Here is a 144179-nt window from a genome sequence, read left to right as displayed (position 1 = left end):
TTTGAGGGGAGTCGTCACTATGAGAAATAGACTGCAAAAATCCTGTGTCTCTCTGTGCTGCGTGCACCTGTTTTGGCGGGAAAAAGTACACAGACCTAGAAACTTACTTCTCTCTCCCTGTGTGTGTGTGTGTGTGTGTGTGTGTGTGTGTGTGTGTGTGACAGAGAGGGAGAGAGAGAGAGAGAGAGAGAGAGAGAGCCTTTTTATGGGATGATCTCATTGTAAGATTCAAATTCAATATATTTAGACTGGTTGACTGAATTGGATCTTGTGTGTGTGTCTCTCTGTGCATGTGTGTTTCCTTATGTGTACATATTTGTGATTGTGTGGCTGTTATATATTTTTTTGCTGATTTTTTTCATTTAACAAGTATATTTGAGGGACCCTCAACATGTTCAGCATTTTTTCAGCTGTCCATTTTGCTTTTCCAATTTTTCTGTTTAAGTTATTACTATTGTGCTAAATCATACTATTTCTGCTATTTTATAAGATTTGTGCCAAATATAGTATTTCTGATTAATTATAGTTTTTCTACCAAATCATAGTACAGTATTTTTGCTTTTTATAGGATTTTTATAGGATATTTATATTGCTTAATATAGTATTTCTGCTTTTTATAGGATTTTACTTAATATAGTATTTCTGCTAAATTATAGTATTTCTTCTTTTTATAGTATTTGTGCTAAAACATAGTATTTCTACTAAATGTAGTATTTATGCTTAATCATACTATTTCTATATATTTCTGCCAGGTCCCCAGGCAGCCAATCCTCTGTGAGGACTGAGACATTCAAATTTTCAAATCAGGGCCTGCACGGCTTCCCAGCCAATCATATATGTGGGCTGAGGCATTCAAATTTGCATATTGGGGCCTTCATGGCTTCTAAGCCAGCCAATCATATCTGAGGGCTGAGGAATTCAAATCCACAAATCAGGGCCTGCACGGCTTCCCAGCCAGCCAATCATATATGTGGACTGAGGCATTCAAATTTGCATATTGGGGAATTCGTGACTTCTAAGTCAACAAGTCATCCATGTCATATATCTCTAAAAATTCATATTTTAATGATAAATTGTCAACACTTGAAGATTCCCCAATCTCTTCTGAACAAAACGGTGTAAGAATGACCGTTCTAGCCCCTACGGTTAGGAAATTATGGTCATTTGTTTGAGGGGAGTCGTCATTATGAGAAATAGACTGCAAAAATCCTGTGTCTCTCCGTGCTGCGTGCACCTGTTTTGGCGGGAAAAAGTGCACAGCCTCTCTGATTGGTGGATTCAAATTCACCAATCACCAATTGACTGAGCTAGAAACTTACTTCTCTCACCCTGTGTGTGTGTGTGTGTGACAGAGAGAGAGAGAGAGAGAGAGAGCCTTTTTATGGGATGATCTCATTGTAAGATTCAAATTCAATATATTTAGACTGGTTGACTGAATTGGATCTTGTGTGTGTGTGTGTGTGTGTGCGTGTGTGTGTGTGTGTGTGTGTGTGTGTGTGTGTGTGTGTGTGTGTTTGTGTGACAGAGAGAGAGAGAGAGAGAGAGAGAGAGAGAGAGAAAGCCTTTTTATGGGATGATCTCATTGTAAGATTCAAATTCAATATATTTAGACTGGTTGACTGAATTGGATCTTGTGTGTGACAGAGAGAGAGAGAGAGAGAGAGAGAGACCCTCTTTAGGGCAGCATCTCATTGTTGGAAAAACATATAATATATTCAGACTGGTTGACTGGCATAGACCCTCCGTGTGTCTCTCTCTCTGTGCATTTGTGTATACATATTTGATTTTGTGTGTATCTGTTGGCTGTTCCTTCTTGTTTTTTAAATTTATTTTTATTTCTTTATTTTTTTTTTCACAGGTGAACAACAATTAGTTTTGAGGGAACTTAACCATGTTCCGTTTTTTTTTCAGCTTGTCATCTTACTTTTCCAGTATTTTCACTTAAGTTATTACTATTCTGCTCAATCATAGTATTTGTTCTAAATCATTGTTATTATGTTATATTGTAGTATTTCTGCTAAATCATACTATTTCTACTATATTATATTTTTCTTTCTAAATATAGCATTTCTGCTATATAATTGTATTTCTGCTATGTTATAATATTTGTGCTAAAACAGAGTATTTGTGCTGAAACATAGTATTTCTGCCAAATGATAGTATTTCTGTCAAATTATAGTATTTGTGCTAAAACATAGTATTAATTTAAAATGACAATATTCATAGTTCATCACAGTGTCTCTGGTAAATCACAGTATTTCTGCTCTGTTGTACTATTTTTCTAAATCATAGTGTTTCTGTAATGCTTAAGTATTTTTGGCTAAATATATTCTTTCTGTTATCTTATACTATTTCTCCTAAATTCTTGTATTTTTGAGAAGTTATCATGTTTCTGGTAAGTTACAATATTTCTGCTAAGTTCTGCTATGCTATTGCATTTCTGCCAAGTATTATGTTTCCTCTAAGATATTGCAGTTCTGCTAAGTTATTCCATTTTAGCAAAGTTCCTTTGCTTCTGCAAAGTTTTTACAATTTCTGCAACTTTTCAGCTTTTTCAGCTAGTTTTGCATACAGCTTCAGCTTTAAAGCATCCACACTGCATTTTCGCAGGAAATGCAAATTTTTCTAGTTTAGTTTAATTTCACCACTACTGAGCCAATTTAACGGTGACGATCCTCAACTCGGCGAACAGATCATTTAGAATTCATCCAATATGCACAATTTTGCTTTTACTTTGAACAGGCTTGTGTAGGGATGGGTACCGGTATCCGGTGCCATGATGGCATAAACGGTTCTGACATAAACGGTAGTAACCAGACCGAAAAGCAACGGACATTTCGGTGCTTTATTTCGGTGCTTTTTTTTCCTGAGATGTCATACACTTTGAATTCTAGCCAATCATTTTACGTTTCCGAGGATAGTAGGCGGGCCCAGGTACGTACGTTCTTTTAGAGCAGAGCTACAGATTAAAAATGCCCAAGGCGAAGCGGCCAAAAGTCTGGCTGTACTTCACAGCATAATATGCAAACTCAGCAGCCTGCAACAAGTGCTTTAAGGTGGTACTGTGATACTGTCAAAGGAGGTAACACCTCAAATCCGATGAAACACCTGGCGACGCATAGCGTTTTTTTTAAAAGCCGAAAAATGCGCCGTATTTGATAGCTTGCTGCGAGACCTCACACCGAGCGCATCTACTGCGGGTGGGTTGCCTGTTATCGGACCCGGCGTTTGCAACATCCCCCAAAAACCCGAAGAGGAGAGTCCTGGCCCCTAGCCCTGCCAGTGTAGCAGAAATGATGACGGATGATGGCAGCAGCAGCCGTTCTTCTCTGCGTGAGTAGCTTAATGTTGTTCGTGTGTAATTTACGTTGAGTAGGCTAACCACGTTATTACATTAATGCATGTAAGGTGAACTAGCAAACACCGTCATAGTTACATGCGGCTGTCTTCTTGTTTGATGGCAGATACTCCCTTCACCCTGGCCAAAAAGGCTAAAATGACCAAAGAAAAAGTGGAAAACAGTTAAACATGAAAGGTTTTTGGACAAAGTTTGTGTTTTTTCCATTGATTAAGCACTGCTTCCAGCCAAGAGTGATACCATATATGCCCTACAGCTGCAGAAAAGGCTAACATTGTTATCTTTTTACAAAATAAAACAGCTGAACATGAGAGGTTTTTGGACCAATTTTGTGTTCTCCATTCTTTAAGCACCGGTTTGAGCCCCGTTTAAGCACCGGCACCGGTTTGGCACCGGTATCGGATAAAACCTAAACGATACCCATCCCTAGGCTTGTGCCTACCTTTAAATCTTTTTAGACCGGTCTGTTGTCAGATCAGATCATACCTTAAGCTCCGAATTAGTCCTCTTAGCCGCAAAAGAATCCGGGTCACTGGCACCAATTATTAAATTGGGTTCTTTGCATTCTTTTGGCGGCGGTAGTCTAACTCAAAAATGATCTTTCCGGAAAAGGAGACTGAGCACACAGCTCAGGTCTGAAAGCAACAGCAGCCAGCAGGTTATTTATATACTTCCGCTGCACGTCACACACTCTAAGTTTTGAACACTCTGCTTAGTTTCACTTTCTGTCTGCACCTCATATGCTCTGCAAATGCAGTTTCCTGTCAGCCTGCGACCTAGTTTACACTCAAAGCTGGCCCTCTCTTATACATAAAACAATAAACTCAGCAAATAAGCACTAAGAATATATATTTAAATCCCAACAGTGGCGAGACTCAATTAAAAAATGAATAATCTAATTAATTAGAGGCTTTCTAATTAATAAATCTAAATTAATCGCATTTAATCACACAAGAAAATTCACCCAAAAGGCAAATGTTTTTTTATTTTTTTATTTTGAAGAGTTTTAATGAATAACAGAATAAATAATAGACATGAACATGAAAATTTTAAACTCAAGCTCTTTTATTTTATGAAAAAAAAGTTACAAAGACAAGGCACTGTGTGTGTGTATATTAGTGTGCACGTGTAAGCGTGTGTGTGTGTGTGATGGGGGTGCGTTTGTGTGACCTCCTGCTCACCAAAAGGATCATAAAAGCAGGAAGCTTACAACACAAGAAACAGATCTTTCCGATAGGATGTATCTACAATAATGTCAGTGCACCCCAGGGTGGTCTGTGGCTACAATGTAGCTTGCCATCACCAGTGTGTGAATGTGTGTGTGAATGGGTGGATGACTGAATGTGTAAAGCGCTTTGGTGTCCTTAGGGACTAGTAAAGCGCTATACAAATACAGGCCATTTACCATTTACCAATAAAACCCACGTCAGCCTCCCCCAGCACCAAATAGGCTGGAGAGGTTGTCAGACAAAGGAATGTCTTTGATCCTATAGTTTGAACTAAGACTTTAAAAATTTAAGAAACACAATGACAACATTTTACAATTTGACTTAACATTAATAAAATAATGTCTTGATGCATGCTTAATTATCCAGTTAAATAAATCCCAAAAGGTTGATTCTGTTCATCCGGACGTAGCGTTTTCAGTGGGAGAAACGTTTCGTCACTCGTCCAAGTCACTTCTTGAGTCTCAGATGACTGCAGGTTTCCCCAATCTTATAAACAGTACATTTGCGCAGTGACTGAAACTAGCACCACTGAATCAACAATGGGCTGGGAGGTCAGTTCCATGATTGTTAATATGCAAATTCTTATGATCATTGATCAACGACTACTAATAATAGCCTACTGATCAATGGCCATGTGTACCATTCACAGAGAGTTGGGGAATGGCTGCAATCACAGCATTGTAAGATGGCGAAAGATGGATTGTCCTGCAGGACCCAGTGCAGGAGTCATACCACACAGTGATGCAGCTGGTGACGATACTCTCAACAGTGCCTCTGTAGGAGGTGCTCATAATGGGGGTTGAATCTCTTGCGCTTCTCAGTTTGCGGAGGAAGTGGAGTCGCTGTTGGTCTTCTCCACATTCAGGGACAAGTTGTTGTTGCTGCACCACTCTGCCAGATGGTTAACTTCACCCCTGTAGTAAGCCTCATCATTGTTGCTGATGTGACTTACCACAGTTGTTTCGTCTGCAAACTTGATGAAAAGGTTGGAGCTGTGTGATGGTGTGCAGTCGTGGCTCAGCGGAGTGAAGAGAAGGGGGCTCAACACACATCCTTGGAGAGCCTCTGTATTCAGTGTTATTGGGCTGGAGGTGTTGCTGCTGACCCATACTGTCCTCTGTCTTCCTGTCAGGAAATTCAGCAGCCAGTTACCCAGCGAGGTGCTGATCCACAGCAGATCCAGTTTGTGAATGAGTCACTGGGTAATGATTGGGTTGAATGCTGAACTGAAGTCTATGAACAGCTTTCTAATGTATGAGTCTCTAGTGTCCAGATGTGTGAGGGCTGAGTGAAGGGCAGTTGAAATTGCATCATCGGTTGAGCGTTTTGACCGGTATGTGAACTCAAATGGATCCAGGTTGAGGGAAAGAGATAATTTGATTTGATACACGACTAACCGTTCAAAGCACTTCACAATGATGGAGGTGAGTGCAACCAGACGGTAGTCGTTAAAGCAGGAGGCAGATGACTTCTTTGGTACAGTAATGATGGTGGAGGCTTCAATGCATGTGGGAACGACAGCCTGACCTTAATGATGTGTTAAAGATGTCTGTGAAGACATTTGTGAGTTCCACAGCATAGTCCGTCAGTGCTCGTCCAGGGATGTTATCAGGACCTGGAGCTTTGCGTGTATTGATTTTGGCAAGGGATCTCCACACACTGTCTGGGGATTGTGTCACCATGGTCTGCAGAGTGGGCCTGTAGTCTGTGATGGCTTGTATTCCTTTCCACTGCCTCCGAGTATCTCTACTGTTGCTGAAGCTTTGCAAAATCCTCCTGGAGTACTGCCTTATTGTCTCTAATGCCACGTGACAGGTTTGCCCTTGCTGTTCTTAGGCTCACCTAATCCCCGGCTCAGAAGGCTACATTTCTCAACCTTAGGAGCCTTTAGACCTCACCTGTGAGCCATAGTTTCTGACTGGCCCGGACACTGATAGTCCTGGTCTCTGTGACATCGATGCATTTTGGGATGTTGGCAATGACAGTTTCGGTATATTCCTGAAAGTCTGTGGTGTTGTCATGTGTGACGGTCTGTTTAAAGATCTCCCAGTCTGTGGTGGAAAAGCAGTCTTGCAGTGCCTCTAAGGACCCATCTGGCCACACACGTACCTGCTTGCAAATCCTTCTGAGTGATTTGTCTTCAGTTCAGTTTTTTGTTTTTATATATGTTTCTGTAAGAAATAATAAATTCAGATAAAATAACTGATTTATACATGGCTACAAAACCTGATTTCTATTTAGTTAGCAGGTAAATCTCTTTTGTTTTGAAATCTAACTGCTTTAATGAGTCTTACTGTCTTAATGTACGGGGTACACAGATTGTGTGTTGTGGAGTGTGAGGTCCCAAAAGCAGTCACATATGCTCATATTTTTACCATACAAGTATCTCTTTATTGGCTCCCTGTTAAACTTAGAATTAAATTTAAAATCCTTCTCCTCACATACAGAATCCTGAATAATCAGACATCATAGTACCACATCACCCCAAACAGAGCACTTCACTGTCAGACTGTTGGATTACTTCCAAGCCCTTTGAAGCCATGCCTGACAGTTGGTATGAAGTGCATGTGCTGATATGTTGTCTTCGGATTTCAATAAATTTGGAGTTGTGGTTTATGGCCAAAAATCACTACTATGATACCATGTGTGAAAAGGACATTGTTCCAGAAATCTAGTGATTTGTTAAGATGCAACTGTGCATTGTGCTACCACAATGTCTGCTTTTATAGATGTGGTCACACCTGCTCATGACAACGGTATATTGATTAGCAGCAACTTGATGCTAATCGATGCTAATCCTCACATACATGTTTATTATTGGAATTTACCTCTACATGTAATGTCTGTATAGAATGCTGAAAATGTCCTCACACACATAAAACAAATGTTCACATTATTTCTACCATACCAAATAAGTACAACCAATGTTTTATGATTCCATAGTTGTAATGTTGTCAAAACATCATTAATGTAGCCTTGCATTTGTTTACTGTCTTTCTAAAACATTAACATAATAATTAATGTGCAGTCAGAGGTATAATTCAAATAAAACGACAAGTTAACAATGCTGTAATAAAATCATTGTATCTACTGCAGAGTATGTGCAAATAAATGAGAATCAACAGAATGAAGGACCTTATTCAGACTATAATTACAGATAGAATTCTCACTGATGTGGAGTGCTTGAAGGTATATTCAGGTTATGATACTTTAATTGTTTATTTATCAAGTGCTTATTGATTTGTCAGTTTGTCACATGTTTTTATGTAAATGGAAATACACTATATTTGAATTGAACTCAGAGAGACAGAGAGGGGTGGAGTGTGGGTAGAATGTTTTTCGAACAAGTATTCACTTATTATCAAGAGTCCACAGAGAAGACACAGAGGGCGAAGGGAAAAACTGATAAGGTCGGTTCCTTTTGATTTTTTGGGAAAAGAACAAACATACAGTTGACAATGTGTTTTGTTTTCTAACTGCTTCTCTAAAAATAGTTTTAGTTAGAGTTTAGAACTCATAACATCATAAGGCTAATTTTGAGTCAGTAACTGGAATCAAATATATTGTTTTATGGTTTTATTTTCAGTTAATTCAAAAAAAATAAAATAAATTGCACAAAAACTTGAAAGATGTGATTTTTTAAGTTATCAGAGGGTAATTCTACTCAGTCACAAAAGTGAATTTCACACTGACCATTATGTCTTTAGGGGTTTTGGCAAATGCCACTCAACCTCTGATTTGGGAATGTGACATTTGTTTGCACTCTTGACCAGTCCAGTTTTATGATTGTGTTAGAGTGAATTGTTAAATGTTGTCATTTTTATGCTTGCCATCTCTACAAAAGGAATTCCACTGTCCCCCTCCCCAGATTCTCGAGGTTCTGGGTGGGGGGCTGTAGTCTTTTATCACAGACACATCCTTGTAAAGGTCTTTTTGATGTAAGCTTCCTGCCCAGCAGGAGGTCACACACACACACACACACACACACACACACACACACACGCACACACACGCACACACACACACACACACACACGCACACACACACACACACACACACACACGCACACACACACACACACACACACACACACATTCTTACAGAAGTTCACACATATACATACAATGCCTTGTCTTAGAACCATGTGGGCGTTGCTTTGCTGTGATGTGTTTTGTGTGAACTGTTTCTCAATAAAAGGCAGCAAGAGGAGGCCGGATTAGGGGTCATTTCGTGGTAGACATCAACGAGGCCTCCCTTGCAAGTGAAACGATCGATCGCTGTTGCCTTGTTTTTCTTTCACGGGAATAAGTCCTGGGTACAGCGGGGTCTGAGTTTAGACCCAACAGAATGCATTGAAGGACATCAGACAACTACATCCACCAGCAACAAGAACTATAAATAGAATATTCAATGAATATAACAAAACAGATAACACATCTGACAGCTGAAAACATGCAAGATGTCACAAGACAAGTATCGCAAAACAAAAGAAACTTTACGATAAAAGACTAATGCGATTGTCCTTTCTTTTTCTAGATATGGCAGTAAATTCGTCAACCTGCAGTGACTATCAGTTTGATCCAAACCATTCCTCCATAAACTCGCACAGTCAGCAGTTTGAGTTCACAGACTGCCTAATGTCCAGACCAAGCTCTTTTGTTTTCACCTCATATAGCATCGTCATCATTGTCGTCCTCCTCCCTCTTTGTACTTTAATCCTCTCTCATGGACTCCAGCAATGGTGGCAAAAGCGTTCAACCTCATCTTTCATCATGAGTCACTCTGACAGCATTACCTACCACATGGTCACAATGGAACTATTTAGTGTTCTTGGGTGTATCCTCAGCTGTTGTGCTATTTACAATAATCAGTCCAGCATTTTACAAATAGGATTAGTCTTTTTCTCTTTTGCCTCTTTTGGAGAGACATCCTTCCATGTCCTAACCTGTGTGGAGCGCTACCTGGCTGTCATTCATCCTGTCACCTACTTGAGGCTGAAAAAGCAAAGAGGGATCAGAATCAGAAATATTATTATTGGCTGTGTTTGGGTGTTTTGTTTTGTGATTGTGTGTCTGATGCTGATTGAAGACTTGTTTAATATCTTGTCTTTATTATTGTTAATATTAACATTAGCCATCATCTCCTTCTTCACTTCTTCAGTTCTCTGTGTTTTGATTCGTCCAGGTCCAGGAGTTCAGGTTAGGAATACTGAGAGAGTTGACCAATCAAAGCAGAAAGCCTTCTACACCATCGTGGCCATATTTGGAGTGGTGGTGTTGAGATTTCTCGGGTGTCTGACTTGGACTTTTCTGCATTTCTCAGGTGAAATTAATAATTGCGTGATGATGACATGTACTGTTTGGTTTAATCTGCCCTGCACCCTCGTGTTACCTCTACTGTTTGCGTACAGAACAGGGGAAATTTTGTGCTGTAATGTTAATAAGAAATGAAGTAAAGGTTACCGCCTCCTTCCCCCCCAAAAAAGTCATTTGAATAAAAGAAAAAGTTCAGAGAAAGATCAGTAAATATGGTGGACTTGGACTACAACATGGCAGTTGTAATCTAGGCAGATGACTGTATATTAATTTTAGGTTTATTTATTTTGTAGTTTTTAATACTTTTCATAGTAATGAAATTGAGTGACAGTTGTCTGACACTGTTTGTTTTGTGTACAAACCACCTGCTGACCTGCAGTACATCTTTAATGTTATTGTTTCATTTATGATTAAATTTACAAGTCATTACTTCTGTATTAGTTCTGAGCATATCTGAAGATTAGGTAGATATCTCAATAGTTCTTGTAAACAAGTGAGAAACTTCATTTTCTAATTGTCGAGATAAATATCTGACCCTCACTTAGAACTCAAAAGAGCTCACAGGTTCCTGAAGACCTTTAGTCAAACTGTTATTCCTGGCTGTAGTCAATCATTTGGTGATCTTGTTTCGGAATTAAAGTTCTATAAACTGTTGTAAGTTTCTGAGTACTGCATTTGAGTCCCTTCATTTTCATTAGGAAAATTTTAATCTGATAACCCTCAACGATTTGTATTTAAAAAGAACTGTGAGATGAAGATAGAAGATAGAAAAGACCTTGAGAGTTGAGGCCCTGTAGAATATAACAAAACATGAAACTACAGCTGGGGGTGTATAGGTATGCACAGAACAGAGTAAACAGAGTAAAAGCAGACATAAGTCATGAGCATACAATGTTTTAGTAAGATGTTAATTTGATGAATGTTTTTTCTCACTACTGATCACGCGCCCAACATCCACTCTGCACGTGCTTACACACCCATATATCAGCACTGCACACACATATAGCACTGTGGCTCTGAGTTGCTTTGGTTAACATATGAGCGAATCCCCAGGGTTTTATAGCATGTTGTGAAGCTCATGGGGACCCCCCTTTAGATCTGCTTTTTACATTGCATGATCTCTGATGCGCATGGTTTAAATAAAGTAGCATCACAAGTGTTTTGGAGTCAATAGTGTTTTTTAATAGTGAGTATTAAAAGGATCGGAGAGATTGAATGAGTATAATCTCGACAGTTGGAGGTCAATCAGTGACGAAGGTGGTGCAGGACAGAGGCGTTGCAGCCCCTAACAACCCGAAAGAATGGATGACATTTTATTTTTGTGTACTGGACATTTTAAGTATGTGTTCCATGCCCACTTTCTTTTCTACCTAAAATGTTTTTACCATATTATCTATGGTCATCCAGATAAATATGCTTTGGAAGATAATCCTCTACACATCCATTCAAATCTAATGCATTCATATGTAATATTCTTTATTTTGAGTTTCCATATTTCTGGCGCCGTGCAGCCCTATGCTCCTATGATCCGCATTAACTTGCTAACGGAGATTTGCCGTGTTAATGCGTCATTAAAAAACATTTTTAACGAGATGAGCGCTGACAGCACTAGTTAAAACATCTGCCAATATTACCTTATTATTATGAGATCATTACAATTTAAAATCTTTATAAAAATATGAAAATTCAAACTCACAAACATTACCTTGTTATTGTTATGAGGATATCATATTGTTAATTGGTTTTGTCTCATGCGGATGTCTTTATTTCCAAATTATTCCCAACTCGTTTTTGGGCTCATGTTATCCAGTTACATACTTTTCAGTCTAATTACTCAAATCTAACCATTGTTGCTACCTTAAAATTACTTGAATATTAACTAGTTAATACTTTTTAATTGATGAGTAATAACCTAGAAATTACGGCAATATTATGTTCTTGTCTCTGCCTATATTACTAAGCTGTAATATAAAATGCTACCAGGAATTTATATTTCTCATTGATCATTAGAAAAAAATTAAAGACATTATGTAATATTGAAAACTGTCTTGACAGAAAAAAAAATGTTTTCTGGAGAGCTGATTGGTCAGTAGGTAGAGATTTCCAACGTTGTCTGTAACCACAAACATAATCTACTCCACAGCAATTGGTGCATGTACCCCAGTAAGAAGTGAACCACCTTGGTTGTACATAAAACCTTGAGTTAATCCATGAGTTACCTTCATAAGACGAAATCCTGATTTGTAGTGCAGGTCACAGGTGTCATTAATCACACACACACACACACACACACACACACACACACACACACACAGAAACATGGACAAACCACACAGTCAATGACCTTTTGATTTGGAGGCAAACAAAACAAACATGTGCATAGTTTGCATTTTTTCCACTGTTCATCCTAGTGGACAAAGCAAATAAAGTACAGGTGGAACAATATCTGTGTATGTAAAAAAAGAGAAGAAAAAAGGTTCATCCAATCAGAAACCTGAAAGAAAAGAAAAAGGGGTAGGAACCAAAAATATAATCAATGGTTGTTTGTGATAGCTTTTCTTTGCAGACATGAGTTGGTGGCTTTTCGATTTACTTTGTTTGATCTGTCTAGGCCCACAAGATGAGGGCAGGAACAGGGAAAGGACTGACCAGTCCACATAGAACATAATACACACATAAAAAAGTAACATCAACATCAGTCCTACCTACACTCATAAATTGCTTTCTTATTTGCACTTTTATCTTTCTTTGCAGTCTTTATTTATGTAAAAATAATGATGGTCCTATTGTAGAAAATTATGTAATTGTGACAGTTTCTTCCTGTTTATTAAAGACTGCATTAAAATGCATTTTTTCCATTTTCCATTTTGGAAAACTGATCAATTAATGTATACATTGAGAGTGATGCCTTAACCCTCGGATGCACAACCTACCAATACCTACACTCTTCCACGAGTGGGGTAAAAAATGACCCCAAATAAAATCAATGCTTTTTGCTATAAGCTTGGTTGTTATTTTTCAAAATCTTTAAAACGAAGAGTTGTTATATTTTCATATTTGAGGTATTCCTCATAAAACATGTTTGTGACATGAGGCCCTTTGCATTTTTATTTATTTTTTCATTAATTTTAAGAAATTGCAGTTTTTGTATCACTTCTATCACTTTTGTATGCTTGCTCTGCATATACTGCAGAAGCTGGGTCTTCCCTCTGAAAGGCACAAGTTGTTCATCCACTGTAACACAATCACTGAGGATGAATTTCTGCCTGCAGTTGACCAGGAACAGGCCCCATATGTAGCGGAAAGCTGCCATGTGGTTTGTTTTCAGTCGGTAGGCTCTGGTCCTCTTGTCATCAAAGTGCAAGAAACGGCGAATATCTTTAAATCTTTGAATTGACATAGTGGCCTTGTACCATGGGTTATGCAGAGGACTCCCAAAAAGCACACCAACTGGTACATCCCAGTTCTTCTCACTTCCTGCAAGAATGGTCAATCAAATGAAGACCAGGAGCTTATGTTTGATTACATTTTTCCACTCTTTTCCCCTGTCTGTGGCTACTCTTCGTGCCTCCATGTTTGTGCATGTCAGCACCTCTTCTATTATATTATCACACATGAACATCTTCCATGCATCTATTGGGGAGAAAGTACTAGACCCAGGTGCAAGCCCTGGCCGACTAATTCAGATTATTTTGGCTAGAGCAGTAAGAGGGGCTCATTCTGTTAGACTCAATATTCATTTCCTCTTCAGGGGACTCCTCTGTATCTGACTGGCCTTGTTCAGTGGGGGGGACAATAGTCTGGGTCTTCTATATCTGAGATGTCAGATTCTGAGTCAATGCCTCCGATGGGCTCTTCATCCCATCCGTCCTGGATCATTTGTAGGTCCACAGTGATCCTAGCTGGCCTCATAGCAGCCATGTTACTTTAGAAAAACATCAGAAAGGACAATGTTTGAAATGCACAGGAAACTATAAACAGGGCTGCACATAAATGGTCCGCAGGTGTGCATTCGCTGTCAAAATAAAAGACGCATACCAGATAAGGATTTGGAAGGCAGTTTTGCGTACATTAGATGTTCTGGAGGAGGACAGACATTTGTTCAGAACTCTAAAGATGTCGAAGAAGCAAGCTCCGTAAGCAATTACTTTGGTGTTCCTCCACCGCAAAAGAAGCGCGTATTCTCTGAATTTCCCGGAATTTCCTTTTATTTTGACAGTGAATGCGCACCTGCAGACCACTTATGTGCAGCCCTGACTATAAATCATATATGTTACTGTGTAAAAATTAATTCCTGATCCATCAGAAGTGTAAGTGGGTCAGTCAGAGTTGCTAAGAATTAAAGTTTCATAGAAGATTCCACAGGAACTGCTTGGGGTCATTTTTGACCCCACTTGTGGAAGAGTGGGGTAGTGATACAAAAACTGCATTTTTTTTTTAAATTAATGAAAAAAGAAATAAAAATGCAAATGTCCTCATGTTACAAACATATTTTATGAGGAATACCTGGAATATGAATATATTACAACTTTGCATTTTAAAGATTTTGAAGAAAAACAACCCGTGGGGTCATTTTTGACTGTCTGATGGTTTTTGCGACACCAATTAGGGACACATTCAAAGTTTTAGCAGTTTTCCAGACTGACGGACCTTCAGTTCTTAAAGTAGTGATGGACTGTCATTTCTCTTTACTTAGCTGATTGGTTCTTACCATAAAATGAATTCTAACAGTCAGGTTCACGTGTCTCAGTCAAGCTCTAAGTGTGTGCTGCTTCCTTTTTATCCTTTGTGTCTATATATTGTCTGAGTCTCTGTCTGCTCCTCGGCATGTTCTCCCTCTAGGTTGTTTCTCTCTTGTCATGTGTGCTGTGTGTTCCATGTTCTGTCATGTCAGTCTAGTTCATGAGTACCTGGTTTCTGCCTTGTCTGGGTTATATTTTATTATGTATATTAGTTTTTATTGGTACTGCAATAAAGTTGTTTTGAATGTAACTTGGTGCCTTTGGAGTGTTGCGTTTGGGTGCCTGTTACACAGTCAACATCCCACATAGCAAGCAGGTCTGGCCCAGATCTGGTATCAAGCCGGCACTGCTGGTTGACTTCTGGCATGATAAGACATCTGTCATCCAGATATGGACCAGGCCTGGCATAGATGGCACTGTCTATGTGATGCCATGCCATATCTGGCTCGATTGTGGTTTGGGTTATGTGGCCCAGGCCCATAGAAAACAAGTCTGGCCCAGATCTGGCATCAAGCTGGTACTTCTGACTGACTGGTGTCATGGCAGGGTGTATGTCAACCAGATGTGGGCCAGGTCTGGCAATGATGGCACTATTTATGTTCCTATTTTCCTATTTTAGTTAGAAGACCCAAATGCCATGTTGCAATACTGTACTGCTATGGTAGCAAACGTTTCAAATGCAGATTTGACAGGTTTGTGAGTGTACACTTCATCCAAATCCTACTGAGGGTTTACTCATCTGTGCCAGTGGGTTGCTGCAGCTCAGGAGGTAGAGCACGTCACTTACTGATCTGCATGTCAAGAGTATGAATGTGTGTGAATGTAGTTAAAAAAGCACTCAGTCTAGGGAAAGTGTGTGATATGGTGAATGTGGCATGTTGTATAGAGCACTTTGAGTAATCCAGGAGAGTAGAGAAGTGCTATATAAGAATCAGTCCAGAGTTTCGTCATGTTACTTTTTCACTATTATGTTCCGGCACATGTTGTTATTACATGGCTTGATTAAGATATACATTAGGCTGACATCTGGACCAGCACAGGGCCAGCAGTGTGTCTGGTGCTGGCATGTGTGTGGGCCACCTCTGGCCACCAAAGGGCCGTCATTCTTTGCGGTATGCGGGCCATGTGTAAGCACATTGTGTGGGCCAGATCGGGGCCATACCAATTTTGCAATGTGGGATGATACTCCTGTTGCTATTGTAGTAAAAAAAAAAAAAAGTACACAAAAACCACTGGATATGCAACTTCAAATTGCAGGGTAGTAGAGACTAATTTTAATGAAGTCATAGACAGCAAAGGCAAAATAAATAGATCCTTACCCAGTGGAGTACCTCTAATTAAATGGGTTGCTAACTGGCAGTAAAACAGAAGATGATGGAGAAGAAAATACATAATAGTGATGCTGTGAGGCGATGCAGCTACATAGCAATAGATAAATATTAGAAAAGAAAAAGTAGTCAATCTAACCTGGGTCCTGGAGAAAATTCCGACCCAGATGAAGGCCCTAGCACGAGTAGTGCTAGGAAGAAAGCGAAAAAGGTATACTGTGGACAAACTGGGCCAATTCTGCTATACCTGGTACGCAGGGGAAAATTATCAATATGCTTTTTGTGACATTTTTGTTTGGTGGTGTGCCATGTGATTTTTCTAATCACTCGGCAATAATGTAAAATATGTGCTGTGGCTCCTAAAGGTTGGGAGAGACTGTCCTAAACTATGGCCTTGAAGAATTGTTGAAAAACTGCTCTAACTCCTCAGCAGCAATAAGTAACTCAAACTGTTCTGCAATGAAAGACCAGTTTTTCTGTTTTTGCAGTTCTGTAAGATCTGAAACAAACATTACAATCCTTGATTTGACATTTAGCAGGTGTTATGTCTTACTTACTGTGAAAAATAAGGCTTTTCCAATAAATGCCTAATGGCACACACATACACAAATTTTCTGAGGCCACACAGGTAATAAATGATTTGAATAAAAAACAAAACAAAACTTGTATGTACATCATTTCAATAGAATGATGAACTATAGGTATTGTTAAGTAGTATGTCAAAAACCTTTAGATAAATCAAAGCTAAGGGCATTTTACACTATTATTAGTAATAGTAATAGTAATTAGTGCTTATTACCCCTAAGACCCAAACTCTTCCATGGCATGCATTTTTAATTTCTCTTTGATATTTGGGCATATTGGGACCCAATGAATGTAAAAAAACAAAGAATTACCAGATTTTTTTTTTTAACCTGATTTTTGTTTCTGAGAAAAATGAGAGCCACATATGAGGATATTCGTCTAAAATTTCGATAGAACAGTGGCAGTATAATGTGGATATCAGGCCCTTGTAGAGCAAAATTGAGTATTTTGGTCTAAACAACCCAAAATGTGATGTCCACATATGTGGACGCCAGGTCCTAGGAGGTTAATTATTCAAATGCAGCACTGATAAAACATGAAATGTTCTGATCCAGTGTACTAAGAAATAAATCTATGTAAGTGCTTTTAGTGCTACGCTGATAGAGTATACAGAAGCAAATAAAAGAACGTATTATGTATATTATGAACACTTCATCACAATTATTTTGTGGTCTGTTTGATGTGCAGTGGTCATAAGTGTTTGTGAAAGCCTCCATGTTAAGTTATACTTGCTATATAAACAATTACTAATCTCTATGTCAGTACATCAACATTTGTCTTTATGCAAATAAAACATGTAGAGAGACAGCGACAGGGATAAAATGGGACCACATTATAGAGCCAGTGCAGTTTACTTGAAGTAAATATCCACAAGAGTCCGCAGAGGAAGTTCAACAAGAAATTGCCTGAGAAGGTTGGTGGAACCTTTTTAAAATAAGCACCGCTATCAAAAATGTCGATTATTTAATTTTTTTAATGTGTTTTTATTGAAAATAACATTATCCAAACTCTACTCCAAGCCAAACCCTAATATTGAGCCTTGATGGTAGGCCAGGGTTGCGGATCTGAAAAATTGATGTCATTGCTATTCTTCATATCAGTTTATATAAATGAAAGATTTTTCTTTCTTTTGAGAATTATCTGTTCTTACAGACAACTTTCATGTTTGACAACTGCCATTGCATTTACTCCACTGATTAGAAAGAAATTGATTATTGGGGTATAAACGTAAAACACAATCAATTTGGATTCTTGAGTTTAACACAGCCACGCACAGAGATACACTCAGAGAGCCCAGTGTTAGGGACTTTGTTTGATTTGAATATACAGCTTTGTCTGTACACGATTTGATTACTTTCACTGTGCATCCAAATGAACAAATAAATAAACTCCATATGCATTTATAGGGACACTAAAAAATGTGGTGTTAAATTTAGAAATTTGATCATACTGCTCTCAAAAAGGTGAACACATACACAAAAATAATATCTGAGCTTAGTGCATTTTGTTATCACGTGCTTGATGTTTAGTTATGTAAATACAATAAATTTGAATAAAGTGAGACTGACAAAGGTGAAGTGAGGCTGCAATGTGAGTCTAGTACGATCCACAGAGCGCAGACAGATGAAAGAAGCTCAGAAATAATTGAGAATAAGGTTTGTTTTAATACTTATTACAATCAGAATCCTCTCAAATAACTGATGACAACTAAAATGCTTAAAACATAATGTTTTAGAAAGACAACATTATAGAAGGGAGCATTAAGAGAAGGAAGTCCCTTTGAAAGAAGGGACTGCTATCACAGCTAGAGATTGACGAGGTACAACATAAATGCTACGGCAAGGAGGAGTCAGGACGCCAGGTCAGGGGGGAGATATCATCACCCCCACCCGAGATTGGGTACATAGCCCCAAGTGCGATAGGAGAAGGATCGTTGAGTGCGAGAGGAACTAACCTGAGAAATAGGATCATGGCCAAGCTTGAAACCTGGATCCCCCGTAGCCGGTTACCAAGATTACGTGAAGTACCCTCAGAAGGTCTGCTAGATGATGTTAATGCAGCACTACGGACGACCTACAACCACGATTACCGACACTAACAAACTGATCTACAATACGGCAGCAGTGATCAGTGAGATGCTTGGCTACAAGTTGAACAGCCACAAGGGGCAGTACCCTCCATGGAGAAGGAGGCTAGAGAGCAAGATCAAAGCAGCACGGAGGGAGGTTAGCCAACTAACGGAGTTGCAGAAAGGTGCGGCAAAGAAGGTGCATAAGAAATACAGCAAACTGTCCATACCTGAGGCCTTGGAAACTGCCAAGCAAAGACTCACAGCCTTGGCCAGCCGCTTGAGGAGGTACACCAGAGAGATAGAAGGCAGGAGAATAAACCAGCTGTTCTCCACAGAACCAGCAAAGGTGTACTCTCAGTGGCAAGGGAACAATAAGAGAACAGCACCACCAAGGCTGGAGACGGAGCAATACTGGAAGAACATATGGGAGCAGGACGCAACCCATAACGGCAATGCTCAGTGGCTAGTGGATCTGAGGGCAGACCATAGCGACCTCCCTGAACAGGGACCAGTAACCATCACAGTGGCAGATATCCAAGAAAGGGTCACCAGTATGAAGAGTTGGACAGCACCAGGGCCCGACATGGTTCACGCCTACTGGCTGAAGAAGCTGACTGCACTCCACGAGCGTCTGGCAGCACAAATGAACCAGCTGCTAGTTAACGAGAGACACCCGGAATGGCTAACCGAAGGTCGAACAGTCCTGATCCCCAAGGACCCCAAGAAGGGACCGGTCCCATCCAACTACCGACCAATAACCTGCCTCAGTACTACATGGAAGCTCCTGTCAGGCATCATATCGGCTAAGATGAACAGGCACATGGGTCAATACATGAGTGGGGCATAGAAAGGGATTGGCAAGAATACCAGAGGTATTCAGCTACTGGTAGACAGAACAGTCAGCCGAGACTGCAAGACCAGACTGACCAACCTGTGCACTGCCTGGATTGATTACAAGAAGGCCTATGACTCATTGCCCCACAGCTGGATCCTGGAATGCTTAGAATTGTACAAGATCAACAGGACCCTAAGAGCCTTCATCAGGAACTCAATGGGGATGTGGCGTACAACACTAGAGGCCAACTCCAAGCCCATAGCACAAGTCACCATCAAGTGCGGGATCTACCAAGGAGATGCTCTGTCCCCACTGCTGTTCTGCATAGGCCTGAACCCCCTCAGTGAGATCATTAACAAGACTGGCTACGGATACCGACTACGGAACGGAGCAGTTGTCAGCCACCTCCTGTACATGGATGACATCAAGCTGTATGCCAAGAGTGAACGAGACATCGATTCACTGATCCACACTACCAGGCTATACAGCAATGACATTGGAATGTCGTTCGGACTGGAGAAGTGTAGTCGAATGGTAACGAAGAGAGGGAAGGTAGTCAGAACTGAGGGGATTGAACTACCAGAAGGCAACATTGCAGACATAGAGGACAGTTACAAGTACCTGGGGATCCCGCAGGCGAATGGGAACCATGAAGAGGCCGCTAGAAAGGCTGCAACCACCAAGTACCTGCAGAGGGTCAGGCAAGTCCTGAGGAGTCAGCTGAACGGTAAGAACAAGATCCGGGCCATCAACACCTACGCCCTGCCCGTGATCAGGTACCCTGCTGGGGTAATAGGCTGGCCAAAGGAGGAGATAGAAGCCACTGACATAAAGACAAGAAAGCTCCTTACCATGCATGGAGGGTTTCACCCCAAGTCCAGCACCCTGAGGCTGTACGCTAAGCGGAAGGAAGGGGGCCGGGGACTGGTGAGTGTCAGCACCACAGTCCAGGATGAGACAACGAACATCCAAGAATACATTGGGAAGATAGCCCCAACTGACCGAGTGCTCAGTGAATACCTCAGGCAGCAGAAACCCAAGAAAGAGGAGGGAGACGAGGAACCATCATGGAAGGACAGGGCCCTGCACGGTATGTACCACCGGCAGATAGAGGAGGTGGCTGATATCCAGAAATCCTACCAGTGGCTGGACAAAGCTGGACTGAAAGACAGCACAGAGGCACTAATCATGGCAGCACAAGAACAAGCTCTGAGTACAAGATCCATAGAGGCTGGGGTCTATCACACCAGGCAAGACCCCAGGTGCAGGCTGTGTAAAGATGCTCCAGAGACAATCCAGCACATAACAGCAGGGTGCAAGATGCTAGCAGGCAAGGCATACATGGAACGCCATAACCAAGTGGCCGGCATAGTGTACAGGAACATCTGTGCCGAGTATAACCTGGAAGTCCCGAGGTCAAAATGGGAGATGCCCCCAAGGGTGGTGGAGAATGACCAAGCTAAGATCCTGTGGGACTTCCAGATACAGACGGACAAAATGGTGGTGGCTAACCAACCGGACATAGTGGTGGTAGACAAACAGAAGAAGACAGCCGTAGTGATCGATGTAGCGGTTCCGAATGACAGCAATATCAGGAAGAAGGAACACGAGAAGCTGGAGAAATACCAAGGGCTCAGAGAAGAGCTCGAGAGGATGTGGAGGGTGAAGGTGACGGTGGTCCCCGTGGTAATCGGAGCACTAGGTGCGGTGACTCCCAAGCTAGGCGAGTGGCTCCAGCAGATCCCGGGAACAACATCGGAGATCTCTGTCCAGAAGAGCGCAGTCCTAGGAACAGCTAAGATACTGCGCAGGACCCTCAAGCTCCCAGGCCTCTGGTAGAGGACCCGAGCTTGAAGGATAAACCGCCCGCAGGGGCGAGATGGGTGTTTTTTTTTTTTTTTATATATATATATATAAACTAATCTCAAAAAATATGACTCTGAGCCCTCTGAAAGATGAGGGGTCATATTTCTTGAGATTATGTTTTGTTTTAAACAACCTACTTATGCAGGTAAAAATATATATACAGTAATGTGGAAAACTTTAAGGCAGGTTAGAAAAATGCTGTAAACAAAGAATGTTTTCAAAAATGGAAGTGTTAATTTTGTTTCATCGATCACACAGTTTTTGTAGGAACTCGACTGGTAGGTTGTTCCAAACATCTTGCAGAACTAACCACAGATCTTCTGTGGATGTAGGCTTCCTCACATCCTTCTGTCTCTTCATGCAATCCCAGAAACACTCAATGATATTGAGATCAGGGCTCTGTGGAGGCCATACCATCACTACAAGTACTTCTGGTTCTACTTTAGGCTAAAGATAGTTCTTAGTGACTTTGGCTGTATGTTTGTGATCACTGTCCTATTGCAGAATACATTTGGGGCCAATAAACAATAATTTATGTTTCTGAAAGCACTCTTTGTTTACTGCATTTTTTTCCGCACCTGCCTAAACGTTTGCACAGTATTGTATGCAAAAGCAGACATCAGCTGCAAAACCCCTTTTGTGATAAAAATTTAACTATTTGATGTTTTTTTTCTGTTGCAGATATGTCATCCAATGGCTCCTTTGATCATCCAAACCTTTCCTCTATCAATCCTCAGTTGTATTCTAACATGAAATGCCTCTTCATCACACCAAGCTCCTACATCTTTGTCTCATTTAACTTAACCAACATTATCCTCCTCCTTCCTCTCTGCATCCTTGTCCTCTACCATGGTTTCCAACAGTGGTCTCAAAGGCGCTCCACCTCCTCAGCAGCAACAACAATGACACACTGTGACAGCTTCACCTACCATGCAGTGATCATAAAACTGATTGGTGTCATTGCGTGTTTCCTTGACTGTTTTGGTATCTACTGGGTTAATCTAAGCATAATAGCAGCAGGGGCACTCTGTCTTTATTTCACTTGGTATGGACAGATTTTCTTTGACATCCTCACCTGTGTGGCGCGCTACCTGGCTGTTGTTCATCCCACCACTTACCTAAGTCTGAGAAATGAGAGAGGGGTCAGAATAAGAAATGTCACCATTTTCTGTGTCTGGATACTTTCCTTTGTTGCATTTGTTTCCATGATCACAAATTTTGCTTCCACTGTTGTGGACTTTTTCCTGTTGGTAGTGTCTTTAATCATCACCACTTTCTGCAGCCTTTCTGTTTTGTGCGTATTGACCCATCGAGGACCAGGAGAACGGGAAAGGAACAGGGAAAGAGTTGATAAATCAAAGCTAAGGGCATTTTACACTATTCTAATCATACTGGCAATGCTGGTGTTAAGGTTTAGTTGGAGTATTTTTCGAGCTTTTCTGAATGCATCAGGTAGAAGTGATGTTTGTGTGCTAATAACATGCGAAGTCTGGTTTAGTCTGCCCAGCAGTCTGGTGTTACCCTTGCTGTTTCTACACAGGGCAGGGAAGCTGCTGTGGTGCAAGAAAATCATACAAAGAGGTCGAGGGTCTTTTAAGTAAAGTGTTTTTTTTCTATTTTGCAGAAATGTAAAAAAAACCAACAACAGGGCTGACCAAAGTGCTGTACAATAACACCAAATAAAAAGAAAAAGACATCCCGGAAGGTAAAAGATATGGAAACACAAAATAGCTGTACAAGTTAAACAAGTAAATAAAAGTAACTGGGTCGACTGTCAGGGAGTAAAATTGTGTTTTCAAACAAATTTAGAAACAGTGAGTGAAGGAGCCTGCCTGACGTGTGGTGGAAAATCAGTCCACAATTTCGGAGCTGCAACTACAAAAGAACTGTCACCTCCGAGTTGACGTTGTGTCATTGGAACGAGCAAAAGCATCTGCTGACCTGTGGGAATGAGGCAGGACATAAGGGTGCAGCAACTCAGACAGATAAAATGGGCCACAACCTTTAGGAGACGTAAAGATAAATAGCAGGTTTTAAAATGGATGTTAGTAATGGAACTATCTGAAATCGAAGGGAAGCAAAAATTAGAGTGACATGCTCTTGCTTGCACAGATAAAAATCCAGCAGCGGTGATTTGCATACATATATGAAGAGCTGCTGTGTAAAAATGTTCTCAGACCTAGCTGCGTTTTGAGCTAAATAACATGGTCAGCATGTGAATATGACAGGTGAGACCTTAGTCTGGAAATCGCCCCTTGTAGGCAGGGCTTGGTTGTTTTTCCCTTTATAAGCACAGGTGCAAGTAATTAGTTGCTTTTTGTTAAGTATTTTTTTCCCTTCAAGTTGAAGTTTAGATCACTGTGCATTTGATGTGTGACAAATAGTGTTTATATTTTTTTAAAAAAAAGCAATTATCCTGTCTTAATATAGTGAAGCACAATTTATTTTACAGTTTAATAAGGAAGTTGTTCTTGTATCTTGTCTTATCTGGTGCTGCTTTTTACGTATATAGAAATGTATTTCTTACAAAAACATTAAACCTTGTAAACTGACTGCATGTCTACGGTGTGTCTCCTGTTTAAATAGTGCCTCCTGCTGGTCACACTTCCATGTCGTATGTAAGTTTCATGTTTAGCTGTGAAAGATATGAGATGTTTGTTTTTCTTGGTTTATCTTATAATTTTTATCAAATTAATTTCTTGTTTTGTTTTTTCATCTTTGTAATGATCTGCATTGCAATCATTACTATCACCTGTATCATATCTGCCAAAGTTGTTGCCAGTTAGGCCAAAATAGATATAATACTAATTATTTAAACTGCATTAATAAAATATGTTATTTCCTCTTAAATTGTGTGATATCATTGGCATAATAATATGAACACTACCAAAAATGTGTTAAATGTATTCATTTACATTACTTTACAAGGTTTAATTTGCTTCTCCATCATTTAGCTGGGCCAGAGGACACACTGTAAAATCAAATTAGTTCCCCAAACCTAAGCAAAAATTGTGCAAACTAGTTGCCTCAGAAAAAACTAAGTAAATCTTAGTTAAGGTAACAAAGTTAGGGCATCTTATTATTTCTAAATAGAGATGGACCGATCCGATATTAAGTATCGGTATCGGTCCAATACTGACCTAAATTACTGGATCAGATATCTGAGAGAAATAAAAAATGTAATCGATCCATTAAGTACCAAACAAGCACCTCACAAAACTTGCGACATGGCGTAACTTGGCTCATAACCGTAGCACGTTGGAGCAGTATGCATCGTGTGATAGAGCAGCTGTGGCGTGCCAGACCTGTGGGCAGTCTGGTTGAGCATTTGGAGCCTCGCTACCAAACCGGCATTTCATCTCTGAGAAAGTTATCCCAGAGAGAAGTAAAGCAAGTGTGTAATCAAAGGAGCTTGCAAATAAAGCTCCTACGATGACCTGGATGACTGAGAACCTTCACAGACAAAGCAAGTGTGTAAGTTCATCTCTGAATGTTTGTAAAGCATCCCCACGTTAAGCTTAACAACCGATATATGGAGCGACTGCCTCTCTCTCCCTCCCATAGCAGCAGGAGAGGGAAGTATACTTCAATCGTGAAACTGATCAATGATCAGCTGATCGGCTTTTCTGTCGCGAGTCCTTCTCTCTTGTTTGTTTTTGCCCCACTTCGCACCACAAAGAGGAAACCAGCGGCTGAACAACAGCAGCATGTTTAAGCTTGATAAGCTGTTGTTAGAATTTATTTAATATTACTTTCTACACCAGGATCCTTTTCTACGTAGCTGACGGCTGGTAACTGTGCAGGGGCGGATCTAGCAAAGTTATGCAGGGGGCCGATAGGGCATTAACAGGGAAAAGGGGGCACAAAGACATACTTTTCTTTCTTATTCTCATTTAAAATGTCTAGATTTTAATAAATAATTATCTGACTCTTACACCCAAAGTTTTAATCTGATGCAAAATGTATAGAAGTCCATTACTGTATATAGTAACTATTAAGTCTAATATACCCTAGTAAGCTATAGTACTTTTTCCTTTGGGAAGATACGATCTGTGCAGTCTGCAATTCTGTTGAAGAAAGATGTTGAATCTATTTAATTATTCTTGAAAAAGAATTGATTTCTGTGCATTTTTTTTCACCCTGCATCAAATTAAAGTTGAGTACGTCGATTAAGCATCATGAGGTGGAGGGTGGGGGGTGGTTCCTTATTTTTTTTTATTTTTTATTTTTTGCTGGGAGTTTTAGAGCCCTATTAGTTAGGTTGCTTACTCTTTAAAATACCAGAATAGGGAGGATGGAGCAGGTTTAAGTTCATTAGATTGATCAGTATTGCTGAACTATGAAATATTTTGGGTGCAGTGTATTTTTTGAATACAGGTATAACAGAATAGCTTTATTTTTTATTTTTTTTTTTTAACTTGAGTATGAACTTATACAAAAAGCAGCAAGATATTAAAAAAAAAGTTTATTGATTAAAAAACACACTATATCGGATTCATATCGATATCGGCAGATATCCAAATTTATGATATCGGTATCGGACATAAAAAAGTGGTATCGTGCCATCTCTATTTCTAAATGGCATTAAAATAAGAACTCAAACTTTTGCCTGGTTTGGCTGGTTTTCTGCTTTCTGATTGGTCCGGGCCAGGTGTAAATTTGAGGGCACTCTAACATCACACAGTAATGATGCTGTTCAGGATTTGATAAAACATTTCTTTAACCAGTGCTATGCATGACTCACAGATTAGAAATACCTGTGCCTTTTCTAAACAGAGGAGGAAAACTGCATAAAAGAGTAAAACAGTCACCTTTTGATATCAGCTCATTTCCACTTTCCACTTTTTTTGTTCTGTAGGCTGAAATTTTTATGTTATGCACACAAGCAAAGGCTGAAGCTTCTGAGTCTTAATGCCTAAGGCAGGTGTTGCCATAAATCAATTTGAATGTACTGCATGAGTTGTTGACACTGTCAGTTTATTCCTGGTTGTCAGATGTTCATTTTAATAGCAAATTTAGATTTGATAGTTAATCAAATCAACTTCTCAATTTGAATGTGACACTTCAGTGATTGCCAAGGTGATTCTAAGGCTATTCTTTGTATTACATGTGCCATGTACAGTAACATATCTATGCTATTAAATGTGTATTTTTTCTTTTTGTCTTTTCCTTTGACCTTTAGCACTTAAGCACCTCCAATTTTTAGCTTGGAGGGTTTTGATGACACTAGTCAATCTTGATCATAGAGATTTCTCATTTTAATAAAGCAGATAAACCAACCCTCCTTAAACATTTGATCCCAATTTATTTATCCTGAATGATTCAACAAGGTATATAGTCATATATAACTTTTTGGGAATTCTTAATTCAGTGTAAGGTCATTTTTTAAGCTGTATATCTATAATTAAGATATACAGCAAATATTATTCATACAGCACAAACTGCACAAACATTTCAAGAACACAGAAAACATTATTTACAAGGAAAAATCTTATACAGGATTAGAAATCAATGTTCTTCTATACAAAGCACAAGTTATCTGAATATAAATTAATTTAAATATAAACTGCTCAAAGAAAATGTATTCCACAAATTTCAAATATCTTATGTATAATAAAGACATAAAACAGTTTTGTAAGGGATGATGATAAAAAGCCATGGCTTGATCTACACTACTGCTTGTGTATTTTCGTTCAAGTTGTATTTATACAATAGAACAACCAATAAAAATCAATTAGAAATTAATTAGGAACTGCAAAGTTACTGTAATAAACTGTGTTTACATAATGATACATGACATGCATTATCATGAAAAACCTTCAGAATTTACTCACTAGGTCTTCTGTTTCTGGTCTTCTGACCTGTGTGAGTCTGAATATAAACAAGTGTGCCATTCAAGGAGTTTATACATTAACTTGGGTGTGTGTGTGTGTGTGTGTGTGTGTGCGCGCATCTGTTTGCATGTTATATAACCAGTGTACACAATAACCAACTGTTATTCGGTATTCAGAGAGATGCAAATTTTGTATCAGGTTCATAGGCATTTTTGCCTATGTTTGATAATATAACAGTCTCAAGGGCAGGTTACTGTTATGACAGTCTGAAAAAATCCAAAATGTCTGTCAGCACATGTTTTGTGCAGTTCTTCTTTTGTTGTTGTTGGTTTGGTTGATTATATATATATTTATACATCCAAAGGTCCCACATCCTCTTCATGTAACCCTTTCTGGTCGGACTTCCATATACAGACAGACAAACTGGTGAAGGCCAACCAACCTGATATAGTACTGGTGGACAAGCAGAGGAAGACGGCCGTAGTAATAGATGTAGCAATACTGAATGAAAGCAAGGAGAAGCATGCAAAGCTGGAAAAGCACCAAGGGCTGAGAGAAGAACTTGAGAAAATGTGGAGGGTGAAAGTAACAGTGGTCCCCTTAGTAATCAGAGTGCTCTGTGCAGTGACCCCCAAGCTAGATGAGTGGCTCCAGCAGATCCTAGGAGCAACATCCGAGATCTTTCTCCAGGAGAGCGCAGTCCTAGGATTATCAATGATACTGCACAGGAGCCTTTAGCTCCCAGGCCTCTGTTAGAGTACCCGAACTTAAAGGATAAACCACTTGCAAGGGCAAGAAAGAAATGTTTAAATATACATAATCTTCTGTCAAACTGTAAAATGACTGCGGAATTTTCAGTGCTGTAACATTCCTAATCTACTTTCATTCTGGTCCTGCATTACTCTTGCAACACAGTAGTTTGCCTGCTCTATGCAAAAAGAGCAGAGGTAACACCAGGCTACTTGGCAGAGAGAACCAGATTCCTGACATCAGCACTGTACACCGGATGCCCATGCTCACCACTGGGGAGAAGTAAATTGAAATTACAAGCACATGTCCAGTCAGCCTTAACATCAAAGTTGCCGTTATGGCTACAATGGTGTGAAATGCCCTTATCTTTGACTTGTCAGCTCGCTCTCTGTCTTTGCTACCATCTCCAGGTCCTGGACGAATCAGAGTGCAAAGAACAGAGAAGCTACAGAAAGAGACAGCAGCTGCAGCAAAAACCAAGATGGAAAGGTCTATGAGAAGGTTTAAAGAAGTAGGCAGAAATTTTAAACCTACTGTTGTAGGTAAAAGCAGCCAAGTGAATACGAGTAAAATATTTCTGATTTTGACCCCATTCCTGTTTTTGAGGCCCATGTAGGTGATTGGATGAACAACAGCCAGGTACCGCTCAACACAGGTGAGCGTATGAATAAAAATCTGCCCAATTGAGATGGAAATGACAAGAAGCGTTCCAGCAACTATCATGAAGAAAATATTGGAGAAGACTCCACCACAGACGAGTGCGCCACCACAAATGCAGATCATCTCAACAGCAACCATGTGGTAGGTGAAGATGTCAGAGTGGCTTGTGGTTTCTGCTCTGGAGGCAGAGCGCTGCTTTTGCCATCTTTGTAGACCCAGGTAGATGACCACGATACAGACAGGAAGGATGATGATGATGTCGCTAATACAGAAAGCAGTGAAGGTAATAGTACTAGGTCTATTAAAAAAACAAACTAGTGAAGAATCAAAGACGGATGAGGTGTTAGAGAGGGATGAGGAGTTGACAGACATAACTTTAAAGTAAAGAGGAGGAAGAAGAGAAGGAGACATAAAATATGAGAAGGAGAAAAATCAAAAGAGAGGGGACATACATCAAAAAATGAGATGTTAGCTTGTCAATAATAATATACCGTATTTTTTGGACCATAAAGCGCACTGGACTGTCGATGAACGGGTCTGTTTTCACACATAAGGTGCACCGGATTATAAAGCGCATTAAGTGAAACAAAACAGTCAGATAAGCCAAATTTTACTCAACCCATTCTTCTTGGTTCCTCCACTTCCGTACCATTGATTCACTAATGTTGTTATGTTATTAGACCCAGATCACTCCGCGAGGCTCCTGACTTCGGTAGCTGTAATGCTCGGTCAATCCATCAAGTAGTGCGGCTTTGTAGCTTACCAAAGTCTTACTAAAACATTTTTTGACAGATTTTTGAGCGCCATGTACCACATAAAATCGATTCGAGGTCAGTAAGCACAACCAGAATTCATACATAATGTGCACTGTCAATTTTTTAAGAAAATTAAAGGATTTTAAGTGCGCCTTGTAGTGCTGAAAATACGGTAATCACAATTACACACACACACACAAACAGACAGACACACACATACACACCAAAATAAATAAATGTTGAACACATTACCAATTTTGAAAATAAATATCTTTCTAAAGATATTTATTGAGATGAAATTCTCACTAGTAACAACCGATTCAATCCACATACGCAAAGAAATCAAACCATAGATTTCCATACATTTATATGTAAACATGTGAAATAATACAGGTAAAATTGTTGAACACATGAAGAAAAGAAGGTGGAAAGTCATGACGGCAGCTGAAATCTGTCGGTAATCAGGAAGAAATCACGACACTTAAAGAAAATTAATATCATCTGGTTCTATAAAACATACTGATGGCATTGGTTAAAGAAGAATTTCTAAACTACTGAAGGTTCATGTGAGCACTGCTGAACCATAATCCAGAAGTGGAAAGAACATTTTAGATGGAGGGGTGGAAAGAATTACCAGAATTGTCCAAGAGTCAAGGAGCAGTTGTGGAGAGCTACAGAAAGAACTGGAATCAGCTGGTGTTTCATGCCCCCACAGCCTATATGCATGGTCACCAGGCAAGACTCCATTAGTGAAGAAAAAGGAAAGGAAACAGCATTTATAGTCTGGTCAGATCAGACCATAACTGAACTCTTTACCATAATACATTCCATGTTTGGAGGTCAAAAGCAAAGCCAAGTGAAATTTAAGAACAGCTAGCATGACCAAAGTGCTAAACATAAAAAAATGCTAAAAATAAAAATACAATAACAATAAACAATATAGAACAAAAACCAATAAAAGCAATAACATCCAACCAAAATTAACGTTTCTATACTGGATTAAAAGCCAAACCAAAAAATTGGGTCAATTGAGGATGCTTTTCTAGTTTGAAATGGCAGTGCATTCCACAATTTTGGAGTTGCAAATGCAAAAGCCTGATTTCCCCCCACCCCCCACCCCGGAGGTTCTTATGAGTCTTCAGCACATCCAGTTATAACTGGTCAGCTGATCTAAGAGACCAAGAAGGGGTTTACAGGTGCATTAGGTCATATAGCTACTTGTGCTGTTAAAACAAATACATTTGAATAGGCAGCCAGTGAAATGGATAGATGAAATGGCAGTAATATGCTCCCTTCTCTGTGTAGCAGTTAAAAGCTGTGTGGCAGCATTTTTCATCAACTTAAGACGAGGCAAGGGCGACTGGCTAATACCAAGGTACCAGTTACAGTAATCCAGCCAAGTCGGAGTATAAGCATCGATTACTGTTTTTAGATCATCTTTTGACAAAATAGGTTTAATTTTGGTAAGCTGCAAGCTTGGATGTAAAAAGCTGGATTTCACTTCTGAATTTATAGACTGTGTGGAAGAATGGAGGTTCATTTTTTTTCATGTGTGGATTGGATGGGTTGTTGCCGACATCTAGTGAGAAACTTCTGAAGTGCTACCAAATACAAAAACAGTCACTCACCTTTCCAGTAATGTTTCTTCTTTATCTTTTGACTGCTGCTCTCCAAACTGGACTGCAGGGCTTTGGTCCCTGTTCTTTATGTGTATTTGTACTTGTGCATCAGGAGGTGTGTGTGTGAATGGACAGTTTCTTTGCATATTACAAAACCATTAAAAGTATCTTCTCTATGTAATAAGGATTTACATGTAAATCGCAGTAGGCAAATTCACTTTGTGATGGTAAGTGAAGATAAAAATTCCAACCTCTGTTGCATTTTGTTAGAAAAACTTGACAAACTTTATGCAAATAAAGGTAAAAACAACCGAGTTTAACATCTCTTTAAGTAATTATTTTTGTCAAACTTTTGCCATTAAACAGACCTACCTTTAATTAAATACAGTACACTATGTCTGATAGTAGCCTGATAACTTACACACATTTTTTCCTTCTACATAAATTGATAATGTCAACCTATCACATTGTGTAGAGTTCACTGTAGTAAAAGGTAAAGAAAATTTCCTCAATAATAGCATTCATAGCAGCAAATGTGAAAAGCCTCAACTCTGTAATTTGCACTCAGTGAGTTTGAAGAGAAATTCTTAAAATGAAGAGCATTACTGAACTAAAGACGAATATTACTGAATAATTACTGTACGCAGCTGGACAGCTATCAGTCAGATGAAAGATTTGTGTATGGAGTGTAGTTTGGATTGTGTTACAAGTAAAATGCAACTGGCATGTGGGCTGTTTGCATATCTCAAAAGCAATAATACTTGCTTCTTGTTTGTTTCATAATGGGATAGGATTTTTTTTTTTCCTGTGTTGTCTCAATTTTTTCACAAATGCACTGATCAGCTGAAAAGGGTCAAGTAGCCTAGTGTTTTAGTGACAAAACAAAGTTAATTAGACCTTATTGTTGATAATATAAAATTGGTTTGGTGTACTAGTGCATCTGACTTTATATAATCAGCAAATACAAAGGCAATATTCACATGAAGAGGCCCACTTTTTGAGCCTTTAACCTGCCAAAGTATTTACAAATGCACCACCTTAAAACGATTTAATGTTGTGATTGGTGTGGGGGTAGGGACAGGCTTAGGGCGTCAGGGGATTCCCCAGGAGCATCATCCTTGGAGGGCTCAACCCGGGGTAGCGGTCATGGCCTATTAAGGGCTCTGTTGGCTCTTAGGTGACGGTTTCCTCGTGGCTGCGTGCAGCGGGGCTAGGGGAGGGTCTGTGCTGACGGACGTGGGTTTCTGACCTGGTAGCCTGGCTGCCCCTGGGTGGGTCCGGGACGGGTGTGAGGTTCTGGGGGCGCTCCGTTTCTGGGCTGGGGCCCTGGCTGGGCCTCGGGGGCTTGGGTCCTGGTTGGTGTGTTGCCGGGGTTGTGGGCGGGTGGGTGTATGGGGGCCCAGTCCTGGCGCAGGGTGCCGCCGGTGCATCGAGCCACCTGGAGGGCTCTTCTACTGGTGGGGAAGGTTGTTACATATTGCAGGAGCTCTCCTCTCTTCAGGAACTAACTATGCCGGAGGGGGAGATACAGGAGAGGTGGAGGAAGATCTCAGCCTGGGCGTCTATTGTCTTGTGTAGTCTGGAAGATGAGTGGATGATGGGGTGGGTGCAGTTTTCTCTGAGGTTGGGTCGGGTGGGCTGTCCCGGGCTCTGTGGGGCCGGGCGGCGCTGCTGTACTGGGCCCTGGTCCGGATGGGCCTGGGCCTCCTTTCCCTTGCGGGTTGCAGAGTATGGGGGTGCCTACTGGGGTCAGCTCCCCCGCTGGCCCCAGGGAGGGGTCACTTGCCCCTCCCTTCCTTCCGTCCCCATCTCCAGCTGCCTCCCTCTTCCCGCTCCACCACAATCACCCACACATGCAGGGCCTTGGGGTAAAGATGTGTCACCAGGGTGCAGGGGAGGCATCCCCCCCCCTCTGTCCCCTTCTGCCTGCCTGTGCCTCAATTTTATCTCACAACTCAGACATTCACACTACTCACACTCTCATAACACATACATATAGGATCTTGGGGGTGGGCACGCTACACGAAATCCAAAAGACCATCAGAGCGTACACCTCACCCCTGGCGTCGTTGCCCACCTCTCAATTTTAAATACATGTAGACATTGAGGGCTATCAGGAGGGGCTATGCGCTTACCTGCTGCTCTCTGGCAGGTAGCTCCATGCCCTCTTGGGTTTTAAAGGCACCTTAGAACACACATGCATCAACACTACATATGAGCGGGCGGAGGGAGGTTTGGAGTCTTCACACACCCCCGTTCTCTGCGGCCTGCTGGAGCGGGGTGGCTAGGAGGAGAAGTTGGCCGTCCGACTGGGGTCTGGAATGTGGGGCCTCCCTGCTGCTGCGGAGTCGGGGCGGTCTGCTTCTCCCCACCGCAGGGAAAAGGGTAACACCACCTGGGTCTGGGTGCAGTTTCCCCCTCCAGGGGCAAGGGTACCTAGACCCGGGGCTTAGAGTACGCTTGGGGAGTGTGATTGTGTGTACAGTGTCTCTCTATGTTTGTCTCCACGTTGGGTGAGTGTTGAGTAATTGCATATGAGAGCATGAGGGTGGGAATGGATGTTTGTATCTGTGTGTGCCTGTTTGTCTGTGTCTATATGTCAGGTCGGGTATCAGACACCACCTCTCTGGGGACATCCCAGGTCCTCCAAGGTATGGAGGCCTATCTCCCCCCACCACTTCCCCTACCAGTGGCAGACGCCCTCAGACATCGGTGCGTTGGTGGTTCTTTGTGTCCGGGGATGGGCGTCCAGGTACACACCGGCTCACTCCTTGGTGGCTGCTTATCGGGGCCTGGAGCCTGGGGCTCGCTCGGGCCACTTCGGGGGTGGGGAGCCCCCAGAGCTCGGTCACTCTGGCACAGCTGGCTGCCAGCGGAGCTCACGGGCACGTCACTGCAACCCCCCCTGGCTTCTGCTCCGCGGCTGCTGAGTGACCCCTCATCTGGGGCTCTCCTCAGCTCTTTCTGGGATAGTGGCGCGGCTGCCCCTCTGTTGGTCTTCCTTGGTCTCTTGTGTTCTGGGGGCCTCTGGATGTCTGGAGTTTTGATCTCCTCCATACCTGCTTCATGCCCTGGAGGACGGGGCTGTGGCTCCCCACACCCTCTAGCAGATCATTACATGAAGGAACCTTTTAAAAACAAGCGCGTTCATGCTCACAGGTGTACACACGGGTGCTCACACACACAAACTACACCCTTTTTGGCTCCTACCTCAAAGCACACTGTGCACTGTCGATCTTACGTGCTGCACAATAATGTTTAATATTTAGTATTTACCGTTGTATTCCCATAGATCATCGTGATGTTGTTTATTCTATTGCTCTCGTTTTCTTCTGCTTGTTTTCTTTTTTTCATTCTCAACAGGTGAAATTAAAAAAGTATCTACTGTTATCTACTGTTAGCTAGTTTATTGTGATGGTGTTGTTTTTATTATGTTGCTCTTTGTTGTTTGTTTTCTCTTCTGGTTTTTTATCTCCATACAGGTGATCCAGGTGTTTTGTTTGTTTTTCTTTTTTTTTTTCCCCCCTTTCTCACCATCTCTTCTCCCCTCTATTTTTCTTTCTCTCCCTCTCTTTCTTTCATTCTTTCTCCCTGTCCTATCCCCCAGTCATGTCTGTCCTGTCTTTAAAAAACGAAAACAAAATAAAGACATAATTATAATAAAGGTCAATCAAATGGACCAATGTGGCAAGGCCATGATGATCCACTTGGTAAAGTAAATCCACTTGGCATCTTTCTTGGCCTTCAGACAACAATTCTGATGGCTAAAGATCCAAACGGGACAGGCAAAAAAAACCATTTAATGTTACACTGTCCAAAAATAGCAGTGCCCAACTGTGATATATCTAAAGATGAGTTCGGATAACAGTAGCTCCAAGTATAAGAAACTGCCTTGCTGTCTTTGTGTATTTTATTATGTATGAGGAAAAGTGTTATTTAACAATTTCAAGGAATATGACAAATTACGGATGATGATCAGAATCAGAATCAGAATCGTGTTTATTGGCCAAGTATATGTGCAGACACATACAAGGAATTTGGTTCCGGTAGATGGCGGCTCTCAAGCACAGCAATGTAAATCACACACACACACACACACACACACACACACACACACACACACACACACACACGTGTCTATTTATACATTACACATACATACACAAAGCTGTGTAAACCAACCATAAATACCTAATCTAAACTTATATACATAAAACACAGAAATGAAATGAGGTGGAATGAATACTAGAGAATGTACATAAGGTGCAGCTGCAGTCTGGCAGTGGGAGCAGTGTGACAGGTCAACTGTTTAGAAGGGAGATGGTGAGGGGAAAGAAACTGTTCCTATGTCGGGTGGTCCTGGTCTGCAGGCTTCTGTACCGTCTGCCAGAGGGCAGCAGATCAAAAAGTCTGTGTCCAGGGTGTGAGGGGTCTGTGATGATTTTCCCTGCCCGTTTCCTGGTTCTTGAGAGGTACAGATCCTGGATGGAGGGCAGGGGGGCGCCGATGATCCTTTCTGCTGCCCGTACAGTCCGCTGCAGTCTGCTCCTGTCCTGTTTAGTGGCTGCACCATACCAGACTGTGATGGAGGAGCACAGGACAGACTCAATGACCGCAGTGTAGAACTGGATCAGCAGCTCCTGTGGAAGACTGTACTTCCCCAGTTGTCTTAGGAAGTACATCCTCTGCTGGGTCTTTTTGAGGATGGAGTTGATGTTGGTCATGATGATGATGATGATGATGATGATGAAAAATAAGTGGATGGAATGTGGAGGAAAATAAGTTAACATAACTAGAAATCAAAAGAAACTAGCAATTAACAGTTCATAAAAATTACATTAAAATTAAAATCTGTACATGAAAAATAACTAAAATCTTTAGAAAGCTTAAACTACTGAATACATGAAAAAGTATGGAGGGAGTATGGAGGATCTTGAGTACCAAAATGAATGAAATCATACACATCACACAGTCTATGCTCACTGGGAAAACAATAAAGAATTTTAGGCAGATCAGCTATTTTCTGGAGATCTGATTGGTTGGCAAGCTGTGAGTTCATACATGTTGATCTCTATTATGGATTGTAACCTGATTGGTGGTGGTTCGCTGCATTAGTTACAATGGTGATGTACCCCGGTTAGAAGGAACCACCTTTATAGTATTGAAAACAACAAGGTTAACTCTAAAGTTACATAGATGAGAAAAATCCACCTATGTAGTGCAGGCCTTAACTGGACAGTCAACTTTCAGCTCGAGCCACTTTGTTATTCCAGTGAAAAAAAAATGTTCTTACACTCACACACACTATGCATAATTACAACCATGCATGCATTGCACTTAGAGAAATGTAGTCACACTCAAAACAGTATTACCAATTACCAGTGTTTTCCTCCGCGGATGTGTCACTGACGCAAACAGGTTGACGGTGTACCGGGACAGTCACCCAGCCAGCCCAGAAACCTGTTTTTTTTCTTAATCACATTTGATGGTATCAGATACAGCAACCACAAGTGTGTCTTGGTTGGTGGTTAACAACTTTACAGTTTAGTTCATCAACTGTTACACCTTTACGCTTAACCTGAGTCTTGGCCTCTTTGTATGCATAAAATTGTGAATCCCCAGACACAAACTGTGTAATCTAATTCTTCTCCTCCGCCACCTCTTCATGGTCATCGGGATTCAATTCTTACATTGGCCTTTGCTTTCTATAAGGTCTCAGGATAACAAACAAACAAACAAAAAGAAATGTTGAAGCTAAGCTTAAATCTAAAGTCTACAAATCAAAGGGATCTCTCTACCAGCTTATCAGAAACAGTTGATGGTCCACATTTATGCTCTTTACACATTTTGTGACTCTTTTTAAACACTTAACTTACTTACTTATCACTGTCTGTACATAACACAAAGCCTTGCTCAAGAATATGTATTTGTTTATTTGCTTACCCACACATTAAAAATCACTTTAGGATCACGGGAAGTACATTAACCCATGAAAAACATATGCAGTGAAATTGTGAAATACATTCAATTGCAAATTGTAAAAGACACAGTCTCTATTTCTTCTTTGTGTACCACAAAATTAAACAACTTTTTAGTGCAAATACACTTTACAACTCATAAAAATAACATTGTATAATTACTTATTAATAAATACTCTTACCCTTAGTATATGCACACACACACACACACACACACACACACACACACACACACACACACACACACACAAGCATAAAAATGTAACTCATTACGATGTCCATTAACATGCTCATTTGCCAGAATTCAAATGACATGCATGTCAATGATGCCTGGTGTGCATTCAAATCAAACAAAACAATTTAGTTCAGAGCCGCATTCCTCATAATGTCATTCAAATTTGAGCCTTGTTTTCTTTTTGCTAGGGGTTGTTGGGTTTTTATGCAAATATGAGAAGGATACCTGGCTTAGTAGGAAAAAGTACAAAAGGTCAAAACCCCAGCAACATTGTTATGTTAACTTACTTCAGTGTGTGGCCTTCACACTGATTACAAGGGCAGTATTCTAAGGAGGGAAGCCCATAACTCCCCCAACCCAGTAACCATCTCCAACTTATCTGAGGGAACACTGAGGCATTCCCAAGCAAGAAGAGAGATATTAAATCTCTCCAGTGTATCCTGGGTCTGCCCCAGGGCCAAACCACCTCCACTGACTCCTTTCGAGGCTCTGCTCTGCTTTCGGATGATTGAACTCCACACCCTTCCTCTAAGGGAAAGAGTATTTTAAATCACCAATTCATATTTTAGATTGTACTTTTAGTACCTAAAGATTTTTTTTGTATTTCTTTTGTGTCCTTCAGATCAATAATTCAGTTATTTTATACTATTTGTGTGACACAATTTGAGTATCAAAAGCGCAGAATGTGTGATTCACTGAATATAAATTGTTAAACAAATGTGAAAAACAGTTTAAAGGTTTAAATGTGCCTTTAGTAATTAGTTTTCCTTCAGTTTTTTTGAAACCATTGCTTGCTTGTTTGTACAGTTTGGGTTTGCGAACATGTTAGACTCAGAGATTGCTCTGAACTAATCCAAAACGCCCTTTAAAACATCATTGCATGCATGTGTAACAGGTGTAACGAGGGCTGAATATTTGATTTGATTTTTTTTTGTATGGTTAATTTTAAAAAAAATAATGTAAAATAACTTTACGGTATGAAAAGGTCAGACTTGCACTCATAAAATAAACTTTCTCAAACACTGGTAAGGAAGGAATTACTGTTGTTGCTGAAGTTTATGTGTCATTCACGACACGTAGTACATGATAATTACAAAGAAAATAGAAAAAGCAAATCTAGTAAAGGATTTTCTATGCAGTGAAGTAAGTAAGAGTCAAACCAAGTTCTACCAAGGGATTTTAATTGTTCTATATAATTAATGAGAAACGAAAGACATTTTGATAACAGTTTGATTAATATGATTATGAAATCAGTTTAGCAGTAAATACAACAATTATATGAATCATTTTTATGTACAGTACACTGTCAAAATAAATCAGAAGTGGAGTGAAGATGTTGTTCTCTCAGCAAACCGATTTTCCTGTTCTGAGTGCAAACCACAATGTTAACACCAGAGTGCAGAGCAGATTCAACCAGACAAAACATGAATAACCCGATGCCTAACTCCAAACAGATCTCAACACCCAAGCAACCATCTAACTCTCCTAGATCAAAACATAGAGAACGGAAAAGGCTACAGAAAGAAGTGACTGTTACAGATAACCTCAACAGACAGAGATACACTTTTATGAGGAAGTTTTCAGTCATCACCAAACCCATCTTTGCAACAGAAAGCCATATATAAAATCACATCAGATGGAAGAATAAAGAAACCTCTGCTAGTGATATATTTAAATCTACCCTCTGATACCAAACCAGTAGATGATACTATTCAGATGAAAACTTTTACCATGTCTTTTCCCAGATTTGGTGAAAACCAAACAATGTCAGCGATTGAAAATGCATTATATACATAAGTATTTAAAAGCTGTTTAACATTAGAAAAGCAGCATCTAACATTAGATTTGTTTTTTAAGAACCGGAGTCATACTGAGGCACTGTTGAGCCAAAGCTTTTAAATAAATAGAGGTTAAAAAATATCTTCGTCTTGTATCTGTGGTCCTTTTGGTTTTGTAAGTCTCGCTTTTTTATATTAGGTTTTGTTACACACCACAAAGTAATTTCCCATTTTGTGTAAAAATAGAAGAGGTAACACTAGACTGGAGGGCAGACTAAACCAGAAAACTACTATTATAACACAATTACTACTATCCTTTGACTCATTCATAACACCCCAAACCAGATTCCAAGCAAGCCTCAACGCAAGCACTACAAGTATGATGACAATAGTATAGAATGCTCTCTGTTTTGATTGGTCCACCCTCTCCTTTTTTGCACCCTGTTCTCCTGGGCCTGGATGAATCAAAACATGGAGAACAGATAGGCTAAAGAATGAGATTAGGATTAAATACAATATCAAGAGGCACCAATCCAGAAACAAGTTCCCCAATATTACCAGACTCATTGCTGCAGAGGAAAACAGCCAAGCACAGATGGTGCTGATGTTTCTAATTCTTATGCCTCTTTTATTTCTCAGGCTCAGGTAGGTGATGGGGTGAACGACTGCTAGGTAGCGCTCCAAACAGGTCAGGAGGTGGAAGAACACCTCTCCGTACCAGGTGAAAGAAATTAAAGCGGCCCCGACCTCCACTATGATGAGATAGTCCCTGTAAATACCAATGCAACAGATGAAACACCCAAAGAGACCAAACAGCTCCATGATGATTATGTGGTAGGTGAAGCAGTCATAGTGACTCATCGTTGTTGCTGAGGATGCAGTATGGTTCTGCCGCCATTTTTGGAAACCATAGAAGAGGATGAGGATGCAGGCAGGGAGGAGGAGGAAGATTTTAGTGATGCTGAATGTGATAAAAACGAAGGAGCTTGGCTGTAAAATGAGACAATACTTATAAAGGGGATCAGAATTGACGGACGAAAGATTCGGATGGGAGGAAAAGTTTAATGACATCTGGAATAAAACACAAACAGAGAAAAATGGCAGGGATTTGTTAAAAATTTTTAAAAAAGGAACTCTTTTATAGTAATGCTGAAATGGTGATTACTTCACCAAAGGTACTTCACAATGTTTTCAGTAAACTGGCAACTGAACAGTGTTGTGCTTAGTTTAAGTGATGGCATTTAAACCGGTCAGCTAACATACATCAAACAATACAGGGAGTGCAGAATTATTAGGCAAATGAGTATTTTGTCCACACGATCCTCTGCATACATGTTGTCTTACTCCAAGCTGTATAGGCTCGAAAGCCTACTACCAATTAAGCATATTAGGTGATGTGTATCTCTGTAATGAGAAGGGGTGTGGTCTAATGACATCAACACCGTATATCAGGTGTGCATAATTATTAGGCAATGTCCTTTCCTTTGGCAAAATGAGTCAAAAGAAGGACTTGACAGGGTCAAAAAAGTCAAAAATAGTGAGATATCTTGCAGAGGGATGCAGCAATCTCAAAATTGCAAAGCTTCTGAAGCGTGATCATCAAACAATCAAGCGTTTCATTCAAAATAGTCAACAGGGTCGCAAGAAGCGTGTGGAAAAACCAAGGCGCAAAATAACTGCCCATGAACTGAGAAAAGTCAAGCGTGCAGCTGCCAAGATGCCACTTGCCACCAGTTTGGCCATATTTCAGAGCTGCAACATCACTGGAGTGCCCAAAAGCACAAGGTGTGCAATACTCAGAGACATGGCCAAGGTAAGAAAGGCTGAAAGACGACCACCACTGAACAAGACACACAAGCTGAAACGTCAAGACTGGGCCTAGAAATATCTCAAGACTGGTTTTTCTAAGGTTTTATGGACTGATGAAATGAGAGTGAGTCTTGATGGGCCAGATGGATGGGCCCGTGGCTGGATTGGTAAAGGGCAGAGAGCTCCAGTCCGACTCAGACGCCAGCAAGGTGGAGGTGGAGTACTGGTTTGGGCTGGTATCATCAAAGATGAGCTTGTGGGGCCTTTTCGGGTTGAGGATGGAGTCAAGCTCAACTCCCAGTCCTACTGCCAGTTTCTGGAAGACACCTTCTTCAAGCAGTGGTACAGGAAGAAGTCTGCATCCTTCAAGAAAAACATGATTTTCATGCAGGACAATGCTCCATCACACGCGTCCAAGTACTCCACAGCGTGGCTGGCAAGAAAGGGTATAAAAGAAGAAAAACTAATGACATGGCCTCCTTGTTCACCTGATCTGAACCCCATTGAGAACCTGTGGTCCATCATCAAATGTGAGATTTACAAGGAGGGAAAACAGTACACCTCTCTGAACAGTGTCTGGGAGGCTGTGGTTGCTGCTGCACGCAATGTTGATGGTGAACAGATCAAAACACTGACAGAATCCATGGATGGCAGGCTTTTGAGTGTCCTTGCAAAGAAAGGTGGCTATATTGGTCGCTGATTTGTTTTTGTTTTGTTTTTGAATGTCAGAAATGTATATTTGTGAATGTGGAGATGTTATATTGGTTTCATAGGTAAAAATAAATAATTGAAATGGGTATATATTTGTTTTTTGTTAAGTTGCCTAATAATTATGCACAGTAATAGTCACCTGCACACACAGATATCCCCCTAAAATAGCTAAAACTAAAAACAAACTAAAAACTACTTCCAAAAACATTCAGCTTTGATATTAATGAGTTTTGTGGGTTCATTGAGAACATGGTTGTTGTTCAATAATAAAATTATTCCTCAAAAATACAACTTGCCTAATAATTCTGCACTCCCTGTACAAATAAAATATTGGCTCACCTCATCGGCAGTCGAATCTCACTTCCACGGCGTGTAATTCAGACACTGTCATAAATTCCTACGTGGCCAAAATATAAAGCACTTTAAAACATCAGTGAACGTGTTTGAATAATGTGTGGAAGGATGGGTCAGGAGGGGTTTTGCATATCACAAAAGAAATTGTAGCTCTGTAAATCTTCTGTCATGGTTCATTTCTATAGGAAAATTTTTTCCATTGCTCTGTATTTTTTTCCAGGAATATATCAGGGCACACACCCTTGCTAAAAATATATTAGTTGATAAAAAAAAAATTACTACCACTCCTACCAAACCCTTGTTATACATCTAAAACTAAACTATATAATGTTTTCCTATTATTATTATTATTCAATTCAATTCAATTCAATTCAATTTTATTTATATAGCGCCAAATCACAGCAAAAGTCGCCTCAAGGCGCTTCATAGATACAGAGAAAAACCCAACAATCATATGACCCCCTATGAGCAAGCACTTTGGCGACAGTGGGAAGAAAAACTCCCTTTTAACAGAAAGAAACCTCCGGCAGAACCAGGCTCAGGGAGGGGCGGCCATCTGCTTTTTTGACTGCAAAAAATGTCTGTATTTATGCAAATGAAGGAAAGGCCCAGAGTGTCCTTGTTGGTATCTTTTAATAAGCCTGCAAATTATTACACACTGAAAAAAATGCAATAGGGTGGTTGTTGAATTTGCATAGAATTACTTCATATATCCAGCATGACTAATTTAAATTTCACATCTAAACATATTTTTGTCTTTTAATTTTCACATATTCTTTAAGAATATTCATTCTTTTAGAACAAATCATGTTGAAAAGAAACAAGTTAGTGTGTTTTATCCTCAAGCTCCGCCCCCTGGAAAGGAAAAATCGGCTGCACTGTCCGCCATTTTTGTCTCTCGCTTTGGAAAATCTACTACCATCTGGAGTTTTACACTTGAAGGTAAATAAGATTTTAAAGCTAACACACCAGTGAGAAAGAGTGTAGACCCTTTATATATGTGGACTTTTACTGGGGTGTTGTTATTTTACAGGTATGTGGGCTGTTTATCGAAAACCATGAAAGGCTAATGTTAGGCTCCAGTTAGCTAATGGTAACCGAAATTATGCGATAAGCAAATTAGTAATTAACATATATAATGTGAGTTAATATTGTTAGTATATTATTTCAGTCTAAATTATCAGACTATTACAAACTTGCATCGGTGTCTGTAGTAAGTGGTGGTACCTGCAGTGTCTTAACCATTAAACAAGCTAATGTAGGGCCGGGATATGACTAGTTTGTTGAAACATGTCTGCTGCCAATGTGACTGCTCACACACGGTAACATTACCAGCACATAGCCACAGCCGCTATAAACATGCTGAAAGGTCAATCTAGCTTCTGTAGTCAGCAGCTGGAAGACTCAACACAGACCCAAGATTCAGTGTAACGGTTATCTAAATGTTGTGTGTCCTGTTTGTAAACCCAGAAAAAGAAATTAAATAAAATGACGACCTTGAGCTTCAAGCTAATGTAAGCGTAATGCTATAGCATAAAGCGACTAATGCAATGATGAGGTTGTTAAATTAGTAAAAATACAGTAAATATATCCAACATGAATCATTTATATTTTTGGTCTAAACATAATTAAGTCTCACGCCTTTCACTTGTTTTAGAAGGATGTTCAGTCTTTTAAAACCAGTCATATCAAAATAGCAGAAAATAGTTATGTTTTCTGTTGAAACTCCACCCCCCAGGGTGTGTTCTGCGAGGGAAAATTCACTGTGGCGGTCCGCCATTTTTTGTCTTCGCTTAGTTTACGTTTGGTGCTGAGCTTTACTTTGTCGAGGTAAACTGAAAACTACATGTTTGAGAGGAAACGAAGAGAACATCCATTAGATGGGGAAGTTTTTCTCATGAATTGCTGTTGAGCAACATAATGGAAAAAACAAGTCATTCCTTAAGTTAACTAACGATAATGCTAGCTTAAGCTGCGGGACAATATTATGTGCATTAGCTTTTTTTCAGTGTGTGCCCAGTCACATTCGCTTGTTTTTTCTCAGTGAATACAGACTAACAAACTTGTGTCCATTTAGTTAACTGGTTGTACCTAAAATGTTTTAGTTAAACAGTTAAATAAGCTAGTTTGCCATGGGGTGGGCTCTGTGTGTGTGTTGGGGGGGAGGGGGGGTGTCTTCACTAAAGTCGGTTTATTTAGGGCATGACACCTATGCAGTACTCATTAGGAGAGGAAGTGCATGACGTGGGGCTTTATTTCATGTTCTGGGGCAGTGAATGTAATGTACTGATAACATGTTAAAGACACACAAAAACCCAACAAATTATTTTAACTGATTTATAGAGAGACTGAGAGGAGGGCTTAAAGAGATAAAAATAATGACGATAGAAATATGTTAAATTTATTTTTTCTGTATCGATATATGGTGCTTATCCCTGCTGAAGGGCAGATTGGTGTTGCTTCAGAACAATTCTCTAGCGCTGTTACGTAGAGGTGTTACAGTTAAGGTTTTAATAACATTATTTTATTTACTAGTGAAGATTTGCATATGTTATCTCACATTCTGTAAGGTAAATTTTCTCGAAAGGTCAAATTAACTAATTTAACTAAGTATTAATGAAAGACCTTGATGTGTATATGACAATAATAGATGTAGTTTCTGGGTCATTTGGCAGAACTGCAAAATGGCCAGAAGGAGGCAACTGCTGTGGTTGCAAACAGGCTTTGGGTGGTATGGAAGTAAGGGCAACTATGGAACTGCTCAGCAACATGGGACCCATAGCTAATAAATAGTAATATGACAAAAAATAACAACTTTGTGTGGATGTAACCTTGTGAGATTTGAGATTTTGACAGCATTTTTATGTGACAACTTCTCTTTTTAGATAAATGCAGAGTTTAAGCGCATTACCACCATGCCACTGCAGTCCAGATTACTCTCGCAGATAGATGTGCTATCTGACAAACTAATAAAGGTCTTCAAAAGGCGAGGAGGACAAATAGGAAGAAGACTTCAGAACATTCTGGAGCCCACGGCCCAGGTAAGAAAAAAATTAATTTGTGTATACACTTTAGGGAAAATAATAATTTTAACAAAATGCTGCTTGTCACTCTATGCCAGGAGTATGTTGAAAATCACCTGGGATTTTCACAATTTACCATGGGTGCGTTTTTTTTTTCTTCTTTTACCTGCATTAGAACTATGTGTGGAGTTCATAGTTGAACACCTCTCTATGCTCTGACAGTATTCTGCTTCTTTGCATGGAGATTTCACTTCAGAAATGCATTACCTTTTTGAGCATTCTGAGGACTCAAATCACATGCTGTAATGAATCCATTTTTGTTCACCTAATGTGTTAATGTTAACATTTTTTGGAATAGTGACACAGATTAAAATAAGATTTGGTATAATGTTCTTTGACCAGTGTTCTGTTTAATTAAATTTTGGAATTCTGCATTTTCTAGGCCACAGATGAAGCCATTATCCAACGATCTAATAAGGAAACAACCATGGGAATTTACATCATAAAGTCAAGATATGCCAATGGCAGCCCTGAGGACATCGGGATAGTCCTTGAAGGCCAGAGAGTCTGGCAGGATTTGGATAACTATACCCTAGCAGCTGCAATGCTGTTTGGACTAATGTACACTTTGAACCTCACCTACCCACTGGAAAAGTATACCTTCGAGGTATTATAGAAACTGGTTATGGAGCTCAAAAGGAACAGCCTTTCAAAGAAGGCCCAGGTTTTCAGGACCAGACTGTACGATTGAACAGTTTTCCAGTTATGATGTGGGAACAACATGTTTACCTCTTCGAATATGTACCATCCTTTCTTTTAAGCCAGCACTGGTAAAGTTGCAGTAGTAGTGAATAGTAGTAGTAGTGAAGTAGTAGTACATAGTGAAACTTATTTTTCTGGCACTTTTCAACTTGGGGCCTTTATTACTGCAGTTTTCACTTTTCAAGCCATGGCTCTTTTAAAAAAAATTCAAACTTTGAATGTCCATTTTTCTCAATGGAAATGGTGCCTTGCACCAATTTCACCAGTTTGCAATTTTTTTCCCAAGGTGCACCACTACAAACAGATTGCATCGTCTAGTATTAGTGATGTTTAGTGATAGAAGCAAGCCAATACTAATCAGTTTAGGTCTCTTGTTTTTGTGCCTGTGGGTTATAATGTTATTTTAAGTCTCTTCTTTGTGTCCTTTTAATAATTACACCCCTGTTGCCATATTACCTTATGGCTCTTACATTTAAAAAACTATTTTTTACATAAGCGCGATGTCATAAGGCCCCACAATGTTGAATTCAGCTTACAGAAGATAACTTTGAGGAATGTTGTGGAATGTTTTTCAAGAGATGCATTGTACAAATATGACTCATGTATATTTTGGAAGCCTGAATTGAAAGTCCATTGTTACAACTGTGTAGTATTTTCAAAAATACAGGTCAATGTTCAAAAATGTTTTGCTTATTTCTTTGATTGAAGAGAAAGTGTACAGTACATACAGTAAGATCAGCCTTAATTTAGTTTTATTTATTGAACACTCAATTATATATTAGATTATATATTATATATTAGAAATTTGTTATAAAATAAAATAAGCTTACCATAAAATAATCTTGTCAATATAACGCATAGTAGTCCAATACAATTAACACAAAAAGTTCATGTCTGATAAACAAGTGGTTTCTATAAATATTTGACCGGAATGAAAAACATAACAACAACATAACAAAGTCATGTTCATGTTACCAGAAAAATGTGTGCAGGTATAACATAAAAAACTAAGGTTAACCAAACATAACTTAATTTCGTGCAACCGATTACAATAATTTTTTTACGTTTATCCCACTGATTATTTTTTTCAGTGCAGGCTGGGAAATGTTTTTTTCTCTCTCTGTTTATTCAAGCAGAAAGGTGGCGCTGTTATTAACATAAACCTTTACCAGCATAGTTGATTTATCTACAGCCTGAATGATCTTTTTTTCCCCATATAATCTTAAATTAATGGTTTAATTATTATTGCTATAATATAGTTGGCTGAGAGAGCAGATTAGACATTTAAGATAAAGACAAACAAACACAAATACCGACAGAATCCTTTTTGTTAAATTCCTAGACTAATTTATCTTCAAAGTGACTTTGATGCATCAAAAACTGCAAAACAAGTTGCCAATAAGAGTCAGTCTGCCGTCACATACGTTTTTTGCATTCAGACTTCAGCCAAAACAAAACCTCCAGAATTAGAGACAGTTGGTGCAGTATGTTGACTGCCTATGTCATTTTGCAGAACTGCAAAAATGATGAAAGGCAAGTGGTGTCCGGTATTGCAAAAAAAAAAAAAAACAGGTCACAGAAAAGATACGCTCATTATCATGGGTTCTTACAAAAAAAACCCAAAAAAACCCCAAAATAAAACAAAAAAACAAAAGTAAAAAATAAATAAATAATAATAATCCCAAAACAATGGAAAATGAAACAAAATAACATTAAAAAAAACAACCCAGTAACCAAGCAACCACCAAATGTTCATGGCTGCAAGGAGGTGGCTATGGTATTTTTACTGTATTGTCACTGACTGAAGTGTGTACATCCTCCCAAACTGTAGAATAATGTTTCTATTTCTAACTAATTGAATATTAACAGTTAACCAAATCATCTAACTCATTGGATATTATTATTTTACACTGCAAATTAATTTTCCTGTTTTTATTATTATTACTATTGTTATTGTTTGGCATTGCATCAATCAAATAAATGCAAGCGTCATGAGATATATCTGCAGAAGGGTCTTGATGGTTTAAAATATAGAATAATAATGAAAAAAAAATAATGGCTAGCCTCAAACATGCACTACACACACACACACACACACACACACCTACCTTGTACCATGTCTACTTTACTGCTGCTATATATAGGGATAAACCGATGCCTCATTGAAATATACAGTGCGTTAAAACATTAGTGTGTATCTGGATAACATGAAAGTTTTGCCTGTAAAACAAATTTAAACTGTTCAACAGTGTAATTTTTTTCCAACCGAAAACATCTAATTTTTTCAGAAAGCACCGCAAAATAATGCATCAGTCATCTCAACCTTTTAAAAAATGTTTCCAATCTATGATACAAATTAGAGTTCTGCATGGCATGGCAAACAAAACGTGACAGATCATGAACTTAAATCAGTAATCCATCAAATATTTTACTAGGACATCACAGTATACAAACAAGAATTATGTAAACCATGACTGGTTTGTATTATAATAAAATAAGGCAATTTAGCTGAGAGTTGCTATGCTCGTGGATGGGCCTTGACATTATTGATTTCTTATTGATTTCTTTGAAAACCCTGTGGTTTTGTTTTCCTGTGTTGTGTTTCTGGCAGGAGTTTTTGGACTTTTACTAAGATAGCTGTTAGAAGCTGACTCAGTACATTAAGATGTTTATTAATGAATCATATTTTCTTGATCTTGATTGTATTTTTTCTTTTTCTGTATGTTTAAGACAATTTGGAAGCATAATTGGACTTCAGTAAGTGAGTCAGTAAAGGGCAGGAGGTTTCTGAACGAACTGCTCCCATCATGGGCAACCCAGAATTCCTTCTTTTTCAGAGTGATTCAACCTCACTGCCATAACACTTTACTTCAGGTAACTAGTCCTACTGCTCTCTATAAAACTGTATAAAAACAGTCACAGCTATAGCATGTATTATACCTGCTTGTAGCTGGGGTTTTTTTTTCTATTATTTATAGTCTACATATCATTTAGTAATGCAATTTTCACTACTTCATCTGTAATTTACTTTTGATCACTGTTGTATAGGTAAATTTGCCTACCTTGAGTCCTGTCATACTTTAAATTTAACTTTGTTGTTTACCTTTGTAGGCTGTGCAATTTTTGTCATTATCCTGTTGCTGTAAAACAATAACTTCCACTTATGTGATCAAAACATTATCTGTCTATCAATTCAGCCTACATTTGCAATTGTAAATTGATTGCAGTGGCCTGGAAATTTCAAAATGCATTTGTTTCACCGATGCTGCCTCTGTATTTGAAATAATGGAATAATTAAACAATACATGCAAAAAAAAGAGAGTAAATGACAAAAATGTATTTAAATGCATCAAAAATAGAGGTAAAATATACAAATTGTGACATATGAAGAAATTGTTATGTTTTATTTATATAATAACTTTTGTTGGTGGCAGTTTTGGTCCTCACCAAGAAAAGTGGCCAAACAATGCACAGTGTACCTTATCATTAATAAGAGACGGTGTCACTCTTTCAGATAGAAAAAAGAGTCAATAAAGAGTCACCTGGTATCTCTCTCTCTCTCTCTCTCTCTCTCTCTCTCTCTGACACCAAAAATCACATTATCTGTTATTTCAGAAATAAGATAATATAGCAAGTACATGAACATTACATGATTTGTAACCAGACGGATACACAGGAAAAATAATAAAGCATTTCCATTAATTTAGAGACATCTATTTAACTTGAAATTAAATTAATTTTAATCAAACAACTGACTAAGAAATCCTGACAAGAAATTGGTAACATTTAAACATTAAAGTGCCAGCATTTAAAGAGACAGACATGTCTATAAACAATAAGTAAGATCAAAACAGAAGAAACTTTGACCTTAAGTGGGCTTCTTTAACTCATAAAAAATCAAATAAAATTTAAATAAATATGCACTTACGATCACCACAGTGATTTACCAGCATTCAGTGTTCAGTCATTAAACGGCTTCAACCCAGTATCACATCAGAAATGTGTTATAGACACGACGGCCTACTGTGATATGGCCATACCTCATCTGCTGTTACTGCAGCTTACTGCAATGTCTGTATGTGTGTTTATTTCACGTTTTGGCAAAGCGTAAAATAGACATGGTGAGCTTGTGTGTCAATTACACGCTTTGTTTTGATAAAGCGGGTTGCTTGATCTTTATCTTCTTATATCTGTAGTTACTTTATTTATCTTTCAACCTCACTGGATATTTTTTTATTACAAACTACAACTAATTTTCCTGCCTTATGTAGAAAGAGCAGAGGTAACACCAGACTGCAGGGCAGATTAAACCAGAAAACACATCCCTTTATTACACAATGATTGCTTTCATTTGCCTCAAGGAGAACAGCCCAGACCAGACCACTTGCTAACCTCAACACCAATGCTCCCAGTATGGCCACAATGGTGTAAATTGCCTTGTGCTTTGACTGGTCAACCCTCTTCCTGCCCACACCCTGTTCCCCCGGGCCTGGATGGATTAAAACAAAAAGAACAGAAAGGCTAAAGAAAGAGACAGCTGTCAAAGATGATACCAAGAGGCAAAAATCCACTGCTAGCATTACATCTTTCATCATCCCCAAACCCATTCCGAAAAAGGACAACAGCCAGACACAGCCAATGCTGACATTCCTGATGCTGGTCCCTCTCTCACTTCTCAGTTTCCGGTAGGTAATGGGATGAATGACAGCCAGATAGCGCTCCATACAGGTCAGGTTGTGAAATAAGATTTCACCATACGCAGTGAAAGAATAATGAAGCCTTCCAACAAACAATATTGTTAAGTTGTGCCTGAATATACCCCAGCAACAGAAGATACCCCCAGAGAGACAACTCAGCTCCATGATGACCATGTGGTAGGTAACGCTGTCTGTGTGACTCATCATTGCTCCGGAGGAAGTGGAATGATTTTTTTGGCGTTCTTGGAAACCATGGTAGAGGATTTTGCTGGAGAGAGGGATGAGGAGGAAGATGTTTGTCATGTAGAATGTGGTGAAGATGAAGGAGCTCGGTCTGGACATGAGGCAGTACAAGTCTAAAGGAAATTGTGAGATGACCGAGGAAGCATTGGGATGAAGAAGAGAGTCAGAAGATGTGTGAATGGTCATATCTGAAAGAGGAACATGACATTTTGAAAAACAGTGATGAAAAAATACAGGAAATTTTGTGTCTTCTTAAAAATTGATTGATTGAATATTTGATTGATTAGTTGATATTTGGCAGGACATTTGGAAACATCCTCTTTCGAAATGTTGACATTGGTATAATATCATGTGAAAACATTTGCACTAATACTAATTAATCAATAAAAACATCAATAAGAAAGTTATTTTAGATAATCAAACAATAAAATATTTAAAACACCTGAAAGCTTTAAATGAAACCCACCTTGTCAATGGTGTTTATATTAGATCTTCTGTCTGTTGTGCTAAGAATCAGAGACTGCTGAGAATGATCTAAATCTAGATCATGAGGAAAATATTGTATTTGTGTAAGAGGTGGAAGAAGGGCTGTGGGGTTTTTGCATGATGCAAAACAAATCGTCGTTCACGGTCAATTTCTGTAACTCAGTGTCCAAACTGAGGACGAGACCATAGAAGTCAAATAATGTTTATGTCAATAATGCTAATGATCTGATAAGCAGAACTTCACTTTGAAAATTGCGTCAGACTGAAATGCCAAATATATAACAAAATGCACAAATTGCATACAAATATAAAATATTTGAATAATATAAAACATTAGCATATTTTATAGTTGTCTAATTCCAATTCAGTGAAGCAGTTAGATTACAAAAATAAGTCATAACTATCTTATACGTACAGATTTGGTAAATTTGGTTGTCTACAAATAAGTCAGATTTTAGATATTATTGACACTGTCACTCTTTCTCTTGGTTTTTGATAGATTACAATGAATGTGGTTCGGACATTTATATCAACCTATTGTAAATTAATAAATTTGATGAACTAGTAAAAAAATTTCATCTTGTGGTGTAAGCAGATCAAACTTTAATCTTCAATAACTTTAATCTTTGACCCAATATTTGCAAAACAAATCATCAACAAATTAGGGGCGACAGATAATGCAAGTGTCATCCTGTCTCCTCAGCAAGAGAATTTCTATATTCAAATGTCCCCCAGCATTCACAAATATGAAATCAAAACAGATGATTATGCATAAAACATAATGAAGTAAAGATAAACATATTAATAAAAATCACACAAGTAAATTGTGTAAATAAATAGAGTTTTACCACTTGGTTATTTAAAAAAAAAATCAACCACACCCCAATTAGAATTTTTTAATGCATTTTGTTTTCAAGAATGTTACAGAGTCCGTTTTTTTATTTTAACTGTCTACTTTGAATAAGTCTGCCAGTGTGTACATCAGAATGTGATTCTCTTTGTGGCTAAAGTTCAGACTGGGTTTGGAAAAAAAAATTCCCATATGTACATGCTTGTCTGTGCACCACAAAAGCATCCCTTTGATGAATTATGTAATAATTCCAGTTGTAACTTCCTGTGAATGATTTCCAACTCTACAAACATGCAGTCAGTGACAGTAGCCCTGGATCTGCTTTGCATCTTTAGTGAGCTTGGTGTGAAAACACATGAAGTGGTTCTCTACATACTGCACATTTTGGTTAGAATTTAGTAACTGGTTGGTAAGGTCTAAGGAGCTTGGAAAGAAGGTTGGTAAGGGCAAATCTTCATTCCTGGTTGCAGGAGGTTTTTGGCAGTTGCTAGTTAAAATCAGTCATAAAGAACTAAAAACCTGCACCAAAAGTTCCCTTGTGATTGCAGTGGTCACTAAGCAGATGCTTGACTGCCTGTAACATGTATATATGATGCTGACTTGTGTGTAAACAATGCCAAATACTTAGTGAGTGGTAGAGAGACTTGACGAAGTGCAACACAATCTGGGAATGGAGAATGTAGGCTTCAAAGTTGAGTCTTACAACTTCAAAACATTAGTTAGATACTGAAGATCTAGTATCTTCAGTATCTTCCATGTAAACTATTTTCAGTTGTGACAATCTGCTAATGACCAAATCAATCACAAATGGTAAATGGCCTGTATTTGTATAGCGCTTTCCTTAGTCCCTAAGGACCCCAAAGCGCTTTACACTAAATTCAATCATCCACCCATTTACACACACACATTCACACACAAGGGGTTTTTCAGTGCAGCAACATAAACCTCTTCATAACTCAGATAGAATATTTAGCTCACAGCCCATTTCAGACAGCAGTAGTCCAAGAAAGTGGACCTAGAGTATATTACAGTTTATGGACAAAAGTATTGTTCCACTGTTCTCGATCTTTGAGTTCAGCATGCACCCACGCAGTCTGCCTTTATAAACTTTTGTGAGCATGGGGCATTCTGTGGCAAGAAGTCAGTGGTTCGGCCGGATGTCACTCCGGCCTCAGTCAGGAGGTGGGGGTGTGGTCTCTGGTTCTGGTGCAGTGGAGGGGTGGTGGGGTTTATGGCATGGGTTCCATGGCTGAGCAGTTCCTGTAGGTTTATTTGTGTAGAGGGCCAACTATACATAATGTATATCAAGCTGTTGGGCAAGATCAGGCAAGCAACCGAATAATGTGGAAAACTGCAGTGGCAACTTGGCCAGCATGCTATTCTTTGGGGAAAACGGGACACAGGAGAGTCTAAATCTAGGACAAAGTCAAATTATGCAGCTCATTTGGTGGTCAGTAGGTCTAGGTCTGCACCTAGAGTAATTTGAAATAAAACCAGGGATGTCAAACATAAGGCCAGGGAGACAGAATCGGCCTGGTGAAGACTAATCCAGTCCACTGGATGACTTTGGAATATGTGAAGGTGGACTTAAATTTGGGATTTTTAACTGTATTTTTACAAGTTTTACAGCTTTTTCTACTGATAAAGACCTCCCCATTGGTCATTAACTATAAACCAAATTAATTAAATTATACATTTGTGTTATTTTACAAATCACCTTTACTACTACAATTGAATTTATGCTGTTGAAGTTATGATTCTTTCCCTTAAGGAACTTAAGGAACTGACCTCCCAGCCCATTGTTCCTTCAGTGGGCTGGTATCAGTCATTATGCAAATGTACTGTTTATAAGATTGGGGAAACCTGCAGTCAGCTGAGACTGAAGAAGTCACTTGGATGAGTGACGAAACGTTTCTCCCACAAAACGCTACGTCCAGATGAACAGAATCAACTTTTGGAGATTCTTTCTCTTATATTAAGGTATCTCAGAGATTAAATATGTATTTAAATTGCTTTACACACTGCCAGAAAATGGTTTGAAATAAAAAAAAGTTTCACCTGTCTGGCCCACATAAGATCAAAGTTGGCTCTAATTGGGCCGTAATGTAAGATGAGTTTGAAAACCCTGATCTAAGCCAATCTAGACTTAACTTCAATACATTTTCTTTTCTGACAGCACATAAATCCCCCTGTTCTGTGTAGAAATAGCAGCGGTAACACCAGACTGCAGGGTAAGTTAATCCAGACAACACTTGTTATTAGCTCACAATCCGTACTTTTTTAAAATATACAGAACACCTCTCACCAGGCCACTAGCGAACCTCAACACCAGCACACCCAATATGGCCACAATGGTATAGAATGCCTTTTTCTTTGATTGGACAACCCCTTCCCTGCTCCCACCATGATTTCCTGGGCCCGGACAAATCAAAACAAAGATAACAGAAAGGCTGCAGAAAGAGGAGATTATTATAGATAATATCAAGATTTACAATGTTAAAGACGATGTCGTCCATCACTGCAGCCACCCCTGCAAAGCAAAAGAGCCAGACACATCCAGTGCTGAAATTTCTGATTCTTATTCCTTATTCTTTTCTTAGGCTGAGGTAGGTGGTGGGATGAACAACTGCCAGGTAGCGCTCCACACATGTCAGAACATGGAAGACAGTCTCTTCAGACCAGATGAAAGAATAAAAAGTCCCCCCAACAAAAATTACTATTAAATTATCTATGTAGAGACCACAAGAGCAGATGATACACCCAAAGGTACCAATCAGATCTACAATGACAGTGTGGTAAGTGAATCAGTCAGAGTGACTCATTGGTGCTGTTGAGGAGGTGGAGTGCTTTTTCCACCATTCTTGGAGACCACGGTAGAGGATGAAGATGCAGATTGGAAGGAGGAGAAAAATAGTGATGAGGTTGTATGTGAAGAAGATTACAGAGCTTGGACTGAAGAGGAGACAATCCATGCCTAAAGGAAGGTGGAATCCAATAGAAAAAAGATTTGGATGAAGGGGGAAGCCTCTGGAAGAAAAGTTTCTTGACATATCTGGAAAAGAATAAGAGAGGGTGGATTAACTAAATGTGGAAATTACAATGAATTATTGTCAGGACCCAGGATCATGACAATTATATCTGTCCTTTCAGAAGAGTCAACAAAAAGACTGCAGGTACAGCAGAAGTGTTAACTGAAAGATGTAATACTGACAGGTAAAACAGTGTCACCCTAGAAAATAACACTCTATTAGAAGGCCAGAGGATTTCCTCCAATAAATATATTCAAATTGCAAATTTCAGTCATAACAGTGTTTGTGAGCACTGCAGAACACCCACAATAAGAAAGTGAAAGCGCACACTGTGTTTGAATTACAAGACCTAGAAAGAACTAAGAAAACTACAACAATCAGACTTTATCAGATATTTCAAGAAATTGTTACGTCCCTCTGCAGCCCCTAATCTCCTCAATGTTTTCAGCTGGTGCTAATTGGCCACACCTAGTCAGGTGTGGATAAAAGCATACCTGAGGCAAGCATCCCAGAGAGCTCACTTGTCTTTGCCTTGGTGGCATCAGCCATTTTAGCCAACCTGCTATGCCGTTTTAAGATAAAGCCTCTTCTCACTAACATTCTGGTATTCATCTCCTTTTTTATGTTGCGGCTTTTGAGCCAGGTCGTAACATAAGTGGGGGCTCGTCCGGGATATTTGGACATTTTAGTGGAGATTGAATATCAGTTTTTTGTATTGCTTTTAAGTGGGTGAGTGAAGGTGTCAGTGTGTTTCCCTTAAATACACATACAAACACACAATCACATACCTAACTCCACCCTGTTATGAGGATATCTTCCATGTCCCTTTCATAAATGTGCATTTGAAAATATTAAATCTGACCTCGTTTTTTTTTTTTTTTAAAAAAAAAAACAAAACCAAACTTAAAAAGTGTGTTTTATTTCCCAACAGTGTTATTTTTTTTGTAATGATTGATAAGATGACTTTAAATGTAAATTATAGTTTTATTTTTATAATTAATGCACATCACATGGCGTAAATGTTTGAAATACTTCAACATCCTCTCCTGTATCTCTCTTCCTTCGTGGCATGATTAACCACAGCAATTATTTATTAAAATATGATTAAAAAAAGTTATTTTATTTAATCACCAATTACAATTCTTCATTTTATTTTTTATTTTTTTTAACTCCACTGACTAATCTCTACAAATATACATGAGTTCCGATTTTAGATTTTTGGTTGAATTCTCCATATTATTATCATCAATAAAATGTTATTTCATCCTCAAATATTGGTAAATGAAATTTTGAGACAGGTTTTAGAGGACACTCACCTTTCCAGCAGTCCAACCTTCTCTTGCTGTGTTTAAGACTGTAGTAAACTGATATCAGGCTGAAATATACATCACTTTTATAGATTAGTTCATGTGTTTGTGAAGCAGGTTTAAGGAGGGCTGTGGGAGTTTTTGCATGTTGCACAACAAGTGCATATGTTATGAATGTTTTTCTTCACAGTTAATTTCTATAGGAAAATTTCTTATTGCTCTCATATTTTCCAGGGAAACTAAAGCTCAGAATCTTTAATTTGTTTGACTATTGATAATGGCACAGTTTTCTTTTCAGTCAGGCTGGCCCAGTTGTTTTGGGTTAGGAAATCTTAGTTTCACCGGAGTGCAGCATACATGCTATGCTTAGCTATTAGGAGTCGCTCCTGATCAAAGTAACTATTCATTTTACTTGAATCTCTCCCTTTCTAATTATGTCCCCATCTATTTTCTTTACACTTACACTTTCGTCCATCTCGTCCTGGGACTACTGTCCCTTAACAGTTCACTGAGGCAAGGCTGTGTTCTGTCCTATTTTAAACATGCAGAAGTAACTCCTCTAATAAAAAACAAAACAAAACAGAATTTAGATCCTAGCTCCACTAGCAACTATCAGCCTATTTCAAAATTGCCATTATTTAGGTAAATTACTGTCACAGTCTGGCAGAGGCAGACTGTAGGAATTTGACGTGGAGGACCCAAAATGCAGACACGAAGGAACTTGGACCAAAACTTGAATATTAACAAAAAGCAAGCTGTTTAATAAGGCTGGTAAAAAAGGCGCAAACAAAGGGCAAGGCAAACTGAAGTAAAACTAACATCAACCTAAACTGGGAGAACTAAATAAACAACAAGAAAAACCTAGACATGAAACTTGGAAACATGGCATGGAAAACGCGGCGTGAACAACAGACAACCTGACAAAGAATGAACAGAAACACACAGACTAAATATACACAAGGGTGATTAGGGGAAATGGAAACACATGGGGAAACAGCTGACACTAGTCTGACATAACGAGACAAAGGAAGCAAAGCTGACTGCACTGACATAGGACACAGACCTTCAAAATAAAAGAGGAAACAAAAAATGCAGACATGACAATATAAACTTGACAACATAAGACACGCAGGATGAAACACAAAGGGTGAGGGAAACTTAAATACAGGGGAAGAAAACACAAGGAGTCTAATAACCAAATGAACTTCGCTAATCTAATGAACTTAGGCATAAACAACATCCAAATAAACTAAAACTTAAAACACTGGGTCAACAGACCCAGGAACCTGACAATTACTAGAAAAAACTGTTGAAAATCAGTTCAGGTCACTATAAATTACTGAGTTGTGTCCCCTTTTAGTCTGGCTTTCAAAAGCAGCACTCTACAGAGACCGCTCTCTTAAAAGTCTATAATGATCTATTAATGGCATCTGATGCAGGGAATTGTTCTGTGATCTTAGCCCATGTTCTTGCTTGATCTTAGCGCAGCCTTTGATACCATCGACCACAAAATCCTACGTAACAGGCTTAAGGTTTGGGCTGGTATATCTGGCTCTGCCCTAGACTGGTTTTCTTCCTATTAGTCAGATAGGACCTTTTCTGTTAGGACCGATAGGTTCACCTCTAACATTGCTGCCCTGACCTGTGGGGTTCCACGGGGTTCAGTTTTAGGTCCATTATTATTTTCTTTTTATATGCTTCCTTTAGCTGGTATTATTCAATCTTTTAGCGACCTGTCTTATCATTTTTATGCTGATGACATTCAGCTGCATATGTCCTCATCAGCTGGATAGGCTGTCCACCCTAGTCCAGTGTTTAACTCAGGTGTATGATTGGCTTTCAAGCAACTACTTCATTCTAAACACGAACAATACCAAGACCATGATCATAGCTCCTCCTGAGCTACATTCTAAAATTAGTCAGGTTCTTGCCTCTTTCTGTCCATCTGTCAAGGCAAATATTCAAAATCTTGGAGTAATATTTGACTCTTCTCTGGGCCTTGACTGTCATGCAAAATCTTTGTCTCATTCCTGTTTCTTTCACTTAAGAAACATCTCTAAACTGTGATATATGGTTTCCTCAGCTGAACTGGAAAAACTCATTCATGTATTTGTGTAATCACGTTTAGATTACTGTAATTCCCTGTTTACTAGCTTGGATAAATCATCTCTCTCTCGCCTCCAGGCAATAAAAAACGCAGCAGCCAGTATACTAACTCATTATAGCAAGCATGCTCACATTACTCCCATCTTAAATTCTTTACATTGGCTCCCAATAGAGTTCAGAATTCACTTTAAAATTCTTGTTTTAACATACAGAGCACTAAATGGCCAAGTCCCAGATTATTTATCCAAGCTTCTTATAAAATACTGTTGCTTGTCGTCTCCGCTCACAGACTCCAAGTCTGTTGGTTGTTCTCCGTGAACGACTGAAGACAAAAGGGGACAGAGATTTTCAGTCTGTTGCACCAAGACTGTGGAATAGTTTACCACCACAATTACGTATGGTTGACTCTGTGGAATCTTTTAAAAAGCAGCTAAAAACTTTTCTGTTCAAACAAGCCTTTTTTTGATCTACGTATTTTATATTCTTCACATTATTTAACTTACATTTAACCTTTTACATTGTGTATAATGTCTATTGATTGTACTGTTTTTTTCAATCTTTGTGTACAGCACTTTGTGACTGCCTGTCTGTGAAAAGCGCTTAATAATAATAATACTTACTTACTTCTCCTACACTACCTCATGGCTTACGCTAGCATCAGCAACTTTGTCTGACTGTGAGAGCTTGTTACTAGCTGTTGCTGGTTCTACTGCTGACAATGGAGCTGCTAACAGCGGCCCTTCAAGCCAACTGATAGCTTGTATAACTATATCAAAAACAAAAAAATAAGTTCCAAAAATGTTATTCTGTTCATCTGGATGTAGCATTTTCAGCGAGAGAAAAAAATACACAATATTGACCCAGTGCATCAGCCCACCACGCAAATTCCCAGTATGGCAGACTACCAGTCCAGCCTGTTACATTTTATATTCCTTTGTAAAATCAGTCTGCCAGTACACTTGCCAAATGCACTTCTCTCATGTTAATGTGCTCGAAGCTAAATTGTGAAAACCTGTGTTGACTTATTGACTTGATAATTCTTATTGTGTGATTTTCTGTCCGGATTCCTGATGTTAGGTAATCAGAACGTGCTTTGTAGCACATGTCCTTGATGTCACCTGAAACGAACATAGTAGGAAAGTGCACAGCACAGGGTGAACAGCACCACATCAGGTACTGAGGGAGAACATTACAATCTAAAAAAGATACACTCGCTTCGAATCTTTGTCTTCTGGCACGGTCTGTTGGATACTTGTTGATAGTTGATAGTTTTATGTTTGTGTAGGTAAATTAAGTTAAGCTACATTTTATAGCTTATTATAATTATGAGATCATCTGAATTTGCTTTTCTATTTATTTTCTTTCCTTTTTCTTTTCTTTTCTCAGGCCAGGGTCTTTCTGTGTGGAGTTTGCATGTTCTCCCCGTGTTTGCGTGGGTTCTCTCTGAGTATTTCAGCTTCCTCCCACAGGCCAAAGACATGCACTTAGTGGGGATAGGTTAACTGGAAACTCTAAATTGCCCATGGGTGTGAATGTGGGAGTGAATGTCAGTGTGAATGGTTGTCTTTGTCTATGTATTAGCCCTGTGACAGACTGGTGACCTGTACAGGGTGTACCCTGCCTCTCTCCCTGAGACAGCTGGGATAGGCTCCAGCGCCCCCCGCGACCCTGAAAAGGATACGCAGAAGCAAATGATGGATAGATTTTCTTATGTATATGCAGGTTCAGAATTAAAAGAATGGATTTAAAGTATTTCATGTTTTTATTAGTATTGTTTAATACATGAAACCTGTGCTTTACATAGCAACTGATAATAATTGAAGAAAGAAATTAAATTATTATACATTAGAAGGGCATACAGTGATAGAGAAATATCATATTTTCACACAACTCCTAAAGGTAAATAACAGTAAAGGGAAAAAAAACATTTCAAGAAACAATAGCAGGACTTCAGATTTGGTCTTCTTCCTTTCTTTCTTTACTTTTTTCTTTCTCGGTATATGGTAAAAATTGGAGTTTTGTATTACCATAATTATTATAGAGACTCAATGGGCCAAAAATAAATACTCCTAATGCATTACAATATGTATTCATGCACACACATAAAATTGCTGCAGCAGCTTAGCAGATAGATTAAGACAATGATGTCCACATTGATATAAAAAGGCCCCTTCGTCCGAGCATAAATTCACTTCATATGTCACTCTTAATGCCAAGATCTAAGTTATGTCTTACTCTTAAAAATGTCATGTTTTTGCATCTGTCTGGTGACATTCAGGAAATGAAGCATAAAAAAATCTAAACTTATATAAGTGGTACGTTCTCCAAAAACAAGGGTAAGACACCTGACTCTGAAAGACACACACAAGACTCATGATATATATATATATATATATATATATATATATATATATATATGTTCTATCTCCTCCTTTGGCCAGCCTATTACCCCAGCAGATGCCCCACAGGATCTTAGCTCGAAGATGCTCCAGAGACAATCCAGCACATAACAGCAGGGTGCAAGATGCTAGCAGGCAAGGCATACATGGAACGCCATAACCAAGTGGCCGGCATAGTGTACAGGAACATCTGTGCCGAGTATAACCTGGAAGTCCCGAGGTCAAAATGGGAGATGCCCCCAAGGGTGGTGGAGAATGACCGAGCTAAGATCCTGTGGGACTTCCAGATACAGACGGACAAAATGGTGGTGGCTAACCAACCGGACATAGTGGTGGTAGACAAACAGAAGAAGAAGGCCGTAGTGATCGATGTAGCGGTTCCGAATGACAGCAATATCAGGAAGAAGGAACACGAGAAGCTGGAGAAATACCAAGGGCTCAGAGAAGAGCTCGAGAGGATGTGGAGGGTGAAGGTGACGGTGGTCCCCGTGGTAATCGGAGCACTAGGTGCGGTGACTCCCAAGCTAGGCGAGTGGCTCCAGCAGATCCCGGGAACAACATCGGAGATCTCTGTCCAGAAGAGCGCAGTCCTAGGAACAGCTAAGATACTGCGCAGGACCCTCAAGCTCCCAGGCCTCTGGTAGAGGACCCGAGCTTGAAGGATAAACCGCCCGCAGGGGCGAGATGGGTGTTATGTATATATATATATATATATATATATATATATATATATATATATATATTAGACCCATTTTTACTAATTTTTGCTTATACAGCTCACACATTTACAATTTCTGTGTAGAAATAGCAGTGGTAACACCAGACTGCTCGGCAGATTAAACCAGACTTGACTTCCGATTGTAACACAATTAACATTTTCTCTTGAAATGCACTGTACAGCCCAAACCAGACCCCAAGAAAACCTTAATACCAGCAGCCCCAGTATGACTACAATGATGTAAAACACCTTCTGCTTTGACTGGCCAACCTTCTCCCTGCCTCCACCGTGTTTTCTTGGGCCTGAATGAATCAAACCACAAAGAACAGAAAGGCTGCAGAATGAGACAACCATCAGCAATAGTATCAAATGGCAAAAATCCAAAAAGAGAAAGGCATTATTATTTGTCACCCAGCCTATACCTATAAAGCAAAACAGCCAAATACAGCCAACGCTTATGTTTCGGATTCTGATCCCTCTTTGGTTTTTCAGGCTCACATAAGTTACGGGGTGAACAAAAGCCAGATAGTGCTCCACGCAGGTCAGAGTTTGAAAGTAATTCTCTCCGTGCCACGTCAAAGTAAAAAGAGTGTCCCCTACTTTTAACATGTTCAAATTTTTCTTGTAGATACCACAGCAGCTGAGGATATTCCCTGAGATGCCGACCAGCTCCATGATGACCAGGTGGTAGGTGAAGCTGTCAGAGTGGCTTATCGTAGAGGGGGAGCACTTCTTACGCCATTCTTGGAAGCCATGGTAGAGGATGAAGATGCAGAGAGGGAGGAGGAGGAACAAATTTGTGATGCTGAATGTGGTGAAGATGAGAGAGCCTGGTTCTGACATGAGGCATTCAAGGTAAACTGGAATGTGAATGTTAATGGAAGAAAGGTTTGGGTGAAGAGTGGAGTCACTGGAAGAGGAAGAGTTTACTGACATCTAGAAGATAATCAGATGAATAAAGTGTTAATATTATATCAGCTGTATGTGTATTTGTCCTGAAAAATGCATTTTTTCTTTTAGTGAAGTAGAACCAAAAATTATTTACTGATGTTTTCAGTAGAGTATGTCTTCATATGTTGCTAACATAAACTTGAAGTTATCCTTGCAAATACCTGTTATTATAAAGAAAACGTGATTTACTCAGTTGCTAAGTTAAGTATTCAGTTAGTTCAAAGAAAAGAATCTGTAGCAATTGAAACATCTTGTATTTGTCTTTCATTGATGGGATCCTGAATTTTGTAATTTGGACAAAAAATAAATATCTGACGTTGAGCAATACCTACATAAATACAAAGAGAAAGCAGTGTGACAGTGTTAAAGGACACCCACCTTTTCAGTAATATTTATTTCCTATGTTCCTTCTATGGTGTTAGAGTGTGTGGTAAACTGATATGTGATCCATACGAACAGCACTTTAAAGCCTCATTGAGTGTTCATGTCACAGGTGGAAGGAGGAAGGAGGTTTTGCATGTTGCAAAGCAAGCTGTGATGTTTTGAACACTTTTTAATGATTTTTTTAAGGTAAATGTTTACATTGCTCACTCCTCTTACATGCAGTAAGTAAAGTATGACCCAAGGACCCAAGATATATTATTAAAATTATTACTTCTAATACTACTACAAGCAACTCCTCCCAGCAATGTCATTCTTGGTAGTTCAATTTTTATTTTGGAGAAATTTCCATCAGTGTGGTGGTGCTCACTAACCAGTCCAACTTTGCTTCATTCTTTACAGAATCCAAATCAGCTCGTGGTGACATAGATGGGGTTTGTTTTCACTGGGTTCAGAGAATGTGATGACAAATGGCCTGTGTAGAGCCTAATTTCCCCTCTCTGTATATTTTTCTCATGGTTCATTTCTGTAGGAAAATGTTCTCATTGTTCTCTCCGCTTCCAGAGTGACCAGAGGATCAGCATTTTTCTCCATTGGCTCAGACATTATTATAATTATAAGAGATTACAACACTGTTTTTGAAAGCACTGTTTTATTTATGTTTGATATGTTATTGCACAACTTAGATTTCACAAGTGAAACAAATCATTTCATGAACGTAAATCAGCATTAAAATCAGCTTGTCTTATCTCACACCTTAACACAAACCATGAAAAGGCATCTCGTTGTATCTGTCATGTCTACAATATTTTGAATGACTTCAGTCTAAACAACTAACGTGTGAGTGACCTGATTTTCTTAATTAAAAAAATAGCTTGTTCTTTCTTTCTATCAGAGAAGAGTGGGTAGGAGGTGTTCTTTCTAAACACTAACATATCAGCATGAATTTTCAAGGGATATAGTTCATCAGAGAAGTAAGAGAAGTTAATGCAGGGTGTTTAGTCATGGCTAAATACAATACCACATAACTTAAACATTTATCACAATTGTTGAGTGAAGCAGAACATTGATATCAAAAAGCATTTAGAAATTCACAGAACTAAAGATAATTTATAGCAGAAGAATCTTTCTCTCCTCATTGTTACTTTAGAGTCTAGAGCTACAGGAGCACAACATAAGGGTTTACAGGTTAAGGTAGTTTTGGTGCTACCAAAATCTGAAAGCTTTAACTCCGGGGTGAACAAATGCCAAAATAACAAACCAAACAAGCTATTGTAGAAAGGGAGGTGCTACCTAAACTCTGTGTGAAACATGTCTGTGAAGGTTCTCAGTCCAGGTCATCGTAGTCTAAGGAGCCTGGAAAGAAAAGTGTCTGGATTTAAAGAAGCATCTGGACTTAAAGAAGTCCAGATGCTTTTCTTTGCAAGCTCCTTAGACTGTGTGAAACAAAAACCAAACAAAAGACAAGTGCTACCCCTAACTCCCTAATTGAATAAACACGAGAAAAAGTACAGGAAATAATAAGGCAGTACACCCCTTCTGCTTCACTGCTTATTTAAAAGTGAAAGAGTATCTACACACTATATATAAAACTTTGCAATTCCCTGAAGTCACACACGCAAATTTTTCATAGATGGTTTGGAGGCCAAGGATGGGTCTGCTGCTGCTGTCAGTTGCTGCCAGGAGGCAATTGCTGGAGAGGGTTTTTAAAACAGGCACTTGATGATGGAACCAATCAGCAGCTGCCAGTTCTCCAGTCAGGAAGTAACTGCAGAGATACTTAAAGGCACAGGTCACACACATTGAACAATATCCAGCCACCATGATCCAAAATATGGCAAAGGCTGTAACGCTCATGTCTTTAGTTTTGCCTCATGTGTTCTGATTTTTTAATACAATATCCACTTATTACACCATGTTGTTTAACCACCTTTTAAAATTAGCTTGTGAAAAATCTGTTGCATTGAGTGACCTGGAATATGTTGCTGGTAATCTGTAGATTCTACACATCTGTGCAGAATAATGTCTTATCTAAAACCATCCACTACTATTTAAATAACAAACAAATAATGGAATGATATTTTGTAATGATTGTGAAGGCACATGTTTGAAATGTTTGAAATAAAAATGAACTGAACTGAACTGAACTGAAATAACCAGGTTAAACCTATATTATTTAACTGAACAGATCAAACCATGCTATTGTTTTAGAGGCGCAATAATGCTTAGTGTATCTGATACTGTTTCATTTTCTCAGTCTCCGGTAGTTGATGATGATGAACAAATGTTCAAATTTTAAACACCAAATATGGCTGTGTTCCAACATTTTTGATGTGTGTAGCTGCCATCAACTTCAAAATGAGCGACTACATTTCATGAAATAGTAACATTTGATATGTTTTCTACGTTCTGTTGTACACAGCAACCTGTATTTTCTGGAATATGGGTCGTACTATGTTTAAATCAACCTTTTAGATACCAAAACACTATATGATTCACCCGAAGACAGTTGATGCCATCAGAGTGACTCCACCTGCAGCCCTCACTCTGATGGCTTCAACTCAATGCCCCACACACTTTCACCAGCAACTCATTGGGGCTGTGGAAGACAACACTTGAGTCCAGCTTCTAGCCAGTTGCACAATTCACTGCACAATATACCAAAGTGACACACTGTCCTGATAGCTGTTTGCCCCAAAATCAGATGCCAAATTAAACTGGGTAAGATTGGCCAAATAGTTGCCAAGAAAGAAAACGGTGGAGTTGCTAAAATGCAGGATAATGGACATATAGGACAACTTCAAGTACCTGGGTATCCCACAGCCCAACAGGAACCACAATGAAGATGCAAGAAAGCCAACCACAGTCAAATATCTCCAGAACACATACCATCCGTCAGTTAACAGTGAAAAAATGAGCTGTTACAAAAGTTCCTCAGGAAACTGAAGGTATTGATGAGGAATAGCAGGAGGAACTATCATCAAAGAGTGAACCTCTCCACTATTTTTATCATTCCCCGCTGTGAGTGTCACTGTCCACTGATGTCCAAATATACTAATATATATTTTGCATGTTGCAAACCAAATTCCCCCTTTTTACATGGTTGGTATCTTTGGGCAATTTTTTTCAATGCTTTCTCTTTTTCCCAGAAGAACAGAGAACAAACTGGAGACCAGAGTTCAGACTCCTGCTCAACTCCCATATGAATATAGAACATAGAGCCTAAAAATATATAGCATAAACAACATTTGGATGGATGGATAAGCTTTATTTGTCGGTTGCAGTTGCCTGCAACTGAGATGACAGACCTAGTCGACCATACATACAATGCATACAATATGCAAACTTACATTGGAGAGACAGGTCAGGCTAGGCAGCAAAAAATGATAGACAGTTAGATATAATAATAATAATAATAATACATTTTATTTAAAAATATTGCCTTTCAGAACACTCAAGGACACTGTACAGCAAATAAAACTGATATATATTAAAAACAGTGTTGGGAAGGTTACTTTTAAAATGTATTCCATTACAGAATACAGAATACATGCCCTAAAATGTATTCTGTAACGTATTACGTTACGTTATTCAATGAGAGTAACGTATTCTGAATACTTTGGATTACTTAACATATTATCATGCATTTTACAACTACGTGAAAGTACTATTGCTGTGTGATTTATTACTATTACTGAAGGTCCGCGGCTCCGAACCGTAGTAAAGGGACCTCTGACTAATACGGGTTCCGTGTCGGGCCTGTAGCCGAAAAATAGCTTTACTTTGTTGTGTGGGTCAACTCTGCTTGCAAGAGACACAGAGAGGCGTTGAAAGGCTGCTCCAACGGAACTTATTGTTTCGGAGGAAAACACGAACAAAGTGTACAGTCGAGTTTTAATAGCTTACTTACAACTGGGCTCGTCAGGCACTCTTCTTGGCTGCAGTGGTTATTATTATATTTACATGCTTCCAGCTCCCGTTTTTCCTCGATGACAACTCATACTTTTCGACTCTCCTTTTTCTCCCACCTCACGCTCACAGACTCTCCCTGCAGCACGGACTACACTGCCCATGATGCTACATTCTGCATTCTGCCTATTAGCTTAGCACAACAACAACAACAAAAAGGCGCTCTCTCGCCCAGGAAACACGCAGAGCGAGAGCGTCACCCTGTAACCATGGCAACTGCAACGCTGCCGCCTGGAACTACAGAACGTAGCTGTCAAACAAAACCGAAACAGTCCTGACCCACCACAATATAAAACAGGAAAGTACCGCCGTGTAATCCATTTATTTCAACAAAGTAACTGTATTCTAAATACCACCTTTTTAAACGGTAACTGTAACGGAATACAGTTACTCATATTTTGTATTTTAAATACGTAACGGCAGTACATGTATTCCGTTACTTCATTACTCTAAAAAATCAGAAAAACTGGAAATATACACAAAATACACACAGTGGTCATGGACGCTGCAACCTCATCGCGCCTCCGGCTGAGCCACTGTCTCCATCGGGTGGGAGGTAAGCATGGGAGGAGACATTGGATCCGGGGAAGGGAGGGTGGGGGTGCGTCTCAGTATCACTGTACATGTGTGCATGCGTGCGTGTGTATCCCGTTTTCAGCTGAGAGAAAGCATCACCACGAGAGGTTAAGTGAAGGTCAACAGTTTCCAGTGGACTCAGATGGCCTTGAAGGAGGTACAAAGAGTTCTGACAACAATCCTGTTATCATGGGAGAATTTTTGTTGTTCCAGTCAGCTTCGACCTTGGCAGGCCTTCAGCTGGCACCAGTGAGATAGCCGCATGAGTGAAGATGGTGAATGTTTGGCTTTAGTGCGAACAACTGCATCCAATTTTTACAGTTGGTTTAATGTCCATCACTGGTCAACAATTCTCTCAATTCCCGTTCTTCTTCTCCAAGATGTTATTCATATTGCGTTCAATAAATACAGTGTGAGTACTCTCAGCCCTGCCCATCGTCTATCGTGTCGGCCACCCTTGTGGGATTTTGAACAGCTGTAGCCGCTTCTTGTTCTTCGATAAGCCAGGTCCGAGCCAGCTCCAATCAGCCAGAACTCTGTTACCGTGGTTCCGAATTGATACATGTTGTTCAATGTCCTCCATCGAGAGTGACGCCAGACACACGATGCAACCGACCATCGAGTATCCGGCAACAAATGTCTCCGCTGGACAATTGAGCTCTCCCAAGCCCAGCAGGGTGTCAATTCCGTTACAGGACCAGTTGATCAAATCCATAATTCGTAGGTTTAGAGAACAAGACTGAGAGAGTCTTTGAGGGTTAGAGTTAGATGAGACTAAACATAGACATAGAAAGCAGCAAGCAGGGAATATAATGGAGGGATAGGGTGAAAGATGGATCCGCCTCCTCCAAGAGCCAGGAAGGGATGAAGATTTCATATGAGCCACTTTGGGGGTGGGTGCCCTCACCCTCTCGGCCTGGGGCTCGGTCACTCTGGCACAGCTGGCTGCCGGCGGAGCTCACGGGCACGTCACTGCAACCCCCCCCTGGCTTCTGCTCCGCGGCTGCTGAGTGACCCCTCATCTGGGGCTCTCCTCAGCTCTTTCTGGGATAGTGGCGCAGCTGCCCCTCTGTTGGTCTTCCTTGGTCTCTTGTATTCTGAGGGCCTGTTCTGGGGGCCTCTGGATGTCTGGAGTTTTGATCTCCTCCATACCTGCTTCATGCCCTGGAGGACGGGGCTGTGGGCCCCACACCCTCTAGCAGATCATTACATGAAGGAACCTTTTAGTACAAGCACGTTCATGCTCACAGGTGTACACACAGGTGCTCACACACACAAACTACACCCTTTTTGGCTCCTACCTCAAAGCACACTGTGCGCTGTCGATCTTACGTGCTGCACAATAATGTTTAATATTTACTGTTATATTCCCATAGATCATCGTGATGTTGTTTATTATGTTGCTCTTTTTTTTTCTTCTGCTTGTTTTCTCTTTTTTCTTTCTCAACAGGTGATCCAGGTGATTGATGTATGTATTTTTTGTCTGCTTATTTTGTTGTTTTTTGTTTTTTGCCCTTTATCCCCATCCCTTTTCCCTGCTGTTTTTCTTTCCCTCTTTCTTCCTCCTCTTTCTTTTCCCCAGTCAAATCTGTCACGTATTTAGCAAGTGAAAATAAAATAAAATAAACAATAAAAGGTGAATCGAATAGACCATTACGGCAAGGCTGGGATGGTCTATTTGGTAAAGTAAATCCGTTGGGCATCTTTCTTCGCCTTTAGACAATATTTCTAACGGCAAAAGAGCCAAACGGGACAGGCAAAAAAAAAAAAAAAAAAGAAAAGAAAAGAAAAAAAAAAGATTTAATATGAACCTAAAAAAATTGTTTAAAATAGGGATGCACCAATACCGTAAAATGTGTGTGTACTCATACTTGTAAAAGTTAACTGATACTATGAACCGATACCAACTTATTTCATGAATCAGAGGGTGGCTTGTGCTCTCTATTGTAATTTTTTAGATAAACAAAATGTCAGCAGTGTGGATTTATTTCATAATATGTGAAGACGACAGAACCAAGGCCGAGTGCAAACTGTGTACTGGTAAGGTGTCCAGGGGACGGAAGGAGAGTACATCGTTCAATACAAGCAATTTAATAAAACACCTGAGGACACATCATGCTCTGGAGTACACCGAGTTTGCTAAGGCTAATGCAAAACCAGAAAAGCCAACTTTAACTCAGGTTTTGGAAAACTGACGAAAAATGTCAAGAGAAAATCCACGGGCAGTTATAATAACAGAGGCTGTGACTCATTTTATCACCCTGGATGACCAGTAGGGTTGCCAACTCCCTGAAAAATAAATAAGGGACACCTCGTGGCCAGGGCCGGGCAACCCAGTTCACCCTTCCCAGTGTGGTGAATTTTGTAGCTCTTTTTTTTGTGTGTGAAATTATTTTTTAACCATTTGACTTGAATTTGATTTAAGCAGATGCATATTCTTTGTGATATGACCATATGGGAAACAAATGATCATTTAGCCATTTATTTTTAGCTCAAAATGACAACATTAACACAGTAAAACAGGTCTCTTTCTTAAACAGAAGCCTGTCATGCTTAACTTTTGAGAATATAAGTAAATCTTTCTTTAAAAGAACTCTGTCCTGCTTAACTTAAAATTATATAAATTAATAGAAAACAAGAAAACAAGCAACACGGTGGCACGGTGGTTAGCACTGTTGCCGCACAGCAAGAAGGCCCTGAGTTCAATTCCATCATCAGGCTGGGGTCTTTCTGTGTGGAGTTTGCATGTTCTCCCCGTGTTTGCGTGGGTTCCCTCCGGGTACTCCGGCTTCCTCCCACCGTCCAAAGACATGCAGCTTGTGGGGATAGGTTAATTGGATAATCCAAATTGCCACTATGTGTGAATAAATGTGAGTGCGAATGGTTGTCTGTCCCTGTGTGTTAGCCCTGCGACAGACTGGCGACCTGTCCAGGGTGTACCCCGCCTCTCGCCCTATGACAGCTGGGATAGGCTCCAGCGCCCACCGCGACCCTGAAAAGGATAAGCGGAAGTGAATGGATAATAAAAAACAATAGAACGAATATTCTTGTAACAGTGCACATATAGTGCATTTAGTACAATTGGCTTCAGTTGAGGTATTATTTCAGCTTTTCTGATGCTAATCAGCTGCTCCTGTTTGTAAACCCACTTGTTCCCATGATTACGCATCATAACTCATCATCATTATTAATCTATGTATTACTTTTATGTATTAGTGATCTATTTGTTGTAATCATCTATCCTTGCAGTTGTTTATTACACAAAATAAATTATATTATCACACTTCTGGCCACATAGCGCTGATATTCACTGCACATGCCCATATTAACCTTAACCAGAGGGTTTAAAAAAACAAACCAGTGTTTACATACCATATCTGCTTCTGCCGTGGCCTGGTGGACAAAAAATTGGTTGAGGGTTCCCCGAGCTTTCACGCCCCTCATGTTCTTCATGTGCCCACCACTAGAAGCATGCCTATGGAAAAAGTGCGCCGGCACACAGTGCAGTGCGCTTTAAAGGTGTTATTGTGCATTTTCCCAGCCAGGTGTTTTCCTTTTCCCATTCCTCCCTTTTTTGGCCCATTTTGGGACGATTTTTGAGTCGTGCGACCGATTTGGTGATCGGCCCGATTTTGGCCTTCATCGTGCATCGTGTAGTATACGTGGGGTAACGAGAAGCGATTAACACCTCATGACCAGCTCCCGATCATCAATCGCTCGTGAGGGTGTCACCACAGCCGCTCACACTGCTCACGCGCAAACACGTAAATGTCGGTGAAAAAGACGGAGCAGCACGGCTGTGCAGCCTGTGATCTGGACCCAAACGATGGAGGCACAACTTGTAGAACTTTGGAAAGCTCTTCCGAGCCTTTTCGATGTGGCATCACAAAATTATCACGACCACAACAACCGTGAAAATAGTTGGATTTACACTGCTGCTCAATCACAGCTGACTGATCAATGTTTTTTATTAGCAATTTAGCAAAGTTGATGGTGGTGGTGTGCGTGTCTGTGTGAGTGAAAGACAGAGAGAGAGAGTGAGAGAGAGAGCGACAGATTTTCTGTTATAACCTTCATTTTATGGAGGCACAGTGTGAGCACTCAGGTCGCATCAGAGCATCGGGCCGTATAGTGTGAGACCCTGCATCGTGACCTACCAACTTCTAACCCCTGCGAGTCAATCGTGCAGTTTGAGCAGGAGCTGAATAACGTGACTGAAAAAAATCGCACAGTGTCTGCCCAGCTTTAGGTGTATTGTCGTCCGAGACTTGCACCGTAGTGTCGGTGTTTGTTTCCCTGTTGGCCATGCTTGTTGTTGTGGTCATCTGTTGTCTTCCGGTATTTTCTCCGTAAGCGACCTTTCCTCGACCAATGAGATGAGCGGTAATCTGAATTGTCATACTCGAAGTGTCATAAGTGTGCTGTCAGCTCATTGGTCACAAAGCAGGAGAGGGGCTGGGAATTATGTTTTCAAACAAAGCGGTAATTCCATAAACATTTATAGACTACTTTTGATTCTCACTGTATTACAGGACAAAGTGCATCCCTTATTAGCTCAATACGGGACGTGTACTTTTGTTTCTAAATACGGGACGATTCCGTTTTTTAAGGGATGGTTGGCAACCCTAATGACCAGCCACTGTTGGTCGAGGAAAACGTAGGATTTCGCCGTCTTGTCAGCATACTCAAGCCGCGATATGAGATTCCCAGCTGCCTATAGGGCTTTGGAGCGTGATGTCACGGGGGTGGGCGTGGAAAGGATTTTGGCCTGATGCGCCATTTTCCGGGTCCAAACAAAGCGCAAGCGACAAAGGAGCGAAAGCACACACAACAGCCATGGTTCGTACTTGCTGTGTGGTTGGCTGCAATGTTCGATCGTACAACCGGCACAGGAATAAGCTTAAAAAGGGCTTGTCTTTTTATTCTTTCCCAACCTGAAAGCAACATGAGGGAGCTCATATGGCGGACCTTACCAAACGAAGGCCTCTAGCCTGAATAGCAGCCGTGAGACGAGCTGATATCCAGTTCGCTTCCATCTCCAGATATCACTTAACTTACCGGACATTTTCATTCCGGTAAGTTCTATATATGTTCATATCACTCTCTATAGCTTAATAATATTATCGTTGGTGGTCTCGGAAGTTATAGAAATTACTAACAAACATCGAATGGAGTGACTTTGCAGACATACGTGCTATGTAACGATTTGCTAATTCTTTCGCACAACTGTAGGGAAGCCTGCCTATGAAATGTATGTAATATCTTGCCCGATTATCAATGTGGTAGTTTGCATCAACTTTACAATTATGGGCATATAATACGACAACGAGATTTTAGCAGTTCATTGATAAATGTATAACATCAACTGTGGTAGGGGGTGAACCATGGCTATTACACTCGATGCACTCCAGCTGACTTACCTTGGTTTGAATGACGACATACTCACAGTTTGGCGGCTTGAAAGTAGCCAAATCTTGCACCCAGCCATTTGTAAATTGGATGTGCGCCTCCAGTGACTTGTAATTACGAAACTGGTTCGCAGTGTAAGTGCTTACTCCACAAACAAGATATGTGACAATATCGGGGTAGGACAGTGGCGGTAAGTCGTCGGGGTCTTTACTCCACTGCCGTATTTCATATGGGTCCACATTTGCGATGCACTCTATTTTTTTCAAGTACCGCTGCTTCGCCTCTGGATGCAATTGGTCTCTATACCATCCATTTTCTTTTGAGCTGCTTTTAAGCATGTTTCTTGTCGTCGTCGTTCCAACACAGTGTGTTTGTTTTGATTTATGGACCCGGAAAATGGCGCCGTGCTCCCACAATACATTGCGGCGTGACATCATCTCCAAAGCCCTATACATCACGGACATAATGGTGCCAAAACGTTTTGAAGAGGTAGAAAAACACGTGCATAACCTCATGCAGGAAGTTTCAGCCTTAAGTTTCATTACAGACATTTGGACAAGCAGTGTGTGCCCGATGTCACTCCTCAGTTTAAAGGTGCAGTGGATTGATGAGGAGTTTGTTCGTTATCAAGTCACACTACATGCAAAGTCATTCAGGGGCTCGCACACCAGCCCAACCATCGCAGCTGCTTTCAATAGCATGCTTCAGACCTGGGATATACCGAAACGAAGACGTCTGTCCACATTGTGCTCTGGGATAATGCAAGAAATATGATAATGGCCATGAGTGATGCTGAGCTGCCGAGCCTACCTTGTACTGCTTACACTCTCCAGCTGGTTGTTCATGAGGGCCTTCTGTCACAGAAGAGTGTTGCTGATGCGGTGGCAGTTGGCTGCAAAATAAATGGACATTTTAAACATTCTGCTCTGGCCAGCTCCCGTCTTGCGGACATTCAATTACAGATCAACCAGCCTGCGAAGAGGCTCCAGCAAGATGTTCAGACCCGCTGGAACAGCACCTTTCATATGATACAGACATTGATCGAGCAGAAACAGGCTCTGGGAATATTCGTGTCTGAATATGGACTTCCTGATAGGCTCATGGCTCACCAGTGCTGGAGAAGATTCAGCTCTTTAGATGCCATGGCTGCAGATGTCATTCCAGCAGTCACTGTGCTCCACAGATTTCTAACAAGGGAGACTGATGAGGACCGTGGGATCAAAGCAATGACGGGAACCTTGGCTGCAGCTGTCAGGACGCGGTTCACTGACGTGGAAGAAAACCCACTCTCTAGCATCGCCACGCTTCTTGATCCCAGGTGAGTGTATGCCTGTGTGTGTAACTTTGGCTGTGTGTGACTGTAACTGTTTGACTGTGTGTGAATATGACTCTGTGTGTGAATATGACTGTGTATGTAACTGTGTGTCTCTGTGACTGTATGTGTGAATATGATTGTGTATGTAACCGTGTGTGACTGCAAAAAAGAAGGTAAGCAAACCTATTGTCAGCTAACTTTTTTTCTTTCTCTGTTTTAGATACAAAAATCTTTTTTTTTTCTCCAGCACCACAACCATGTCAAAGAGGTGCTGAAACTAGCAGGAGGATCATGACCTGAATGAACCACCTTCAAGAAAAGCATGCAGTGACCAGCCCACTACTAGTCTGGACAGCATGTTTGATGAAATTGTAGATGAGCAGGCATCAGCATCGGTGGGCAGAGCTGCGGTAGGTTCCAGTGTAGAGTTAGAAACATATTTTGGAAAGGCCACAATTTTACAACAAGACAAACCACTAAAATACTGGTTGGTTAATAAAGTGCGGTTCCCAGACCTGGCTAAACTGGCGGGCAGATACCTTTCAGCACCGTGCACAAGTGTTGATAGTAAAAGGCTGTTCAGCTCAGTGTCACACATTGTGAATGAAAGCAGAAATAGGCTCATATATGATCATGCAGACATGATTCTTTTCATCAAAAAGAACCTGCCTCTCACTTTCCCCAAAACAGCTTAGTTCAGAGGTCACACCACTGCTTGCTGACTGAAGAGGTAGAAAAACACATGCATAACTTCATTAATGTTATGTGAATCTGAAAGCTGTAGACAGTGCCAAATAGTTTACTGATATTTTGTTTGGATACAATATGGACATTCTGCAATAATTTAACAAAAGTGTTTATTTTATTCTGAAACCTAATTTGTATTTAATTTGTTCTGAACAGAAGTGTTTATTTTTCAATCTGAAAGCTGGAGAGAGTCACAAATAGTTCACTATTATTATTTTTTTTACAATGTGGATACTCTGCAATAGGTTCATTAACGTTATGTTTCTCTGAAAGCTGGAGACAGTGGAAAATACTTTAGTTATTTTGTTTGTCTGGTTACAATGTAGACACTCTGCGATAATTTAACGGAAGTGTTTATTTTTCACTCGAAATGTTATTTTTGTGGTCATTTTTATTAATATTTTATTTTTTATTGACAGAGAATAAAATAAAACCTGTCCTCCAATTCGTTGCATTTTTTGTGTGTATGGTAGAAGTATCGGTTTTTGTACTCAGTATCGGCAAGTACTCAGATCCAAGTATCGATATCGTATCAGTTTGAAATAATTAGTATCATTACATCACTACTTGAAAATTCTGAAGTGCATTGTGCTGATTTAGCTCAGTCGGGTGAGCAGGCAACCATATGCTGCATGGCTGAGGGTGGCCAGCCCCGGTTTGAGTCCACTCTGAGGCCTTCTGCTACATGTCTTTCCCTCTGCTTTCCTGTCAGTCGTCTCTGTATCTGTCTAATAAAGCTGGAAAAAGGCCAAAAATATATATTGGAGAAAAAAAAAAAAGAGTCTGAAATGCTAAATTTGTCCCTTATCTCAAACAAACGATTTGTGGTGGAGAGAAGATCTCCTCTTGTGCCATCCATGCGTGTATTATGTTTTGCTAACTTACTGTATCCTTATAATTAATTAGCATTTGTTGCTTTCAGGGTCATGAGCATGTCACCAGTCTGTTTTGAGAAATAAAGTGAAATAAAGTAATGATGCTGTAAAAATATGCATGCATAAAAAAGATGTAATGTACACCTTGATATATCTAGTGAACTACTTTTGATATGAATTAAGGAATAAAATATTAACAGAAAACTATTAAAATAATGAATTAGCTTTTCTTTTCTTACTAAGTTGACCTCTGTGACTTGATGAACTCTGCATCATGTGTGCAAAATCCTGTACCTTAAGTCCAACAACCTAATTTAGGACACTGATGAGAAAGGACTGACTGACTGGCTGACTGTAATGTTTATATGCAATCAAAAAACTTGTGATGGTTAATTATGCTAAAATTTGTTTGATTGATGTGGATCATTTGGATTTGTGTGAACAATGCAGTCCAGCCTCTTTTGGGTTCTGTATGATTTTACAATCAAATAAGTACTGTTTCTGGACAGAACACCATCACAGCTTTTATTTCAGCATGTGCCAGGAAAAAGCAGACTGAAAGTACAGGGAAATATTGTTGTATGTTCTGATGCTGTAGTTCAATCTATACTGCAAAATCACCAGTGTTAAATAGACACTGAGTGTTAAATTTAAACCTTTGAAAGTTCATATTTTCTAACAATGACCTTGTGTTATTTTAACACTGTACCAAGTTATAGAGTAACTGACTAACACTGAGCAGTGTCAACAATATTCTACACTGGTGTAAGTGTTAAAAAATAGCGCTGAGTAGTCTTGGTAGTATTTTACATAATTTATTACGATGATGATGATGATGATGATTATTATTATTATTATTATCCTTTATTTATCCAGGTGAAAAGTCTCATTCCAAGAGAGACCTGGTCAATGGAGCGGCAAAAGTAAAAGAAAAAAAAAAAAAAAGAATCAGTACCAGCATTTGTGCTTGTTCTCTTTACTTTGAAGTACAACATTTTAAAAACTTTAAACATGTTACACTGTAACAATCCTTATTCTAGGATACAGGTATATATTTTACAGTAATAACAGTGGAAACACAAAGTCGACAAATCAAAAGCTGATGGTGTTGGACTATAAGGTTTGCATAATGTTTATATGAGTTATATATGATAAAGTGCAGGCAGGTTTACACTGTGATCGAATAATTTTATGTTACTAAACTACCAGTAGATTTAGCGTGAAATTTTCTGCAAGCGAGATTATATTTATTCTAAGTTAGTAGCAAATGTGATTTTTCCTCTGCCGTCAAAAGATTAATACAATGATGGCCACATTAATATAAACAGGCCCCTTTATCTCAGCATAAATACACCTTCATACATCACTCTTTAATCACACGACCCAATTCATCTCTTACCCCAAAAATGTATTGTCTTCGAATCTGTTTGATGACATTAAGAAGAATTTTTTACTGATTGGTGCTTATACAGCTCACAAATTTACCATTTCTGTGTAGAAATAGCAGTGGTAACACCAGACTGCTTGGCAGATTAAACCAGGCTTCGCATCCCAATGTAACACAATTAACATTTTCTCTTGAAATGTATTGTATAGCCCAAACCAGGCCCCAGCAAAACCTTAATACCAGCAGCACAAGTACAGCCGTAATGGTGTAACATGCTCTCTGCTTTGACTGGTCAAAGCCTCCACCGTGTTTTCTTGGGCCTGAATGAATCAAACCACAAAGAACAGAAAGGCTGCAGAATGAGACAACCATCAGCAATAGTATCAAATGGCAAAAATCCAAAAAGAGAAAGGCATTATTATTTGTCACCCAGCCTATACCTATAAAGCAAAACAGCCAAATACAGCCAACGCTTATGTTTCGGATTCTGATCCCTCTTTGGTTTTTCAGGCTCACATAAGTTATGGGGTGAACAACAGCCAGATAGTGCTCCACGCAGGTCAGAGTGTGAAAGTAATTCTCTCCGTGCCACGTCAAAGTAAAAAGAGTGTCCCCTACTTTTAACATGTTCAAATTTTTCTTGTAGATACCACAGCAGCTGAGGATATTCCCTGAGATGCCGACCAGCTCCATGATGACCAGGTGGTAGGTGAAGCTGTCAGAGTGGCTTATCGTAGAGGGGGAGCACTTCTTACGCCATTCTTGGAAGCCATGGTAGAGGATGAAGATGCAGAGAGGGAGGAGGAGGAACAAATTTGTGATGCTGAATGTGGTGAAGATGAGAGAGCCTGGTTCTGACATGAGGCATTCAAGGTCAACTGGAATGTGGGTGTTAATGGAAGAAAGGTTTGGGTGAAGAGTGGAGTCACTGGAAGAGGAAGAGTTTACTGACATCTAGAAGACAATCAATAAAATGTTAATATTATAGCTGCATGTGTATTTGTCCTGAAAGAAAAGAAGCAAAAATGACATACTGATGTTTTCAGTAAAGTATGTTGCTAACACAAACTTCAAATACATTTTATGCTAACAAAACAACACTATTTTCTAAATTGCTCTTATATCTACACAGTTCAAGTCAATTTCAGTCAGTATAAAGAAAAAAATCTGCAGCAATTGCAGCTTTTTTTATGTGTCTTTCATTGATGGGATCTGCATTTTGTAATTTTGACAAAAAAGAAATATGTCAGATTAAACAGTACCCACATGAACACAAACAGAAAACATCCAAAAGCAAACAAATAGTTTAACAAGTGTTAAAGGACACCCACCTTTTCAGTAGTGCTTATTTCCAATCTTCCTTCTATGGTGTTAGAATGTGTGGTAAACTGATATCTGCACTTTATACAGCACTTTAAATCATTAGTGAGTGTTCATATCACATGTGGAAGGAGGGAGGAGGAAGGAGGTTTTGCATGTTGCAAAGCAAGCTGTGATGTTTTGAATGCTTTTTAATTTTTTGTATTTTTCATTAGGTGAATGTTAATAATGCTCGCTCCTCTTTCATGGACACCAGAGCATGACCCAGGGACCCAAGATCTATTATTAGACTTATTACTTCTATTACTTCTAATACTATGACTACTACGTACTGCTTCTCCCGGAAATGTAATTCTTGCCAGTTCAACTATGTTATTTTGCAGTCACTTTCTTAATGTGGTAGTGTACACTAACCAGATTCCTCCAACAGTTTTGTATTCTTTACAGAATCCAAATCAACTTGTGATGAAATAGATGGTGCTTGTTTTCACAGCCTTAAGGGTTCAGAGAATGTTATGACGGATGCATTACGTAGAGCTTAATTTGGTCTTGTTTTTTTCATGGTTCATTTCTGTAGGAAAATTTTCTCATTGTTCTCTCCACTTCCAAGGTGACCAGAGTGTTTTCCAACATGAGTACTGGTTTTTTTAATTCCCCAACTCTCTGTGGATGGTACTCATGGCCATTGATCAGTGGGTTTTGATCAGTGGTTGTTGATCAATGGTCATGAGACTTTGCATAATTAAGATTAAGGAACTGACCTCCCAGCCCATTGTTCCTTCAGTGGGCTGGTTCCAGTCATTATGCAAATGTACTGTTAATAATATTGTAGAAACCTGCAGTCAGCTGAGACTGAAGAAGTCACTTGGATTGGTGCCGAAGCGTTTCTCCCACAAAAAGCTACGTCCAGATGAACAGAATCAACTTTTGGAGGTCCCCAAGATTACTTACTGATCTACTTTTTGGTCTCACCTCTGAGACATGGAAAACAGACCACCGGACCTGCACGGAGAAATGGACACGAGAAATCCAAGAGGAATGTGACATAGTGTGGGAGAATGCAAGGAAGTCAACAGACAGAAGTGAAAAAACATTATGATGGGAAAGTGAGAAGCTCTGTGTTAGATCCTGGCGATCGTGTCCTCGTCCGAAATCTGACCCCTAGAGGATGAACGGCGAAGATTCATAATCACTGGGAACAGAATATCCATGTTGCCATTCGTCAAGTTGCTGAAGGCCTTCCTTTTTTTTTTTTTTTTTTTTTCTTTTTGCCTGTCCCGTTTTGTTCTTTTGCCATCAGAATTATTGTCAAAAGGCGAGGAAAGATGCCCAACGGATTTACTTTACCAAATGGACCATCCCAGCCTTGCCGTATTGGTCTATTTGATTCACCTTTTATTGTTTATTTTATTTATTTTTTATTTTAACTTGCTAGATACGGGACAGACTTGAATGAGGAAAAGAAAAGGGAGAAAGGAAGAGGGGGAAAAAACAGCGGAGAAGAGGGACGGGGATACAGGGCAAAAAAACAAAAACCAACTAAATAAGCAGACAAAAAAAATACATATATCAATCACCTGGATCACCTGTTGAGAAAGACACTAAACAATAAACAACATCACGATGATATATGGGAATATAACAGTAAATACTAAATATTAAACATTATTGTGCAGCACATAAGATCGACAGTGCACAGTGTGCTTTGAGGTAGGAGCCAAAAAGGGTGTAGTTTGTGTGTGTGAGCACCCGTGTGTACACCTGTGAGCATGGACGCGCTTGTTTTAAAAGGTTCCTTCATGTAATGATCTGCTAGAGGGTGTGGGGAGCCACAGCCCCGTCCTCCAGGGCATGAAGCAGGTATGGAGAAGATCAAGACTCCAGACATCCAGAGGCCCCCAGAACACAAGAGACCAAGGAAGACCAACAGAGGGGCAGCCGCGCCACTATCCCAGAAAGAGCTGAGGAGAGCCCCAGATGAGGGGTCACTCAGCAGGCGCGGAGCAGAAGCCAGGGGGGGGTTGCAGTGACGTGCCCGTGAGCTCCGCTGGCAGCCAGCTGTGCCAGAGTGACCGAGCCCCAGGCCAAGAGGCTGAGGGCACACCACCCCCGAAGTAGCCAAGCGAGCCCCAGGCTCCAGGCCCCGATAAGCAGCCACCAAGGAGGCCCATCCCCGGACACAGAGGGCGTCTGAGGGCATCTGCCACTGGTAGGGGAAGTGGTGGGGGGAGATAGGCCTCCATACCTTGGAGGACCTGGGATGTCCCCAGAGAGGTGGCGTCTGATACCCGACCTGACATATAGACACAGACAAACAGGCACACACAGATACAAACATCCATTCCCACCCTCATGCTCTCATATGCAATTACTCAACACTCACCCAACGTGGAGACAGACATAGAGAGACACTGTACACACAATCACACTCCCCAAGCGTACTCTAAGCCCCGGGTCTAGGTACCCTTGCCCCTGGAGGGGGAAACTGCACCCAGACCCAGGTGGTGTTACCCTTTTCCCTGCGGTGGGGAGAAGCAGACCGCCCCGACTCCGCAGCAGCAGGGAGGGCCCACATTCCAGACCCCAGTCGGACGGCCAACTTCTCCTCCTAGCCACCCCGATCCAGCAGGCCGCAGAGAACGGGGGTGTGTGAAGACTCCAAACCTCCCTCCGCCTGCTCATATGTAGTGTTGATGCATGTGTGTTCTAAGGTGCCTTTCAAACCCAGGAGGGCATGGAGCTACCTGCCAGAGAGCAGCAGGTAAGCGCATAGCCCCTCCTGATAGCCCTCAGTGTCTACGTGTATTTAAAATTGAGAGGTGACGCCAGGGGTGAGGTGTACACCCTGATGGTCTTTTGGATTCCGTGTAGCGTGCCCACCCCCAAGATCCTATATGTATGTGTTATGAGAGTGTGAGTAATGTGAATGTCTGAGTTGTGAGATAAAATTGAGGCACAGGCAGGCAGAAGGGGACAGAGGGGGGGGATGCCTCCCCTGCACCCTGGTGACACACCTTTACCCCAAGGCCCTGCATGTGTGGGTGATTGTGGTGGAGCAGGAAGAGGGAGGCAGCTGGAGATGGGGAGGGAAGGAAGGTGCCTACTGGGGTCAGCTCCCCAGCTGACCCCAGTAGGCACCCCCATACTCTGCAACCTGCCAGGGAAAGGGGGCCCAGGCCCATCCGGACCGGGGCCCAGTACAGCAGCGCCGCCTGGCCCCACAGAGCCCGGGACAGCCAACCCGACCCCACCTCAGAGAAAACTGCACCCACCCCGTCATCCACTCATCTTCCAGACTACACAAGACAATAGACGCCCAGGCTGAGATCTTCCTCCACCTCTCCTGTATCTCCCCCTCCTGCATAGTTAGTTCCTGAAGAGAGGAGAGCTCCTGCAATATGTAACAACCTCCCCCACCAGTAGAAGAGCCCTCCAGGTGGCTCGATGCACCGGCGGCACCCTGCGCCAGGACTGGGCCCCCATACACCCACCCGCCCACAACCCCGGCAACACACCAACCAGGACCCAAGCCCCCGAGGCCCGGCCAGGGCCCCAGCCCAGAGACGGAGCGCCCCCAGAACCTCACGCCCGTCCCGGACCCACCCAGGGGCAGCCAGGCTACCAGGTCAGTAACCCACGTCCGTCAGCACAGACCCTCCCCTAGCCCCGCTGCACGCAGCCACGAGGAAACCGTCACCTGAGAGCCAACAGAGCCCTTAATAGGCCATGACCGCTACCCCGGGTTGAGCCTTCCAAGGAAGATGCTCCTGGGGAAGCCCTGACGCCCTAAGCCTGTCCCTACCCCCACACCAATCGCAACAGCGAAGGTGGGACTAAACTATGTCCCCCCCACCCCCACTAGGTGATGGAGCTGATCAAAGGAGCCCAGAGCAATTGATCTGATGTGGTGGTAGAGGCTGTATCAAGACTAATGTAATCTAATAGATAATTTCTATATTGGTTAGAATTAAGATTATTTTTATTTTTCCAGTTCATGAGGACTGTTTTCTTGGCTATGCATAGGGCAGTGAAAACCATATGGGCTATATTCTTATCTGTAGTGACATTATCTAAGCTGCCCAACAAACACACTAAAGGGGAAGTTGGAATGTTACATTTCAGACACTTCGATAAGTCTTCACATATCTCGCGCCAAAACTTCTGAACTGGTGGACAGAACCAAAGAGCGTGGATATAATTGTCCGGTGAATTGGTATTGTTAAGATGTTTAATACTTTTGTATGTTTGTTTATATTTCTGAATCATTCGCAATGAAGCTGCTGAAAGAGAAGCATCGTGTCTGAGCGTCGTCATTGATTTATCCCCTTTTTGGTTGTAACATTTTTTTTGTAACATGTAATACAGATTTTAAAGTATACTCACTTGGTCAGTCGTTTGATTGCCTTATACTGTGAGAGACTGCTGTAAACTAATCCAAATATGAGGAATCTCATGGGAAACATTAATGTGGGTGTTTGTGTAACAGGTGGAGGGCTACCAACGAGTTTTGTGTCCAAGCAAATTCTCCTTCTTAATCTTTTTACACAGTTAATGTCTGTAGGGAAATTTTTCCATTGCTTCTCCTTTTCCGAGAAGAACAGAGAAGAAACTGAGAACCAGAATACAGACCTCTGCTCAAATGCATTGTTGTTTAATGGTAAATGGTAAATGGGCTGTATTTGTATAGCGCTTTACTAGTCCCTGAGGACCCCAAAGCGCTAACCACATCCAGTCATCCACACACACATTTACACACTGGTGATGGCAAGCTACATTGTAGCCACAGCCACCCTGGGGCGCACTGACAGAGGCGAGGCTGCAGGACACTGGCGCCACCGGGCCGTCTGATCACCAACAACTGAGACTGTCAAAGCCGGGGCTCGAACCAGCAACCTTCCGATTACAAGGCGAACTCCCAACTCTTGAGCCACAGTCGCCCGTTTGTTTGTTCGCAAAGAGCTTAAAACAGAATAGCATAAACACCATTTCATATGAAACGTAAAAAATATACTCAAAAATTCTGAAATGCTAAAGGTGATTTCTCCATTGTCCCAAACAAAAGATTTGTGGTGGCAAGAATATCTCCTTTCATCATTAAGCCATGCATGTGTATATTATGTTACGTTTACTGACTGTAGCCATATCGTTAATTAGGATCTGTTCTTTGCTTTCAGTGTCATTAGCATGTCAACAATCTGTTTTGAGAAATTGGTAATGCTGTGAAACTGCACATGCGTAAGCAGATGAAATGCACAATTCTTACTAAATCTTGTGAACTATTTTTGATGTGAATAAAGGAATATAATATTAATAAAAAGTGGATAAAATAATGTATAAAGAGAAATTTATAGCTTTTCTTTTCTTGCTTAGTTGAACATCGTGACTTGATGAACTCTTCCTCATGTGTGTAAAATCATGCACCTTAAGACCAACTAATTTAGGACACAGTCACTGAGGACACTGCTGAGGGAAAGAACAGATTGTCTGTAATTTTTAATTCCAATCAACCCTAATTGGGACAATTTGTGATGGTTAATTATGCTGCAATTGGCCTTTGATTGCTGTAGATGTGTGTGAACAATGCAGTCCATCCCCTTTTTGGTTCTGTATGATTTTACAATCACAAGAGTACTGTTTCTGGAGAGAACACCATCACAGCTTTTATCTCAGCATATGCCAGGGAAAACAGAGGTCGAATACAGGAAAATAGTGCTGTATGTTTTGATGATCTACACTGCAAAATTACCAGTGTTAAATTTACACTGAGTGTTAAATTAAAACATTTGAAAGTTTTATATTTTTTAACAATGACCTAGTTTTATTTCAACACTGTACAAGTCAACAATATTCTACACTGGTGTTAGTGTAAAATACCGCTGAGTAGTGTTGGTATTATATTATATAGTATTTTACTCTATCCATTATTATTATTATTATTATTATTATTATTATTATTATTATTATTATTATTATCCTTCATTTTTCCAGGTGAAAAGTCTCATTCCAAGAGAGACCTGGCCAGCAAAACTCCTAATGTTATAAATTCAACACTGAGTACTGTATATTTTCTAACTTTAAAAAATCGACACTGCCATTTTTGCTGTGTACACTTTACTTTTAAGTACAACATTTTACAAACATGACAACTTTTACAATTTAAGGCTCATTAGCCTAACTACAGGTATACATTTTACAGTAATAACAGTAGAAACACAAAGTGAACAGCTCAACGGCTGATGGTGTTTACAAGTTTACATTCTATACGTGAGCTATATATGATGAAGTGCAGTAATATACCTTTGCTGTAGATTTTAGACATGTTGACACTGTAATGTAATAATTTTATGTTCCTAAGATTTAGTGTGAGATTTTCTACAAGAGACATTAAATTTATTCTGAATTAGTATCAAGTCTCTTTTTTTCCTGCAGTCTGCATGTTTGCTAATGATACTGACAATACTTCAGTTTACACTAACAAATATAGGAAAAATGTAAATAAAAACATAAACACAGACACAAAAATGTGAGTTGTTTCAATTCTAGTGAAACATGCTTTATGAACACAAAAAATATTCATATTTTTATGTATTTCTCTATTGTTAGCTAAGGAGGGTCAGGTCTGGTTAGTATTTGGATTGGTTAGCACTTTCTAACTTAATTTGAAAGGAAGCATAAACAAAAAAATCTGTAACAAAATATTTTCTATATTTTTCTATAGTTTGAAAACAAGAGTTAAGATACACCTTTACTATGTATATGCTTTAAAGTTAAAATAATTTATCAAAAACCACGTTAATTGCAAAAAAAAATGACTATATGTTTAATCATTATTTTTTGAAACATATGTTTTCTGTGCTGTGCTTTTTACATGAAACTTCTTTCATCAAAGATAAAATTTAAATATGTTGTGAAAATAAGAAACAAATGTGAAATGGATACAACTTATGTTGGATATTTATTTATAAATATAATATACTAATTTGATTTATAACCACCTATCTACAGCTTCTTCTTTTTCTGCCTTCAGTTATTCTTCCTTTGTAATTTGTGCTCTGGTCACAGACTACAAGAAAGCAAATGCTAATAGCGGCACTGATTTGCTATCTAAAAATCAGATTTGTACTTTATTTTTAATTACTTTGTGCAATTGCTAACTAGTCTAAGCACAACATGCTTCAGTGATTTGTTTGTACCTTTGTTTGTATTGATCCTATCAACGCAAAACTAGCTGCTATTCTCAGTGGATGTTGTTTTTGCAAAATACAGATTTTCCCAGTCTTTTCAAAAATAGTACATGTAACACTATACTAAAGAGAAAATGTATCCAGACAAAGCTTGTCATTATTACACAATTACTCCCTCCAAAACCATAGATTACAGTCCAAAGCACACTAGATGCAAACTTCAACAGCAGCATTCCCAGAATGTACAAAATGGTGTAAAATGCTCTCTGCTTTGATTGGTCAGTCTTATCCGTCCCCTTTTCTGCTGGGCCTGGACGAATCAAAACACAGAGAACAGAAAGACTACAGAAGGAGATGGGGATTATGGACAATACATTTAAGCAGAGGTGAACAATGATGAAAATGTTTTCTTTCATCACTGAACCTGCCCCAGCAACACAAAGCACCCAGACACAGCCAATAGTGATATTCCTCATTCTGATCCCTCTTTCATTTTTCAGGTCCAAGTAGACGATGGGATAAACAACAGCTAGGTAGCGCTCCAAACATGCCAGGATGTGAAAGAAAGTCTGTCCATACCAGCGAAAATAATTAATAAATGTTCCTACTAGTAACATTATTAAATCTTGCTTGTAGATTCCAAAACAGCAGATGAGACACCCAATAATACCAATCAGCTCCATGGTCGCCATGTGGTAGATGAAGCTGTCTGAGGGACTCACTGTTGTTGCTGAGGAGGTGGAGCGCTTTTTCCACCATTGTTGGAGGCGATAGCAGAGAATGACAATGTAGAGAGGGATGAAGAGTACAATTTTGGTGATACTATATGAGATGAAAATATAAGAGCTTGGTCTGGAGAGGAGACACAGTGTGCTTAAAGGGATAGAGGTGCTGAAAGAGGAATCATTCACTGACATGTCTGAAAAAGAAAAAGACAGACATGAAATGCCTTTGCTACATGAGTTACATATCCATCTATTCAAGAAGAGTGGTTCTTCATCTATTAACCAAACTGTATTTTTTCCATAAATATATTCAATTTATTAAATTTGCTTATGATACACTAATGCACTTTACAAGGAGTGAATGATAAATAATGATATTAAAATGTAGTCAGTGTGTTTCAACGTAAATTCATAATTTGTGAACTCGAGTGGACTTTTGTTTAGCCTGACAGTCAAATAGACTAATGATGGTATATGAGGGACAATAACAGCTTAAATATGTAATAGAGGTTTTAAAGTATACTCACCTGGTCAGTTGTTTGATTGCCTTGTACTGTGAGAGACTGCTGTAAACTAATCCAAATATGAGGAATCTCATGGGAAACATTAATGCGGGTGTTTGCGTAACAGATGGAGGACTACCAAGGAGTTTTGCATGTTTCCAAGCAAATTCTCCTACTTAATCTTTTTACACAGTTAATGTCTGTAGGGAAATTTTGCCATCACTTTCTCTGATGACCAAAGCATAGAACATTTCTCAAATACTAAATCTGAGTGGATATTTCCATTAACAGACGAAAAAAAAAAGTTTCCATCAAGTGCCTTTATCGCACACTCAAAGACACCGCAGCAGTCAGAGATTCAAATAAGATGCCTTTGAGCCCATACATCTGACTGAGAAACAAAGGAAAAAAGAATCTTCTCATGAGCATTTTTGTGATTTCCTTCCTCTTTGGAATTAAAAGAGACCACCCAGACACATGAGATATCATTGGAAAGCCCAGTATGCCTGTTTAGTACATCAGGACTTAGTAACTTAGTAACTCAAATATGTCAAAAGATATAGACCAAAAACCAAGGTCTATCACAGAGGACATAGCTGAATAGGCTAGTTTGCAGGGGGTGTTAACAATGCCAACATGTCTATTGTGAAAACTGTAGAATAGGTTGCTCCCCATGTATGGCTTTCAAAATTTATCTGAATTTATATTCTTTGGCTGTCCACCCAGAATAACATCTTGCATTCCTGTATTGCACATGCATGAAACGTAAGACGATTCGACCTGCCTCATTTCCATCTGCTGTTTATTTACTTTCCAGCTTTTTGAAACGCCAAAATGTTGAGGAAAAGCACAGAGTTTTTCAAATGGATTGACAATGAGGTGGAGATGTTGCTGTGACTAACACAAGGGTACAAAGTTGCAAAAGCAAGCGAGAATACAGACTGGGAGACATACCAAAACAAATACGCTGAAATTAACATTCCGTCTTCTTTGAAGAAAAGCTATCTGGAGCATGTGCAAACTGATATTAATCTTTAATAGGGCTGTGAAAAATGGGAAAAACCAAAACAACTGCTGTACAATTCCATCCGCCATCTTAGCTGAATTGGTCACATGGTCACATGACTGCATCATATGACTAAAATGTGTCATCGTTTTCGAAAGCCTCTGTTTTCGCAGTCCACACTGCAACGTGAAAGCAGCATTTTCAAATTTATCCACTTTGGAGAGCATTTTCAAAAAGCTCCATCTTTGTTGAACAAAAACGCCATCTCAGTGTGGACGGAAGCCCAAAACGGAGAGAAAAAGACACGTTTTCAAACAAAGACATATTAGTGTGGACATGACCTCAGTCTATCCGCCTTAGTGCAGCTGCCATACCATACTGTGATGTAGTATGTCAGCAGACTCTCAATGGATGAGCGGCAGAAAGTCAGCAACAGGTTAGAGTCCAGTTTGTATTTCCTGAGAACCCTCAGAATGTTACTTTCTTTAACTGGGGAAAAAAATTAACTTTAAGATTTCACAATCGAAGAAGGTTATATTAGATCATATATCCTATATCGGATTGCTTTATGATTCCCTTATTGATTTTTATTGGTTCTCATTGGCTCACCACCATCTCTAAGCAGCATATCAGAGTCCAAGAACCGATAAGCGGGATCGACAGGCAGGCGAACTAACGACATTCAGTTGAAGAAATAGAACAGTTTGTTGTACTGTCTGTATCAAACCGATATTATGAAAGCTATATAGCATGCCAAATAATTACAGGCAAAATAAATAATACCTACCAGAAGGAAATAACTGAACAGCATAATTTGCAATAATTTAAATTAAGAATGCAAATATCAACACAAAAAAAGATCTTACACAGCAAAACATTTATACCTTTCCACTCTCAGTGTCAAAATAAAACATATAACAAATGAGGCACCAATAGTTTAAGTTGACCCTCACCTTGTAATCTAATTGTAACATTGTAGCTTTAGCTTGAATGATTAAATAGCGTTTACCCTCACTGACTTTATTTTTTGTTGCTGTTTTGTTTGAACAAGATGTTAATTTTCCTGTTCTGTGTAGAAAAAGCAAACGTAACACCAGACTGCTGGCAAAATGTACCCTTAGAAAAAAAACATTTCATAATCAGACAATAATTTCCCTCTGAATTATTGAGCATACCCCAAATCACAGTTCTGGCAAACCTCAATACCAGAACAACCAGCAGGACCACAGTAGTGTAGAATGCCCTCTGCTTTGACTGGTCAACCCTGTCCCTGTTCCTATCCTGTTCCCCTGGGCCAGGACGAATCAAAATACAGAGTACACAAAGACTGCAGAAAGATATAGTTATTATGGATATTATATGGAAGCAGAAGTACACAATGAAAAAGATGTCTTCTTTCATTGACAAACCTGTCCCAAACATAGAAAGCAGCCAAGCACGGTCACTAGATATATTTCTCATTCTGATTCCTCTTTCATTTCTCAGTCCCAAGTACGTGATGGGATGACCAACAGCCAAGTAAGGCTTCACACAGGTCAAGATGTGAAGTCTCTCCAAACCAGTTGGACAAATACATAAGGGCCCCCACTAACAGTATATTTAAATCTTGGTTGTAGTTAGCGAAACAGATGAGGATACATCCAAAACTATAAATTAGTTCCATAGTGACTATGTGGTGTGTGAAACTGTCTGACTGACTTGCTGTTAATGCTCAGAAGACAGAGTGCCCTCTCCACCACTGTTGCAGACCACAGTAGAGGATAAGTGTGCATAGGAGGAGGAGGATATTGGTGATGCTGAAGGAGATGAAAATAAGGGACCATGGTCTGTAGACGAGACACTGTATTTTCAAAGGAAGAGAATAGCTGATCAAGGAAAGAGAGTCATTGAAGGTGGATGAGATTACTGACATCTGGAAGAAAATATAAAATAACAATCACATATACAACATAAAATCATATCAAATGTCAAACTGAGAAAATGTACCACTGTAAAAACAAAATAAGCTGATTTTGAATTTGATGGCAGGAACACATGGCCTTGTCCTAATTTTCCAATATAGATTTTTGAGCTTGATCCATTAATTCAAAATTTCACAGTTTCTTTAATGATATTATGTACATCACACAAGATACTTAAAGACTTTGCAATTTCACATTGAGAAACAGTATTCTTAGATCAGCGGTCTCCAACCTTTTTTGCGCCACGGACCGCTTTGTGCCCGACAATATTTTCACGGACCGGCCTTTAAGGTGTCGCGGATAAATACAACAAAATAAAACTAGTACCGGTACCGAAAAAAATAGGATTTATTCATAACACACGTGAAAAGACCCAGGAAAACCGAGTTAACGAAAAAACGATAACAAAATAACGCTAAAAACCGATAAAAACCCTGAAAACCATACATTTCACACCCGAGTCTCACTCTCGCGGCCCGGTACCAAATGACTCACGGACCGGTACCGAATAGAATAAAACTACATTGAAACCATACAGAACATTGTGATTTAACCCTTAGATGCACACCCATGGGTCAAAAATGACCCCACGGATTGTTTTTCTTCAAAATCTTTAAGATGCAAAGTTGTAATATATTCATATTCCAGGTATTCCTCATAAAATATGTTTGTAACATGAGACCATTTTATTTTTTCATTAATTTAAAAAAAAAATGCAGTTTTTGTATCACTACCCCACTCTTCCGCAAGTTCCTGTGGAATCTTCTATGAAACTTTCATTCTTAGCAACGCTGACTGACCCACTTACACTTCTGATGGATCAAGAATTATTTTTTACACAGTAACATACATGATTTATAGTCAGGGCTGCACATAAGTGGTCCGCAAGTGTGCATTCGCTGTCAAAATAAAAGGAAATTCCCGGAAATTCAGAGAATACACGCTTCTTTTGCGGTGGAGGAACACCAAAGTAATTGCTTACGGAGCTTGCTTCTTCGACATCTTTAAGAGTTCTGAACAAATGTCTGTCCTCCTCCAGAACATCTAATGTACGCAAACCTGCCTTCCAACTTCTTATCTGGTATGCGTCTTTTATTTTGACAGCAAATGCTCACCTGCGGACCATTTATGTGCAGCCCTGTTTATAGTTTCCTGTGCATTTCAAACACTTTCCTTTCTGATGTTTTTTTTTTTATATCTAAAGTAGCATCGCTGCTATGAGGCCAGCTAGGATCACTGTGGACCTACAAATGATCCAGGACGGATGGGATGAAGAGCCCATTGGAGGCAAAGACTCAGAATCTGACATCTCAGATATAGAGGACCCAGACTATTGTCCCCCCCACTGAACAAGGCCAGTCAGACACAGAGGAGTCCTCTGATGAGTCCTCTGAAGAGGAAATGGATATTGAGTCTAACAGAATGAGCCCCTCTTACTGCTCTAGCCACAATATTCTGAATTAGTCGGCCAGGGCTTGCACCTGGGTTTAGTACTGTCTCCCCAATAGATGCATGGAAGATGTTCATGTCTGATAATATAATAGAAGAGGTGCTGACATGCACAAACATGGAGGCATGAAGAGTAGCCACAGACAGGGGAAAAGAGTGGAAAAATGTAATCAAACATTAGCTCCTGGCCTTCATTTGATTGACCATTCTTGCAGAACTGGGATGTACCAGTTGGTGTGTTTTTTGGGAGTCCTCTGCATAACCCATGGTACAAGGCCACTATGTCAATTCAAAGATTTAAAGATATTCGCCGTTTCTTGCACTTTGATGACAAGAGGACCAGAGCCTACCGACTGAAAACAAACCACATGGCAGCTTTCCGCTACATATGGGGCCTGTTCCTGGTCAACTGCAGGCAGAAATTCATCCTCAGTGATTGTGTTACAGTGGATGAACAACTTGTGCCTTTCAGAGGGAAGACCCAGCTTCTGCAGTATAGAGCAAGCATACAAAAGTGATACAACTAATACAAAAACTGCAATTTCTTAAAATGAATGAAAAAATAAATAAATATGCAAAGGGCCTCATGTCACAAACATGTTTTATGAGGAATACCTCAAATATGAAAATATTACAACTGTTCGTTTTAAAGATTTTGAAGAATAACAACTGAGTTTGTAGCAAAATGCATTGTTTCTATTTGGGGTCATTTTTGACCCCACTCGTGGAAGAGTGTAGGTATTGGTAGGTTGTGCATCCAAGGGTTAATTATGTCTTGAATGAAAACCTAACGATGTAAAAACAGACAAATATTCTATAATTTTTTAGTTGTGACAATATTGTTTATTTTATTTTATTTTTTATCTCTAAAGAACTTTTCCCTTGTAACTAGTGTGAAGCGATGGAGGGTTGGTGTGATTGAGGAGGGTGCTCTGTGGTGACTGAAGTGATCAGCTAAAAGAAGAAAAAGAAGAAGAAGACTCACTTTGTCAGTTGTCTGATCTTCCTCCTATTGTCAGCCACTCTTGTAAATGTCTGATTCGAATGTCCACCTCTTTAAAAAAATGAGTGTTTTTGTAATTGGTAAAAGGAGGAGTACAGGAGAGTTTTGCATGCTGCAATTCAAGTTCGTTCTTTGAATCTTTTTACACGGTTAAAATACGTTGGCCTTTATATTTTCTTTGTTTTCCCCTTTTCCCATAAGACCAGATAACAATTAGCATGACGTTTGTTCAGTGTTGTCAGTTACACGAGCCAAGGTGTGTCCATGACGGCACTCTGGATTAAGAGATTAGAAAAGCTGCAATGTTATGAAAATACACGCATAGTAGAAATTTAACTCAACCACAAAGATTTGCTTCCAGATGGCTGAAATGTGCTCTTAGAAGGACTTTGCGAATGATCACCACCAGCTAATCATGCAGCTAGAATGAAGCCATGCAAATGATATTCGTTTTTTCATAACATTTTCATAATTCAAATAACTTTGAAACAAACAACGATCCATGTGTATACAAATCAAGGAATGCAGTTTAGGTCATCACAGCTGTTCTCGTGTTTTATTCAAATATGAGCTTTCTTGTTTTGATTCTCGCAGGCGTGTTTAACCATGAAAATAACACAAAGTAAATATGTCTATATCATGAAGAATCCAATCACTGGTTTCGACCACATGACCTATTATTATTTCTCACAGGTGTATTTTTAGTTAATAATATATTGATATGCAAAAAGCTGTGACTCAGCCATAAGAGTCACATTGAAGTAATGCACCACGCTCCACCAGTCCACCCTCTACTTGCAGGGGTTTTTTGTTTTTTAAATGTGCAACAATATTCATTTTATATGCGTGGAAATGAAGCAGTACATATCAGATGAAAAATCATAGGAAATGTAATATTGTTGGGTGAGGGTTGGAGGATTTTTCATTTTCCATATCTGCAGAGTTGGTGCTGAACACTGGTTGGATGGTCCCCCTGTTTTTTGCCTACGGCGCCAATCAGTTCAAGTATGTTCAGTTAATAATCCAAGAGACAGTCAGTCTCAGTTTGACACTTTGGTGTCTAAATCTTTGAGAGACCTTCTGTAACAAAAAAAATCCTAAAATGGCTATGAAAAAGACAAATATCCACAGCTGTTTTTTGTCAACAGAAAAACAACAACAAGAACGCAACAGTGACTTTACTTGCAGTTCTGTATAACTAACACCAGATGGCAGTAAATAGCCATATGTCACAAACTAGCAAAGCAGATGGCCACATAATGTCAGTGTATTTTTACATTGCCTGACACAGACATTCTTGTTTCTCCCCTTGTACTATTTTTCATTCCTACAAGGTCTTTCCCCTCTTGTATTTAAGAAATGACAAAACAAACCCTCTTTTGGCCGCTCACTTATTCACAAGAGGTCCCCACAGCAGGTAAGACCACTTATTTTTGTCACAAATACATATACAGTTATGAACAAGTATTTGCCGCTTACTCTTTTTTTGGTATATTTTTCACACTTAAAGCAAATTAAATTAGGAAATAAAAACTTTTTAAGTCATTTAACTCATTACTTCATTTCAATCATGATTTAAAAAATGCTATCCAAACCTATGTGAAAATGTAAGTGTGGAAAAGGTTACAAAGCAGTTTTTGCAGTTTTAGGACTCCACACCAAACTAAATGAGAGTCATTATCCACAAAAGAAGAAAACTTTGAAGAGTGGTGAACTTTCCCAGAACCAGCTAGCCTACAAAAATTACTCCAAGACTGCACTGATGACTCACCCAGGAGGTCACAAAAAAACACAACAAAAAAGAAAGTCTACAACGGTGGAAGAATTTAAGAATAGTGTTCCTTAACATAAAATTATGAAGACTTAAAAATTTAAAATAAAGTGATATAATAATGGATATAATCACTCATGTAAAATTGTTCTGAGGTCAGAGAAATTGAAATTTGAAATTACTTTTGGAAAACTTGGATGACCTCTGAACTAAAGAGAAGAGGGGCCATCCAGCTGGTTACAAGTGCTAAGTTCAAAAGCCTGAAGCTCTTCTGGGGTGTGTTAATGCCTTTTGTTGCACCTTATAGTTCTAATAATGCATGATTTTCTTTGACAAAAGTACAGCAAGTTCTAATTCTGCCACCTAGTCACACAAAACAGAAGTACAACTCATACAACCTGAGTTTTTCCTAGGTGTTTGGGGGGACAATTGCCAGTTTTAAAGAAAAATGATATTATAAGAAAATAATACTATATTTAGTAAAGTAGTAATAACTTAAGAATCAACTTTCAGCTGCTCTACTGCACTATTGAGCTGTTGTAGTTTACACATTTGCTTGGCAAGTGAAAGGTCCCTGGTTCAGTTATAGTTGGAGACACAAATCCCAGTTTTGTGCTAAAAAGGCATTTGAGGCAAACGTCTGCCACATCAAACATGTATTAATTCCCACCATGATGACCTCATGTAGGGAGTTCTACCTCTCACCCACTGTAATACATAATGATATCTAGTATGATTCATATTTGTTTTGCAAGATTTTTTACTTTATTAATCCCCAAGGAAATTATGTGAGTAGGGTAGGATATTTTTCCCCATTAAAGAAGACATCATTTTACTGTAAGAAGTTTCCTCATTTCCCAAGAAAAAACTGATTCAGACATATCAAGTGTAAGATAAATACGTTCTCAAATGCATGTGTAGACACAGATTGGTATATATAAACAAAACAAAATCTCCAGCCCAAAACAATTATCTGAGCCGTCTTGATGCATGCTCAATCATACAGGTAGGTAAATCTCCAAAAGTTGATTCTGTTCATCTGGACGTAGCGTTTTCATTATTATTTCATTTCATTATTATCAGTCATTATGCAAATGTACTGTTTAAAAGACCTGTAGTTAGCTGAGACTGAAGAAGTTACCTGGATGAGTGACGAAATGTTTCTCCCACTGAAAAAGCTACGTCCAGATGAACAGAATCAACTTTTGGAAAATTATCTGTGCCATTTTTTTTAAAAATATAAAGCTTCTGTTTGTTTTTGGGGTTTTTTATGTCAGTCAAATTACTATTAACAAAAATAATACATATACTTCAACTGCAATATAAGAAAGGAATAAATAAATGAGCAACATATAAAGATAATATTGACAATAAATCAATTTATGTGTAGGTTTTGATATGAAAACAGTTCAATTATAAAAAAAAATAATTACTTAAGAATAAAAAAAAATTAAGTTATAATTCAGGAAATAGTCAAGCCATGTAAACTGAACTATAGAAGAAGTTCATTAAGTTATTTAGGGGTTCAATCTGATTTTTATGTTTAAGGCTTGAAGTGGAGAATTGGAATTAACATAGTCATTTTACTGATCAATACATTTAATTTAGTATTAATTTATTATTGATGACACAATCTTACTTTTGACAATTTCACAAGAGAAGAAATTGAAGAAAGTGGACTTCATCTACTATTTAGACGGTTTGAGTCTTTCAGCACTGGAGGGTGCTGTAGCCTCCCTTTTACCAATATAATATATTTTAAAGAAGTCTTTAACTTCAAGTGTACTTGGAACTCTGGAAACTGATCAACTTAGGGTTGAGCCTAAACCTTAAACAACTTTGAGTGCTCTTTCACACAAGATACCTGGAGATACCAAGGTACATGGATTACGATATAATCATCAATAGACCCCAAGGTTGTTCATAATGGCTGTTGAGCTGTTACTGAATGTGTGCATCTTTTTTAAGTAGAAATTTAAAAGAAACAAATAGATGCTGTTGGAGGAAAAAAGTTTTTTTTTCCTCGTTTTGTTGAACACGTTTTCTTTTGTTGATATCAAAGGTCTCGTCTGTCATAGTAGACCCATACTCATGCTTATTATATTTAGAAATCTAATTTATCCATCAGTTTATTCAACTTATGTCCATGCTATGTTCACGTTATATTAAAGTAGACATCTTCCTTTTCCCTCGCACATTTTCCCAAAAAAACTGCATCCATATCCACAGGGGGAGTTTCCTGTTACACAGAGCAGGAGGAGAATGGGAGGAGTGAGGAGGAGGAGGAGGGAAAAGTGGGTGGAGAGGAGAGCAGGAATGTCCGAGCTGAGGCATTGTGTTCAGTTATCGCACAACCACAAAAAGTGAGCGAGTGAGAGAAAGGAGGGAGGAGGGAGGGAAGAGTGACTGCTGGGAAGTTGAAGCTTTCTCAAAAGGAGGTGTGACTCAGGCGTCGACGGGTGAACAGAAGCTCTTCCATGTGTGGATAGAAACTGCTCAACTGATTTATTACAGCAGGATTTTACTTAAAAACAGACTGGAAACCTTAACTTATTAAAAGTCTGATTGACAAAGTGGAAGCCTGACCTGCACATGTACAGATCAACTGACTGGATCTCAGACTGGTGTGAAGCTTGGATACCGATTTAAAGCCAAAGCAGCTGATCTCAAATCTGGTTGGATTTGATCATTGTTAACAAAAAAGAAGACTTACTGAAAGGACTAATTAACCTATGTGACATTCGATTGGTTAAATGTACTTGACTGTTGGAAATTCATGGTGATCAACTGAATGGTTGCCTGCTTTGACACATTACTGGCATCCTGATCAACTGAGGTCCATCTGATTGGTTAATTGATAATTAAAGAAGCGCTGCTGGAGCCATATTTGTTGGCATCGGGATGAGCGGAGCAGGGGACGTGGTGTGTGAAGGGTGGCTGAGAAAGTCACCCCCCGAGAAAAAACTGAGGCGCTATGTGAGTATTTTATTTGAATTTGAAACATTTTGAAAAAATGAAACATACAAAAAACTGTGCATATGTTCTGTATATATATATGACTCATCTTTGTGATGTCCAGTGTGGATATATGAAGTATCCTAAAGCTGTACAAAGATTTTTAATCAGGAGTACAACTGCAGAAGTATTACCAACTGTTCATGGAGGTTTGTCTCTGTAGCATTTAATTAAGTTTAAAGATTCGTCTCAGTTTCATCAGTGTTTACACAGTGAGTCATTTCCTACAGTTACACACTCTTGATTATAAAACAATAAAAAACATCCATCCTAACACAGCTGTCAACTAGACAGGAAGCAACACTGTAATGCTACTTGACTTTGTAGTACCACATTATAAAATACAGAGAATATTATTTGTAATTCTACAAAACTGTCTATGGTTTACACCATCCTTCACATTAAGACAGCTGAGATAGGCTCCATCACCACCATGACCGTGAACTGGATTAAGAAAATAAATGAATGGATGAATTTTTATTTCTAAAAAATGAGAATTCACACATTATTTATTTGACCCCATTCAGAATACAGCTAATACACAAGCTAAATCTAGAGAAAAAGAAAAACAGCTTGATTGTATGCTATATTTTTAGCATAGCTACAATATTTTTACTACAGTTAGCATATTAGTGTGCAAGCTAGCTGTCAGTAAACATGCACAGCACAGCAGTCAATATCCTTAAAGTGAAATCTGTAGCTGTCTTGTATTTGTATTATATTGTAAGTCAATTTGTTTTTGAGTCCTTTCTCTATAAATTTATGTAAAATGCATACATTGTTACATGAATAAACCCAATAATGTTCATCATTAATCCCATTATCTTTGAAAAAACAAAAACAAAGATGTGACACAGATAAATACCAGCCACTGGTATTAATAAAGTTTATTTAAAACAGATAAAACTCAGTCAACAAGGCTGATCCTTAGCCGATATATTAGTCCTACAAACTGACTGTTATACAACTTGTCATTAGAAACATAACTAACTTAAAGATGAGCTACAAAATTGCTGCAATGTAACTTGTAATCTGATAAACATGTAAAATGAACGAAGTGTACGGTTCTAGCTGCTGTCAAAAGGAACAACTGTTTCCAGTTACATGTAAGCCACAAAAATGTTATTTAGCATTTTTCAAATCCCAAACCTGACAACGTGGCACTGTGCCTGTAATGAATACCAGAGACTTGGACCAGTTTTGTTTTTTCCTGTATTCTCCTTCACTATGTAGAATAAGTGGAAGGATGGATTCATGAATTCATGCAAGTTGGTGTGTCCAGTTGCACCACTGGCTGCTTTATTCCAGTAAAGAAGCAGCTTAGGCAGTTAGGATCACATGCATGCACCACATATTTGGCATGCCTTACCAGTGAGTTGAGCTAATCTCATCTCTCCGTTCCATATTTTCCCTTGATGTTTTATTCTTTCCATTTCTAAAAAAAATGTTTAGTGTGCCTTTCTCTGTGTTTCTCTTTCATTCTTGTGCTCTCTCTTCCTCTCCTATTATCACATGTTTTCCTTTCCTCCTGCCCCCCCTCTCTCTCTCTCTCTCTCTGTCTTTGTGTGTGTGCACGGAAAGTGAAGGATAAAAAAATAGGTCAGAAGAAAAAGTGATAGGAAGTGAAGCTGCCTTCAATACCAGAATCTGCTCAGGGAAAGCTGAACAATTTCCAGATTTGAACCAGCAACTTTTTACGTGAGAACACGGGCCCTCTGAAGAAATAGCTGAAACAGAGCATCACTAAAAGGCCGGCGAAAAGCACAGAGAAACTGTGCCAGCACTAATTAGGCAGACTTCAATTTAATTCTTCTTAGCTGACATCGGTAGACCCATCGCAGCAGGGAACGTTTTTTAGGAGGGAACAATCAGATTTCAAAGAAAGTGGAGTGCTGGAGTTGCACTTTCTTACTGCTTGTTTAAAATGAAGGAGACCGTGCAAATCCATTGGAATCAAAGAAGAAGAGCTGGAGGAAAAGGGAAAAGAAGACAAGAGACCAAGACGCAGAGAGGCGAGACGGCAAGAAAAAGAAAGTTGCTCCAAACAGACAGACCATTGTTGAGTCTGTGTATATATTCAGTCATGATGGTATATACAATGAAATGTGTGCATAGACGCGCTGCATGGCCAGCTGTGCCTCTAATATCAACACACTCACACTTAAGCACACAAACACACACAGTCCCCTATAATGGCAGAAGCAGACAGTTTGTGTGTGTGTGTTCATGTATAGTGGGTAAAGTTCATGGAGTGTACTTCGTCACACACTCCCTGCTCTGTTGAAAGCTGTGTGTGCGTTATGTAATAAACCAATTACACTCAGCTATGCCTGGTTGGAAGATGAGGGCCTTCCTGAAGATTTAGAAGATTTGAAAACACACGAACACACACACACACACACACACAAACAAACACACACTCTGGAAGCAAACCAGGGATAATGATGAGGTAAATTTTGAAACCTTGAGTACAATAACACATGTTTTACACATACACACACACAGAAGGTCAAACACAGTTGAAGAAAGAGTTGGCTCTGCAGAGGCCCTCTCTTGGATATATATCACAGTGTGGATACCTCCAAAAGTCCTGCTCTCCATCAGAGCAATGGTGCTCTACAGACAAGTTCAAAACCTTGCCTTGAAAAGGTTTGAATGAAGAGCTCTGATTTCATGCGTCCCAGCACCACAGATGCTAAAACACCACTCAGCAGCACCCACAGAGTTGAACGTTACTTAGCCACAGCCTGTAAAGTATGTAGCATTTATGGCACTCGGTAGGATAATGGGATACAATGATCTATCTAAATTGCTGGTGTGAATGGCTCTTATATTTGACATTTATTCCACTCCATTATGCGGTTGCATCCGATTAATGCACAGCTGGATGCTACAAGATCAGTCAGCCATGGTGCACCTGAAATGTTACATTTCACCTCGAGAGCCCTAGAGTTATTCATGATTTCAGTTTTCCAAGTTGAAAAACTCTTAACCTATGACTTAAATGAAATACAGCAAAGCCACATAAAAACGCTAATTCTGTTTCACTCTAATTTGGGTCCTATACCTAACACTTGTTCAGTGTATGAAACTTTAGGCTTTAAATGGGCAAAGGAGGAACTGTTTTATTTGGAAGCAGATCTGAATCACTGTGTTTACAGCTGTGAGATGGGGCGTTGACCTTAGCTGAGGACATACTCTCCGGGGCAATTCTAATTTCTTTCTTTTCTCCTTGTTGGTTCTGCTAGTAATATTGAGATCTGGGATTGACATGGGCAGTGATGGGAATAACGGCGTTACAAGTAACGCTTTCAGTAACGAGTAATCTAACTAATTACTAGAGATGGCACGATACCACTTTTTTATGTCTGATACCGATACCGATATCATAAATTTGGATATCTGCCGATACCGATATGAATCCGATATAGCGTTTTTTTAATCAATAAAACAGTTTTTTTAAATATCTTGCTGCATTTTGTATAAGTTCATACTCAAGTTTAAAACAACAACTACACTAAAGCTATTCTGTTATACCTGTATGCAAAAAAAAATATTTCATAGTTCAGCAATACTGATCCATCTAATAAACTTAAACCTACACTAGGGCTGGGCGATATGGCCTAAAATTCATATCGTGATATAATTTGAAGCATGTGCAGTAACGATATATATCACGATATATTCTTTTCTTCTGTATAACGTATTTTCCACACTATAAGGCACATTTAAAATCCTTTAATTTTCTCAAAAATCGAGAGTGTGCCTTATGTATGAATTCTGGTTGTGCTTACTGACCTCGAACCGATTTGGGCAGAAATCTGTTAAAAATGTTTTAGTACAACTTTGGTAAGCCGCACTGCTTGATGGATTGTCAGAGCATTACGGCTGCCGTAGTAGGAGCTTTGCAGAGTAATCTGGGTCCAAAACTCCGTCCGCTTCAGCTCCCAAAGTCAAACGAATACTGAGAGTTAAAAACGGTCTAAATTCTTTCATCTTTAATTAAATCATCAGCGTTGTTGCTTTACCAGGTGTAACAATTAAGTTTAACATCCATGCATCCATGAAAACAGAATTTATTACATTTAACGGAGTTAGAAGTTAACAGGAAGTTAGCTCGTTAGATTCCACCTAAACATGTTGTGCTACGTGATTGCTAGCGACACAGCTATGTTAGCATAACATTAGCACAGTGAAGCTGGAGGATGAACGCCAACTTTTTTCCACTCATTAAAAGTTAACGTGAGGGATTCTGGTGGTCAGGGACAAATGCAATCGCTTAGCAGGATGCTATACACGGGCCAAACATCAGTCAGGAGAACAACTGAGATTATTCATCCACAATACAAGGTTAGTTATTAATATACTGCAACAACATGGGAATAGAACAGCTGCGAGAGAATTCAACATTAATGAATCAATGTTACGTAAGTGGAGGAAGCGCAGTTTTTGGCTTTCCCCTTATTTCAAAAGTGCTTCATCTCTTTGCTATGACTGTCGCCCGGCATAATTTGCAGATGATAATGATTTTAGCCGCTGCGATGCTTTCGACCAAAACAGGTGCAGCTTGATGACATCATCAACATGCGCTATCGCGATAGAGCGATATAGTGAAAATCTCTATGGTTGGCCAAATTTATATCGTTTCTATCGTATATCGTTTATATCGCCCACCCCTAACCTACACCATCCTCCCTATTCTGGTATTTTAAAGAGTACTTAGCGTAAATATTAAGCAACCTAACTAATAGGGTTCCAACTCCCAGCAACAACAAAAATAAATAAATAAAAAATAGGGAACCACCCCTCACGGTCCACCTCATGATGCTTAATCGACGTAATCAACCTTAATTTGATGCAGTGTGAAAAAAAATGGACAGAAATCAATTATTTTTCAAGAAATATTAAATAGATTCAACATCTTTCTTCAACAAAATTGCAGACTGCACAGATGGTACCTTCCCAAAGGAAAAAGTACTATAGCTTACTAGGGTATATATATTAGACTTAATAGTTACTATATACAGTAATGGACTTCTATTCATTTTACATCAAATTAAAACTTTGGGTGTAAGATTCGGATTATTATTTATTAAAAGCTAGACATTTTAAATGAGAATAAGAAAGAAAAGTATGTCTTTGTGCCCCCTTTTCCCTGTTAATGCCCTATCGGCCCCCCTGGCTAAACTTTGCTAGATCCGCCCCTGCACAGTTACCAGCCGTCAGCTATGTAGAAAAAGATCCTGGTGTAGAAAGTAATATTAAATAAATTCTAACAACAGCTTATCAAGCTTAAACGTGCTGCTGTTGTTTATCCACTGGTTTCCTCTTTGTGGTGCAAAGTGGGCCAAAAACAAACAAGAGAGACGGACTCGCGACTGAAAAGCCGATCAGCTGATCATTAAGCAGTTTCATGATTGAAGTAGCAGCAAGAAGAGGCAGTCGCTCCATATATCGTTTGTTAAGCTTAACGCAGGAATGTTTTACAAACATTCAGAGATGGACTTACACACTTGCTTTACTTCTCTCGGGGATAACTTTGTCGGAGATGAAATGCCGGGTTGCTAGCGAAGCTCCAAATGCTATCCAGACCACCGACAGGTCCCGCATGCCACAGGCTCTATCACGTGATGCATACTGCTCCGACGTGCTAACGTTCTGTGGCGAGTTACGGCGTGTTGCAAGTTTTGTGAGGTGCTTTCCTGATATTTAATGGATCGGATTACATTTTTTATGTTTCTCCGATATCCGATCCAGTAATTTAGGTCAGTATTGGACCGATACATCGGTCCATCTCTACTAATTACTATTTTTATCGTTACAACGCAGTTGCTGTTACTAACAAGAAAATGCGGTATGGTCTCGTTACTATTTGTCAACAAACAGACGGTTGAAGCTGTGTTCAGTTTACCGCATCTTATATCAGTTGCACGGAAGTAGCTGTAAGTAATCTGGGCTACAGCTTTAAGCAGCTGCGTGCGCTCTGCAGACGGCAATCACTTTCTGGTTGACAATTTCTTTTTGGCATAAGAAGTGTAGCTAGGCAGCAAAACAATCGCATGACTTCTGCTGTTTGGCTGAGGAAGAATAAAGTACTCGTGTTAAGCCAATCACATGACCACTTTAAGGTGACAAAGCAACAAGGTGATATATACCAGTTTTTAAATTGTGTTGATAGTCAGATCAACAATATATACACAGTGTTTTTTCATCACATTTACTGTCTGAGGACAGCGCTAGCAAGCACTCTCTGCTTATGACCAAAACAAAACAAAAAACAGCCCTTTTGTGTTGGTGGAAAAATGTACCATGTAGACCAATCAAAAATGATATAGCAACATGACATTTGGTTGTTTAGGAAGAGGGAGTGACGGTGAGAGAGAGAGAGAGAGAGGGAGAAAGAAAGACAGCAGAAAAAGAGAGAGAGCGAGTCTTGAGATGTTGAGAGATTTGTGACGTTTAGCGTGTTTGGAGTGTGTAGTTAATGTGTCGTCTTGTGTAGTTAGTGTGTAGTGTTGTGGATAGTTTTGTGTTGTGTGTCAGAACAATGAGGCGACTGCTGTCTCCAGGTAGAAACAGGAGTGATACACCTGCTGCTGTCAGACCTGCAGGTATCAGGCTGTGATGTTCTCCTTTGGTGGACAGAAATTATTTTTTTGGAGTGGCACAAATAATTTGTGTGGCATCTTATTGAATGCAGAACAGCTGATTGTTCTGTAAATAGTTTGAAATGGTTATTTAGAAAATCAAGGTAAAAGGTAAATGGATGCAAATAAATTTGTTGTTTGCAAAACTTGTGCATATGATTTTAAAATTGACAATTTATATTTGCATTTAAAGTTATGAAATATGATTCATTAAACATGTTTGTGGTTGTTACAGTACAAAAATATAACTTTTTCTGCTCGGATTTTATGTTTTTTGTCTGATTTTAGATTAATTGTGTTAATACAGTATGTCAAAATGAAAACATAACTGTAAATTCAGACACATGAGGTTGTGCCGAAAAGAATGATACCAAACAAGGCAAAGTAAATAGTTTTTAAGGGTGAAATGTGGAGGGAAAATCAAAAGTAGTTAAAAATGGCCAATTATACCCTGGACCCCAGAGGGTTAAACATTTTTTTAAAGTAACGTAACAGTTACTTTTCAAGTAATTAATTACTTTTAGAATCTTGTAACTCAGTTACTAACTCAGTTACTCTTTTTAAGAATTAATTACTTTTTCAAAGTGACTTGCCCAACACTGGACATGGGTGACAAGCGCCACTAAAAAACGAAGCCAGTGAGTGAAGAAAAGGACTACACTGAAATACAGTTGAGGCATATTTATCTGGATTAGAAAGCAAACGTAAACAGGAAAATTACCACCAATTATCTCTTGTAATGTTTTCCTTTGCAATCTAAGCTTTAACTTCTTCCCAGCGTGACACTCCAAAGACCATCTGAGGAAATTCTGAACAACTAATAGAATGAAGTTGCTATTGGTCAAAGTCATTAATCCATCCTGGTACCTACTGTTTCACTTCCATAGCACAAAATAATCTTAATTCATCGTATCTTGAAATGAACTGTTTACCCCCCAAACATCAAATTCAAATACTTTCAGAAACAATTTGTCTAAATATGCCAGTCAAAAGAAACTTGAAGCTAACTAACATTGCATCATAGAAAGGGACAGTGCGTGGAAGCGGGGCCACCAGTGTTTACATCCTGTTACACGAATCATAAGCCAGGACCTCTGTTAGAGGGTTGTAGATGTACACTTCCTTCTGTACAGTCATACAGTTAAAAGGTGCAGTTCAGGAGAAAGAAAACAGTTCCTTCATGAAACTGTTCTCTAGAAGTTTTTTAAAATGTATTTTTGAGGAACTGGGTCTGATTTGTGGTAAGAAGTGCTGCTGCTGATGTTTTACATGTAATTTAGTTCTATTATATTTAAAAGAAAGCAGACATCTCCAAAATTTGGCAAATGACACCAAGCTAGATAGATTTTAAAAAAGGACGCAAATGTGATTCCATTTAAAACCTCTAAAATCTATGAAGGAAACTGAGGAGCCTAGCTTCTTAGCCATATTCATTAACAGCCATGTTCAAAATATTATTCATCTAATTTTTGTTTACGTTGAAATAAAGTCAGGTTTTTTTTCTGCTTTTCATAAATGAAACTGTCTGCAAGTGACTGCAAACAAACAGAAAGTGTTTTAAAGTCACATGTTTGCAGTTATGAGAGCTCAGCACTAAAAGGAATGAGAAGATTAGGGATTACAGATGAGAAGAGGAGGAACTGAACAGCAGGAATATTGTTATTCAGGTCTGGTGTTAATTTTGGCTTGGAGACAGGATGGAGGAAGTGTTATTTTAGATCCATTGTGCCCTTTTCCTGCTGAGGTCAAAGGTCAAAGAAAGAAACCAAATGAAAGGAGAGGAGGAAAGAAGCTGTTAAAGGAAAAGAGGTTATCTTTATTACTTTAAGTGGATATAAGGCCGCTGCATGGGAGCTGTGGGTGATAGAGAGGAAATGCACAGTGCACAGTGGACATAGGCAACAAACACAGATCAAAGGTAATGCTATAAATGTTTCAGAATAAATGTTGTCCACAGAGGTTACACTTGGGATCTTAATTATAGGAACAAAAGTATAAACTGGCACAAAGAATATCAGTAATTGTTTGTTAGTGTGTCTAAGCTGTTCTGACCACTGTCCTGGTGATGATAGCAAAGTAGAAGTACAGTTCCAAATAAATAAAATATGTGAGGAAATGTATAATCGGTTGCCATTGTGCTTAAAATTTGATCTTTTTCATCAGATCAGCAACTAAGAGGACGATGAATGGACTGTCCAAATTGTGAAATCAGCAAATATGGAAAGTAATCTATGTGAGTGAAGAACAGATGTTTCAGACTGCTCTAAATGTTGGTCTTAGACATGTTACTTTCCTACTGTTGGCCTTAGTATAGTAGCCTTAGCATAGTAGCATGCATACCTAATATGGTCATCTTAGCCACACAGCTGGGACTGTGAGCAAAGCCCATTCAAGCTTTTTTTTCTTCTTCTGATCAGCAGCCAATCTGAAGAAAGTTGGCTTAAAGAGGAAGGGATAAATAAGAATTGTTTTGAGCTTGGAACCATGCAAACCTACTCTAGAGTCCAAGAATAAAAAATAATAACTTAGAAATGAGCACGATAGATTTCCTTTTATTAAGAAGAAAAAATCTCATATTTGTAAAACCTTACAAAGACATGGAGACCGTCTTATCTCTTGTACTGTGGAACAGAAGAAAGCAAAATGAATGATGCCCTAGACCTGTCAGTGCATGGCAGGCATGATGTGGGGTAAATCAAAGTTCAGCTGACCCAGTGGATGCAAGAAAAAAGAGGGTGTTTGTAGGCATACACAAGTACAAGGATATACTAGCGCAATAAGTAGAAATGCATGTTGACAAACAACCTGCTCACTTTTCCAACCTTCAAAAAAGGACCATTACTACAGGACATCAAATTGTCAGTGAGTCAAGGCAGTAATACCAAAGGAAAACTTTTATTCATTTCTGTGATGTCAGGTGAAAAAATCCAAAGCAAAATTAAAAAAGAAAACAGTATTTCACAAACTGGAATAAGAATAGTATTTTTGATACTTTGGTATCTGATTATTGAGAGTCACATCTTTAAAATAAAACAAAACACCAAACACACTTTTTGGCCACTGAAAAAAATTCATGCATATGAAGACAATAATGAAGTGAGTTTTTTCTTCTAATTAAGATATTGTTTTAAATAAAAAAGCCTAAAGAAATACAATAACTTGGTAGGCAAAATAAGTTATGAACTTGTATAACAAAACCATAGACTGTACATAAAAAATAAATGGGTTTTCTAACAAGACTTCAAAAGTGCTCAGGACCACCTGACAAAATTGAAGGCCAATGATCATAATTTACAAGCCTAACATCTTTTTTTCTATTTTTTCAGAATCACATGAAACTAATGATCAAGTGTTTATTAAGGGTCGTAAATCACAGTATTTTATTATAATTATATTATTAAATATATTAATTCTTTTAAATTAAAAACATAAAGAAACCCAATGTATCAGTACATAAAATCAAGTCCAAACTGAACACCAATTTAGTTTGACAAACAAACACTTTCGTACAATGTTGAACTAAATCGGGTTTGCATGTCAGGTTGTAAAAGAAGTACTTATTGTATAATAACAACATTAAAATTTGACTACCTTTTTATCCCTTTAAAACTAGTGTGTTGCTTAATCCGGTTGCTCCATCATGACTTATTCTAGTAATAGCCTGTGTTGCCAGGCACTTAAAAAGGATTTTGCAGGCCATGCTGGTGAGTGATCCAGTCCGCTGCAGCTTGTTCCTGTTACTTTAATTAGAAAGAATCAAAAAGTATTTTCATACTAGTTCTGCCATGTTGCTGCTTTTATCTCCCCAGCACCCAGCAGATCATCAAACAGATCGAGGGAGACAGTCAATAAACACATGCTCATACTGCCATCTCCCACTGGCATTTCCTGTTCAGCTATTTCCTTTTCCTGTCTGGGTTTGAAGAAAAAAAGGGTGAAATGTGTTTTGCCATTCATTACTGTGCGCTTTGATCAAACAAGCACACAAACACATAAACTCCCGCTGAGGCTCAGGCCCGAGGAGTCCATTTTATTTTGTTGAGAAATAGTTCATGAGGATCAGAAAGGATGGATTTAGCTTGTCGGACCAACACAAAAACATACACACACACACATACTGTATTCAGCCTTGTAAACAGAAGCATAAAACTTGTTCCTGTGTTTTAAATGGCATTTGTTCAACCTTTGTAAGAAAAATCTTAGGTTTCTTTAAACTGAAAACCTGAGCTCTGAATGTGAAAGTGTGCATGCACGTGTCCCTGTACTGTTATGAAATTTAAATCCTTATTTATGCTCTGCTTCACACCTTTAAAAAGATATCATGACTTCTCTTTCACACTCTGCCTACACACTAATGGCACAAACACACACGGACTGGTTGTGAGTCATGTCTGAAGTATGAGATGCCTTCCTGTGGATCATTTGTTGGAGATAGACCCTACCTGTAATGCCCAACACCTGATGCCAAACGACCGGAGACAAGTGTCAAACATTTAGCAGTTCAGTGGACGTAGGCGTGTGTGTGATGTTTAGTTAGCATTCAAATTCACTGAAGTGTAAAACTTAGGACATGGAGGAAGACAACAGTATTGCGTTTAATGAGTTTGTGTAACGGAAGAAGGACAGAAAAAAAAACAAAACTTCATATAATCAATAACTCACTCAGGAAGAAGACTGAAGTTCAAAGTCCAAAGTAAAAGTCTCAAAAAGATCTCAGCAGTTGGCACACAGGGGTTGAGTGCTTGCATCTTGTCCTGAGATTATTTTTACACATAAAAACTTTTTTAGTAATAAATCTTTTACTCTCTCTAGGCCTGGAAGAGGCGCTGGTTTGTGCTGCGAAGCGGTCGACTGAGCGGAGAGCCGGACGTTCTGCAATACTACAAGAACCCGCATTCCCGTCGGCCAATCAGGAACATCAATCTGAATCTGTGCGAACAGGTGAGATGACAGATATATTACTATCTCACCTAATGTTTGATTTATGTCTTTAAACATTTTTTTTTTTTTTTGTAAATATGATCTCATTTGCAAAATAAAGAGAGAGTGTGGCAACACAGATTTTGGTAATAAAATCAGTTCCTGAATTTTCTTCATGAGAAAAGAAAAAGTAACTCTTATTTCAACTTTGACTGATCTTCTTTTCAAGTTTCTTTCTTTGAGCAGTGCAAGACTTGTAGCATAGAACTACTAATTATTAGATTACACCGAATCACACACTGTGAATGTCACAACACTAACATTGGTTTGGTAATAATAATAAAAAGATTGTGTTGGCATGGCCACACATGTCTTGTGTGCAGCATAAAATGTGATTTATTTAAGGTGGTTTCTGCTGAATGATCTTCCTTTGACACATCAGAACATTGCAGTAAAGTCGAACTTTGATAGTCTGTCCACAGGGGACGAATTCTTGGCGCACAACCTTGGGATTGTCAGAAAATAGATCATTGTTGTGTTCCTGACCTGGTGCAATCAATTCAGGTCTGGACATTGGGGACACTTTGATTAAAAATTGCTGTTGGGTCAGTGATCATTAGCATAACGGTTGAATTACTTTGACACGGACTGTGATATTTTCTTTCTGGGAAAGTTTGAAATTACAAATCCGCATGCCTGAGTGTCTTCTAAGATGCAATCCAAACATAGCATGTGTGTGGGGACTCGACGGCCCATAGGGGAAGGTTGACCAAATTTAAATTAGGTATGATTTTTCACTTTTTGAGAGACACGGGGAACTTTATGATCACATCTCATAATTTATTTTTTTTTCTTTCAGATTCTTTTTGTTTGTTAAATGCCAATTGAATGTGTGTATATTATGTACATAGATACTCAACTATGTAAACACTTACACTAAATAAATCCTAAGGGTTGCTTGACTGTTTGACAGTAACAAGTCTGCTCCATTTCTGCCTCTCCGTCAGGTGGATGCTGGCCTTTCTTTCACAAAAAAGGAGCTAGAGAGCAGCTTTGTTTTTGACCTCAGGACAGAAGAGAGGATCTGGTACTTGGTGGCTGAGTCTGAAGAGGACATGAACCGCTGGGTGACATCCATCTGCCTGCTCTGTGGCTTCAACCCTACTGATGATGGTATGGTAGATATCCAATTATTAGAGTGAAAAATGCTCCGTGTACCTTTCTTGTTTTGCATTTGAAGTGGATGTTTGCCTGCGTGGGCTGTGGTTGAGTCAGTGTGAAAAGTAGGAGGAGGAGAGAACATGCATAAAGAAAAGTAGACAAGTATGCCTTCACCATTGTGGCTGCCATTGACTCAGACCTGTACAGCAATACATTTAAACAATATAAATATTATGATATTGTTATGGCAGCTTTCCCTTGTACATTTGAACTTTGTGTTCACACGTGAAACGGATCCTTTGAGTTAAACAGTCTTATTTGTGTTTATAATAGATGGATGTTTTATCAGAGGTTTCATATTCTGAATAAATTTGATATAACAAATATAAATTAGATTTTTTGATATAAATTTGATATGATACAATGCAACAAATCAGTTATTTTTTTCCATATGTTGACTGTAAAATCAATGGTTTCTTTGTAATTAACATAGATCTCTTTAGGATTAAAGTTATAGAAAAAAACATGTAAAAGAGCTTCTGTAAATTCACACATAAAGTAAGTCACCGCTTTACTAAACATCTATTGTAATGCAATCAAACACAGTAATGCCAATATAGTTTTTGCATCATCAATACTGCACCACACTCCAGTTTATTAAGGTTTTCCAATGTTTTGTTCAGATAATCAACAAAATTTATGTTAATATATAAAATATAAATAATAAATATATTGGTAACATTTCAATAAAATGCACTTCAGTACAACAGGAAGAATAACAAACTGCTGGTAAAATATGCATTAAAAGTATTGAAGTGGCGTGCCTAATAAACTGACATGACAAATACTGGCTAAGCTTTGAGACCTTTGAACAGATTGTCTATAAGGTTTTTAATTCCTGAATTAGCTGATTTATTTTCTTTCATGGTACAGTTCCAGAAAGACCTCTTGTCTCCACCTCTGCAACATCTATGACCCCAGTCAGTCACACCACCACCATCTCTACGATGACAGGGTTAGTCCCACCACCATATGACCCGGTGAGTGTGCGGCACATGGAGCCTGACCGGAATTCAGAGGAGGATTACCTGTGGTTATCACAATGCCAGAGTCACATCAGGTAAATAAATGAACACAAAGATACAATAAGACAAAAAAAAAGCCTAGTCATTAATGTCTTAAAGCTCATTTTCCCAGCTTAGTCTTAGACCAAACATTTTTTCTAGGAGGTTCAGGCTTAATCCATGCCTGGCAAACTCTACATCTCAATTAAGATAGATTAAGTTACAATAGGTTACGGCCAGATTTTTTTTTCAGCTAAGTCTAAATAATTGCCAACTACTAATAAAGGTTATCTGGTGAATTTGTCTGTAAACAATTTAATTCTCTTTTAAGGATAGTTTTAAAATATCGTATGAAGATATTTTTCTGAAGATTTAACTTTAATTAAATAAGCAAACATGTCATAGATGGAATATCTCCAACATGTAGTGGATGGAAAAACCGAGATACAGAACACTTGAAACAAACCTGATGGATATTGTATATATAGTATATTGTATGTATACAATTACAATATTGTTAGGGTTTTCTAACTAGACATCGTGAATGTATGAGGGGACATGATTGTGCAATTGAGGGCCATTGCTCACGAAATGACTTGTCAATAACTGAGTAAAAAATTCCCAGCTTCATCATCCTTTTCTACTTCAGTGCATTAGGACCATAATCTACAAGTTAATCTTCCATTCAGTATCACTTGAAACTCACGATCAAGACACTAAACTCATCAGGAAACTACTGAAGGTCATAGATTAAGGGATCTTATGGCCATTTTCCCAAAGATTTCTATGCACCCAGAAGTCTTTTTGCATTAATTGAGTTATTTAACTTTGAAGGTATACTCAGACTTCCTAATGTGTTAATGAATCCTGTTGTTAGCAATATCATTTAAGGTAACAGAGCAGCGAATTAACTTTAGACGTCTTCTGAAGCCTTTAGAGTTTCATTTTAAATTTTAACCTCATAGAAAGATTTGCGGTTTCTGTAAAAACTGAGTTAAAATGCCAAAATGAGTCCAGAATCTATACTTAAACTCTAACAAAACTAATAAAAACACAATGATAGAAAACAGAATTATAAAAGACAGCCTGTCAGATCTGCAAGATTTGTTTAATATATCTAGTTAGTTTATGTTTTAGTCATATTATTGCTCAAAACAAAATCCTAAAAATGCAAAAAACTTTTCCAATCCGACTCGAGTTCCACTCCAGTTCAGACTAAAGAGAACCAGCTGAAGATAAATCAGCTAAACTACCAGAGTTACAGGTTCAGACGTGTTGACTCTAAGAAAGGGGATTTGAGATTTATCTTGGATCACACCCACGGAAAAGGTTGACTTCATGAAACTTCATGGGAGAGATCCTCAGAACAGCACAATAAAACCTATTTTCCTCCTCAGTTGGAAAATGTTTGATCTTTCCAGACACGTTTAGTTGTTGAGGTTTGAACCCAAAGCCTTGAGTGGACTATGATGGGAAAATTCAACAATAATTTTAATGCAAAGAAGACCTTTCTATTTTATTCGTCTTTATTTTTGACCAAAATACACAGATAAACTATACAACTTCATAAGGAAAAAAGGAGAAATAAACTCTTTTAATTTAAGTCTTTTTGTTGATATCTCTCTCTTTCTTTTTGTAGGGCTCCTTTAGGGTCATCCACATCTCTTGAAACTGACTACAATGACAACCTCTACCCGCCTCCCTCTGCAACCTCCTCCTCTTCTTCTTCTTCTTCCTCTCCTTCCCTCCTCCCCAGCAGCCTTCCAAATCCATCCTACTCCTCTTCCTCCTCTTCTTCTGGCTTTAGAGTGGTCCCTTGGACAGTCACTGCAATGTCGAGCCCTCTCAGCCAGTCTTTAGATGCCAGCACAACCCCTGACTCCCAGAATCGAGCTGGCAGACCCCGCTGTCACCCCTCTCCGCATCCCAGAAAGCACTCCCTGGATTTTCACCTTCGTCCAGTAGCAATACCTCTCAGTGATAACGTGCACTCCAATGTGCATCCAAGCACACACTCATCCACCACTAGCGGTTACCAGATCCCACGTCCAGTATGCACTTCACAACCGCCGCCCCCTCGCCGCCCATCTTCTACCCCTAGTGTGGACTCCCTAACCCAAGCAGAGCTTCATGCCTCCACCCCAACTCCTCCTCCGCGCCCACCAAAACCTCCTGGCATTGCAGCCCAAGGAGAAAGCTCAAAGCTTGCCACACTCCCCCGAAATGCCTCAGAGCCAGAGAGGAGGGATGAGAGTGTGGATGGAGGAGGACATCTGCCAAGGAGCAACACCGTCACTACACCAGGATGCATGCATACAAGTAAGGAGACAATACTGTCCTGACATTGATAATTCAAACAAATAATCCTTCAGATTTCAATGCCAAAACCAACATTTCATTCATTTGATTTTTTATTTTTCACACATTCAACAAATCAGATTTAGGAAGTTCTTTAAGGAGCCTTTGAGATGCCAGATGATGCATTTTATTTCCTCTTGAGTAACATCAATACACACAACACCTGAATATGAATAAGCATAATGTGCAAATAACAGACAAGAAGATGTTTCTGTCCATCTGCAATCTGAGTCCCACTGAGCTGTCAGTTTGAGCTGGCATTGATTACACATGGGTACCTAGTCTTTGTAGAGAGCCAAAGACAGACAAAATGAACCTGGTAGTTTTCATGCGAACATTTCTTTTCTTCAGTCTTATACAGTGACCAGCAGAAGTCTTGATCTAGTTATCTCTTATCTGGTATCCACATGTTCGGGCTATAACAATAGCTCTAAAAATGTGGTTGTTGTCAAAACAAGTCGACCTTCTGGCCGGTGTCTTCCATGCTGCATTTGGATTCAACCAGGCTCGCTGTTTTTGACATTTTATAGTCCTTGTGCTAAGCCAATGTATAAGTTCTGTAGAACTTCAGCTAAATCAGTGCCAGTGTAAGGCATTGATTTAGCTGCCAAAATGCTTTACCATGTGTACCATGTTTAGTGGATATTAATCAGTTGTATGTAACTTAGGCTGCAATTTAAAGCAGAGTAGGTTTTACACAGCAGGTTCATTAAGGTTTTATTGCTGCTGCAGGAAACTTGTGACGTAAAAGAGACTTTATGAATCTGGAGACTGACAGCGTTGGATGGTAATTCTCAGTTGGTTCTTCAGATCTTTTTGTTTTAATTGCCATTATGCAAACTTGTAATGATCCAGGTTTCATTATGTTTTATTGTAGCTGACTTTTAAAACTAAACAGTTTTAAAATGTGTTGCTCTAAACAAAGTTACTGTGATGTCACTTCTGGATTTGCTGGCTCTTACTTTGAAGACTTTTGGTGTTTTGAAACCTGATATGAGGAGTGAGATGTAGATATGACTGAAACCCTACAGAAGACTGCACGTTTGTGATCTCATGCTTTTTTTTTCATCAGTTGAACATAAATTTAATGCTGTATTCAGAGAGATAGAGATGGACCTCCCTTATTTCAACAAACAAGTCAGGCTGTTTTACCACTAATTGCCCTGCTAGTTATTAAAAATAACGCAGCTTTAATGCACGTCACTGGATTCATTTTTCAAACCAGAAGACAATGTTCTTGTTCTTCATGAATTTTATTCAGATAGCATTTTTTCTACACTTCTAAAACACAAACCACTAACATTTTTACCATTTTACATTTGTCATTAATTTAATCACCAAAGTGTCAGATTCAGAGTAATAATCCCACAAAAGGTGCAAACTAATGCAAACTGGTTCACATGAGAACACCTTCTGGTATCAGCTGTGCCTACTTAGTAATATTCAGAGACAAGTTTAATCACTGTTTGCCATCAGATTTTTAAACCTCGTACCTGAGGGAGATTATGCAGAGCTAAGAAGCTTTGTTGTGCAGAGCTAGCAGTTCTGAGGGATTATATTGTTACAGCTGAAACTGTTTGTGCATGATTGCTCCATAATTTGATTCATTAATCAAACGTGAACTTTGCCCAACAACAGCACAAGGAGATTTCTTTTCTTTTGTTTTTTTATCCACATTTCTCTTTCCAGTTCTATGAAGTTTCCAACATAAAGAAACAGCTGCTTTCAAGTATATCTAAGATAGATTCATGCAAGCTTAGACTTGTTATTTCATGCATGTGGTTGTCCCACCTTCTTAGATTACCCGCCATGCGTATTCAGTTTCACATTTGGTCAAACCCACTGTACAAATACTGTTTGTGTAAATGCGTGTCAGCAGAAGTCTACAATCTGCAAAGGTATACAAGTAGTTGGCAGTTTACTGGAAGAGCTTTGCCATTGAAAAGAAAATCACTTTCACATCTGTAGACAAAAAAAAAAAACAAAAACAAAAAAAACCCAGCAAGAAACAAATAAATAGAAAGCCAAAACAAGTTTGTGTGTTATCATTGAACAGAGGATTGAGCTACTCATGGATTTTGTCTCAATACTTTCTGTTTCAGGTAGCGACTCTTTTTACATCCCTCGGTCTTTGTCTGACAGAGCAAGCATGTTTGATTTCAGTGAGAGCTTCAACAGCTATTTTGTAAGTTGAAACTTCCAAAATAAAATAAATGTTAACTTTGAATGACTATTCTATCTTTTATCTCTTTCTGTTTTATCACGGATTTATAATTTTACAATGAAAATCACTTGCATTCTTGATCCGTTCTTTCTCAGTTTAACAAAGGCATGGTCCCTCTGGGTAGTGTCTGTTCTGAAGACGATGATGTGGATGAAAATTACGTTCCCATGAGCGCTGCCACCTCTGAGCCACCGGTTGCACCCAGGTCTGTAAGAATTACGACACGTAAAATAAAGATTTCTTTCTTAAAATCAGCCTCTCAAATTGTCATCTGCACGATGAAGCTGTTTTAGCTCCTGTCTCTTTAAGATCCCACTTCGTGAAACCCCACTTCCTTCTAATAGGCTGCCCCTTACTTTGTAGTACTCAAGTGGATGAATTGGCCAAATCTGGCACATTTACATAGTTCATGAGCCCTTAGTAGACTATCAATCAAAGACGCACAGACACACAAACAACTTAATGTGAAAAAAAATACTGGTATGACAATATTTCAAAAACATCTTTGTATTGTGTTGAAGAGCTATCAAATGAAGATGAACACAGTTCAAGGTGCAAGGAGTTGATGTAACCTTTATTTAACAAAGCAAGTCATAAAGACCGCTTTGTTAAATAGCAGTCTTTATTAACAAATAAAAGCCTCCCAAGCAAACACACACTGAAAAATCACACACCTGCTGATAAAACACTAACCCCTGGTGGTGGCTTGACATCAGTCACAATTTTCAGAGAGTTGTTACAAAAGGCACCTTTAATCTTTGGACTAAAACACAAGTTAACATTACCTCACATGTAAGGAACTACTTATAACTATTAGTAACTACTTCCCTCACATGTGCTGTACCAATGTACTAGTAATGTGACGTGACAATAAATTTGATTGATTTGATAAACCTAATGACAGCCAATGCTGTGATGAAAAGAACATCTGGGACATTTGAAATTGGAATTTACAATTCAGTAACGTTAATTTCTGATTAATTTTATTCCTCTTCCAGAGTGCCTCCACCCTCAGACCCCTCTGCCCAGCTCCAAGAAGGCAACTACGTCCCTATGACCCCTCTGACATCTTCATTTCCTACACACCCCACCACTGTCATGACTGACATGGCATCTCTCGGGAGGCAGGTGCCTCCCCCTGCGCACATGGGTTTCCGTAACTCCGCCCTGACTCCCCTTGCTCCTCTCACTCCGCCGCTCAGGAGAAATACCATGAACACTTCTGCTGGAGGCGAACAAGAAGCCGTGCCCCCTCCGATCCACCGCAACCTGAAACCACAACGGAGAGGTTAGCGGAAACTTAGTGGGAAATTAAGTTTTGTGTTAAATTTTGTATCATTCTACTGCGAGAGCTGGAAGCTGTAACAGAGCCTTGATGTAAAAAAAAAATAGAAAGAAAAAAGAAAAAATCCTTACGTTGAATTAAATAATGTTCCCTTTAAAATATTTTGTATTTTCAAGCATTTTAGTGATTTGTAAAATTCACCTAAATAACCACAAGCATATTTCTAAGGAACTGAACTAGAGTTTAAAAACCAGATTCTGTCTCTTCATAGTAAGCATTAATGTAGCATTAGCTGAGTTGCTGTTGCAGCACTCTCTGGTAAATACCATCTGTTTTGCGGTGTTGCGTGTCTGTGCAGGGGTTTGTGCCAATCAGCCGGTGGACAGAAATGAGAGCCAAACTCCCGAGGAGCTGACAAATAAAACAAGAGGTACAAACTATAACACACATTTACATCAACACTTAGTTTTCTCTTGATATTTAAGACAATATTAAAATGATATGGCTGAATAATAATGAAAACAAATAGAAAAATCTAAATTTTGCCAAATATTTTAAATTCTAGATTTAAAATATTTGCTAATCATCAAAAAGTAAACATTTCGCATGATCAGCGAACAGTCCAGCAGAGGTGGAAGACGTAAAAGAAGCTTTAAAAAATGATTCAAAGTGTACAAGTGTAATCACACCAGCAGAAGCTGATGTATCCACTGAAGCAAGTAAATGCAGTAAAACATCTGAACCTTAGAAGCCATGAAAAACACTGGTGAAAGGGGCTTTCCATCAGAGCTTCTTGTAATTACTTCCCACTTCATGATTCCTCTTTTTGCTTTTACTCAGCTTGTCTTGTTCTGTAAAATCACATTTTGTTGTTTGTGCTGACAACAGATTTTTTTCTTTTAAATTGTGGTTTGAAGACAATACACCCATTTATAAAATGAAACAGTTTTCAAACTTCGACCCTAAACTTTCTGTTCCTGAAACACTTGGCTGTTTCTCCTCTGTGGTGACTCTTTCTCCTCCCCCCTCTATATCTGTCATTTCATTTTGTTTTAATTATTCACCTGCTCCCACTTTGCTCAACAGGCCCGCACTACAAGAACACGACAGCCACACACACTGCGACACGAACCAGCTGCTGCTTATAGAAACGTTCACATTAAATTTTAAAATCTTCACAGTCAGGAAACTGTTTCTGGACACGCAAGGAAAAATCCTCCACCTGATTTTACTTCCTATAAAAACTTTATTCTGTTTTTAATTACAATAATAAACATTCAAAGCCAACATTAAAAGTATTACAAGGATGCTTTGGCACCATTTACAGTTTTTAGTTGTTTTCAAAGAGTGGTTTGTCCAGATAAAAGCAAAATTTCTGTCAACTTCATATATGTGACTGCTGGCTGGGTCACACATTCGATGGCAATCTGTCTTTGTTTTTTTTCTCAGCCTGCAGGTCTGCGTCAGCCTGCTTTCAGGCCGTCAATACAGCAATAAGACAATGAAGTACACATTTTCACTCAAATCACCCAAATTCAACAGCTGAACTGAAAAAAGGGGTTTGAAATGACTCAGCAACTGAGGAAGACTATGAATATATTTAGAAAATCAGACCTCAGGTCTTACTTTTTTATGTTAAACTGTGAAATTTTTCAAACTCGAGGCTTAAAGCAAACAATGCAATGCTCTTGTTTTTTTTACTGCTGACTAAACAGCTCTAATCACAGATATAAAGGAAGGACAAGTGGAAATACAGTTTTCTTGTTCTCATATCCTGAAAACAAGCAGCCCCTATTTGAACTAAACCTTACATTATTTCAAACTGTAATAAGTAAAGCCGCCCTTTTTTGCCCATCTTTTGTCATCCAGTAAAACCAGCTCCTCTGGACATCTCTTCAGTGCAGCAGGACTGGCAGGAAGTCCCCCCTCCAGTGCGCTCGCCTGTAACACGGACCTTCACCCGTGGGTATGTTTGTTTGCGTGACATGATCACTTTTACTGCAAGGTCAACAGAAAACTACAGAACACAAATTTACTGCCTGGAACACTTTCAGAGTAAGAGAGAGGAAGGATGCGTTAATAGCTGAGCAGCAATCTACTGCCACCCTGTGGTGCATATGGGTTACTACAAGGACTTTTAGATCATCTTACAACAGCAAGATGTCGTAATTTAAGTTAATAAAAGAAGAATGGAGTAGAATCAGTAGATATGAATACTAATTAACAGTAAGTAGTTACTCTGTAGTAAAAACTACAAAGTAAAAGTTTTCTTTACTCACCCATCAATAGAATAAATATTGATTGATTTGTCTGACCAACAATCTATAACTCGGCAAAATTGAGATGAAGTTTTGCTTTAAAAGCAAAAACTACCTAATCTTAAATCATCACGTAAGATTTATTTTATATTTATGTGTTTGTGTGACAGACCCTCCAGTCGTCGGACGGTCACGCCGAGCTCTGCTCACAGCTCTTCACCGTCCTCTGATTCCGATGACCCAGACGACAACTATGTTGCAATGATGACCTCTAGCCTCAGTTTCAGCGCCGGCGAGCAGGTAAAACACACACATCTCCCCTGTTTTGTTCCATTTTTTCACAATGTTCCAACTATTCTTGCTTTCTTTTTCCCCATTTATTCTTCTTCATCTTTTATTCTTATTATATTGAAAACATTTGGCTCATGTTTTGTTATTTGGGGCTTTGTTTCCCTTCTTTCTTTGAAATATATTCTAATACCTGATTGTGAGTACCTTCCATCTCTCTATCATGTCTTAACATTTTTTTCTTTCTTCTAGATTTCATAACTCCTTTACTAAACTCTCTACGTTACCGTTTACAGTCTCTGAGACTTATGATGCACCGGGCTTCAGAGGGCGGAGTCAGCAGCCCTGTGTTACGACGAGCCAGAGATGACAAGCAGGTGGAGTACCTGGACCTTGACCTCCACACTGGACAATCAACACCAAGCAGACAGGTAAACCATCTCTCGCTGTTTCACTCTGTCATTCCACACGAGTCATAACATTCAATTAAATGTGCTTTTATTTCTTTTACTGTTATACTATATAGCATATGCATTATTTAATTAATAATTTGTCATCAGATATAAATAATACATTTTGACTGTAATAATTTTGTCTGACCACCAGAGGGCACCAATGGATTACTTTCTTTTTTCCCAGTAAATAATCTAAAATATCCCCAAAAAACCCAAACTCCCAAAAATCATATAAATCTTTCTCAATGTGTTTCTGTGCAACCAGAAGCGCTGCACCGGAGAAGGTTTAACCGGGGGCAGTGAGCACGCTGGAGATGGCGAGGATCAAGCACGAGGCCAACGTACACGTGTGGACTATGCAGTGGTGGACCCCAAAAGGACCAAGGCCCTGAGGAGCACGCGAGAAGCACGGCATGCCGGGAGGATGTCTACGGAGAAGAATAAATTATGAAAAACGCACAAACACACACTAAAACAGTGTCACAGTTCAAAACATGCTTCTTATCCAGGAAAAGAATAAATATAACTGCAATCCATAGGTGGACAAAGTGACTGATGGACTATGTTATAATCTTAGAATCATTACGTTAATATTAAGTATCTACTTAGGAAAGTATTCACATCCTCAGACTGTTTGGCAGATCTGTTAAAATGAGCTTGGGGCATGCAGGAACCATCTACAGCCCAGTATATCAGCTGATATACATCCCACTGGTAAATATCGTATAGGGCTCATATTTAAGTTTCAGCACAGCTAGAAGCCACTTTGTAAACACAGCTCCTCCTTTTCATGCTCTGTCATAGATAATATAACATCTGTGGTGACAGATACCCATTCTGATTTCTACCTTGGGTCACTGCTGATAGAAGTAATTTAAATTAAATTAAAGTGGCCCTTTCATGGGGGTAAACTATGGGTTAATGCATTTTAATACATATTTATGGCATCAGGATGATGTACATCATGTTGAACTTTCAAAATGTTACCACAATTTGGCTTTCTAAAGTGTTTTTAATACATTTGGACAATAAAAGAAGCAGATTATATCTGAGAGGATTAAGAGTGGGGGGGAAACTTTCTGAGTAAAAGTGCGTCTTAGGTAAAATGTTTGCCCACGCATAGCGTACATTTCTTCTTCAGGGCCATAAAGAATATATTAAAGACATTTTGACTAAAGGAGGGCATTAAATTAGACACATTTTGCTCTTTTTTTCTCTTTGATATGTTTATCTTTTTGTAACATCAGATGCACACTACCCATCAGGCTTTAAATACACAACAGATTACTCTGGATTTTTTTTTTTTTAACAAAGGTATGTTATTGATGTGAATGCCTTGATTGGCAGGTCTTGCAGTTAGTCATACAAAGCTGTTGTCATTAAAACATGAATATCAGATAGTTTAACTAAGTTATTATATAAAATGTACAGTAGTTTATAGTAACAGTTCCTTTTTTTGTTTCCTCTCCACACTACAAAACCACACCACACTACCACATTTTATAGTTATTTTATATAAAATGGAAATTTTTCCTTGGTTATTAAAACCTTCAAATACCCAGAAATCAAAGTCACATTTGCAGAAATAAAGGACATGGCCCTGATCTCTAAGATGACTTTCAGTGGCAGCGTAGAAACCCTTAGAAAAGGCAAATATTCTTTGAATTTCAGAGTTTAAATCACCAGCAGGCATTTGAAGATAAAAAAATGTAAAAATAGAAATGTATGTTAAGCAACACAATGTCATATTAATGTTCGCACATATGCGCGGATGATCTGTCAAAGGATGGTGATGATTCGACACAAAACTGCCCCTTTCAAAACCATAGGTTGACTTGTCAGAGTTTTTGGAAAGCCCGTTTTTACTGAATGGAAAACACCACACTTTGAATAGAAGGCAGGGCAATGAGGAAATGCAGTCTTACTCAGATCCTACATAAGCAAAAAAAGAATATAACAGCTGCTTCTCTAGAGCACTGGAACTTCTTCATCTACTGCTATTCAAAACAGGTGACAACATCACTTATTTCTCCAGGGTAGTTTTTGCTGCACCGTAATATAAGTAAGGTTTCAGTTTTGATTTAAATCTACTGAGAAAAACAGTTTGACTTGTTTTGTGCTGTGATATTTTTTTAAGCCAAAAATCTCTGGTGACTTTAATTTTGTATGTCTATGTTAAGTTTCCCTAACGACATGCATTAGTTAGATTTGCTCCTCTGAGGGAGTGATAAACGTGGTGGGAAGTTTGTGTTTTCCTTGTGACTAACACACAGTTATTGTCCAGTGTATTCATCATCGCGATGTGAAGCCTTCTGTCAGATCCTGTCTGTCCAGATGATGGATATAATCTGTTAATGCTGATTTATGTGATCGTAGTAAGAATGGAATAAACACTATACATCACTAGCAGGGCCAGGGCCTGGTGTATTTTTCATTCATTTCCAAAGAACACAAAATTGTTCAAAAACCAAAACAGTGTTTTGACAATCAGGAGAAAATAACGACTCACTTTATCAAGTCCAAGTCTCAGTGAGATGCCATGTATTTGTATAATTCAAAGACAAGACACAGACAAAACCAGCAGGTGCACATTTTGCTGTAACCACTGCAGCTCCATATTCTGAAACTTCAAGATTAGCATACATGCTGCCATGATGGTGGCTTATTTTTGGAGTCAGAAGTAATCTTATTTGGATTAGAGGATGGATTAGCAAGCTACCAGCTAACATTAGCAATGCTGGGTTAGCATGCTGCACCCATAAACTCCATGAGTTCATCAGGCACAAGTAACAGACTTAGCCCATAGTAGATCATACTACAGTTTCACTCAAAAAAGATGAAACGCACACCTTTTGGATGTTCTGTAGCATCCGGTAAGCCATACAGATATTATGCAATACCAAGAACACTGTTGGGGGATTGAGTTCAGTGATTTTGAATTGGATGGGGCAAGGCTTCCACCTGTCAATAAAAGCAGCTATTGAAGCTTTGTAAATGTGAACATTTGTGTAGTTGTTTGTGACAGTTTTACAGTGGCTTAATTTTTGCTCACTTTCTAATCACCCAGAGTACCCTCTTTTTCACTCCCACTGTCACACTGTCAGTCATTAGGCTTGATATACAGATGTTTTAGCCTTGAAGGGGTGGATTGTAAAAAATCAAAAAGGAGATAAAATCCACATTCCCGGAGGTGAGCTACTAGACATTTTAGTTATGTTTGCTTAATATACTTCAGTTAAAAAAAGAAAAAGAAAAGACAACAGGTATGTGACGAATACAGAGTTCAGTAAACATACAGCACAAATGGGAAACTTTGCATCTTATAAAGAATGACCTTTTTTGGCCATGTTTCTTTCACTCTTAGTCTGGGCTCTTGTTGTCATTGACCAACTTCCTGTTTCTGTTTTCCTGCACATTTTGCTCTGCAGAAATGCTGATGTGTGAAAGAAGTGGACTTACACAAAACTGCTACACTTACATTTGAATTAGGTGGCTTTATGGCTATGTGTTATTAGCTGTGGTAGTATACAGTAGAAAATACATTTTCATTTACATTTTCCCTGATAACAACTAATGTTAATTCTGATCATATGTTATTTGCATATCAAAATATTCAAAGTATGACGACAACAACAACCCAACAAACCTCATAGCTCAGAATATGCAAAATAATTATTCCGGATTTGAGAGCTCTGTAGTCTGTAGTAATATGGCCAATATAATGCTATTTTGATGATTCGTATTATATCAGATCTTACTGAAACACTTTGAACGGAAACCTCAAAGATAAGCAGTCTCAGATGAGTCTGAGTCGTCTGAGTAATGTGCTAGCCTTTCTTAGAACTCTGAAAAATATTGTTTGAACTTACAAAGGAAAACCACTGTATGTAATTTTGCTTAGGAAATGTTCACTGTTAAACTGGTTTCTCTTTTTGGTGTTTGAGAGGGAGTGTCAAACTAAATGTGGCCGGCTGATGTCAGATAAGGAAAACAGTTTGCAGAAAAAGAAAGGAGCCGTGGAAGACACACTTGCTGCTGTAACAAGCATGTAAGCAAAGCAAGAGTTTATCGTGGAACTTATTAGCTGGCTGAAGGTTTCAGAGGGACTTGAGAAATTCTATTGAACAGAGAACATTTGGTAAGGGCTATATGATATGTCATGTGTAATATGTAAGTGAAGCTGCGACTATGTGTGGATGTCTGTGGAAACAAGTCACTGGTGCTTGTTGTAGTATTGTATAACAGCAAAATTAAAAAGCAGTGACTGTGTATTTATAATTAGACAACAGAATTTGAACTTTCTTTGTGGATTGTTAACAGTATTTTCAGTGTAATTATTCAGTGTTTTATAGTTCTGTCATTATTATTCTGTGAACTACCATCATGTGTGTTCATTCACAGGGAGAAGACCATGTTTTTTTGGGGGGGGGGGGGGGGGGGGGGGAGAAGATCGTGTGTAGGAGCTTTCTCCTCATAATTCTGACTTCATGTGTCTGCGGTTAGTTGAACCTCCATGAGGACGCTGATTTAGTACCTTTGTGAATTTATATTTTACATAAACATTTAGTAATGGTTAGAACAGTTGTTTTCAATAGTTTAGCCATCATCATTCCCAGAGGAAAAATTGTGATAAATTTAGATGAACTCGAACTTTTTTGTCAACTTGCTAATGCCATGCAGTGGCTAAAAAATTAAGCTAGCATAGAATAGCCCAGATTTGAATTTCCTACTTTGCGTCAAAAATAAGCTACATAGTACAAAAAAAACAAACTTAGTCTTACTAGCAAACTGGGATAGTGGCCACTTGACCAACAGCTGCATGTCAATAGAACAAGCTATAGCTATTAGCTGGTTGCTAGGCTTCTCTCTAGTCTGAGTGGAGGAACTGGATTGCTCATGCAAGTGGGGTTGTTCCCTTTTTGAGTCTGAATTTCTCCTGGCTCCTTCTCTTCCTCTCAGAAATGTCCGCTAATCATAACAAGGATCTGTACTATCAGGCTGAAGAAAATAGTGACATCACAGTAGAATGGACGTTTACAACCACAGTTAGCATCACCAGTTCATCGCTTAAGATCCACTGCCTGCAGTTACCTGAGCTGAAGGTTTTCTTCAATATGGACAGTAGTTCTGATGAGCCTCAGCATGAGCAGTTTGCTGGACGTGTTCAGTGTGACAAAGACGCTCTGACGACAGGACGAGTCAGACTTCAGCTGTACAGAGTTAGGAGTAACGACTCGGGCCGCTACCTCTGCAGGATGGCCACTCAGTTTGGAAAGAAGGTTAAAGAGTTCAGGCTCAACATCACTGGTAAGCTTTGTGTGTGTGTGTGTGTGTGGGTGTGGGTGTGTGTGTTTGTGTGTGTACGACTACTATTCCTATTTCTGCTACTGGAGTAATGAAATGTATTTACATATCACCTTTACAAAGCTAAAAAAAAAATTCATATTGAAAACACAAAACTTTAGAATACACAAATACATATTTACAGTTAAAATATTCTAAATATCTGAAAAAAAGATCTGTCTGCTAACATAAAGATACATTTTAAATTGCGTCTTAAAACGTATTATTTTATTGTGGCTTTTGATTCAAACTAGTATGTTATTTTTTTTTGTTTCAAACAATTGTCATATTGTTTCCTGCCCTCCTTTTAACTGTTTCTTTTTATTCTGTCTTATGCTCTTGCTCTGACCGACTGAAGCATTTTGATGTCATACTGCTTTTATGTTTTATGTAACTGCTTTCAAGTTGAGTTTGCCTCTCCAGCAATGGACATCTTTGGTCAAATCTACTTGTTTTTAAGTGTTAAAAATTAACTGAATTTGAAAATACATTTATTTGGTATATTCTTTCAGTAATCCTAATCAGTTGTATAATCAATACTTGTTCTTCACAGCAGCCACAGTGAAACCTAAGCCAGTGACAGCAACACGAGAACCAAACCGAAAACCTGAGAGAGGAGAAAGAAGCCTTTTTTCCAACTTGGCATTGGGTGCAGGATTGGCAGGATGTCTGGCTGCCTTTGTCATACCAATCATTTACCTCTTTACTCTGTACAGACAGGGGACAACTTAAAGTATAAAACATAGTACACTCAGTCATACAATAGCTTCTGTAGACCTTGGTAGTGACTCTGCAGGGCTCTGGAACTTGGCTAGAGATCGTCTGATCACTGTCAGCGAGTTTATTGGATATGGGTCATTGTCCTCCTGGGAGAGACCAATCTCATCAGGATGCAGATGATTACTTAGAAAAACTGCAGTAACACTTCACTCTCAAGGATTAAGTGGAAACAAAGAATGGAAGAAAAGTGCCTGCTCAAGAAAGTGGAATGAGGAACATACATGTTCTTCTGCTGCCCCCTGCTGCTCTGAAGAGAAATGCAGGAGCTCAGTGACAAGCGCTGAGCAGGTCCTTCTGAGCTTTTGAAAAAGGTTGGACATAAATCACAGAAGTCTCTGAATTCTCACCGTTTTCTACCTTATTAGTGTTACAGCTGAAATGTGAATTTAAAAAAGAGTAACATCTATATTTAGTAAAATAAGAGAATATGAGTTTTTAATGACCTTTTATGTATTGTTAATAGTGACTCTGTTGTACTTTTATTACTGGATCTTAGTCCTGCATTTGACAAAGTAGAAAATAAGTTTGATTTTCCATGATTAACAATAAAATGGAGAAATCATGTAGGAGAGTCATGCCAGAAATTAAAACCGCTTCCTGTATCTCGTTAACCACAAACAAATGTAATCATGTGACCACACAAACACAAATGAGGAATACCTTACAATAATCATCAATCTTTCTTAGACTCAAACACCTGGAAAGAGTGATCAGCAATCATTTTTGTCATTTCAAGTCACAATACTTACATTTTTATTTTATTGTTGTTAAGGAAAGAAAGTTTACCTAATTTTTTCATGTTAATTTCAGTCAGGTTACGCTATAAAATTAGATCACAGTCTTAAGATAATTGTGGATCTGGGTCATTATCTGAAAACAGTTTTTTAAAAATGAGGCTTGGGGGGAAAATGTGACAGTGATATTGAGGCAAGTTGAGTCAGTGGCTGAAATATAACCCCAAAGAGTTTATGTAGACTATGTGCCTAGAAACGTCTGCGTTTAAGTGTTCATTTCCAGTATTCCACAGAAAAGCTAAAGATGGCCAGACAGTGCAAAAGATAAATAAAGGCTTTGCATTCTTAGATGATCTAAGCAGAGCAGCAATGCTCTGCAGCAATTGATGGTAATGAAACTGAGCTCCATACACATATTAGTCTTCCCAAGGGAGGAAATATGTAGTTGGTTCTGTTTGTTTGTCTGATTGTTAGCAGTCTAGCTCGACAGTTGTCAGTATTATATTATACCACATTATTTTGTGATGGTAGATACCAATAAGTTTGAGTGGTTTTAACTTTGGTGAAAATGAGGTCAACATAAAGATCACACCAAATGTGAAAATCAGTAAAAAGTTTATGTTACCCACAATGTTTTATGAATTGTCTTCAAACTTCACAATATAATATGCTTCTGGGGACATGAGTACCTAGGACACCTGAACATTTGACCTGGACCCTTGTTAGTCTACCATGAAAAAAAAAAACTTTAATGAAACCACAATGTCATTTGATATAGTATGAAATATCATACGAAAGAACATGGAGAGAGCTGGACAACACGCGTTATTTTACGCTACCCATTGCCTTTTGGGGGGAATTGTGTTCTAAGTCCTCTTGTCCGTCTTGTAGCTAACACACTAAAATCACAATTTAATATTTACTGAAAATTTTTCCATAGTATGAACAGGAAACAAATGTATTTTTACCTTTATTGAACTGAAGGCTCAATAAAGTTTGAAATTATCTCAAGCCTTAATGTGCAATTTTTTTTACCCTTGTAGGGCCCATTTTACCCCAACATTGGGGCAAGTTGCCATGTGCCTAATGTTTTGATAGGTGATGGTTCTAAAAGCAAGGTGTTTGATAAATGCACTGGTTCTTATATAGTGTCTTTCTCACTAATCAAAGAGTTTTATCCAACTTGCCTCATTCACAAAAGCACTTTTTTCCCCCTAAGCGCAGTTTAACATTCACACTAATGCATCAGAGAGCAACTTGGGGTTACATCTCTTGCACACTGCAGCCAGGGATTGAACCACCAACCTTCCCATTGTTAGAGGACCTGCTTTACCCATGCTTTACAGAGTTCCTGTTTCACACAGTTAATTGGCTGAGTTCCCATTTTTGTTTACATGGTCTGAAAAGGCATCACTGTATCACCAGCCCTGCAACTTTAGAAACACACATTACAGACAGGTTTCACTCTATCCCACCTTTACCAGGTTTTGACAGAAACCTGGTAAAACACACATATTTGTGGTGAGACTCCGCGAGAGCCATTTAATTTGCGTATTTTGACACTTGTCCACTTGTGTTGAATTTTTGTAATACACTTCTGTATTTACAAACACTATTAAAACAGTTTATTTAAAATCCACAGATTGAAAGCATACATTCAGGAAGGCTGTGCATTTAAAAGGCCATAAGTATTGTCCAAAGAATCCAGTTGATGGATAAAACTTTGTTCATGTTGTGAGGCATAACAAACAAACCCCCCCCCCCCCCCCCCCAAAAAAAAAGCCACCGTCCCCATTGACACTTTAAAGTGAAAGGTGGGGCATTCGTAAGATTAGTGGCTGTTGCACCAAGCCTGGAAGTTCATACGTGTCCAGCTGATAGAAATCACGTCCTCTATCATTAGGCGAAGGTCCTTGCTCTGTGCAGCTCTGGAATAGCTTATTTCTCCATTCACTCTTAAATAAAGGTGCATAAAACAAAGCACAGATGGTCAGTAAGATGGTTACAACTATTATCGCACCATAAGGGCTCTTAGCGTCCTGACTGTCCATCTGTGAACTCTCAGCTGGCTTTTCAGGTTGATCCGTCGCTTCTGTAAGAACAAACATGTCGACACTTTTAGGACAAAATTACAAATCTAGCTCAACAACTGGCCATGCAACTATGGTGGCCATCTATCTAAAATAAATAAATAATAAAAGGAAGCTTCTACTCAACTTACCAGTGTTGTTTAATTGACATCTTACATAGCTGTAATCTGTTGAGGAGACAAAGAGAAATTCGATCAAACCCACTGAGCATTTCCCACATTACTGCAATTGTTCAAGTATACCATTACAGCATAGCTGGAGTTATTTATGAGTTAGATGGATATTTCACAGATACTGCAAGATAAAACAATGGCAAATCAATCACAATATTGCAGTCTATAATTTCTTTTTAATGATAATCCTGTAATGTTCAGTGTGTTTTAATTTCAAATGAAGGCATCAACCAACCACAGGCTAAAAAAGCCAGAAAGAAGAGAAGCACGGGAAAGCAGCTCATCTTCTGCCTGTGAAATGACAGAGGTGAAGAGTCATGAACACAAAGATCAGCTAGTACAGCAACAGAATGAAATCATCCTTATACAACTACCTATAGCCACTTCAGTGCAAGCGGTGAAAATAAACCCCTTCAGGTTGTCTTTTTACACATGCAGTATTACTACTATAGTTTATAAATTGGGCAATCAGGTATCTAATAGCAAAGCAGTCTACGTTTTACTAGCACTGTTCAAAGTGTTTCACAGAATGTCAACCAAAAATAAAATTAAACACAACAATTATACACAATACACAGCCCTCCACAACAGTCCCAGTTTCTACTGCACCTCACTGGGAAATGTAATTAGCCACACCTGATTTAGGCTAAACAATCCCCCCCAGCTGAACAACAGGAACTGCTGTCTTAAAATTCAATGTTGACGAAAAGACCTTCATTTTCCATTGCATTTGATGTGCACAGGAAAAAAGAAAAATCATGCCCACCTGTTGCATTCAATTGCTAGCAATTAGTTAATCAGTACAAACAATCAGACTAGAGTGCACTGTAAAAAATGGCAGTGAAATTGACATAAAAACCATGTAAAATCCCTACAGAAATGTATAGTAAACCCCAAAACACAATTTTTCTGTTTCAATCACAGTGAATTTTTGTAAACTTTTAAACAGAATGTTTTTGTTATATTTACAACATCAATGTGTGATTATAATCAAATTTATTGGTTAAAACTACAAATACTTTGAACAAAAACAGTGAAATACCTTAATACTCATAACCAAACAATTATGTTAATTTGACATGCAAATATTGTAAAAATTATAGTTTTAGTCAGTTGTTTTTAAAAATACAAGAATTATATGTAAGTCACTTTACAACTGCATGGATGTACTGGGCCTACTTTTAACATGATTCATGAAATGATGCAAATTCAGGGATAGGACTAATAAAAATGTTTTCACAGAAGATGTCATTGTGAACCTGAGAGGTTGCCTCTCTATTTATAGGCTATATAAAAATATACAATTAAAATTGTTTACATTATGTTTTTTTTTTTTTTTTAAATCATTCGGGCTATTTGCAGCCTATTGTAGAGTAACCTATAAGAAATTATTATTTAACGCCTAAGTAATGCTTCTGTCATAATGCTTGTATTCTTTATGTTTCTTTTAATTGCAATGTGATACTTAGACTAGACTACTTTTTTGGGTTAGGTTAGCAATGTCTCATTATTACAAGCTAAACAAACTTACAGTGCCTCCCATAGGATTTCTATGGTGCCTCATCTCCACAGAGCTGTAAGCTACTTTAGGCTACTCTCCGTTGCACTGAGCGCGCCTAATTTTGAATGTGTATCTGAAGCTCGTCTCTGATTGGATAATGACGTGAGGGCGGGAGGAGAAGAGCGCCTAGTTCACGACTATAGCTAACGAGCCAGCACGAGAGAGAAGACGGGAGAAGAAAACGTCGAACTTTTAGCAACTACGTTTTTAGGACAAATTACAAACATACGATTTCAAGTGTTTTTTTGAGGATCTGTGTTTGTTCGTCAGAAAGTTTGCACGGTAAGTTTAATATCTTGGCGACTTTTTTTCGAGATAAAAGCACCAGTTAATATTTAGACCAATGCTCGATAACCTAGCGCTAGCATGCTAGTTCAGCTGAAAAGCACAGGCAAACTTTTGAAATACTAAAAATGATCATCTGCGTCTTTTGTAAAAAGGTATTGGTCACATTAAGAGGCTATGTACTACATTGCAGAGTGCATAAGAATGAGCCTTGTTGTCTTTTTAAATGTGTTGGCGCCAATTGCAGCCAAACATTCACCACGTACTCTGCTTTCAAGGGGCATTTTTATTGTGTGCACAATGCACCTGCACTTCAAGCTACTCCTAAAGCTCTTGTTGCAGATTTAAAATGTGCGGTTTCATTATGTGCCCGCCATTTTCAAACAGTGAAAGAGCTAGTGTCTCACTTAAACGATCATATTGCAGAGGGCAGGTCTGTGTCATGTCCAGTAAGTGGTTGTAAGCATATGTTTACAAAAAAGTCATCATTTACTTCTCACATGTGTAGGAAGCATAAAGCTTGTTCCCCAGATGGTATTGATGACATGTACAAGGAATCTCGTCCTCAGCCCCCAAATGACAGTACAGAATATTCAGAAAACACACATGAAGCCATGCCATCTGCTAGTTCAGCCAGTGATATGCCAGAGAAGGATAGTCATTCTTATCTCAGAAACATGTGTCTAACCCTAACCCCCCTAACCCTACACAATAAATAAGGTAAGTTGTTTACTAAAAAATGAAATGAACCTATCAGATGAAGCAGTAACTAAAATCTGTGACTGCATTAAAGAGTCAGATTTGTTCTCTGCTTGCCATCAGGGACAACTAGGAACAACACACACCAGAAATCAAACATTCAAAAAAAATGTTTTAAATACACAGAACCCAAGAAAGTGCCATTGGGAATGGATGAAAACATGACAGAAAAATTTGCTTACTACATACCAGTTGGAGAAACTCTGAAGAGCTTTTTAGAGTCACAGTTATGGAGGAATACACAGTCACAACAGTTTGGGGGTCCTGATGTAGAAATTTTTAAGGATTTATATGATGGAAAAATTTTCAAATGTCACCAGTTCTTTAATGAAAACCCTGAAAGCCTCAAACTGATTTTGTACCAAGATTCATTTGAGATAGTGAATCCCCTGGGTTCTGCTAAAAAGACGCACAAACTTCTTGCAGTCTATCTGTCATTAGCAAATTTACCCATTCATTTGCGTTCAAATACAGATAACATGTTTTTAGTCTTGTTGTATGTTGAGAATGACTTTAAGCGTTTTGGAATAGCCAAAGTTTTTTCAGAGTTGTTGGCAGATCTGAAATCCTTGGAGACAGATGGAATAGATGTAGATGGAGAAACAGTAAAAGGGGGTCTTTACTGTATTGCTGGGGACAACTTGGGTTCTCATTGCATAGGAGGGTTTACAGAAAACTTCAGGTGCTCTCAATATTTTTGCAGGTACTGTGAAGTAACACGAAGTGAGTTTTATGCTGATCCGAATGCCTGTGGTCCTCCACGCACTCCAGAGACATATGACGCGGCTGTTGCTGATCTCCAGTCTGAAACTATCCAAGACGTCAGAGGAATAAAGGTAAACTCCATCTTCAATACCCTTGAGTCTTTTCACGTATCCCAGCCTGGTCTCCCACCTTGTCTAGGTCATGACCTCTTTGAAGGAGTTGTGTCATATGATCTAGCACTTTACCTGAAGAACATTATAAAAAATAAAAAATGGTTCACATACTCCCTTTTAAACAGACGCATTAAACAGTTTAAATATAAAGGATCCGAAGCACTTACAAAGCCATGTACTGTCAAACCTGACGGATCCAAATTGTCAGGGCAAGCCGTTCAAAACTGGAACCTTTTGAGATTGCTGCCAGTTTTGATTGGTGACAAAGTACAAAACCATGAGGATGAAGTATGGCAGTTAGCTCTCCAGTTGAAAGACATTGTGGATCTTATTTGTGCTCAGAGCATTTCCTTGTCCCAGATAGCATTTGCTGACATTTTGATCCAAGAATATTTGGAGATGAGAAAGATGTTGTTTCCTGGAATTCAACTAAAACCCAAGCACCACTATTTGCGCCATTATTCAGCACTGTTGTTGAAATTTGGTCCATTGATGAGGTTATGGACGCTTAGGTTTGAATGTAAACACAGTTACTTTAAAAGATGTGCCAGACACTTGAAAAGCTTCAAAAATATTTGTCAAACTTTGTCAACACGTCATCAGATGTATCAGGCTTATCTTTTAGCAGGGCAAGAGTGCCGTGAACTGCTGCAAGTGAAGGAGAGCTGTGCGTTTTATCCCAACCTCTACAGTGACACTATTCAGCATGCGGTCAGGGAGTTAGCTTTTTCAGAAAGCAATACCACAGTTACCACAGACATTCAGTACAAGGGCACTGCATATAAAAAGGGACAGTTTCTTGTGTACAGAAATGACGAGTGTATGGAGTTTGAACTTCTACTCATCTTGATTCAAAATGACACATCTGTGTATGTTCTAATGGATATCCACAAAGGCATCTTCCTCTCAGAATACCATCTATATTCTGTGACAAAGGACAGTCTTGGGTTACAGTGTATCAACATTAATGACTTGCCTGATTTCTATCCTTTGGTATCATACATTCTTGAAGGATACCGAGTCATTCCACTAAAGCATAGTATTGTGGCAAAATAATGTCCAACTAATAGCTCACTTCTCACTGTAAATAGTTTAACATTAATATAAGTGTTACCTGATCCATACCCTGCTCCATCAAGTGTATGAACTGTATGTGATTTTCTATTTTGTTTGGAGGTGGCATTTCTTCTTCAGTGCAAGTATGAGTGACTCAGAGTGAACCTTCCTAGATGTTGCCATCACGGAAGTCCTACCAGAACTTCAAGCTGTGAACTGTGTGAAGAAAGAGCAGCCATGCAGGATACATACGGGTGCATTCAATGGGATGTAGAATTTCTGCCTCTTGAAGAAACTCCAGAGAGCCAACAGCAAAAGATGGAAAAACTCAAGGTGATGTTCCAGCAAGCTGACGCCAATCCAGAAGAGGTAAAAAGTCTAATGAAGTCCACTTACCTCAAAGAGACATTCACACGAAATTTGGATTTGAAGGGGAAAAGGCTTCTGGACTACTTGACCACAGTTGCTGTCAGCAAAAGCAAGGTGTTCCTTCAGACTTATGCAAGGCTTCAGAGGATGCGGGGACCGCAGAGTGGCTGCTCAGATGATGTGAAAGAGATGGTCCTGCTTCTGCTCAGCTACTTTGAAGAGAAGGAGGAGTCCATGCTTCTCTGTGTTGAAGATACATGTCTGGCAGATGAGGTACAACTGGAGCAAGTGCCTCTGACACCCACTATTATTGTGTGTGATAAGTCTGTTTCATAGCTCTCTCTCTCTTTTTTTTTTTTTTTTTTTTTTTTTTTTTAAAAAGTGCACTTTTTATAGAATGTCATGTGACTGCCGTGTTTATTGATATAACCTGTTAAATAATTTGTTCACAGGACAGTCCTGCTATTCCTCAAGAAGATACATGCTGAGTATTGATCGGAACCTTGTCAGCACAAACATATCCTCCTTCATTTCTGCACTGTGCCTCATGTTCGGGAGCTACTACAATTTTAACATCCATTATCCATCTGAGCTGGCTTCCACTTTAGAGTTTCTTCAGAGGTGAGCAAATATGGCTTTGTTATTTCTCATAACTGAGACTCTGGGATCTGGAGTCTGGCTTTGATGTGGTTGGAGTCCAGGTCTGGCTCTGAGTCTCGGTTGGCTTTGGAGCCGGATTCAGTTGTTTTTTTGTTTTGTGTTTTTTTTGTTTTGTTTTTTTTTTGTGTGTTTTGTTTGTTTGTTTGTTTGTTTGTTTTTTAAATAAAATAACAGTCTGAATCCGGGTCCAAGCCTGGCCGAGACTCAGGGCTAGACCAAGCGTCAGCTGACGTCTGACTACCTATAACCTTTGCTTTGGATTTTAAAAATGCTAAAGTGTGACATATCACTGCAAAAGACACTCGTGAAGGGTGCCAATACTTTTGGCCATGCATTGTTCACTTCCCCACAGCATTTTGGTTATACTTTGTCTTGAACGTGGTCATGGCCATGACTGTGTATATATACGTATATACTTAATTTTTACTTACTTTGTAGGTGTATTTTAACTGATCAATTATAAAAATGCTTAATAAACTTTTATATGATTTTTATTCTACAGGTGTTTCTTCTCCATAAACCCAGAAAAAGGAACCAAAGTAGAGAACAAAAACTCAAAGCGTCGTCTCAGTGTGAACCCTCGAGTCCTCACCCTGATTCAGGATCTCGCTGACCACGAGTGGCGCTAAGCCTAAATCTTGACTCTCTGTGGACTGTTAGTTTTACTTTAATTTTGTTCCACAATGTGTACTGAAACCTTTTACTGGTCGAATGCATGAAGCCAATTCATGAAGATGTTCTTGCTTTGAAGGAATGTTCTTTATAAAAATTAAAAAAAAAAAAAAAAAAAAAACATGCTGCTACTGCAGTGTTTCTAGACCACATGTGTAGGTTTGTTTCACCACGTGGTTTTCCTGATGTGTTTTCTGACCAAGGCCATGGTTGTGGTGACAGCAGGGTGCGTGTTGCGTTGCATGGTGATTATGATCATTTTTGGCACAATATGTGATTTTTGTTTTAAAGTCTTAACAGGTTATTTAACTTTTTCTGGTAGAGGGTCTAACAAATGCTTGTTTCATGAACATGGTTCTTGCTTTGCAGGAATGTTCCACAGCTTTTATAGCCTATATTTTGATTGAATTGTGTAGTTGCTGTGTGCCTTGCATATTGTGTTAGTTGGAAAAAATGCATCCAATTGCTGTCATTTGGCTAATCTGGCTGCAAAATAAATTTCCCAAAAGTGATATTTTCCTCTCTTGTGTTTTCTCAAGATGTATATTTGCATGTTTGGGTGTAGGCGTAGCAGTAATAAATTTGCTGGTTTATGGTTACAATTTTACATTCAAACATAAAATATACATCATAGTAATAGATTTTATGTATAATATAGAGAGCAGCTCCATTTAATATGCACAGTTTCACCGTTGTTCTACCATTTTAAATTAGTTTTTTGTTCGATATTTCCCTGTTAATTTTACAATTTATGGATCCACAATAAGCATTTATTACTTGTAAAAGATACAGGAAATAGTCTATTTATATATAACATCAATGTGTGAAATTAACTTCTTTTTTCTGTAGATTTAACAGTTTTAATGTGAGTTTCATTCACTGTAAATCAATTTACATATTGCGTCTGTAAAGCGATATACTGTGCTGCTGTGTTTTTTACAGGAAGTCCCTGGTAACCCCAGCTGCCAGCGTTTTCCTGTAAAAACAGCACTTTTTTTTTTTTTTTTTTTTTTTTTTTTTTTTTCACAGTGTGGGCATAAATGTATCAAGGGGGTTAATTAGAGAAAAACTGCTAAAAACAATATATTTGCAAATAGTAATAATAACATGCTCACTTTAATTTATGGACATTTTTGACAGTACTTACTCACAGGCTCGGCCAACAGCAGATACAACAAACTAAGCACTTGAATGAGATTAAGACAAAAATAATGCAACCCTTCCTTTCGAAATGTAAGGTTAAAAAACAGCTTTTTCGTAGGCTGCAGGAAAGACGCAAGCTAAGTACAAAAAAAGGGGAGGGGTCTTTACCTGGGTGTTTATATTGGTGCTGTTCAAAGCCTGCTTGGATCAGTCACATGACTTTGTTAAGAAATGATGTTAAAGGATAGGTAGATAGGCCCTATACTATGAAGTTAGTTCAGCCTACTCAGGATATCTTCCCCTAGATTCACCCTGACAGTGGTGATCAGATTAAATGGTCACACAAAGCTCGTTATCAACTCATTAAGTTTACCCAAGCTTTACCCTGAAGTTATTTGGATAAGCTAAAATCTGGCATCACAATATAGGTCTCTAGCCCTTGTCTGCTCTGATTGTCTCTCAGAAACACACCAACTATTCTCATGTCACATTTGACTGTGTGAAATAGTTTCATTATTATATAAATTTTTGCACACACTTGTGCAAGTTAAAAAGCTGCAAATTGTGTTGAGGTATTTGAAGGAACTAGCAAAAATAATAATAATTATTATTATTAATAATAATTATTAATTATTGTCTGGTCTAGAAAATTTGAAACTGATGTCTGTCAGCATTTTTTCCTGCTTTGCCTCTTCTTGTTTCTGTTTATGGCAAATGAGTTACATTCTAAATATAAAGCAGGTGGGGAGAGGATGAAATACAGCTCACTGAGCTCAGGTTTAAAATATAAAAACAACACTACCAGAACTCACCTGTAACTTGACACGCCTATCTCTGTTAAACCAGTCAGACTGGTTAAATGAGGGACTTCACTTCTTTCTTTGCTTTGGTGTTTATGCAAAGAAGGAAGTGAGGTGTAGAGTGAAGGACACAGTGGTGAACATCGGGTAACTATAAATTATTTTAACTAAAGTAATTGTTTACATGTGTGTTCAAGAATCTTTGAATGATGCAACTATATTCAGGGGGGTAGGTGGCTTTAGCTAAATATATGTCATTTTAAATGTACCTGACATTAGTGATGAAAAACTACCTTTAACCTGTAGTTTGTGTAACATTAACATAGAGTCACAAACAAATTATATTAGAGTGCTGCGCTATGTAAGAGCACAAGAAAGAACATGGACACTAAGTCATAGGGAAGAATCAGATTTAGGCTAGGGGAATCCCCACTGTAAGTCCTGCATTTTATATATTTTACATTACTACCGGACCCATATATTCCTTTCTTTATGCACAATGCAAATTGAATAGAAAAATAAAATTGGTTATAGATGTTGTTGTTCTTCTCGCTCTGATGCAGAATAGTCATGGTAAATTTCTTGCATAAATCCAAAGGGTTTTTAAGTTGTACAACACATCACTAATAACTAGTAGATGGTAAGAGAGTCTCTTCAGATACACATCTATACGTCACTCAAATCTTTGATCACTGAGTACCAACATTTTCAACAGCATTTATGGAAAGGTGTTGAGTAAGTAGACCTTTGACTTGATTTGAACTTTAATGAAAGCCTCTAATATTTCATCTTCATCATAAATAAATTCATTGTCTCCTGGTATGTTGATTTGTCAAGAACTGTGATTTCTCACATCTATTTTTTGATAATACATTGAAAAATTACAGATTACATACTGCAGCTGTAACATTAAAAATAATTTTTGCCCTCTCTCTTTGACCAGGTAGCGACTGTTTTTACCAACATGAAAAGGGATCACGCTCAGCTGACATTACAGTTCTTATTGAATACTAATTGTCAGTCTTATTCCTACAATATGCAGTTCAGCATTGCCAGGTACCAGGTAAGAGGGCATGAGGAGTATGCCCCTGCCCACACATTGTTAGCTGTAGAAAAGTAGCAGTGAAGGTGAACAACATCCAAATATGGACTGCCACTTCAAGGCCAGTAAGGAAAGCAGGGAGTACCATAGCAACACAAAAATATGACCACTTTATTTAATTATATTTAAAGAAATGTTAATAGAGTGTTATGGGTTTGAAACGTACGTTTTTCCTATACATTAACATCATATTAGTAGTGTATAGTATTAACAGAAAAGGAAAACAATGTGGAAAAGTTTCATTTATAAGATTGCTATATTCCTTTATGTAATTAGTTTGTCCTGCCATTTTTGTAGGGGAAGGCTATGAGATTTGTTTCCATTTCTGGTGTCTTCCTCTCTGTTTCCAACAGAATCCATCACAAACCAGGTGGCCCTGAACCTACATCTGGACCTCACCTAGAAGGTGAACCCAGCTGTGTGTCCGTGAGAAGTGATTGGTCTATGGATGAGCCCATTAACTTTAAAATACCAATGCCCTCTGCTGTTAGAAAGTAAGATACAGATTAATTTTAAGTGTATAGTTATGTGCAAAACAATAGCAGTGTGTTTAAAACAACAGAGGCAAAGTTCCATGTTCCTAATAGCATTTATTGCCATACATACAAAGGCACTGAGAGCTGTGCACATTCAATCCCAAATGAAAACATGAACAATTTTGCCTTTTATTTTCTCTCTTTTTTGGGCATTTCTTCCTCAGCATAAGGCAGTAGGACTTCTTTCAGTATTTTTAGGTACTGAAACTGGTCCATGGTGCCTGTTATATGATAAATGGGCCCCACTCCAAACCATTATACTTGCACCTCCATGTTTTACGGTCTTCACGGTGTACTGTGGCTTGTATTTAGTGTTTGAAGTTTGTCTCACAAACTGTCTACAGCCTTTAGATCCAATGAGAACAATCTTGCTCTCATCTGTCCATACAATATTGTGCCACTTCTCTTTAGGCCAGTCAATGTGTTCTTTGCCAAACTGTAACCTTTTCAACATGTGTTTTTTTTTTTTTTTGGTAGTTTTTTTCAACTGTGGTACTTTACAAGGGTTTCTTGCAAATAGTTTGGCTTCACATAGGCATCTTCTGATTGTTGAAGTACTCACAGGTAAATGGAGATCTTCTCTGATCTCTCTGGGGCTGATCATTGGATGCTTCTTTGCCATTCTTGTTATTCTATGATCTAGGTGGATGGTAGTGCTCCTTTTTCTACCCTACCCATGTTTTGGGTTTTCTTTCCCATTTCAAAGCATTTGAGATCTTTTTAGCTGAGCAGCCAATTAACTTTTTGATCAAAGTTCTTTCTGGAATGACCCATTTTACTCACTGAGCAAGGACTAAAACCAGCAGGCACAGCATCTGCTGCCTTTCTTAAATAATGGGCCATAATTGACACCAATTTCTTCACAGATTGAATGACTTCCCTAACTGAACACCACACACCCCTTTCACTGAATTAGTCAATTATCCCCAATGAGGAGCGTGCATGTCATGTCTTTTAAGTCATACTATGGAAAAATATATAAAATGATCAAAAATTAATGAGAATAATAAATAATTAAAGGAGTATTTGAATTATAATTTTGCTGAAAATTTCATGTCATCTAGGTCTGATTCAATAATTCAGAGGTAACAAGTGAAAATATAATTAATAGGAATAAAAACTAAAAAAAACATATAAAACATTGCACGGCCACGCTGTGCTAATTATATATTTTAAAAAATAAATGTAGAGGTAGGAATTGCAATTAATATAAATCTCAAAGTATTCACAACATTCCTGAACAGAAATAGGCCTCTGCACCTGGGGTGATGGTGTGGCCATGAAAACAATGTGACATGCCATTGGATGTTGGGACACATAATAACATGACGCTAAGCATCGGCCAATGAATGTGAACTAACAACCACAAGGTCGCGGGTATGGCTGCACTGTAGGAAAAAATCCTAAAATAAAAGTATTTTGCTGTGCATTTTACAGTTTTGTTCTGTTCTTTTAGAATATCATTAAAGTTACGTAAATAGACTGTGATTTCACATTTCAAATGTAAATTAATGTTAAATCACTGTAATGTTATAAAACTTAATTTTCATGATTATTAAATGTATCTGTCTGTACATATGCATATTTAGATTGTTAAAATACATTCACAAATGTATCATGATTGAAAGATTGAACTGTTGAATTTAGGGAGATCGTGGCTCAAGAGTTGGCAGTTCGCCTTGTGATCAGAAGGTTACCGGTTCGAGCCCCGGCTCGGACACTCTCGGTATTGTGTCCGTGGTCAAGACTCTTCACCTACTGCTGATGGCCAGAGGGGCTGATGGTGCGATATGGCAGCCTCGCCTCTGTCAGTCTGTCCCAGGGCATGCAATCCATTATTATTTGAACCAACTGTTAACTGTATATTTATGTATTATGATTCATATTGCCACATTCATTGCCCTTGTTTATAGGTAATTTCATTGTTTGATCACGTTAAAATGTTCCTAATTTATTGTCTAAAAGCACTTGGAAAAGGCAGAATCCCATGTAAAATTAGCGCAACAAACTGTATTGTTATTACTGAAAATAACTGTATTTTCATGGGACAGTTATTTTCTGTTATTTTCTGGTAGTATTTTGGCGGCCCAGCTGCCTGAATATTACTGTTTTGTTAGGATTTGTATTTTTTTCCTATTTCTAGATAATTTCATTGTTTAATCACATTAACATGTTCCTAATTTAATGTTTAAAACCACTTGGAAAAGGCAAGATCCCATGTAAAATTAGCGCAACAAACTGTATTGTTATTACTGGAAATAACTGTATTTTTATGGGGAAGTTATTTTCTGTTATTTTACAGTAGTATTTTGGCGCCCCAGCTGCCGGAATATTACCGTTTTTTTAAGATGTTTTTTTAAACAGTGCAGCTCCAATCAGCCCGAACTCTGTTATCGTGGTTCCAAATTGGTAGATGTCATTCAATGTCCTCCGTTGAGAGTGTCACCAACACACAAGACCCAACCGACCATCAAGTATCCGGCAGCAAACGTCTCCGCAGGACAACTGGGCTCTCCCAAGTGCGGGAAAGTGTCAATTCTGTTACGGGACCAGTTGATCAAATCCATAGTTATTTAAGTTTTAGAGAACAAGACTGTGAAACTCTTTGAGGGTTAGAGTTGGACGAGACTAGACAAACACACAGTAGCAGCAGCAGGGAAGGTAAGGGAGGGAGAGGGGGAAAGATGCGTCCGCCTCCTCCGAGAGCCAAAAGATGCGTGCCATGTCTCCTGTACAGTACAGAACGCGTTCATTTTGTCAAATTTACATTGTGACTCTGAAGTGCTCTACTGTACGTTTGTAGTTCATTCCCACAAAAAAACATTCCACTTTAGACCACTGGATTATGTGTCTGCCTTGCAAAATGTCAACAAAACATTGTGCACCGTCAAAGGCACCTGCGGAAGCACCAGAAGTCAGAGGAAGATGCTAACCATCGCACAAAAAGTTGGACTTCAGGACAGGCTAAAGAAAGGTAGAAGTTACTGTATTTTTCAGACCATAAGGCACACCGGATTATAAGGTGCATTAAGCCAAACAAAATGGTCAGATAAGTCAAACTTTACTTGAATCATTCTTCTTGCTTCCGTACTATTGATTCATTAATGTTGAATTCTGTCAAGAGATGTATTCTAAAGACACTTCTTCAGCTGAGAGTCAGAGAGTAGAAACACACACGCTGCAGTTTTTACTTGCAAGGGCAGTCACAGAGCACTCGCACCTGAGAGTGGGGGCTCAGGGACTCGCGCTCTGCCACTGCTCTGGGGTCCGTTCTTCGTACCTCGCTAAGTAAGTTAGCTGGATTTGATTGTTGACGATTTCGCGTGATCTTGGATCGTTCGGTTCTCCGAAGCTCATCCGGGACTTGCTGTCATAGCAACAGATCCGTAAGCGTAAACCTACTTGGGAGCAGGCTTACTTTATGTAAACAGGATTAGATCGCGGCCACTCAGGTATGTCCGCTTCATTTATACGAAAGCAACAGCGATATTTTCCCACTGTTTTTCCATAAATAAATATTATCAATGTAACTAAAGATAATGCAGTATTTGATTCTTTTATTGATTTCATACAGATACATACAGGTCATTTCCTAAAAAAAGGGAAATGTACTATTAATAATCCTATTTCATGTATTTGATTATTTCAGATGTAATTCATATTTTAGAGTAGTAATAGTAAATTACTTCGTGTAATCAAGATGAGAGACCACGGCTATAAAAGCGAAGGTGGATTTGGGAAGTCTGTCGCAGCCATGTCCTGTCCGTTTGTACGCGAGCAACCCATTGCGGAAGGTGCAAGATTGATAAGGAGAGTTTTCAGAATTCAGCGTATATTGCGGGATAGACAGGATCCTTTAGCTCAGCGCGACAGTGTGCTCATAGAGAGATATCGATTTCCCCGTGAGGGTATTATTTACTTAACCAACTTGTTGACGAGGGGGTGCAGGACCACCACCTGTCTTTTTTTGCTCTGCCCTTTTCTTGGTTGCTGTTATAAACAAACAAACAGATTATTTCAGGGTCTCTTTTCAAGAGACTAAAAGCAATATAAGTGATAAATATTACCATTCTGTAGAATATTCTTATATTTCACTTTTACTTGTTCCCATGTTCTAGTGGGTCCTGTTGTGGCTCTAATGTGAAAGAGGATATAATGTAATATGATATGATATAATATGATATAATGTAATATAATATAATAAATTACTTACGAGTTTAATTTGTCAGCAACTTTCTGCCAGCCCTCTCTCCTTGCTTTTGCAGCCTTTGCAGTGTTCCCTTGCGTTTTAATTAAACTCTGAAACTCCTGAAATCCCTCAATCAAGAGTTCTTGCTCTGCTGCCCAAAAATACTGAGCGCGCTCCTTCGACATTTTCGCCGACCAATCAAAGGGTTGCCGATCAATGTTTCTACTATAGATGCGTAGCCCCTTTTAAGCCACCCAGTGATCTCACATTACTTCATCCAGCTGTACTAATCGTCAACAACAGGTGTGTTCGGAGACCCCGGAATAGCGAGCTCAAAGTTGGCGCGATGATTTGATCTTGGATGTGTCATTTGATCTTGGATGTAGTAAGCGAGGTACGAAGAACGGACCCCTGGTCTTTATTTATATACAAAGGTAATACAACAGTGAATACGTCTGTTCGTAGACAGAGGAGTGTTGATGTGTATGTGTGTGTGTGAGAGATTCTGAAGGAAGCGGCCCCTCTTTTTATTAGGGAGAGAAGCGCCTTGAGGCGACTTTTGTTGTCATTTGGCGCTATATAAATAAAATTGAATTGAATTGAATTGAATAAGTGTTCAGCTCTCCTCTTCCTGGTAGGGAGTGAAACTGCTTGTTCAGCTCTGTGGGAAGAAACTTATAAAAGAGAACAGAACAAGTCTTGTAGTGAACAACAGTCTAAGTCATCAAAAGGTCATCATGCAGTATTCTATCATATGCAAACTTATATCATTAAAAGTTTATACTGACTACTAAGTACAATTTTCTAATGACAAATTCTCTCGCAACTGCTCTGTTTTCATGTTCTGGACCTGAAAACAGGGTTTGATCTTTGGTTTCAATCTATAATACTGGACTTATTTTAGGGAGGAACGCTGGTTTGAGCATGGAGTCAAGGAGGCCACTTACGTGAAAAGGGAAAGACCATCTCTGAATCAAGGAGGTGGGCTAAGGGGACATCTTTCAAATCTTACAATGCTATGATTGCAGCCATTCCCCCACTTTCTGTGAATGGCCATTGATCAGTGGTCTTTGATCAATGGTCATGAGAATTTGCATATTAATTATCAAAGAACTGACCTCCCAGCCCATTGTCCCTTCAGTGGTGTTAGTGTCAGTCATTATGGAAATGTACTGTTTTTAAGTTTGGGGAAGCCTGGATGATTCAGCTGCACGTTTTCCAAAGCAAATTCAGCAGAATCATTGTTGCATTGTCTGCATAGGAAAATAAAAAAGTAGTGTTTGTTTTTCAGGAATATAAAGACAGAGCAAAAAATATCTTTAATTGACTGATGTTTGTGCAGTATTTGTGTTAAAAATAAATGATTTGTCATGCTCGTTTATGCTGCCCACACAGAGACAAACAGGACA

At 39.0% G+C, this 144179-nt stretch overlaps 8 protein-coding genes and 1 pseudogene across 9 annotated transcripts; 4 read left to right on the top strand and 5 right to left on the bottom strand.

Moving 5' to 3' along the window:
* The first annotated feature begins 5282 nt into the window (after positions 1-5282).
* On the top strand, positions 5283-10038 carry LOC146390472 (uncharacterized). The gene is made up of 4 exons (XM_084921579.1): positions 5283-5363; positions 5453-5572; positions 5720-5789; positions 9125-10038. Exons 1-4 carry the CDS (start codon positions 5283-5285, stop codon positions 10036-10038), a joined length of 1185 nt encoding a protein of 394 aa, XP_084777705.1.
* A 12041-nt stretch (positions 10039-22079) lies between these two features.
* Positions 22080-22931, top strand: LOC146390471 (uncharacterized). Its single transcript, XM_084921567.1, has one exon. It carries the CDS (start codon positions 22080-22082, stop codon positions 22929-22931), a length of 852 nt encoding a protein of 283 aa, XP_084777693.1.
* Positions 22932-39134: 16203 nt separating this feature from the next.
* LOC146390470 (uncharacterized) lies at positions 39135-40010 on the bottom strand. Its single transcript, XM_084921554.1, has one exon. It carries the CDS (start codon positions 40008-40010, stop codon positions 39135-39137), a length of 876 nt encoding a protein of 291 aa, XP_084777680.1.
* A 9793-nt stretch (positions 40011-49803) lies between these two features.
* Positions 49804-50724, bottom strand: LOC146390469 (uncharacterized). The gene has a single exon (XM_084921544.1). It carries the CDS (start codon positions 50722-50724, stop codon positions 49804-49806), a length of 921 nt encoding a protein of 306 aa, XP_084777670.1.
* Positions 50725-54004: 3280 nt separating this feature from the next.
* On the bottom strand, positions 54005-55452 carry LOC146390468 (uncharacterized; annotated as a pseudogene).
* A 6020-nt stretch (positions 55453-61472) lies between these two features.
* On the bottom strand, positions 61473-62369 carry LOC146390467 (uncharacterized). Its single transcript, XM_084921520.1, has one exon. The coding sequence runs from the start codon at positions 62367-62369 to the stop codon at positions 61473-61475; it is 897 nt and encodes a 298-aa protein (XP_084777646.1).
* A 14737-nt stretch (positions 62370-77106) lies between these two features.
* On the bottom strand, positions 77107-88463 carry LOC146390466 (uncharacterized). The gene is made up of 5 exons (XM_084921507.1): positions 88391-88463; positions 88156-88270; positions 86218-86369; positions 85742-85857; positions 77107-77997 (listed from the first exon to the last, which is right to left on the bottom strand). The coding sequence occupies exons 1-5, from the start codon at positions 88461-88463 to the stop codon at positions 77107-77109; spliced, it is 1347 nt and encodes a 448-aa protein (XP_084777633.1).
* Positions 88464-96338: 7875 nt separating this feature from the next.
* On the top strand, positions 96339-122046 carry LOC146390465 (GRB2-associated-binding protein 1-like). 2 transcript variants are annotated; one of them, XM_084923521.1, is made up of 13 exons: positions 96339-96941; positions 108440-108568; positions 109555-109720; positions 110642-110828; positions 112412-113091; positions 115233-115315; positions 115450-115559; positions 116353-116642; positions 116998-117069; positions 118509-118605; positions 119068-119197; positions 119482-119616; positions 119909-122046. In XM_084923521.1, exons 1-13 carry the CDS (start codon positions 96867-96869, stop codon positions 120089-120091), a joined length of 2337 nt encoding a protein of 778 aa, XP_084779647.1. In that variant the 5' UTR covers positions 96339-96866; the 3' UTR covers positions 120092-122046. The 2 variants fall into 2 exon arrangements, with proteins under 2 accessions (XP_084779647.1, XP_084779646.1); XM_084923520.1 differs by having other exon boundaries at positions 119906-122046.
* Positions 122047-133536: 11490 nt separating this feature from the next.
* Positions 133537-134957, top strand: LOC146390464 (uncharacterized). Its single transcript, XM_084921493.1, has 3 exons — positions 133537-133995; positions 134126-134289; positions 134831-134957. The coding sequence occupies exons 1-3, from the start codon at positions 133537-133539 to the stop codon at positions 134955-134957; spliced, it is 750 nt and encodes a 249-aa protein (XP_084777619.1).
* The last annotated feature ends 9222 nt before the right edge of the window (positions 134958-144179 follow it).

This window comes from Perissodus microlepis, chromosome 3 (genome assembly GCF_051167445.1).
Source record: "Perissodus microlepis isolate ML-2025 ecotype Zambia chromosome 3, ASM5116744v1, whole genome shotgun sequence".
Lineage (NCBI taxonomy): Eukaryota > Metazoa > Chordata > Actinopteri > Cichliformes > Cichlidae > Perissodus > Perissodus microlepis.
The sequence above is the reverse complement of the archived record's forward strand: the minus strand, read 5'-3'. Positions and strand labels throughout refer to the sequence as shown.

Coding starts and splice junctions, on each gene's coding strand:
- LOC146390472 (XM_084921579.1), top strand. CDS start 5,283: ATGGATTGTCCTGCAGGACCCAGTGCAGGAGTCATACCACACAGTGAT. Junction 5,364..5,452: donor ATACTCTCAACAGTGCCTCT/GTAGGAGGTGCT, acceptor CTCCACATTCAG/GGACAAGTTGTTGTTGCTGC. Junction 5,790..9,124: donor GTTTGTGAATGAGTCACTGG/GTAATGATTGGG, acceptor TTCTTTTTCTAG/ATATGGCAGTAAATTCGTCA.
- LOC146390471 (XM_084921567.1), top strand. CDS start 22,080: ATGAAATGCCTCTTCATCACACCAAGCTCCTACATCTTTGTCTCATTT.
- LOC146390470 (XM_084921554.1), bottom strand. CDS start 40,010: ATGTCATTAAACTTTTCCTCCCATCCGAATCTTTCGTCCGTCAATTCT.
- LOC146390469 (XM_084921544.1), bottom strand. CDS start 50,724: ATGACCATTCACACATCTTCTGACTCTCTTCTTCATCCCAATGCTTCC.
- LOC146390467 (XM_084921520.1), bottom strand. CDS start 62,369: ATGTCAGTAAACTCTTCCTCTTCCAGTGACTCCACTCTTCACCCAAAC.
- LOC146390466 (XM_084921507.1), bottom strand. CDS start 88,463: ATGTCGTTAGTTCGCCTGCCTGTCGATCCCGCTTATCGGTTCTTGGAC. Junction 88,271..88,390: donor TATGCTGCTTAGAGATGGTG/GTGAGCCAATGA, acceptor TTTTTTCCCCAG/TTAAAGAAAGTAACATTCTG. Junction 77,998..85,741: donor CATCTAGTGTGCTTTGGACT/GTAATCTATGGT, acceptor ATTGTCTTCTAG/ATGTCAGTAAACTCTTCCTC.
- LOC146390465 (XM_084923520.1), top strand. CDS start 96,867: ATGAGCGGAGCAGGGGACGTGGTGTGTGAAGGGTGGCTGAGAAAGTCA. Junction 96,942..108,439: donor AGAAAAAACTGAGGCGCTAT/GTGAGTATTTTA, acceptor TACTCTCTCTAG/GCCTGGAAGAGGCGCTGGTT. Junction 110,829..112,411: donor CAATGCCAGAGTCACATCAG/GTAAATAAATGA, acceptor TTCTTTTTGTAG/GGCTCCTTTAGGGTCATCCA.
- LOC146390464 (XM_084921493.1), top strand. CDS start 133,537: ATGCAGGATACATACGGGTGCATTCAATGGGATGTAGAATTTCTGCCT. Junction 133,996..134,125: donor TTATTGTGTGTGATAAGTCT/GTTTCATAGCTC, acceptor TTCACAGGACAG/TCCTGCTATTCCTCAAGAAG. Junction 134,290..134,830: donor ACTTTAGAGTTTCTTCAGAG/GTGAGCAAATAT, acceptor TTTATTCTACAG/GTGTTTCTTCTCCATAAACC.